General features: G+C 43.6%; 2 protein-coding genes across 2 annotated transcripts in view; one reads left to right on the top strand and one right to left on the bottom strand.

Annotated features, from left to right (window-relative positions):
* camkvb (CaM kinase-like vesicle-associated b) overlaps positions 1-13,676 on the top strand; it is a gene marked incomplete at both ends in the record, with an annotated part of 16,582 nt that extends 2,906 nt beyond the window's left edge. Inside the window, 9 exons of the mRNA XM_080728344.1 lie at positions 1,307-1,445; positions 1,931-2,051; positions 3,590-3,665; positions 5,631-5,767; positions 8,241-8,319; positions 9,004-9,091; positions 9,526-9,856; positions 12,955-13,067; positions 13,560-13,676. Coding sequence (XP_080584470.1) covers positions 1,307-1,445; positions 1,931-2,051; positions 3,590-3,665; positions 5,631-5,767; positions 8,241-8,319; positions 9,004-9,091; positions 9,526-9,856; positions 12,955-13,067; positions 13,560-13,676 — 1,201 coding nt within the window. The remainder of the gene's footprint in view (positions 1-1,306; positions 1,446-1,930; positions 2,052-3,589; positions 3,666-5,630; positions 5,768-8,240; positions 8,320-9,003; positions 9,092-9,525; positions 9,857-12,954; positions 13,068-13,559) is intronic.
* Positions 13,677-23,672: 9,996 nt separating this feature from the next.
* sema3fb (sema domain, immunoglobulin domain (Ig), short basic domain, secreted, (semaphorin) 3Fb) lies at positions 23,673-128,275 on the bottom strand. The gene is made up of 18 exons (XM_080728902.1): positions 127,973-128,275; positions 124,316-124,485; positions 64,308-64,468; positions 63,085-63,147; positions 61,791-61,910; positions 54,641-54,734; positions 49,910-50,029; positions 49,305-49,444; positions 46,871-46,985; positions 37,059-37,128; positions 36,169-36,313; positions 34,883-35,105; positions 32,868-32,956; positions 32,010-32,051; positions 30,926-31,082; positions 30,138-30,221; positions 28,750-28,883; positions 23,673-27,484 (listed from the first exon to the last, which is right to left on the bottom strand). Exons 2-18 carry the CDS (start codon positions 124,434-124,436, stop codon positions 27,014-27,016), a joined length of 2,349 nt encoding a protein of 782 aa, XP_080585028.1. The 5' UTR covers positions 124,437-124,485; positions 127,973-128,275; the 3' UTR covers positions 23,673-27,013.
* Between the last annotated feature and the right edge of the window lie 15,904 nt (positions 128,276-144,179).

Below are 144,179 nucleotides of genomic sequence, written 5' to 3'. Positions count from 1 at the left end.
TTGGATTAATGTCAATTTGTGTTTTCAGATATTTAACCACTTGAACCGTCAATACTTAATAAACTTGACCTTTCACTCTGTACATAGTCTGCTCTTTTCGCCCTCTACACCAAACCTCTTTGCCGAAAATAGCTGATCTACAAGCTCACAACGCCTCAAAGTTCGGTAGGCCAAACAAACTACCAGAGGGCACGCCTGCCTTTGATGAACCTACCTAGATCACGCTGGACCTTCCGAACTTCTGTTTCTGTGATGCACACGGAAACTTGCCCTCCTCCGCCATACAGACACCCCAGAGCCAGAGGAGGTTTCTACCTTTTTATGTCTATGGTACAGCGACCATCTGACTATAGGAGGCAATGGCAGTCCGAGTGTCATTGAGGCAGCCAAGGCCTACGACTGTATGTGTTGATTATGCACTCATGGGGAATGAGCTGTTGTAGCCCGAGGCCCTGCAGATATGAGAAAAGCTCTGAACTTCACTCATTTGGTATTCAGATTGCTTGCTGGCTGCCCCACATTCTCATCAGCATGTGTTCTTGGGGAATTTGATGTACAGCATTTCCATGGATATATTAAATGTACAGTACTTATTTTTCTCCAAGGAGGGCATTTTTGATTTGTGTGTTTTTGGGATCCTACTCATGAGGGACATGATCATAATATATACTGTACCAGAGGAGATGTTGATGTGGATAGGATTAAAATCCTCTCCCTTCAACATGTGTGGTGGAAATTGTCATCTTGTCAGGGTTTTGAATCTTCCACTGTTGCCTAACATCGGATCACAGGCTTGCTTTCTCAGAAGAGAGTGTACAAATGGAAATGTTATGGGGGTCCTTAAAAATGAAACTTTGGAGAACGACTGTCATAGTGGACTCCTAATGTGCCATATATTGTCATAGTAAATCAGTGTCATACATACTGGTATGCTGAAGAAAACCCGGAGACTGACATTCAGCAATTTGGTCTTATGATCAAAATAAGGTTATTATTATTATATATGATTGTGTAAAAATACAATCTAGAATTTGCCACGTACATATTTTGTCCGTGTACAGACATATGATGACCCCTGGAGATAAGATAAGCCTTTATTACCAGGTGGAAATGCAGGTGTCATCATACAGCAGGGTTCCCCAATAGGCGGCCTGTCGCTGGAGTAGTGGGAACGCCACCGTCGCCCCCTGCAATGTTGTGAGTGTGACCCCTCGGCTTGGTACCCTAGACATAATTCGGCCCTTGGGGAAAACTAATTGGGGAACCCTGCTGTAATGCCTGATGGGTCACCCTTTGACTTCTCTAGTGCCACAGGCAGAGAGGTGTTTGACTGGATCCTTGACCAGGGATACTACTCAGAGAGGGACACCAGCAACGTGGTCCGTCAGGTGTTGGAGGCTGTAGCCTACCTGCACTCCCTGCAGATTGTCCACAGGAACCTCAAGGTGGGTGTATATTAATTTGATGACGTATGGTATTATGATTTCTCAGTAACACTAATTCTAATAATAATTTGACCTATTTCATCCCAAGGGGGATATTCGGTTTTCAGGAATGCCTTTTACCTTGCTTATGAGGACTTATAGTGACTTACTGTATAATCACTCTATAATGCATTATAACAGTGATTACAATGCATTATAAAATTGTTATAATCTATTACAACAATGAGAATTATAATACACTATAAACCCGGCCAAGTATAATGAAACTGAATGTTCATAACTGTAATTATACAGTGTTACTGTATAAGCATAAATTACATTCGGAATATATCTTTTTTTTTTTTGATAATACATTATAAATTGGCTTCGTAGAAGGTGTTACTGAATACACTGAAGATAATTTAATATGTTATGATAAAATAGAAATGTATGTATGTATGTAAACATGCAATTAGTACACACTTAAAATGTATCCTTTTCCCCAGTTGGAGAACCTGGTGTACTACAACCGCCTGAAGCACTCTAAGATAGTCATCAGTGATTTCCACCTGGCCAAGCTGGAGAACGGACTGATCAAAGACCCCTGTGGGACCCCAGAGTACCTGGGTGAGAAACACACTGAGACTTTGTACAGACATGCTCATATTACCCACTTAACACTGAATTCACTCCAGCAGAAACAGACATTTCTACCGCTGCAATTTTCAACTAACCTTTGTAAATAAAGTAGTTGTGGTACAGCGAGAGCCTGGCAGGAGAGCTAACAGTCAGGGAGGAGAACACTCAATACCCATCTCTGGCAGCTTGTTTGTAAACAAACTATATTGTTTAACTTTAGGTAAGAATTCCATTCCGTTGCTTAATCTTGATTAATATAACATCTACTGTATAATTGCTACTTTCAGACGTCATCAATATTCGCTACTTTACATTTACAATATATTTGTCGTCTTCTCAGCATACGCCCAGTTCTGGTTGGCTGTCGCTTTGTCTTGCCATACTTGCCATAAAGCAAAATTGAGCTTTTCTCAAGTTTGCTGCTCTGCTTTTTGTTGACTCTGCCTCCTGCCGCAGTAGGTCAAGCGGCGGTCGCTCCTTGACAAAGACTTTACACCTCACCACTTTCTCAGAATGCTGGTGTGAATTCAGCATAAGCGCTATACTTAACCGCACGTCAGATAGCAGCTCTTCAAATGCACAATACATCGCACAATGTGAGCTTGTCGATGTGCTATTTTCACTGGTTTTGAACACTTTCACTTGGAATAACATGCCCAAAAATAGGAAAAGTGGTTAAGTAGGGTTCAGAGTTATGGGGGTCCTTGAAATGGAAAAGGGGAAAAAAAGAAAGAGAGAGAAGAAAGAACCACTGATTTAAAGTATTTCTCTTTTCTCCTGTATGAACATTCAGCTTTGTAAGTAAATATCTCAAAGTTTTAGCCTTATCTTAGAAAAAGAGAGGTAACACTTTCTTCAAACCATTGTATCTTGCTGTACAAAATATTCTGTCAATTTAATTAGCAGAAGAGCTCTCAACTCACACAGCTGTCTTGTGCTTTGCAGTGTTGATATGGGCTTGAAACATTTACTTGTGATGGACTCAGAAGTGCCAGCTTTGTTTGCAGACAAAGCTCTGCTTCTCATTTGTCACCAAGACGAAAACACTGGCACTTTTTGTGCATTTCATCAGTGAAACGGCATTAATTGCGTTTGCAGTGTGTTCGTTCGGCTCTGCGCAGCACAAGCTCTGCTCTGATCTGAACGAGACAAGCTGAGGGAGCGATCGCAGCGCAGGCAGACTAGTATGAATAATACGCGTTCCGGGGTTTGGGGTGGAAATCCGCTTCTCACAGTGTGTTTCCAAGCGTACCATTGAACGTGCATTGTAAATGCCCATGCTTTAACTGTGATACACGCAAAACCCCGGACATTTGAAGGAATTTATATTAAATAAATAAAAAAAAACAGACAGGCCGGACAGCCCCCCAAAAGAGGACATGTCCGGGTAAAAGAGGACGTATGGTCACCCTAGGTTAAGAACCTTAACCCTTTGACGCACACTCAAGCGTTGATGTTTTCGTACAGGAGAGAAATCGGATGCAGCAACATTCTGTGACTTTAAGCATCTTTTTGTTCTCCCACAGCTCCTGAGGTTGTTGGCAGACAGAGATATGGCAGGCCTGTGGACTGCTGGGCCATGGGGGTGATCATGTACATACTGTAAGTTTTTTTTAGATAGTTTAGTACTATCTACACTGTATTTAGTCCATGGGCCATACGAGATGTCGGTATCGGAAAGGTGGCAAAGGTTATCATGCATTTTTGAAAAGCTCTATATCTGTAGATTATAATTTGGTATGATAACCCTTTCTGAGACACAGCTAAATTGGTGTTATTAGCCGCTAGAGTTGGTGTCCCATTAACTTTACATTGCAGGGGAAAAAAAATAAAAAAAATAATCTGCTTTAAGTAGCATATGAGGGGTCAAACTAGGGGTTTTTCATGTGTCTGAATCCATTGCAAGCATCTGTTTTGCACAAAAAAACATTCCTTGGGCTAAAAAACGGCCCCACAAGACTATGGTTTAGTGATGAAAAGTGATGAGTCATCACTTTTCACACTTTTGTGGGGGCCGTTTTAGCCCAATGAATGTTTTTTATGCAAAACAGATGTTTGCAATGGATTTAGAATCATGAAAAACCCCTAGTTTGACCTCTCATATGTTACTTAAAGCAGATTCTTTTTTTGCTTTTTTTCCCTGTAATGTAAAGTTAATGGGACACCAACTCTAGCGGCTGATAACACCAATTTAGCTGTGTCTCAGAAAGGGTTATCATACCAAAATATAATCTACAGATATAGAGCTTTTCAAAAATGCATGATAACCTTTGCCACCTTTCCAATACCGACATCTCGTATGGCCCATGGAGTAATTGGCTTCCTCTTATATGGCTGATTCATGTAAAAAAAAAAAAGCTTGACACAACACAAATTTAAAAACTGCGTAAATTAATAAAACTTCATCTGCATGGAACATCAATCTTTTCCATCATAACAGTAGTCCTGCTGGGATTTCCCAACCGTGTGGGGAGGGAGTTGCCCATGAATATGGTAGTTGCTGCTTGTGGGGCTGTGCCCTTATTCATATGCAGCTTTTGTGCCTTTGCCCCAGGATAAACTTGCCCCAGTGTCTCCTCAACTGTGAATGAACCATTTTCACATCTGCCATTTTGACAGGTAAATGCTTCTGATGATAATAAAATTAATTGTGGGTGTGTTTAATTCTACCCCTAGAATGTGCTCCAGCACTAACTTAACTATACAGAAGATGTCTGTGCTGGCACACTGTAATTCTCACAAGCAGCAAAAAAAGCTTCAAAACAACTGAGCGTGGCTGGCCATACTGCTGCCTAGTTGCCAACGAAGAGTTGTTCAAGCCACACTGCGTAAAGTAAAAGAGTAGTGTTAATATAGGGAACTGGTTAACAGCATTTATGGAATGGAACAGCCAATTCATGACTGTTGGGAGAGAGGAGGTGGAAATGGTGAAACAATAACCCATTGACCATGCCATTGAAGCGCTGAAAAATGTTGATTTGTCACACCTGCCAAGTGTTGTGTGACACATCACTGTAGATTCATGTCATTGGCTTCCATTGAAAATGACTTGTTGTAGCCTGTCGCTTTGTTGCTGCTAGTGTGAATAACACCTAAATCAAACACACCCGCAATTGATATTAATGTCAGCATTGTTTATCCGTCAAAATGGCCACTGTAGGGAAATTAGCAATGATTAATTGGAGTAAAAAGAAAAAAACAGAAAAAAACAAGAAAAAATAAATCGAGTCATAGCAGTGACTGAGAACTCTGTGTTGTTTGAACTGTGGCACACTTACAATTATCCACAGAACCTACCCTTATGATATTTATATTGTTGTCACAGAAAACATTTGTAGGGGCATATTTAGTCAAAGCTAGTTTGATATTGGGTCACTGAGGTCTGATTAAATCACCCACACCACAGTGACATTCATAAATTAGACTATTTAGTACGGATTGTTGAGATAGAGAAATTAGACGACAGAATGGCCTCAGAAATGAAGCCAATTAGTTATGTTTATGAAAGATTCTTTTGTAGTATACATGCACTGAACCTCTGATAATGATCTGACTTTGTTACCTCAGACTGTCAGGCAACCCTCCCTTCTATGATGAAATTGATGATGATGATTACGAAAACCATGACAAGAACCTCTTCAGAAAGATCCTAGCAGGCGATTATGAGTTCGACTCTCCATACTGGGATGACATCTCTGATTCAGGTATTATTTTAATTCAAAAAAAAAATCAAGTATTTGTTTTTGGCTTTTCTGCCATCATTAATACCGAGGAGAGAGACATGAAACAAGGAAAGAGTAGGGGAATGACATGCCGCAATTGGTCCGCCTGACCTGGCAGTCAAATCAGGCATCCAAGCCTACTCTATAGTACACGCCCTAACCACTCGGTGGCCCTGATTCAGATACTTTTAAGGTTAAATGAATAAAAAACTAGAAGCAGTGCTCTTCCGACCACAGGTCTCCACCAGGTCAGGTAGGTCCTGGTGGCGCTAAATGTGAAAAGGGTGCCATGTCTTGGCAACATGGCAACATGACTGGTGTCTTGCATGTGCACGAAGACACCAGTCATGTTGCCATACCTTAGCTTTTGCTGAACTGACGCCACTGCGTACTCGTCAGCACTCAGCACCATGGACAGCGAAGGAGGGTTGAGAGAGAGAGAAAAGCAACCCTTGCTCTTCTCTCTTTGCGGTCTCATAAATAATTTCTAATGGAAAACAAATGAGTTTCAGAAATATATTTTAAATATATATTTTTGTGAGGCAGAGTTACAGTCTCTCTGTAGCATTCAAATATTGTGTAATAGTTGTCTGGCATGAGGGACTCTAGGCCTTATGTTCTGGGTTATGTCACCCTAACCCAGAAGTCCCAGTGCTAACAGGTGTGTCCTCCCCCATAGCTTTCATCCCAGTGCAAGCTGCATCCCACACGTTTGGTAATCACTGCTGCATCTGCTCTTTTTGAGAGATAATGAATTGATGACATTTTCTATAGTTCCCTCCACCAGCCGAAAGGCATGGGAAGAGACTATGTTTTCGCCCCTGTCCGTCTGTGTGTGTGTGTGTGTGTGTGTGTGTGTGTGTGTGTGTGTGTGTGTGTGTGTGTGTGTGTGTGTGTGTGTGTGTGTGTGTGTGTGTGTGCGTGCGTGCGTCCGTCCATTACCAGCTAATCTCCGGGGGCGTTGGCCTGGTCGCTGCCAGACTGTGCACACACACTCCCTGGATGCCAATTCAGAACCTCTGCTCCGGGAGGCCAATGTTTGCGAAAACTAACTTTTGGCCAGTACTCCTACAGATTTTGTCCAAAAATCACGCACAATGGTAGACAAGACAGTATCTCTACAGTCATGTGATCGACATGGATCTGTCCGATTTTCCATATTCCATCCTGATTGGCTAAAACTGGCTTCCAAAATTGGTCCGTTTTGTATAAAATGCCTGAATCATGAATGCAGTGTGCAACTTTGGTGAAATTGTTCATGCACATTTCCAATAGGCAGAGGAATAAATGCCACTTAAAAAAAAAATCTAATCAGCCTCATGGTGTCGCTATAACAGCCCGATTCGTGTTTTTACCTATAACTCTACTTATCAGTGTACAACTTTGTGCACTCCCTAGAGGCCAAGGAAAAAACTTTGCCCTGCATTTTTCATATCTGCCTTTTATAGGAGGCCAACTTACCGGTATGTAAAACACATTTTTTCCTATTATTCCTTTAGATTTTATACAAAAATCATGCAAATCAGTACACAGTATCTCTATGACAGGATCTGTCCGATATTTCATATTCCATCCTACTTGGCTAACATTGACTTCCAAAGTTTGCAGGATTGGTCCATTTTGAACAAAATTACTTAAATCATGAACGCAGCTTATGATTACAGAGAAATTCTGTACGCACATTCCCACTAGGTCAAGGAACAAATTACACTCTTTTCATATCGGCCTGTTATAGCGCCACCAGCAGGTTGACTTTTGCCAATTTTGGATCAAAATGCCTCAAATCATGCATGCAGTCAGTGTCACCGTTAAAGGCCAAAGAAGACATGTCACCCTTTTCACATTTAGCACCACCAGGAGGCCACAATAACTAATACCTGACCTGGTGGAGACCATGTGCTCGGAAGAGCACTGCTTCTAGTTTTGCTTGATTTCGTTTTTTTCTTTTGAAATTTTTGTGCACCACTGAGGTACTTCCGCTTGCTAATTTTTTATCTGCTGCTGCCAATGTCTCCCCCCCAAAAAAACACACACACACACACACACACACACACACACACACACACACACACACACACACACACACACACACACACACACACACACACACACACACACACACACACACACACACACACACACACACACACACACACACACACACACACACACACACACACACACACACACAGCATGGGATAGTCAGAAAACAATTCAGTCATCAGTCTGATGAAGATCATGCCACTCTACTCAAAACATCACAGGCACACCAACAGCGTGTGACCTGTTTCTTGTATCTGTTGTTTGTTGCATCAGCACCTGCCTATTTGCATTTGGATGTGCGCGTGTTCTTCCTCTTCCGATGTTCAGAAAACAACTCATATTTACTGTGCATTTCATCCAACAGGATAAATATTACATTTTCTTTGTTCCTCTGTGTTTTTCCTTCTGTCAGCCAAGAGTCTGGTTGCTCGCCTGATGGAGGTTGAACAGGATCAGAGACTGACAGCTCAGGAGGCTATTAATCATGAATGGTAAGAATGAACTGTAAGAACGTGCTGTCTGTGGCAACGTGATTAAAATGGTTACATCAATGTAATTCTTTTTAATGGTAGGATTAAACCAGGGGTCTTCAACGTTTTCAGGCCAAGGCCCCCTTAGTTGAGAGAGAGATGAAGCGGGGTCCCCCACAACCTTTTCATAGATTCCATATCGTTTCATTGTTTGCCAGCACAATCAGTGTATTTTGGATTCGTGTCAATTGGTGTTTTCATATATTTAACCACTTGAACCGTCAATACTTAATAAACTTGACCTTTCACTCTGTACTTAGTCTGTACTCTTTTTTCCCTCTACACCCAAACAAATTTGCCGAAAATAGCCGATCTACAATCTCACACGTTGTGAGCTTATTTTTGGCTAAAGTTCTCCTAATTTGGAAACTAGCTGTTCAAGTGGTTAATATAAAAAAGAAGCAAAAAAAAGTTTCTATCACACAAAGATTTGGAGGACCCCCTGCTGTAACTTTGAGGACCCCCTAGGGGTCCCGGACCCCCTGTTGAAGACCCTTGGATTAAACTCTTCCTGAACAAGCTTGGCAAGTTTCCAAAACGAGCCATGCATTTGGTGATTTGTGCTTTCACTAAAGATTCTTATTTTACTAGTCGTAAGAAAATGTCTGTGCAATAATGCAAATGACCCCCCTCTGTGTACTTCAGGATCTCTGGGGGAGCAGCTTCAGATAAGAACATTAAGGAGAACGTCTGTGCACAAATCGAAAAGAACTTTGCCAAAGCTAAATGGAAGGTAAGTGTCCCCCCTGGCCTGCTTACAGAGGGCTTCCTCTCGCAAAGGTCATCCTTAGTTCTTAACACTTGCTCTGACGCGTTTCATGCCAACTCCTGCACAGGCATGTGCACACATAGACATCAAAGGGGGCTTGAGCCCCTGCCCTTTTACCCGTCTGTAAAAAGTGCCCTCTCCGGACCATGAATGCAGTTTTCACTATGGTGAAAGAAATGCAAATGCCCTCTTTCCATGGCATACCTGAAGGCAGCATTCAAGAGAATTGCTTTGTCCAAACTCTCCTGAACTTGAATGCAGCATCGTATGTTGAAATCAAGAAATGTGTAGAAATCCAGCTTGGAGGTCTGCTATTTTCAATATTTTTTACCAAAAGGCCGTTTTAGAAATTTCAGCCCTGCCTCTCTAAAATTCTCTGCACGTCCCTGCTCCTGCAGAAAGCGGTTCGGGTCACCACCATCATGAAAAGGCTGAGAGCACCCGAGCAGACTGACCCCAGCGCAGCCAGTGCAGCCAGCGCAGCCAGCGCAGCCAGCCCTGCAGCCGGAGCCACAGCGGAGTCGGACCCCGCAGCACCCGCCCAGACTGACCTCTCTGTAGCACCGGCCGCCGCGGTCACAGAGCCTCCTGCTGCAACGGAGGTGAGCAGCACAGCAGCCTCAGCCGCCGATCCAGAGCAGGCCAGCCCAGCCCCACAGGAGGCTGAGGCCACGTCGCGTTGCAACGGAGAGACGTCGGCACCTCACCAGCTCACGGCTGAGGCTGGGGGTGAGCAGGGTTAGAGCCACCAGGCATACACCGCCCTCATTGACCACTGCAGGCTGCGTCGTCAACTCCTGCACACTCGATGTACAGTACATTAGCTGCTAGCATGGGGATAGCGCTTTCTTTCTCACTTGCAGCATTAGTACCATATCATGGAGGCTGTACGCTATCTTTCCTGAGTGTCGTATTGCATTTTGCTTTCTTTATACAGTACATGTATCCCGACTTTTTACAATGGCCCTTTTAAGTGGTTAATAAATTAATAATATCCAACTACCATGTCTACCACAGATATTTCCAAACATATGTGATTGGGCAAAACAGACCTTTTCTCTCTGAGCTCGAGGTTTACACCTATACCGTAGGTTTCTTTCTGTGTCTTACCTTTTAGTGATAAGAGAATACAGAAAAACATAACCGTGCTTTGATTGCTTTTTAACGAGCCAAATTCTGTGTCTTTCTCTGCAGTAGTCTTGCTATTACAGTCATTTTTTCCTGTTATCGTGGCTGTTGACAGGCTACCAGGCAGTGTTATTTTGGTCCTGAAATGTAGTTAAGCACAGTGATACCCAATATAGTGGGACTGCTGTTGTTTCCCATGTGGAGAAGATCGAGTATTCCTCTCATTTGGGAACTATTGTTCTTTCTTATCCGTTGCTACACACCAACCCGTTATGTGTCTTACAAAATACTAAGATTGGTCACTATAATTTGAGACAGGCAGCTTCACACTCTGTTACTTTGCCCACTTTGTGCTCAGGAAAGAACCTCATAGCTGTAACTGTAAAGATTCTGTACATAAAGACCTTTGTAGAAGTAGCCAAAACAGCATGCGTTCATACATTACGCTGATTATTTCACATTCTTAAGCACTCGGTGGATAGAGAGATACTCCTTCACGTGCAACACTAACGGTCATCCTTTCTGCCAACCTTGTCTTATCTTTCTGTCAGGCATAATGATGCTATTGGCTCCAGATAGATGCGTTGTTGAGCACTAATGCGCTTTTCAAAGGTCCATGTTACATTATACGATTTATTTCCTCCACATTTAGTGCTGCTGCTGTAAATGTGGTTTGAAACTTTGTGTCTTTGTTACATAGTAGTTTCTATGCATCAACATGTATTTGTAGCTCATCATTTTACAGTAGATAGATTATGCAGGCCTCATGACTCATGACTCTTTATCCAGTCCAATGTGTGACTAGAGGATCTGTTTGTTTGAAGAGCTCAATTCTTCCCGTTTCTGTTTTGATTTCATTTAACGTGTTGTGGCTATTCACTCTGATAGCACATGCAGTATGTTTTAATATTTGGTTCGTTTTGTGAGGAATTGTAAATGGTCCATAACGCTGTTAAAAAGGGAAAGCATTATATTCTTACAGTACAGTAGGCCTACATTTCTACTGTGGTTACATGTCATTTTCACCCAACACTGAGCTTTGCTTACTTGTATTGTTGTAAAACAGAATTGTAAAAAAGATAACAATGTATTCATCACATTATTTTTTATTTTTTATCCATACTTGTTAATGAACAATAACTACAGGCTGTCCATTTCAGTTGTCCTTGGTCCCCTCGGCCTCTACTATCAATAATTAACTACAGAAAGAGTTATGTTTTATCACCTTGGAGTAAATTAAGCAATAGTCAACTGGCTGCAGAAACTGTGAAACCTGGTGTGCATGTGTACCCGTAAGTACCGTAAACATCTGTAGTCTGTCAGTCTCCTGCCCATGTCCATGGCCACTTAACCAACACCCAGCAACCACCTCTCAAATAAGAGGGAGAGTGGGCGAAGCTCAGATCATATTAGTTATGATTGTAATCTGTGAAGACCTCTGTACACTGTGCACTGTGCTGCCTGGATGTTAAAAAGGCTTGCCACTACCTTGTCACAGCAGGACAGCAGTTCTTATTGTGTATGTATAGAGCACATCAAAATAAAGGTACAAAGTGCTTTATAGAAAACTGAAGAAATAAGCCAATCAAATAAAACTACAGAATAAAAATGGAGTGTGTCAAATAATCTGTGATAATGCGAAATAAAAGCATAACATTAAAACAATAAAATGTCAACATGGTTTTGGAAGAGATTAATAAAGAAAACAAACAACAACCCCTTCCACTGTCAATCGGACAAGGAAAAACTCCCCTTGAAGGGAAAAGAAACTAAAGAAAAAAAACAAAAAACTTTGGGAATCACAAGATCATGAAAGAGGGACCCCAGACAAGCGTAGTAGTATGGGCATTAATCCTTCTCAAAAATAAAAGTGCAGTGAGAAATAAAACATTAAAAAATCAAACTATATTATGTCTACATTTCAAATTATGGAAAGACCTTTCATTAAATATGTTTTAAGAAGTGGTTTGATTTATCAAGCCTGCAGCACCTCGGTGGGTCATTCCAGAGCCGAGATTCCCTGGTGCCCCCCCCCCCCCCACTGGTTTTATTTAAAAGCCTAGTAGCAGCGTTGTGTATAGCCTAATAATAATAATAAAAGCATGTATGATTATTTTACTGTCTTATCACTCAAAACTGAACCGACGCATCCTGGATATATTCCTCAGATGATGGAAACATGTCTGAACAATTCTTTAATATGTTTGTCAAGGTTTAGGCATGCGATCAAATAAAGACACCAAGGTTTTTGGCAACAGACCTAGCATTGTTGGATAAAGAACCAAGTGATGATTACATTTGAGAATGTAAGTCATCTGGATTGGAACAGTTATGAACATTTCAGCTTTTTCTTTATAATACAAGGTTTTAATTTGTTGCTGCTCATTCTATTTATAATGTACCTGCACCTGACACATTTAAAACTGTGTGAATGTGAAGGGATGTAGGGAAGCATTGTTCAGATTTTGCTGTTACGTGTTTATAATGTCTATTTTGTCCACATAAATGTCAGTTTTAATGATAGGTTTAATCAGAGGAATATCTGAGATTATTTATGTGAATAGATTATTTATCGTTGTCCATTCTCTTAGTTAAGATGCTCAAATAAAATACTGTTTCACAGTTTTAAAGCAATGCTTTTCTTCCAGTGCGGGTTCCCCACTGTGTTCTGTTCTGTTCATTTTGCAATGCACTTTCAGGTGTATATTATGTAGACGTGATGTTCACCAGGGCCAGTGGTCACCTGTCGGTCCTGTCTCTCACCTGTAAGCAGTCTGTACCGTACTCTTTGACTGAGTTGAAGACTTTGATGGTAATAACATTTAAAATAAAAATAATTGGTTTATTCTTTTGTGGTCACCGCTCTTTTCTCTTTGCTCTCTCTGCTTTATTTTGCCAAAAGATTGTAGGTGACAGGGTATCTGGTACAAGTCCTTTTCAACACTGTTTGTTGGTTGGAATAGTGACATACAGTAGGCTACAGCATCGCCTCATTTCAATTTTGAGCTTCACACTTCATCTGTAGTCGTCGGACACACATAAAAAGCATGTTACCTATGCTTTACCTGGGGGAGGTGGGGGTAAAGCAGCGTCGAATTAATTCCCGATGGAAGTCACATGGTTTTGAAGAAGCAACATGCTTCAAGGCTGCCCTGTATTCCCTCATGAAGCAGCCTTAAAGCAAGTTGCTTCTTCAAAACCAAGTGACTTCTATAGGGAATGAATTGGATGCTGCTTTATCCCCCGCGCCCCCCCCCCCCCCCAGGTAAAGCAAAGGTAGTGTGCTTTTTATGTGTGAGTCCAGCCTTATTCAACTGTATCCAAGTGGCTCAACTATGCACAACTCCTCCAGAGTCAGACTCTATTGAACGTGAAGGTGGCAGGACAGCTTTTCAGGATCAGACCGGAGCAGGGAGGATAAACGATGCTGCTGGCCCAGGACCCAGTGGAGACCACCTGCTAAAGCTCTCTCAATTAATGCAAGCTTAACTTTGATCCCAGACTAGTGCAGTGTGAACCGGGGGGGGCTCCCATGGGATGGCAAAATTGCCGCTACCTTATTACTCTGATTTTAGGTTGGTGCTGACCAGGGGCATCACAAGGGGGAGGAAAGCTGGAGGGGCCTGGAATTATGTTGTACTTTAGCTATTGAAAAATAGCAGAGCTCACAGCTCACAGCTCACAGCGCGGCACCGGTGCCGCGCTGTGAGCTTGTAGATCTGCTATTTTTTGAAATGTCATAAATGTGCAAATCTTTGAATATATATTATATTGTTTCTTTAGGCGAAGATTTGTAACTAAGATTTGAAATATTTTTGAAAAATGCACACATTTTCATGATTTAAAAAAAATAGCTGATCTACAAGCTCGCAGCCGTGCTGTGAGCTTGTATATCTGCTATTTTTCAATAGTTAAAGTACCCAGAATTCTGGTGCGAACTGGCTGCATCACCCATCCATCTCCATTTAGCCCTTGAACACCATAAGTTGTTCACAGAAGATTGCAGATCGACGCTTGTCAGAACACGGATGCTGGGGTTTAAGAGGTTAACGTGAAACGTTATACTGTAGGGCATTGCAGTGGGCGTGGTTTACTCGTGCCACTAAAAATCATCTATTCATTTTTCCCATAGACTTTTTCAAAAACATTTATATCAAGTATTTTAAGCATAGAATCAAGCCATCCAGGATTCTGGTGAATCTCATGATTCATAAAAACTTTGATTCTGTGAAAAAAAAAGATGAATATTTAATGATTTACTGCATTTAATAAATAGGCTACCCTTTGTTTAGTGGTTGTACACTTTTTCTTTTCACAGAATCGAAGGTTATATGGTCATGATTCACCAGCATAGCTTGATTATAGGCTTAAAATAATTGCTATAAATATTTTTGTAAAGGTCTATATGGGAAAAAAATTAATCGCAATGTGAGGTTGAGCTTTAGAGCAGTAATTCTAGCTATTTATGGAATAGGGTTTAACTGGTTACTTCTGGTGTGAGCTGATGTGAGAGGAAACCCAGTGTAGGTGAGACTTGCTCCCTGGGAACGATAATGCATAATGCACTCTTTCTATGCTCCCATGGGACACAATAGTCTTCTCTCCTGGGAGACTCTCTTTTATGCCAGCTCTACATTGGTATGCTGCCATGCCGTACAACCATTAGGGCTCAGGGGGGTTCTTCATCTGTATCTGTGTAACAGCAGGCACGTGCACACAGACATGAAAGGGGGCTTGAGCCCTTGCCCCCTTAACAGTCTGTAAAAAGTGCCCTCTCCAGACCATGAATGATGTTTTCACCAAGGTGAAAGAAATGCAAATACCCTCTTTCCATGCCGTACCTGAGGGCAGTATTCAAGAGAATTGCCTCCTGAACTTGAATGCAGCATTTTATCTTAAAAGAATTGCCCTCACTGTGTAGAAATCCTTGCCGTTACACCACATCTCCAGTATTGCCTTTTTAATGCTTAGTTTAGTGTGGTATCAAGTACTGAACATAGCCGACCTCCAAGCTCACAACTTGTCGCAACGCGATGCGTTGTGAGCTTGGAGGTCTGCTATTTTCAATATTTCACCAAAAGGCCCTTTTAGAAATTTCAGCCCCTGCCTCTCTTAACATTCTCTGCACGTCCCTGTGTAACAGGAGGACTCCATTAACACATAAAGGAATGTCACTCACAAGTAATGTCAGTTTGCCCTGGCCTTGCTAATCAGCAGATAAAAAGGGCGCCAAATAATTGCCTGTCCCTTGCACAGAGGACGAGCAAATTAATGTGAATTGTACATAATGTAAAAATGTAGGCATTTAGCAGACCATTACATGCATAGGCTACAGCTTCAGGCATTACCAGTTTTCAATGCCATGTTCTCAATAAAACCTACAATAAGTTGTTTTTCGTCACATTCATGAGAGAGTATTGAGGAGAAGAAAGAGTGGAAATGTGCCTCCCCAGAAGGAATCAAACCCCGCTGCTGCCTCCCCCGACGCCTCACATGGCGACTGTCAAGCAGCCTATGGCAGCAGGAATGGCAAAGTGTGTACCACTGGGCCTATGATTGATTGATTGATTGATTGATTGACAGACAGACAGACAGTACAGTTCACCGGTAAGGTCAAGGAGACCAAGAAAGCCTTTCGGCTTATTTACATATACTGTAGGAAACCTTTATGTATCTCATATAACATTGAATGACAGAAGGATACAGTAAGCCTACTATGCAGAGGATATCATAAATAGCAAAAGAAAGGGAAAAAAAACTGTTGTAAATAAGAAAATAAATAAAAGATATTTACAGTGGCGAAGGGGAGGTTAAGTAGGCTATAGGCTTTGTCTATTACACGTTTCGAGTAGCCGCCTGTAAGTGACTTTTCAGACCGATTTTAAAGGAAGTAAGTAAGGGATTTACACTCCTTTAAAGGAGTAGTTTCTATTGATTAGTCACGCCATGGATACTAGAGTTCAATAATATTTTTTGGTTTTTGTCGCATTCCTAAGACAAAGATTTGATTCGAGTAAATTTACCCCCATTGATTCCGAATGGGGACCCGTTCCGGAACGAATGCGGGTAAATTTATTGTTATCACATTTTTGTTTAGGAATGCGACAAAAAACTAAAAATATTATTGAACTTAGGTCTCCATGGCATGACTAATCAATAGAAAAAAAGTCATTTTGGGGTTGAACTACTCCTTTAAAGCTTCCTTTCAGTAGGGCGTTCCACGTTAGTGGTATTGCAGGAGAATGAATTTGAACCTTTTTTGGAGACAAATCTGGGTTGAGCGTGATCTGTGGAGCTGCCTTTGGTGTTGTAAATGTGGACATCCTTGACGTTATGGAAGTACCTTATGTTGTCAGGCACATGCTGGGTATCTCAGTGGTGTACTTGTACACCAGGCCCATTGCAAGATGCTGTACTCTGTCAGCTACTGTGAGCCGCCCCATGCTTAAATAGTGATAAGCGGTATAGGTGAGCCCGAGAAGGAAGGCCAAGCAGGACCCTAATCAGTTTGTTTTGATGTTTGGAGCCTTGTTTTTAAGGCATTTGGGGCATCGCAATACCATATGTGGACTCCATAGTCTAGGAGAGGCAAAATCACACACACACACACACACACACACACACACACACACACACACACACACACACACACACACACACACACACACACACACACACACACACACACACACACACACACACACACACACACACACACACACACACACACACACACACACACACACACACACACACACACACACACTTTACATTGTGTAGCTTATCTAAAGCAAACAATAAAATGAAATAAGTTATAGAACTTGGTGCACCCTGCCATCTGCTGGGTGATGATATGTATTGCAACTTGCCAGGCACCTTTTTTGTCTGAAGAGAAAGAAAAATAATGACATTCTTTTAATTCTTTTCATATAATGGGAAGTTATAGAATTACAAAAAGTCAGCTTCTTTATTTGTAGCATTAAATGTAAAATTTTAATATGCAAAAACTCTTGACCTGTGCTGTGCTGCTCTATGTGGTAGGCCTACTGCATTTATCCAGTGCTGGCTACTCTATGTGGTACTGCATTTATCCAGCAGAGAGCAGTATTGGTCTCTCATTTCTCTGCACTATGTTGCCAGTTTGCTTGTGAATGGCTTGTGATGATGTATAGAGGAGAAGTGCACATTTGTGGAGATGATTGAGCTCATTAGCTCAATATCAAATTAACTACAAATTAAAAAACAACAAATGGACATGTTAAATTAATCCAAACTCATTTAGTCGATTCATTTTCAAATCAAAATGGGCTTTAGATATTCTGTCGTATTACACTTTATAGTGGGTATTTAGGTTGTTAGTTTTGTTGGCTTAAATCACGTACACTATTTCAGTCTTTTTTTTAAAAGGCTGTTATCTGTGCACTAGCCTGTCCCGTAAATAAACAAATTAAGTAAAATTAACTATGTTTTTTCAATCTGCACAGAGCTGTATTATATTGCTCTAGAGGAATGTCTGAGAAAATGAGAACTGGGAATTTATGAACCACAAAAAGAACTTGGTTATGACTGAAAGAAGCCTTTAACAAAGGCAACACAGCTACACGGTCAAATAAATTGAGTTTGTTTCCCAGTAAAAATCCAGGTTGAAGCACTGAGGTCAACCCTCTGAGGTCAGAAACGGTTCAAAGGACCTTGGTTGCAACAAAGTCTGTAGGTCTTCTGAAGAATGTCTATGACGAACAAAGGATCAGTTTCACAGCATGAAAAAGGTCTGCCTCCCCCCTGTTCTGATTTCTGAGGCTCTTTGCTGCAACAATGCTGTCTGTGCTGCGAGAGTGACTGCATGGAGGGTTGATGCCCACAGAATGCCATGTCTGCCAGCCTCTGCCACAGACGACCTGATCAGACACACTGATAAGTGACACAGCAGAAATGTGAGGTGAATTCCTCGTCTGTAAGACACTCTAAAGACGTTGGCCTCGAAGCACAAGATGTGACATCATAGCCTCCACATAGTCGAGATAACGGCTAACAATGACACTCTTTTGGGTAGTGATACAGTAAAGGGCAGGCATGTGCACACATAGACATCGTAGGGGGCTGGGGCCCCTGCCCTTTTATCTGTCTGTAAAAAAGTGCCCTCTCCAGAACATGAATGCAGTTTTTACCATGGTGAAAGAAATGCAAATGCCCTCTTTCCATGCCATACCCGAAGGCAGCATTCAAGAGTATTGCCTTTTCCAAAATCTCTCCTGAACTTGAATGCAGAATCTTATGTTGAAAGAATTGCTCTCTCTGTCTAGAAATCCATGCCATTATGCCACATCTCCATTATTGACTTGATTGTTCTTAGTTCAGTGTGGTATCAAGCACTGAAAATAGCCGACCTCAAAGCTCACAACGCGTCGCGCTGCGACACGTTGTGAGCTTGGAGGTCTGCCATTTTCAATATTTTCATCAAAAGGCCTTTTTAGAAATTTCAGCCCCTGCCTCTCTAACATTCTCTGCACATCCCTGGTAAAGGGTGCCGGTCCACTCCACAGTAACTCCTTTGATTCTGTGGGGCAAAAGATCCTTTAGATCGCATTCAAAATGTAATTCTTTATTGATGATCTACTGTCCATTAATGATGTTGGGAGCTTGGTTTCAAGCCAGTCTCTGATTCATCTGTGAGTTGCAGTGGTGGCTGAACTGGAAGTGATACATGTGGTTCTATCCAGTTTATGGTTGATGACTCATCGTACTTTAAATGTCTATACTTTGGGGACGGGGAGAGCTGGCCCTAGTAATTTGGCATGATGTATTCACAATTGGTGTCAAACTCCCACCCCTGTCATCTGCTTCTCGTGCTTATCCGATCTCAGATCAGATAAGCTCAGAACAGAGCACCGGATGGGGGAGTGGGGGGACAATAGATTCCTGTAATACCCAGACACCAAGTAATGCCCCTGGGTGCCTGCCATGGCTTTCAGAGCCATGTGAACTCTTCCCTGAGCTGTCCTCAAATGGACCCATGCTCAGTTGAGACTGGGGGAGTACTATAATGTTCCCCATGGCAAATCAATAACTTACACTATTCATAATGATTTTAAACCATCAAGAATGCAGTGTACTATAGGCTTCAGAGGCGTCACAAGGGGGGGACTGAGTTACTAGTGCCCAAGGTGTAGGGGCCTTAATTATTTAAATACCGTAGCTATTGAAAAATAGCAGATATATACAAGCTCACAGCTGCGAGCTTGTAGATCTGCTTTTTTTGAAAAGTAGTGAAAATGTGTGAAAATCTTTGAATATATGTATTTTTTGTAACTCAAATTTTGCTTCTGGGGGGTCCCTGGAACTAAATATTTTGAGTTGGGGGTCTGTGGGCAAATACATATCATTTTGGGAGTCCTTCACATGAAAAAGTTTGAGGACCACTGACATAGGTTTTTCAAAAAACCTTAGAAGGATTTGAAATATTCAAAGACTTGCACAAATGTTCACGATTTAAAAAAAATAGCAGATCTACAAGCTCGCAGCGCGGCACTCTGGTTAAAGCACAATAGAATACCCAGGGCCCAGAATTTGGTGTGACACCACTGATAGGCTTAGACTGCTGGGAGACCTCTCCTCACTCACCAAACTCCTCTATCTTCCTCTCCCTCCCTTTAGTGACCACTTTCTCAGTGTTTTTGTACTTTATCGTCGTCTTGCAGACTTCCATGGATGTCGATCGCGGACCTCTGTCTGTGGATCAAGATGTGCATGCTGACCCTGTGTGTAGCGGGAGCTTCATTCAGGTCTGAACCTGGTAAAACCTAGCCTAGCACAGCTAAACAATCCCCCCATGTTAAAACAAGGTGGGGTCTGGCCAAGCCAAGCTATAGGTAAAACCCATGAAGAGTTGGTCACAGTACGTGTGTGAGTGCGCGTGTTTGACCCTTGCTTGAATGCCGTAATCCCCCCTACTTTACTCCAAGTAGTTGCAGTTAGTTGAATATAGACTAAATTTGACTGTAGCACATGACATCTCTCTCATGGTAACACGTTCTTACACCCATGAAGGGGCAAACATTTTAACCCCCTCAATAACATCTTGAAATGCTCTTACCACTGAATTATCTAAGCATCAATATTTGATTCTAGACTTCTTACCGAATACAAGCTGAACCACTCCTCCAGGACAGGTCCACAACAAACACTCAGACTCAGGCTTCTGCATAGCCAAACAGGCCCAGACACAGGCCACCTCCCCTTATGCTCTGCCATTAAAGGGGCAGTGCTACTCCTGTAAAACACTTGACATGATTCCTGAATGAGCAAAGCATTAATGTTAATATACGAATACATACTCAGTGGTTGCAACCATGCCTGGCTCTAAACCAATGATATGGTTCTCAAACTTGGGGTCGGGATTCCCAAATGATTTTGTGGGGTCCCCAGATGATTATAGCTTAATGTAAAAAAATATATCTCACTCAACGGTAAACAAACCTACATAAGTGTATACAGGGTACCTGCACATTTATAAAGTGACATTTTAAGGACTTTCAAGACCGTTTTATTACCAAACTGTCAAATATGAAGTAAGCAAGAGGCGAACATTGTGAAAATAGCAGATCTACATGCTCACAACGCCTCGCTGCGAGGCGTTGTGAGCATGTAGATCTGCTATTTTCACAATATTTATCCGTGGAACCGAGTCACATTAAATGTAAAACCTACAATTCCAAGTGCTTGTCAGGGTAGGGGTCCCCAGTTCATATATGTTTATTTTGGGGGACACAGCCTAAAAAGGTTTGAGAACCCCTGCTCTAAACTAATCATTTTACTGTACCCTCGCCCACAAAACCGCCTCTCTTTCTCTCACCCCACCTCTTTATCAGTCACATTGTACCCTGACCTACTGTAGATCATTATGAGTCACTAGTCTCATGCTGACGGGTTAAGGGTCTGCTCTCTGCCGCAGTCTAGTTCTTTTATGAGGTGTACAACCCCGGCCCGGAGGGCCTGACTAACACATGCACGACTGATCTGCCCTCTGAGGCCACCTCCCATCACCTACGTTCTAGGGATGCGGTATCGGTACTCGTGGTATCGGTACTCGCCCCGATACCGGCCTATTTTGTGGTATCGGTACACGTCCGATACTGCTCACAAAGCGCCCGAGTACCCTGTGTGTTCCGCCACTTCGCCTTTCTCTCTCTCTCTTAAAGTATTAAAAGTAAAAATACAAAATGTTTGAGCATAGCAGATCTAGAAGATCATGCACAGTACAGGAATTTCCATGGGCTAAACCTGAAAAAAAAAGTGAAATGTGTGGCAGTTGTGCCATGTTCTGGGAAAGCAATGCAATTGAATGTGTTATATACAGCCAGAAAGTGAGGAACATCTGATAATTAAAAAAAAAAAAAAAACGTAATTTAAAGACTTTTTGTATTATTAATTGTACTCGTATCGGTACTCGGTATCGGCGAGTACTCAAAATGAAGTACTCGTACTTGTACTCGCTCAGCAAAAAAGTGGTATCGGGACATCCCTACGAGTACGTTCCTTGATTCATAAACGGATGGAATTCATATCATGGAAAATATGAAAACCTTGTTGGCGACACTTGCTATTTCTATAATGCATTATACACATACTTATAATGCATTATAATGTGCGAATTCTTGGCCATCTGGCCAGTGAAGTACATATATCGTACCAGTTACCCATATACGGAGATCCATGTACTGTATATAGTGCATTCCTTTTATGCCCATACATGGAGATCCCTGTCTGAACCAGCCACACAGATATGGGCTGTCTTCCTCCATATATGGGCATTCCCATATGAAGTCCTGTTAGATATGGGCTTAACACTTATGTTGCAATGATTTTTTCTCTTCAATGTCTCGCGTTGCCATGGTTACCATAGACTTCCATGTAATTGTGCAATTGTGTAAAAAGTGCACGCCCATGCCTAGATGATGCACCACGTGTGTAGATGCTGTTCACAGCTTTCAAACAAAAAAAATCTGCTTGGAAATCCGTTCAGGCATTCATGATTTATCAGCCATTATGTTTTCTTCAGATGTAAACAAACATGGCTGCCATGTTTGAAAGAATGAGTTGGTATGGGGGTTAAACATGCAATTTCGCGATCGCGATCATGCCTAAGACATTTATGGAGGTCCCAAAAAAAAATTTGAAAAAAAAAAATTTGAAAAAAAAAAAACTTTATTTTTTTCAAAAACGGCCCAAACTCGGGAAACTCGGGGTTGGCACAGCGGTAGTACCAATACAAACTCGGGAAACTCAGGGTTGGCACCATATGTGTTAATATTGATGACATCAGGGATCTCCATATATGGGCATAAAAGGGATTCTGTTAGAGTGGTTCCCATGACGTCACAACATACATAACAATATCTTTTATGCCCATACATGGAGATCCCTATCTGAACCAGCCACACAGATATGGGCCATATCTTGGCCATCTGGCCAGTGATATATATCGAAGACATCAGGGATCTTCATATATGGGCAAAAAAGGGATTCTGGGGAATACCCATATATGGACTTTTACATAGGTGATGTCACCTGTGATATCACCTGTGATGTCACAGTGATGTGTCAAGGGAACCACAGTGTCAGGCGTGACCTTCAGAGATACACGGATACGTGGACAAGATGTGCAGGACATCACAGTGACATCAGAGATTGATGACAGAGCGGCAAACCCATAGACCAGGGTTCCCCGATTAGTTTTCCCCAAGGGCCAAATTATGTCTAGGGTACCAAGCCGAGGGCCACAACATTGCAGGGGGCGACAGTGGTGTTCCCGCTACTCCAGTGACAGTTCAGATATCGTCGTTGTCGGGTGAAAATCTTGTATGTCCAAAACCGTTCGTTTTGCATTTATTATTTTAAAAACGATTTAAACTAGTGAAAACAGCCGATCTACAAGCACACAACGCCTCGCGGTGTGAGGCGTTGTGTGCTTGTAGATCTGCCGTTTTCACTACTTTTGTGCGACGGCCTCGTATGATGAAGCAGGGCTTTACTTTGTGAAAGAACGTACAGATACGAGGTTTCCACCCAACAATGACGATATACTAGTGTTGTTGCTGCTCTTATACCACCATTATTACTGGGGTTGGTGGGAGCCAGACAGTAGCCCCTCACAGGCCGCCTATTGGGGAACCCTGCCATAGACTGTAAAAATGTGTACACGTCTACACGGACAAGCTGTGACGTTTCTCTATGGTCGCAATAAGCATGGTTCTGCTCTCACAGAAATGTGCGTACATGTCTTTAACAGGTACATCTTTATTCCAAGGATCCAGAGGGTTCTGGACAAGAACACGGAGACATCCACTATCAAGCCAATCACAATGACGGGAGGGGGAGGGGGATGGACATTCCATTCTTATAAAATATAGAGCTTTAATTTATTAGTCGGCAACAACAATGAAAAGGGAGAAAGAAAACGTAATTTACACAATATAACAATAACATCACCTCTGTGCATTTTGTTTCTCTTTTTTTTTCTTCAGAAAGTCTTAAGTGATAATGCAAAAAACAAAAATAGAAAACCAATAAAAAACACTTAAAAACTAAAGACGCGTCATAAAAATAACAACAAATTGTACAACCGTTTATCACCTGTTGATTTTTTCTTCTTCTTTTTTTTCTTTTTTTCCTTTCTTTTTTTTACTGTAACACCTCTGGTTTTGGTTGGAAGAGAGAGACATCAGACTGGTTCTGGGAATGAACAAAAAATCCCATGGAGGAAATGAAAAAGATCCCTGTATAAAAACATAGATGTTGTCTTATACTCTCATACTGTACAGGCCTTTCTACAACATGTCAAAGAGATACCAAACCATAACATAACATACTGCATCCAATGTCTTAGACCAGGGGTTTTCAAAGTGGGTGACGGACGGGGCACCCTGGGGTGCCGTGATGCCAGTCCAGGGGTGCCTCAGAATAATTTGATGATATTTGGAATTCAGCAATATCACTACATCAATATCACTTAACTATGTGGAGACCTGATTTGCACTGTAGATGAGTTATTTTTCCATCTATGGCCGACATTTCACCAAAAATAGCAGATCTACAAGCTCACAACGCAGCAAAACGTGACACGTTGTGAGCTTGTAGATTGGCTATTTTTGGTGAACCTTCCCCCCAGAATAGAGATGCAGGGTCTCAAGTGGTTAAACGTCAAGTATAAAGTTATTTTCAGTCAGTTCTGATGGAAACGGATATTTCTCAGTGACATAGCCTACCGTATCTCAGTTGGAAAGATGTATATATCTGCGTCGCTTATGTAAGATTCTAAAAATTAAAAGTGTAATTCAGGGGTGCCGTGGATGAAAAAGTTATTTACAGGGGTGCCCCTAGTCAAACAAGTTTGAAAACCCCTGTCTTAGACCACCACACCTACATTTACCATTATATTGTCCCAACTAAAGTCCATTGATGTTATCTGTTTTACGCGCACAAACGCACATGCGCGCGCGCGCACACACACACACACACACACACACACACACACACACACACACACACACACACACACACACACACACACACACACACACACACACACACACACACACACACACACACACACACACACACACACACACGGTTAGAAGATCTTTAGGTATAGGAGTTGCAACCCCATTTAAGCCTTATTTGTACTTAGTTGTGCACCGACAACCGCAGATCCACAAGCTGCTGCCTCCGAGAATGCTCCTCGGCATACTGTACACGTCAATTATTAACAGTTAAAGAGGTGAAGAACAGAAAGACAACCACATAGCATCTTATCATAATTACAGTACAGATACAGGTTCATGCACACAATGAAAAGCCAGCTTCCCAATATTTTGGTTAGTGTCACAACATTGTTACGATGCTCTGTTGTGTATACAAGTGTTACTTTTTTATGTTTTAACCCACACATGAATGTCAACGGATCTGAATATCTCATGCTCGGAACTAAAGGCTAATTTATACATTGTCACACTCCCCTTTCAACGAGGGACACCCGACAAACATGCCATATTTTCACCTGGAAAATAAACATGTTGAGTGACTTTTCCGTTGAAATGATGTCATTGATCGAAAAGGATGTGCGATGAAATACAGTATACATTAGCCTCTCAACATGCCTGCGGCCTTGTCAAAATGATCTTGGCACGTACACCATTCACCTTAGGTTGAATTGTGCTCTCTGTTTGACCATAGTAACATGTACTTTCCCAAAGTGTGCTTGCGGTGTCTGGCCATGGCCAATGTTTTGAGTATCCACCTTCAAAAGACCACTTCTTGAATCTTTTGGAGGTTAAACAATAATGCCCTTTGTGCAAAACCTTGACCCTTTATTGCACCGCACACACAGTCAAATCCTCAGTGTTCATTTAACTATGAGAGTGTACAAATGTAACCAAAAGATTCATTTATACACTCTGACACAGATCCTTTTGGTTACCTTTGTACACTCGGAGTTACAAATGGATAAATTAACGCTGAGGTTTTAACGTGCACTTAGTCTAATGGGATAATTCATAAAAAAAAAAGAACCCAAGCTTGACTTTTCATTAAATTGTTTTCTGAGATTTTCATTGGAAATATTAGCGGGAATATAGAAAAAGAAGTCGACATTTTCTCAATGTACAATTGAGACTTAAATCCTTTTTTCCCCCCGATCCTTTTGCTCAACAAATATACATTTTCATAATCCTGAACAGGATCTGAGCTAACAAGTAGCAAACACGTTGCAACGTTTTAGCATCATGCCTCAACCAGCAAATGGAAGGTAGCCAATCAGGGCAAGATACCAGTGGCCTACTACTTTGCGGTAGTAGGGATATTTTTAACTGTCACATGGGATGTCTGGGTTCCCATTGGAGAAATTACATTTTCTTTTTTTGACACCAAGTACATTTTGTGGATCCCTTGCAATAGAAAAAGTCTCTGTCCACATGCAGCCGTGATGGGGTCGAGTCTCACAGGTACGTATGTCGGGAGAGTCCAGGATCTCGGAGTCCTGGCACTGAGTCAATACAAACAAGACACAACATGGATCCCATTCCCCACAGTGATCCACAGTACACGTCCCCATCCCAAAGAACTCCTCGTCCTGTAGCTCACTCCCAACAGCTCACACGCCTGTGCGTACATTCCAGACAGTTGTCAACGTCATAAACGATGTGATGATGATGCTGATCGGTGACAAAATGAGATCTTTTTAAGTGACAGTAACAGCAACAATAAAATTAATGTCAATAATAATAATAATATTCGCCCCAAAGTTACCTATACACAAAGAGCATGTTTTTTTCCCTCTATAAGTACAAAGAAATCCACAGAATGATACTATATACAACCTACAATAAATACTGTGTATCATATATCTTACTGTGTGCAGGGTTTTGTCTGTTAAGCCGGGTTTATACTTTGTTGCATGCCGGTGCCACACACTGAAAATAGCAGATCTACAAGCTCACAATGCTTTAAACGGCAACGCGACATGAGCTTGTAGATCGGCAATTTCCCGCGAGTGACACCCGCACGCGACTAAGCACAACTCAGACCTAAGCTTCTCTTCTCTCAGTTTATCTCTTTTTGTCGGTTTTGTTGTTTTGATCGTTTCACACATCTTTACTCTCATTGATTCTATCCCAGTTTTCACAGGGTGGTTGGGGACAGGGGGAGGGTGCTGGGGGCGATCGAGGCCATTTCGGACAAAAAAAAAGAGGAGCACGCGTCTCCTCATGTCTTCATCTGCTCGTCTTCCTCCTCCTCCTCCTCCTCTCCCTCCCCCCTCGCTCCTCCGTGATGCCGGCGGTTGCGGGGCTTCTTCTGCTCCTTGAGCTCCTTGAGGTCTTTGGCCTTGACGCTCCCCAGCAGCGGGTCGCCCAGCTGCCAGTAGTCCTGGCAGTACTGGTTGATGAGGCCCATCTCCGGCTGGCTCAGGATGGTCAGCAGGTCTTTGTACTGGCCCGCACTGGGGGCCCACTGGGTGCCCAGCGAGGATGGCACCATCGCCCCGCCGCCTCCTCCGCCCTCCACCAGCACGTTGTTGACGGCCCGGCCCGACAGCACCACCAGCTGCAGCTTGACCAGCGTGTGCTTGAAGTTCTTCTCCGTGGCCGTGCACTGGTACATGCCCGAGTCGGAGGGCTGCAGCGAGCGCAGCAGCAGGCCTTGCTCCGTCTTCAGCACCCGCCCGTCACAGCGCATCTGCGAGAAGGATGGGGAGACCAGAGAGACCGTTCAGAAGCTGACACACCCGTGTTGTGACTATTTGCGCATTCCTTCCCTGTCATAATCGCTTTATTTATGACTAGCCCCAGGCCCGAATGGTAAAAACAGAGACATGATCAACTGTGCGTTCCCCTTTTCTTTTTATATCCCTTTGCATATCCCTATCCAGGGCTCTGCATATCCCTATCCAGGACTCTGATTAGGTGACGACAGCTTTTGTGCTCGGAATCAGATGTGCGAGGCAACGGCAGAGCCAAGTCAGCCGTGCCTGTGTGAATACAGAGCATCCAGCAGAGCAGTCAATAAAAGAAAGGCAGCAATAGAACACAGTACCACAATAAAACTTTAACTAGCGCCTGAGGTTATATATTGTAAGACGGGGGTTTCACCATTTCTCCTTTATGTGTCCTTCCCCTGGGGATAAGGATAGTTGGAGGTCTATGGGGAAACGCACGCACGCACGCACGCACACACAGGCGCCATGCGATTGGTGCCTGCGTCACTTTATCATGCTAACGCTACCCTGGAAAGAGTTATGCTCTACTCATTTTTCAAACGTGACATATTGTCAAAATGTAACCTCCTCTACTCTTTGTAACAAAATGAACAGTATAGCAATGTTTTTTCAGGTGGAGGTCAGAAAATATCCCCCCCCCCCCCCCCCCCCCCCCCCCCCCCACACACACACACACACACACACACAAATAAAATCTTGATTTCTTCCATGGATTAAAAATGTAAATCATCCCTCATTAACAGGAGAGCTACTTTGTATCATTGCTGGGGCAGTAGATTGTCCAAAGGCGGCACATCAGTTAAGGTTACAAAGTTACAGAGAAGTATGAAAAGAAAAAAAAGTTGTGTTGTGTACAGCGAAAAAACTAAGCCAACAGCAGTGGCTCAGGTGGTAATTAGAAGGATCCTGGTTCTATCACAGCTCCTACTGGCTGCGTATCCTTGAGCAAGCCATTGAACTCCTAACTGCTCCAGATGAGAGGTTGGTGCCTTGCAAGGCTGCCTTCACGATACCCGATGAAGGTCAGATGGATCGAAACGGTGAAGCCCAATAAAACACTTTTTTGTAAGTCTCCACCATGTAACACTATGTAAAGAGCACCATGTAACACTATGTAAAGAGCTTTGAATAAAGGCGATATATAATTGCATCATTTACTGTACCATTTATGATGGAAGAGTTCTGTGACTTTGGCACTCGACAAATACACAATCTGGCTGCTCACCTCTTTCCTGCGGTCACTGTTATCTCTCTGCAGATGCCACTTGAGGATGGCATGCGGAGAGCGGGCCTGACATTCCAGGAAGGTACTGCTGCCCTCTACCCCATATTGCACCATCTCCAATGTGTTCTTATTGACTGCAGGGTTAAAGACACACATTACCATATTACCATGGTAGCCAGGTGCATTATCATAAGCCATACAAAGTATACATTCTATACCAGGGGTCTTAAGTGTTTTCAGGCCAAGGATCCCTTAGCAGAGAGAGAGAGATGAAGCAGGGACCCCCCACAACCTTCTCATAGATTCCATATAGTTTCATTGTTTGACAGTACAATCATCAATGTATTTTGGATTCATATCAACTTGTGTTTTCAGATATTTAACCACTTGAACTGTCAATAGTTAATAAACTTGACCTTTCACTCCATACTTAGTCTGCTCTTTTCCCCCTCTACACCAAACCCCTTTGCCGAAAATAGCAGATCCACAAGCTCACAAAGCCTCGTAGCGCGAGACGTTGTGAGCTTGTAGATCTGCTATTTTTGGCTCAAGTTCTCAGAATATGGATGCTAGGGTTCAAGTGGTTAATATAAAAAATATATATATATACAGAAAAAAGGTTTCTATCACACAAAGATTTGGAGGACCCCTTGCAGTAACTCTGAGGACCCCCTAGGGGTCCCGGACTCCCTGTTGAAGACCCCTGTTCTATACAAATGTGATTATAGTCCAATACTATGAATGCTTTGAACACCACTAGATCTGTACTATATGAGACATGCTATTATTTGCATTATTTTTTAACAGTTTTTATTGTTGTTGTATTTTCTCCCCAGTTTAGTCATTGGCTATTCCTCAGCTGTGTATATTTTATAGTATTGGAAAACCAGAAAGAAAGAATTGTTGAAAAAAGCAGGCCTTTGGTAAATGTTTACAACAAGGGTTCCTATTTTAGATTGTAATTAGAGAAAAGAAAAGATGAGTGTTAAAATGTTTTCATTTACCTCTTTCTATTGTTTTAGTGATTTGAATGACTTTGATTTCAGTGCATGGGGGCACGCGTGCAAGTACCTAAATGTGTCTTTTTAGACACAATAAGCCGGCAATTTCTTTATCACTATTTACAGTAACACTACTAGCCCCCATAAGTCACATCTGCCCATGAGAAATTGTGGCGCATGCCCCCAACCACTGAAAATCAATGTTAAAATCGCTAATACGGTAGAAAGAAGTAAACGAAAATGTTTTAACACTCATCTTGTCTTTTCTCTAATTACAATCTAAAATATGAACCCTTGTTGTAAAAAAAACAAAGTTGTCCTTTAATAACAGATAACCATCAATGTGCAGTTGCTAGATGCACGGTAAGTACAGAGGAGAAGTCCTACCATTAGAGTTGAAGCCTCTACACTGACGGATGGGGTTCCCGTACTTAACGTCTTGCCTCCGGCTTCGTCTAAAGGGGTCAGACCAGTATTGCCGAATAAGGAGAGAAAATATTATAAAGCAACTGCAAGCCATTCAAAGCCATTCCACAAAACATGAAAGCCATTCGACCGTCAAACTCGATAATGCAACTTTCTCCATCATGGTCGCAAGTCATGTCACTGCAAATGTGACATTATCCAAAATATGACTGATGACACTGGTTACAACAGGTATCAAATATTGTTAGGAAGATATATGCACACACATGTACATGTATTAGTGCAACTGTAAAGACACATTACCCCAAGTATAAAGGGCAACAAACTATGGTTAAAATATTCAAGATTGCCATTTCAGGACCAATAATGCCAGTCAGCCATTCAGGCAGCAGATTTACCATCAAGGTCAGACAAGGATACATAACGTCACTGTCGGGCAGAAACCTTGTATCTCCAAGTTTCAAATTTGTACATTTCTTCGCAAAGTAAAGTCCTGCTTCACCATACAGGGCTGTTGCACAAAAGTAGTGAAAACAGCAGATCTACAAGCACACAACGCCTCGCACCGCGAGGCGTTGTGTGCTTGTAGATCGTCTGTTTTCACTAGTTTAAATCATTTTTAAAATGATAAATACAAAACAAACGGTTTTGGACATACAGTACAAGGTTTCCACCCGACAACGACGATAATGTTTGTGTGTGGGTCACCAAAGTTAGTTGGTTAATTTGGCTCATGCTAGTTGCTTACCTCTTCTGCGAGGCAGAGTAGCGCGAGCAGGACTTGCCATCCCAGGCACAGTAAGGATCTCTGGCCAGGCAGCAGTCGGCACAGGCCTCGCCATAGACGTCACACCGATGGAGAGCCAGATGTGTCACCCCCATCTCAGACGACACGTATAACTGTTGCTATTTAACAGAACATGGGACAGTGTGTTAAAGGCCAGTGCAAGACAATCTGCATTCCACAATCTGAACTGTTAAAACCATTTAGGACTAAGGCTGATTAAAAAAAAAGGCCTCTAAATCCTGACTTAGGTTTTCTGAATAACTTCAAATATTTATTCAAAAATGTAAAAAAAAAAATATATATATATATATATATATCGTCAGTGGAAACCTTGTTTGTCCAAATACCGTTTTTGTATTTATCATTTTAAAAATGATTTAAACTAGTGAAAATAGCCGATCTACAGTACAAGCACACAATTGTGTGCTTGTGCTTGTAGCAATTTTCACTAGTTTTGTGCGGCAGTCTTGGATGAAGCAGGGCTTTACAAAATGTGCACATTTTAAACTTGGAGATAGGAGATTTCTGCCCGACAGTGACGATATGTTGCTATATACTGTACATAGCAACAAGAACCCCAAAAGGGGTTCCCGTCAACTAATCCAGACTCGTTTAATGCTGAGGTCATCTTTAAAATGCTCAGGTTGCCATTATTTCATGACAATGCACCTTCACTTTTTATGATCAGCTGTTTTGAATTCATCATTCTGGCAGACAGTATAGCAGGAACTCTCTCTCTCTCTCATTCTTTCTGAAGAATGACGTCACATCATGTATTGCAGGGAAAGCCAAGTATTTTAATCACGGTGAAAGACGAGACTAAACGCTTAATGTTTTCTCCATATTTCTCTGGTCATTGTCTTGCAGCCATACAGGCCTTCTATGAATTATGGAGGGAGGCATTAGTTCCACAGCTGTATACATGTAGCTTGTGACATTTCCAAATTATTTCCCGTTTCATTGATTTCATTCCCTCTGTCTGGCTCTTTATCCCAGTAAAGAGATATAGGCCCACAAGGCAATCTGTTGCACAGACATATGCTTACCCTTTTGGATGAGATCTTCATTGTTGTAATTGGAGTAGGGACCTTGAACAGGAAGATGATTTATTGTGAGCAAAATGTGGTATCTTTACAGTGATTCAATATATATGGAAATATAGTTTGGAAAAAAAGGGTGTGTGGTTCAGAGCATGTGAGCGGAGCAGAGTTGGAGCGGAGCGGGGCGATTTCTAACCTAGCAGGGAGTGTGTTTATAAAAAGGTAGGAGTGAACTCGGAGTGAGGACCGCCTGCCACTCCAAGCCGCTCAGGCCGAGGCCGCGCACCACATGTTTGAGCATGCCCGGTTTGCCGGACAGACACAAAGAAAGTGCAAAGCGCACATCCCTGATCAAGATTTCATTCAAATTAATCCGTAAAGTATGTTTATAAATACCCTATGTGAGCTATGTTATATTACCAGCCAGTCAAAGGATACAATTTGAAACGCATGTGACAGGTTTTGGCTGAACGAACCTGGCTGAAAAACTATGCCTACATAAAAAGGAAACTTAGACGCCGTCAAAGTAGTAGGCCTAGCTGTTCATCGAGGCTCCATCGAGGCTCTTTACACTGATGGGGATGCATTTGTGGCAAAAGAGAAAGTGTTTTGGACACGTAGCAACATACTTTTTTTTCCTGCAGCAAAATACTTTTTTTGCTGCTGCCGGCAGCAGACGGGTCTGAGTGGAGCGACCGGTGCGCAAATCAAGGTGAGCGACGGGGGGGAATCAACACCAGCGAATACTAACAGCAAGCTTGACAACAGCGAACAGGAGCGTCATTTCCCCCCAGCTCACATGCTCTGGTGTGGTTGCTGATGATCCACGGGGACACAGAAGGATCTGCACATGGTGGAGCTCACCTTGAACACCTCCACCTCCTCCAGGACCAGCTCCTCTGTCTGCAGGTCGTCTCTGGGCAGAACGATCACCTTCTGAACCGTCCCCTTGTCTGAGGAGCACAACACACCCCTGTCAACCACATGCCACCACCTACGCACACCCGCTGCAATCTGAGACACTGTACGCACACAGACACACAATCCACCTCTAGGGTCTTCATTCTAGTCTCCCAACCTGCTATAGCAGGGGTCTTCAACAGGGGGTCCGGGACCCATTTGTGTGATAGAAACTTTGTTTCTCATTTTTTATATGAACCACTTTAACCCTAACGTCCATATTCTGAGAACTTTAGCCAAAAATAGCAGCTCTACAAGCTCACAACGCCTCGCAGCACGAGGCGTTGTGAGCTTGTAGATCTTGTAGATCTTGTAGATTAGCTATTTTCGGCAAAGAGGGGGAAAAAGAGCACACTAAGTACAGAGTGAAAGGTCAAGTTAATTATTGATGGTTCAAGTGGTTACATATCTGATAACACAAATTGACATGAATCCGAAATCACTGATGATTGTGCTGTCAAACGATGAAACTATATGGAATCTGGGGGTCCCTGCTTCATATCTCTCTCAGCTAAGGTGTCCTTGGCCTGAAAACGTTGAAGACCCCTGTGCTATAGAGTGACAGCTAATCCTCATACCCCCAGTTCTTACTGTACTCTTCAGATTCGTTTTTGCCCAACGATGCAAAACTCGGTTCTACTTGCTTTAGCGTAAAGACTGTCACTACCGTAACAACATCCCTCTCGACAAGCCCCGATTTCCTCGTCTTGACCCATGTCTGTTAGTGCACTGGAGGAATTCTCCGAGACGCGCTGCAGCCAATGGCATGTTTGATTCCTGTGCCGAGTGAGGCATTCCTGAGAGCAGGATACCTGAGATTTATTATGACTTCTCCGATGTGCCCCAACGCTGAGCTGAATGCCGGTCTCTTACAGCGGCTGAATGGACAGACATTCCAGCGGCTCCAAGGCACAGTGGGGCAGGCCGCCATCCACACAAAGACATTAGTCCACCCTCTCCCACCCACCCAGTCTTCCACCTAAAGCACAAAGAACCTAGCTAAAAGGAATCGTGTGCCCCATGTTAGGTGTGCGTGCTTAGGGGAGCTGCATGATGTCATTCTCTGGGTGCACAAAAGGTTCAAAAGCACGCAGACAAACACATAATCTGTTTTACACTGCTGGTTAAGATTAAGGTGATGGATACCTGTAGTGTAACCCCCCCTCCCACCTCTGCTCATTTATCTCTGTTCTTCTGTTATGCATCATACCCGCCTGCCCTACAAGTACAAAGCTCCCAGTGTTTACTTGAGTAAGAGAATTGAGTAACGTACAATAAGAACCCTTTGACACTGATTGGCTAAAGGACAACTTGTTTTCATTTACTGCTTTCTATTGTTTAAGCGATTTTAGTATTTTGATTTCAGTGGTTGGGGGCATGCTTACAAGTGGCCAAATATGTCTTTTTAGACAAAATAAGCCGGCAATTTCTTTGTTACTGATTTACACCAGCCCCCATAAGTCACATCTGCCCATGAACGATTGCGGTGCATCTTGGGAATGGGCTTATTGTGTCTAAAAATACATATTTAGCCACTTGCATGCATGCCCCCAACCTGGGGGCATGCATGCAAATCATAATCCTTAAAATCACCAAAACGATATAAAGAAGTAAATGAAAACATTTTAACACTATTTTCTCTAATAACTATCTAAAATATGAACACTTGTTGTCCTTTAAACGCTGCCTTATTCACAAAGGCCTAGGATGGCTTTACTCTTATTTTTATTATTGAAGGATTCTTCTCTCTATTGTGTAATGTTCCGCAGATTTTGCCATTCCCCATTCTGACCTCAAACCAAAGGTTCATGAGCCTATTGGAGACACAATGACTACGGCCTAAATCTAAATGATAATTACATTTTGCCACAACTATGGCCTGATTATGACTTTGCCCTGGTTTCTGGAAAGACACTCACCGGTCCCCAAGAAGAGCACCTCATAGTTGCCATCTGCTGCTGTCACCTGGTCCACTGTGATGGTGGTGAACTCATACTCCACATTGGTCCGAACCACCAGGGGGCGCTTGTGTACTGGGTACACAGCGTTGTACATGGTGGGGTGGTTCCTCATGAAGTTAATGACTTCATCTGGGTAGTCCTTGGTGGACTGCATGTTGGGGGTGAATGTACCACCAGGGCACTGGAGGTGAGAAAGGAGAATTAATTTCAGTGTTGATTTTGACAGCACATTTTGACTTAGTTTAGTCATAGTCTTATGACTAAAATGTCATTTAGTTTTAGTAATATTTTAGTCATCTGAAAGGTTTTGGTTTTAGTCTAGTTTTAGTTGACTAAAACACACACATGTATTTTGACAGATTTTACACTTGGTTGAATGCTGAAAATAGCCGATCTACAAGCTCACAAGGTGTTGCAGCATGACGCGTTGTGAGCTTGTAGATCTGCTATTTTCAGAGCACAACAACCGAACGCAACCAAACATAAAATTACTACTGGATCTCTTCTCCATTAGTCCCTCCCTAACATTTTTGTATAGTTTTTATTTGTTGACAAAATTGAGAATATATAGTCTTAGTTTTAGTCATCAAAGCTTATTTTTTATTTAGCCTAGTTTTCGTCAGTGAAAAAGATAGTCGACGATATTTTTTGGCCATAGTTTTAGTCAATTAAATAAATCAATTGTGTTCCAGCTCGGTTCAATGTTACAAACAGAGTATACTTTGAGTTGCTATTTATCGGTATCACAATGAAAACACATTTTTCAAGCGTTGAAAGAAAAATGCCAAGTAATTTTTTGAACATGATATTAATTTATACCAGTAAGACGCCCTAAGGGCGAGAAGCGACCTCGTCCTAAAGGGCGAAGTCGCGCAGGACGCAATTCGCACAGGACGGAATTAATTTGCAAGTGTGATTCGAGTTGCGGTTGGTTGTTTAAGTTGGACAAAATATTTTCCCAAATATGGATATGACTGACATCTGACATCATAGATGTCTTATGTTATAGACCACATGAGACCATATCTCCATATATGGGCGTTCCCAGATATGGGCTTAATATTGATGGGCATAAAAGGGATTCTAACATGTCAGAACAGGTCAGCTATAGACATTTGAGGCACTTGCAAATTAATTCTGTCTTGGCCATATATGGAGCGTACATATATGGGCATTCCCAGATATGCGCTTAATATTATTGTGTCAGTTTGATATGAGAATGGTGTGAGCAGAGTGACACTCACCGTCCCAGGCCGAGGGTAGGGGATCTTCCCAGTGTAGGCCACCCACTGGTAATTGGGACCTTCCTTGTGGGCGAAAGGACCGTTGAAGACCATTCGTATGTCTGCCATGGAGTACACACAAACCGCTGAGCCTTTGAAGACAGACCTGCACAGTGGAACAGGAGAAATAGTACAAGAAGAGAGTCAGGATAGTAGGGTTTTAATTCCCATGAAAGCTATGCATTTGTACCATTATGCACTTCTTTATTTTGTTCAATCCGGTCTACAAGACAATTAACAGATCTTCACTGTCGGTGTATGGACAAAACTGTTTCTCTAAAGCAGGGGACTTCAACAGGGGGTCCGGGACCCCTAGGGGTCCTCAGAGTTACTACAGGGGGGCCGCCAAATCTTTGTGTGATAGGATCATGTTTTTTACATTAACCACTTGAACCCTAGCATCCCTATTCGGAGTGGAACATTACCCAAAAATAGCAGATCTACAGGCTTACAACGCCTCGCGTTGCGAGGCATTTTAAGCTTGTAGACCGTCTATTCTTGGCAAAGAAGAGCAGACTAAAGTATTTGACGGTCCAAGTGGTTAAATGTCTGAAAATACACGTTACTCCAACATGATGACAGTGCTGTCAAACAAGTCTAAGCTGTCTCAGAAATCTATGAAAATCTTTCTTCTGCAACACAATTTTATACAATATGTAGTGGCGGTCCCTGCTTTATCTGTCTCTCAGCTAAGGGGTCCCTGGCCTGAAAACGTTGAAGACCCCTGCTTTAAAGGAAATGCAAAGAAAAAAGGGCTCCAAAATTAATGAAATGTAGTTATTATTTCATAGGTTTCTGCCTGACAGCGAACAGTTGCTGGTATTGTGCAGGGAAGTGGTTCAGGTACTGACCCAGAGACAGAGAATACTCCATAGATAACAGGATTCTTTGTGTCCTGTGTTGGCTGTATGTAAACATCGCCTATAGAGAGGAGAGAGAAAAAAAAGAGAATCAACATTACAGCACAGACAAACAAAACATGTTATACAGCACAAACACTGTTCATTGGCTAGCATTTACACAGCGCCCATTCAATACCAACCCTCTCAGAAGCACCTATCTATCACTCACTAAACATGGGCATTCATTCACGAGAAAATAACATCGACACTGTGGCCTTTTTGTTGTTCTGTACTATGTAGGTCCCTGGCATCTGCATATTTACACCAAGACAATAAAGGTCAAGGGGTTGATGTGTCAAGCTTTGTATTGCTTACAGCGTGTATGTGTGTGTGTGTGTGTGTGTGTGTGTGTGTGTGTGTGTGTGTGTGTGTGTGTGTGTGTGTGTGTGTGTGCGTGTGTGTGCGTGTGCGTGTGCGTGTGTGTGTGTGTATGTGTGTGTATGCGTGCGACGTGCGTGCATGCGTGTGTGTGTATAGTGATGCTATAGCTCGCGGAGTGACTAGAAGGAATTGCAAAGCAGTCGAGCAGTAAGAAGAAAAACTACTAGATAAAAAGAGAATAGCAATGAGGTGATCCTCTTCCTTCTAGATTACTCCCCTCCCCTGTCACTCCCATATCCTGCTGACAGAAAACAGGAGGTGGCAAACCACAGCAATCTACTTTCTAAAATAGGGAACTGAACCATCGTCTCAGGAAGAACCAACAAGGTGAAGGCTTCACTGACAACTGTCAGCACTGAGAGAGGCTCCTGGAAGAAGCTAAGCTCCAACATCTGGCCGTGTCCGGTCCCCAAAAAATCTCCGGCCCCCCAAGAATTTAGGTCCCCCAGAATTTTCGGGCCCCCAAAAAATGTGAATAAGCGTGGCCTACATCTGGCCTACATCTTGGCACAAACGGGACAAAGTTTGTTGTACACCCAGGGTCCCATTGGCCAAGCTTTGCAGGACGTGCTGTGATTGGCCATCGGGACGCTTGATGAAACTAGAAAGATCAATTGGAAATTGCGAGTGTGGTTGCTGACGGTTGCTGACTATATTCTACAGTAAGCTAACTGTCATGTGAAGCTCGACCAATTGATTCCCTATTGATTCCCACTCCCATTGATTCCCTACTGATTCCCACTCCCATTGATTCCCTATTGATTCCCTATCCCTGCCATTTCCAATGGCAGCGGAAAGGTTACCCTAGTAATAGATAAAGTTTCCCTAGGACTATAATGTGTTGCCCTGTTGGGCAACCACACTAATTAACTCCTAAATAGCACCACTCATTTCACACTAGGTGTGATTTTGTGCACTGCATTTACACACAATATTTTATACGATCTTACACACAGTTCATGATTGCTCATGATGAACATATGGATTGCAGCTGTGGAGCTATGCGGTTGTGTTGCTCTGAATACGCACTTATGGTATATAGTCAGGGAAAATTTGCAAAATACCTGTCAAATCTGGGAATAAATTCCTTACCAAACAATTTCTTCACCAATGTGTTTGTAAAGGTGTCTAGTAACGTATCTAACAAAGATTGAAATTCAACATCCCTAGCAAAATGTTCTGTGTAATTCTGTGTCTCATTCACTTACTATACACTGTACTATAAGGGGAAAAAATCACTCCCAAAAATATGCTTTAAGTGGGATGTGAGGGGTCTAACTAGGTGTTTTTAATTATTCTGAATCCATTGCAAGCATTTGTTTTGCACGAAAAACATTCCTTGTGCCAAAAATGGACCCCATACACCTTGTGAAAAGTGATGACTCATCACTAAACCATCTTTTTTTGCGTCTGATTTTGGCCCAATGAATGTTTTTCGTGCAAAACAAATGCTTGCAATGGATTCAGAATAATTAAAAACACCTAGTTAGACCCCTAACATGCTACTTAAAGCATATTTTGGTAGTGATTTTTTCCCTTAGAGTACAGTGTATAGTAAGTGAATGAGACCCAGAATTACCCTAGCTGTCAAATATTTTGCTAGGGATGTTGAATTTCAGTCTTTGTTAGATGTTACTAGACACCTTTACGAACACATTGGTGAAGAAATTGTTTGGTAAGGAATTTATTCCCAGGGTTTTATTAAAATTCCCTGACTAACATCGTGCTGCAGTGCAAAGCCCAAACTGGAGACAAGATGACATGATTCAGGACCTGACAGGATTCTGTGTCACCTGAGGATTCTCTTTAAGGGAGATGGAAGACGTGTAAGGATTGTCCACTTCCTGTGTCCATTGCTTATGTCTCGTGCTTGGGAGGGAAGAATAAATCTCCACATTCCTTGTGGAGGGCCGGATTATACATCGTCAAGCCTTGTCTGAAGGTCCTATCCATTCTCACATGGGTCCTCTGCCCAGGGGTGTCACAAGGATACTTTAGCTTTAGCTATTGAAAAATAGCAGATATACAAGCTCACAGCGCGGCACCGAGGGCCGCGCTGCAAGCTTGTAGATCTGCAATTTTTGAAAAGTCGTGAAAATGTGTGCAAATCTTTGAATATACAGTATGTCTTTTTTAAGCAAACATTTTTAACTCAGATTTTGCTTCTGGGGGGTCCCTGGAACTAAATATTTTGTGATGGGGATCCGTGGCCAAATCCATGTCATTTTGGGGGTCCTTCACATGAAAACGTTTGAGCACCACTGACATAGAAACATAGGTTTTTCAAAAAATCTTCAAAGACTTTTTTCAAGATTTTTCAAAAATAGCAGATCTACAATATTTTTCAATAGTTAAAGCCCAAAATAAAGCAGTGAATCCTTGTACCCAGGGCCCAGAATTTGGTGCGCCACCCCTGCCTCTGCCTATAACCTCCGTGGCCCTGGACACTGCCTGATTTAGATGCTATCATTCTCTTGGTAATTGTGAGGAAAGTCCTCCACTGACAAAGAGAAACTAAACCTGTGATAAATGATAAGTCCCTCTCCTGTTCTGTAACTGACCTAAAAACTATAATCCCAAGAGGCTTATTCACTACCCACAGTTGGACACAGGCCTTCCAGCAGTGGTAAGCAGAGAAACGAACAGCGAAACGTGTGCTGTGAATGTTGGACCACTGGCTGAAGACACTACTGAAAAGATAGGAGATAATTTCAACTTGATTAGAGGCGTCAGTAACCAAATGGTTAAAGGGGTAGTTCACCAACAAAATGACCTTTTTTCTATTGATTACTCACGCCATGGAGAGTTCAATATTTTTTGGGTTTTTGTCGCATTCCTAAGACAAAAGTTTGATTACAGTAAATTTACCCTGATGGTTTCCCCATCCAGGGCCATGCATTTGGATCCACATCCGGAATCAATGGGGGTAAATTTACTATAATCACATTTTTGTCTTAGGAATGCGACAAATACAAAAAGATATGATTGAACTCAAGTCTCTATGGCACGTACCACATACAGTAGGCTTTGACACCTGACAGCGTGTGCTGGGTTCGATCTTATTTCACTTTACTAACATTAAAGGCCGAAAAGCCTTTCTAAAGAAAATATATTTCAACTTGAAGCTGATCAAATGTTTGAAAATAAAGTGCAAAAAGTACCAAATCTATAGCTGCTTCACAAAGACCAACATGAGAAATCATCTGCCAGATGTTGATGTACAGTATATGGAACAGGGGTTTGTGTATTTACTGTAGAACAGGGGTCTTCAACAGGGGGTCCGGGACCCCTAGGGGGGCCGCAGAGTTACTACAGGGGGTCTTCCAAATCTTTGAGTGATAGAAACTTTTTTTCCCTCCTTTTTTATATTAACCACAACCCTAACGTCCATATTCTGAGAACTTTAGCAAAAATAGCAGATCAGCAAAGGGGTAAAGTAAAGTACAGTGTGAAAGGTCAAGTATATTAAGTAATGACGGTTCAAGTGGTTAAATATTAACACAAATTGACAAGAATCCAAAATACAAATTCATGATTGTGCTGTCAAACAATGAAACTGTATGGAATCTATATGAAACGTTTGTGGGGGTCCCTGCTTCATCTCTCTCTCAACTACGGGGTCCTTGGCCTGAAAACGTTGAAGACCCCTGCTGTAGAAGCTCTCTCCAAAGCACTTTACAATGTGCATTACCGTCACCCATTCACATACAGACGGCAGAGGAACCCATGCATGGCACCGACCTGCTCCGTGGCTCATTTGGGATTAGTGAAGACACTTCTGCACACAGCAAGGAGGAGCGAGGGATTAAACTGGGAACCTCACGATTCCACGGTGCCTGCTCTCTTGAGCCACTGCCACTCGCATTGTCTTTGCTTTCAAACCGAGTCTTAGTGAGTTTAGGGTTTCGTAGAAACCACTCATACACCTCACACACTGCTCTCTGTCAGTCAGTCACACACTTTCTTGGGGGACTGGCAGTCTGTGGCCGTGAGCTTAATTCCTGTAACAACAGATAGAGCTGAACACGGTCCTTGTGCTCTCCATTGTTGCTCCCTTTCCCCCAAAGGTCAAATGCATGGCACATTTGCAGTTCACACACATATTGTGTACATCAGGGGTCTTCAACAGGGGGTCCGGGACCCCTAGGGAGTCCTCAGAGTTGCTACAGGGGGTTCTCCAAATCTTTGTGTGATAGGGTTCTAGTATTTACCACTAGAACCCTACAGCGTCTATATTCTGAGAACTTAAGCCAAAAAAAGAGCAGACTAAGTACAAAGTGAAAGGTTAAGTTTTATAAGTATTGACGGTTCAAGTAAATATCTGATCAAAACCAGTGCCGTGGCTAGGTATAGGCGGTGTAGGTGACCGCCTAGAGCGAAATCTCAAGGGGGCGCCGCCGACAGTTAATGAACCACCCAAACCGACCCAAAACCGACTAAAAACACCCCAAAACCCGCAAGAATCGCGTGCACGCGAGTGGAGAGAGGCGCATTCGAGAGAGCTGGCAGAGAGCACTGATTAGGCTGACCACGGGTCTGCTGAAAACACAAACTGACATGAATCCAAAATACACTGATGATTGTGCAGTCAACAATGAAACTATATGGATGGGGGTCCCTGCTTCATCTCTCTTTCAACTAAGGGGTCCCTGGCCTGAAAAGTTTGAAGACCCCTTGTCTACGTAATATAAAACAACACACTGCCACCTTCCTGTGGCCCACTACGGCTGCTACGTTCAGAGGAGCAGAACGGTGATGGAGCAAAAAAACTAAAAAACAAAGAACAAAACACAAGCCGGGTTGTTATGGGTGTCGCACAACAGATGAGTCCCTTCAACATGACACACAGCTGTTGCGCTGCAGAAGTGACTGAATCACGCAAGGGCACACGTGTACGCACGCACGCACGCACACGCACACGAATGCAAATATATATCTCTATTGTGGAATGTGAATTCAGCAGCCTGTTGCTAAAAACAGATCAAGGCGTTTGTGAAAGAAGAAACAATAAAAAAACATTATCTGCAATCAAAAATAAAATTAAACTATCCTGACAGGGGTCTTTGCATTTGCAGGTTAATAAGAGCTAGGAAACGCTTCAGACTCCAGAAATTCTCTTTCCTACAGAACGTCTGCATTGGCAATAAAACAGTAAAAAAAGTTCCATTCCATTCTCTACCAACTTGCCACGATTCTCTCGCTCTTGTGTTGCTTCTGTGCTGCTTTTTTCTCTTCTTGTCATTTTCATTGTTCTACAATCTGGCGGAAAATACTGATGGCCGGAATATTGACCAGGCGTGTCCGATCACGTCTTAAAAGTAAGACCAACCGCTACTTCCACTTGGACATGCTTATCTTGGCCCCTTCTTTTTACAAAACAAAATAGGTGGACACATGAGCCTGGAAGGGGGGCCCCTCACATTAGGCGTTTAGATTCATTGTAGGTCAGTGTGCAGGGGCGTCACAAGGGGGGGGGGGGGGGGGGGGGGGGGAGGGGGGAGTGGGACTGAGTTACTAGGGCCCAAGGTGGAGGGGCCGTAATTATTTTATAATTTAGCTATTGAAAAATAGCAGATCTATAAGCTCACAGCGCGGCACCGAGTGCCACGCTGCGAGCTTGTAGATCTGCTATTTTTGAAAAGTCGTGAAAAATGTAACTCAAATTTTGCTTCTGGGGGATCCCTGGAACTAAATATTTGAAATATTCAAAGACTTACACAAATCTTCACCATTTTTCAAAAATAGCAGATATACAAGCTCACAGCGCGGCACCGTAGTTAAAGCACAAAATAGGAGTGAATCCTTGTACCCAGGGCCCAGAATTTAGTGCGACACCCCTGTCAGTGTGTGAGTAGAAGTTGTCAGGTGGAGCCAAAACTTTTACACCTTCCAACTGTAAAAACTCCCTAAGTCCCATGCATGCCCGGCCATAATAACTTCCCACAGAATACTGCTGCCACTCCAGGATTACAGCTGGTCTGGATGTTTCATCAAACTTCCCAGTAATGATGCTGATGTCTTTTTACTTATAGTCTCATGCAAAAAGAAGGCAGGAGGGGGGGACTTTTTCTCTCTTCACTCGAGCATGGCTGGCAGCACTCTCCCAATGAGTCTTGGCGCGACGTGAACTCCTACAGTGTGCTGTAAAGCACTGGTTCCAAACGTATTAGCTCGTGAGTGACCCAAAAGCGAAATTAGACGTTTGCACGGGACCCAAACGAGTGAAAATAGCAGATCTACAAGCTCGCAACGTGTCGCTTCACCCCGCGTTGTGAGCTTGTAGATCGCCTATTTTCACTACTTCTTAGTTTTATAATTTTGGGGATTTCTTTGCATTTTATTTGTATTCATGAAAATCTTTTGAAAATGTTAAGAAATAATAAAAATGTAAAACTAAATGTAGGAAACAAGAAATAAGAATTAAGGGATCCATAAAAATGTGTCTGCAACCCACACATGGGTCCCGACCCAATGCTTGGGAAACAGCGCTGTAAACTTTACAGCACACTGTCTACAGTGATTCTTCACCACATGCCACAGTATGTGTGCAGGCCTAAAGGACATGCATTCAACGTCGTTAATGACCCAGTTGCCCTCGCAATGTCCTCGAAATCCCTATTTTCCTGTTAAATCCAAGCCTCAAGTGAGGGAGTGCTTTTTTCTAAAGCTCTCAAACTGAAGCCATTAGCGAGGAATCCAGTCATATTCCATTTATTGCCATTCAGTGGCGTCAGTTCAGAAAAAGCTAAGGTATGGCAACATGACTGGTGTCTTGCACGCACGCGTGCAAGACACCAGTCATGTTGCCATACCTTAGCAACAGGCATGATACATTCATTTTAAGAAGTACATTTTATTTTTCCCCCCGTTTCTACGGTTTCTTGGGCTGGATATGGCAGCCTGGAAGGGTTGTTCAAGTGCAGCTAAACTTGGCATGTTAGTAAACGTGCCACAATTAACAATAATGCATTGCACCTGTGCAGCTGACCTGCGGAACCTGGGAATATACCATTTTATCAAGATGGGGAGAATACAAGTGTGGAGAATATAATTATAATACCTTGTTAAAGTGACCATTCTGTTAAATTTTGCATTTGTAGTTATTTTACTGTAAGTTAACAACATAATAACCAGCACAGATAGACAGAGAGACATTCATGGATTTATATTTAAAAGTAACTTTTATTTTCCCCCTGGACCCAGGGTATGGCAGCTGCATACCCCTGCCATACCCAATTGACGCCCCTGTTGCCATTCTAGCGGGGACTTGGCAGGGATGTCCACGGTGCCAACCGACATACCTGTCTCTGAGTTCTGTCTGTATTCCACTATGGGTGTGTCCGTCCTGCATGTCCTTGTTTATTAGGCCTCAAGCGGCCTGATGCAAGACACATTTACGGCGTTATTAAAGCAATATCCTGAATGGTGTGCCGTGCACTGACCACTGCCAACTCTCTAGAGTGCACGGCGGTGTGCCTGCCTGTGTCAACAATGACCTGACCAATAAAGACAGAACACTCATTTGGAAGGGGTGAAGTGAAGCACATTCTCACTCTGGAAACCCCTTCACGTCATTTAAGCGAGTTGGCTGCTCTTTGCAGTGCCGGGGTAGTAGTGAGACAACCCCAAGGTTTTCAAGAGCGCGTGATTAATTCACACCGAAGAGAAATTAATCATTCGTTACTTTGACTGTCGCTCAGTCATGGTGTGCGTGTTTACTGAAAAAACAAAATGTAAACGGGCACAAGACGCAAGATGAAAGCACATAATGTGTCATCGACAGAAAATTACCACCAAAAGAAAAAAAACTCTTCAACTGGATTGAACACACTGGAGTGAAGAGCGATTACAGCATTCATTCACACATCAGCCTCTAATCGCTATAGTTCATCTTATAAAGCAGGGGTCTTCAACGTTTTCAGGCCAAGGACCCCTTAGTTGAGAGAGATGAAGCAGGGACCCCCACAACCTTTTCGTAGATTCCATATAGTTTCATCGTTTGACAGCACAATCATCAGTGTATTTTGAATTCATGTCAATTTGTGTTTTAAAATATTGAACCACTTGAAACGTCAATACTTAATGAACTTGACCTTTCACTTTGTACTTAGTCTGCTCTTTTTCCCCTCTACACCAAACCTCTTTGCCGAAAATCTCTTATAAAGAGAAGGAGCTTTCCCTGGCAATGATGAACGGCTAACTCTGGAGTGTTAATTTAACTCTGAAAGTGTTACTTTTAAATAGTTAAACTAACACTCTGGATTTTGCTGTGTAATAGACTTGACATTCCTGCTCGGTGATCTGATCTACTTGCCATGAGGCTTTCCATTTACACCCTACGCGAAGTGTGTGTATGTGTGCGTGTGTGTGTGTGTGTGTGTGTGTGTGTGTGTGTGTGCGTGCGTGCATGCATGCATGCGTGAATGGGGGGAACAAGACACCTCACTCTTCACAGCCCAGAGAATGGAACCTTTTGTTTGAAACATCTTGAAAGAAAATAACAACTACAGCAATTGGATAACGTGTGTGTGCCGTAAGTACTGTACATGTACAGTATGTGCACATTTGTGTGTGTGTGTGTGTGTGTGTGTGTGTGTGTGTGTGTGTGTGTGTGTGTGTGTGTGTGTGTGCGTGTATGTGGGTGTGTGCGTGTGTGTGTGTGAGACTGTACTGTACTCTTGGCAGGTGGTAGCTACAGAAACAGGCCCTACAGTAAATTATTTAGCACTTAAATTGTACGAAACAGGGGGAAAAAAAGAAAATCGCCCTGGCCTGGAATCAGTCAGGTCATGTCATCTTCCGTCAGTTTCCGTTTTTGACACCGGACCAATTCAAACAGAGGAAACGTGCCACAAGCACTCCACCTCCTCATTTATGAGTAAGAATTGACAGTATGATAAAGCAGTGGTTCTCAACCTGTGGGTCGGGACCCCCAGGAGGGGTCCCCAAATTATTTAGGGAGGTCGCCAGATGATTAACTTAATGTGCAACATTGTTTTCTCACTCAACAGTAAACAAACCATCATAGACTTTAAGTGTATAGAGGGTATCTGCACATTTCTAAAGTGACAATTTAAGGACTTTCTAATACCTCTAAAACGTCAAATAAAAAATTGGCCAAGTTGTCAAATATTAGAGGCAGAAATTGTGAAAATAGCCGATCTACATGCTCACAACGCCTCGCAACGCAAGGCGTTGTGAGCATGTAGATCTGCTATTTTCACAATAGAACCGTCCTCAACTCTTAGTGCTCGTCAAGTTGAGGGGGATGGGTCCCCAGTTCAAATAGGATTATTTTGGGGGTCGCGCCCTGAAATGTTGAGAACCACTGTGATAAAGCATGGGGGTGGTGTGGTGTACGAGGGGGGGGGGGGACTCACGGAGCTCATCGAAGTGGGTCTCCATGCCGTCGGCCCCCGGCACCGAACAGATGAGCCTGGCTTTCAGGAACGTGCTCCACTTGTTGACCAGACAGCAGTGGCCTCCGTCGTCATTCTGTGGGTGGTGGGGGGATGTAGAACAGTCTCCGTCACACACACGCAACTCACTTCAATCCTCCTCCCACCAAAAACAAACACAGGTGGAGCCACCCACGCACACTGTACATACAGTACTGCAACCCAGTTTGCAGAGAGAGCGTGAAGAGGGGAGGGCGGGGGTGGGGGATAGGAGGTGGGGTGGAGGGTGGCGGATTGCGGGGGGATGAGACGGTAAACACTGTCTCCTCCTTATTTAGACTCTCCCATCTGTGGTGGAGCGGGGCCAGATCCCAGCCCCAGTAAGGATGAGCTGAGACTGGTATACAATTTAGAATGATTTAGTCGCCACCGTTATCCCTCTAGAATGATGCCTCCCTTTGATGGCAGGAAAACACATTATAGTGACATATATCTGGGTAATAGTTTTGAATAAATATGTAATTCTAATGCCCTGAAGCAAGGGACATTGGAGGTAAGCGTGTATGCGGTACTTCAAATTTTCCATTTCGCTTTCCTGACATGTCCCCGTTTGGGATTTGGGAAATGTTTTCCCAATTTCGAGTGTAATAATTACAGCTTACGGCGTGGTATAAATTTTGGTGTGTGTGTGTGTGTGTGTGTGTGTGTGTGTGTGTGTGTGTGTGTGTGTGTGTGTGTGTGTGCGTGCGTGGCTGCGTGCGTGCGTGCGTGCGTGCGTGCGTGCGTGCGTGTGTTTGCGTGTGTGTGTGTGTGTGCGTGGCGTGTAAGGCCAGCGAGGTGAGCGGCGGTGAGAGCGTCCAGATGTGCGGCGAAGTGAGAAGGACAGGACCGGGGGTCTCAGGAGGCCGTGGCGGAGCCCACTGAGAGGGGGATGAGTGTTTGTGCGCGGGGTCACCGCCTAACCCGCTCAAATAAACACGCCGCCGAACAGCTGAGGGACACGTACGCCACATTCTCTCACTCACAGACGCAGCGGCGCTCACACGTGCACGCACACAGATGCATACATGCATATACATGTGCATGCATGCTTGCACACGCATGCATGCATACATACATATACATACATACATACAGGCACACACGTGCGCACAGGGGAACGCACACATGCCAAGTGGTGTAAAGTAACTAAGTACATTCACTCAAGTACTGTACTTAAGTACAATTTTGAGGTACTTTCACTTTATTGGAGTATTTCCAGTTTTCAGTACTTTTACTTCTACGCCGCTACATCTCAGAGGCGAATATTGTACTACTATTACTCCACTACAATTATTTGAACATTTTAGTCACTATATTAATAGTTGCTTTGCAGGTATAAATTATATTATTATAAAACATACATTAACCACTTTACCCTATTTTATACTTTATACTTTTTGATGCCAGTACTTTCATACTTTTATTCAAGTACATTTAGAATTCCGGACTTTTACTTGGAACAGATTACATCTACACGTACATTGCAGTATTGATACTTTCCCTTAAAGCAATTAAAGAATGTGAGTACTTTTTCCACCACTGGCACATCAAGGACAGACACACAAAAGGGACTACAGTATATAAACACTGTGTTCTCAGTATGAGGAGACTCAGCTGAGAAGGATACACCATAAGCTCTGAGTTTACTCTCCGCAGACAAACACATTCCCAGCTATTTGTTGTTGTTATTCAGCTCAGTCTGTGTTTATATTGAAAAAAAGGGCAAGAAGACGTTTGTCCAGGAACATTCTCATTTAACTGAGAAGGACTCTGCTGCATATCGTCGTTGTCGGGTGGAAAACTTGTCCAAAACCGTTCGTTTTGCATTTATCATTTTAAAAATGATTTAAACTAGTGAAAACAACCGATCTACAAGCACACAACGCCTCGCACCGCGAGGCGTTGTGTGCTTGTAGATCTGCTGTTTTCACTACTTGTGTGCGACGGCCTTGTATGAAGAAGCAGGGCTTTACTTTGCGAAAGAACGTACACATTTGAAACTTGAAGACACGAGGTTTCCGCCCGACAACGACGATATTTCAGTTTAAAGGCGCTGCCTTTAAGCCAGTATATTACCGCCTCTGAGTTTTAGGACTATCATGGGGAAGGAGACAGAGGATCACGGGGTCGCAGGTCAAAGGGCCATCTCACAGACAGAGAGACACATTGTGCACGAGGAGGTTAAAGACACATGTGGATTCCAGCACGTCGGTGTTAAGAGTTACTAGTTCAGCACACAGAACCCACTCAAACAAAGCGTTTAATATACCTTTAGGGGACTATGGCCTATTTTTCACATCATGTAGGGGGACATACAGTACAGCACAGCAGTGCCTTGGAAACACACACACAAACCTTCCGATTGGATACCCACCAGGCAGATGCGTCCTATACGAGACTGCGTCACAGGACTCTGGCCCATCTCGGACGACTTCTCTCGGAAGAAGAAGTACAGCTTGTCGTCGTTTCTCTCCGCGCTGTCAGGGATGAGGTGTGCGTGTATAAAAGAGGGATCTGGGGAGGGGAGGGAAAGGGGAACAAAGATTAGGTGGTGAAAAGGATACGGGGCTGTAATATTTGACTGAGGTAATTTCTAAACTGTCTTCATTTCCTGCTCATTGGAGCCATTACTTAAGGATTTCTAAACATACAAAACTCTACAATAAACATACTGTGTACATTAACAGGCCCCTCTGCCCCTCTGAAATGCCCTTAAGCAAACACTGAATGGCTAACAAGCTCCAAGAGTCGCCATTCTGTGACTGACCCTGGCTGGACCTTCACATACAAGAATATTTCCCCTTGGGGTTAAACATGGTATTTAAACACAAAATACAAGAACTTAAGGTAACTGTTATGTTTCAACCATACTACGTGTACAACTGAGTTTAGTTCCTAATCATATTTTGGATATGTCTTAAAAGAAAGCTGTCTAAATTGGACTATAGCTGTATTGGTCATTTGGATTGTGAAATGTACCATTCAACCATCTGGAGTTGTACTGGTCTGTTCGCATGGCAGTCTGTTTCCCCAGAGTACGGAAAATGGCAGAGTCTGTTCCCATGAAGTCAATGTAGACCCCGGCGTAGAGTTCACCATCTGAGTGAGAGAGAGAGAGAGATAGAGTAGATCAGGAGGATTCCTGGACCCAGACTTTATTCCAACCACACCCTTGGCACCAGGGGCGACACAAGGGGGGGAAAGTGGGACTGATTTTACCAGGGCCCAAGGTGGAGGGGCCTTCGTTATTTTATACTTTAGCTATTGAAAAATAGCAGATATACAAGCTCACATTTACAAGCTCACATTTTATCTGCTTATTGTAAGTCGCTTTGGATTAAAAGCGTCTGCTAAATGCCTAAACTCACATCTTGTAGATCTGTAGATCTGCTATTTTTTGAAAAGTCATGAAAATGTGTGCAAATCTTTGAATATATGTATTTTTTAAGCGAACAATACATTTTGTAACTAAGATTTTGTTTCTGGGGGGTCCCTGGAGCTAAATATTTTGAGATGGGGGTCCGTGGCCAAATACATATCATTTTGGGGGTCCTTCACATTAAAAGGTTTGAGCACCACTGAAATAGAAACCTAAGTTTTTTTTTAAAAACCTTAGAAGGTTTTAGAGGACATTTATAAAATTGTGTCAAAAAGACCTGCACAAATCTTCACAATTTTTCAAAAATAGCAGATCTACAAGCTTGCAGCGCGGCACTCAGTGCCATGCTGTGAGCTTGTAGATCTGCTATTTTTCAATGGTTAAAGCACAAAATAATGCATAATAATGCATTCCCATTCATGGGGGGCCCGCAGTGAATCCTTGTACCCAGGGCCCAGAATTTGGTGTGACACCCCTGCTTGGCACAAAAAGCCCAGGGGTCTTCTTTCAAAGGAGAACCCCCTCTCTGGCAGCGTTCTTCTAGAAGCTAATATTGCAGACCTTTCAATTCCAGCACTCATCATTCATCAACATGTGTTTTAGACATGTTTTAGAAGTGGACCATAGGATACTGTGGAATACATTAGTGACTATAGCCATAGCCTACTGTTGTAGGAAATAAATAAAACGAAATATCAACTTCTTGAAATATTAAAGTTGTACTATGTAACTTTTTTTATAAAACAAATCTTAAAATTCTCCTAACTATTAAATCACAAAAGTTTTAGAAGATCCGCGCCGTGAATTTCAGCCTGTAAAGCCTTCTCTGTATGTAAACTGAGATCCTTGCCGTGGACCGGATCTCGCGCCAAAATTGCGTCATCACACTACCGGCCAATCACAGCGAGGGTTATACAACTGCCGGCCAATCACAGCGCATCTTGAAGTGGGGTCGCTATGGCAGCCATATTTGTTGTCGCCCGTTTGTACCATCCCTTCTCTAGGTAATTTCGCCTACCAGGCAGGGTGAAGGAGTCCGTATCTCTGGAATTACTGAACGCACAGGAACAAGGGACCCCTTAAAAGATAGATCTCAGCGAGGTGGAGGCAGACGCGGGGGTCTGAAGGTACGAAAAACGTCCGAAAGACGCGGACGCGACCGCGGTTTGCTATAGGGCTAATGACCACTAGTTGGGCATCTTACACAGTATGGCTTTAACTCTCTTGGTGCCAAACACAAGTTTCCCCGAGTTTGGGCTGTGTTAGTGATTGAGTTGGGCGTTTTTGGAAAAAAAACAACGTCCTACTCTCGGTTTCGGCATGATCGCGATCGCGAAATGCATGTTTGTTTACATTTGAAGAAAACACTATCCACAACTTTCCAGCATCCCATCGTGCATTGTGCAGAAGGCGTGCGGCAGCTTCCGGCGCCGCAGCCGAGTGTGATCTACAAGCTCACAACGGTTGCATCTGCAACGTGACGTGAGCTTGTATGTCTGCTGTTAACCGGAAGTGTCCCGCAGATAATGCTACAGTAAATTCTCATGGAAACAGGTGGATAGCTAACACTATTTTGAATGCCAGAACGGATTTCCAAGCGGATTTTTTTTGTTTGAAAGCTGTGAATGGCGTGCACACGTGTGGTACATCATCCGTGCATTATCCGTGACCATCGTGCACATTAAAAGGTAAAATTCTAGCAATGGGGCTGTTAAGTCTGACATCATTTTGTAGGCAGAGGAGAACTTTTGCCCCCCAAAAAAGCGAATCTTTTTACTATTTTTACTATTTACTAATTTTTCTCTTTGTTGTTGAAAGGAAAGTGGTAGAATTATACTTTAGTTGTTATTTTTGTCTCGGATCTGTTGAAATAGCGAGGGACAGATATTGACAATAAATCTGCTTGGAAGTCTGACTACAAAATGATGTCACGGCTTAAAAGCCCCATTGAAGACATTATTCGCTTTTTAACCCTGGCAGCAAGCAGGTAATTTTTTTCTCTTTATTTTTTATGTTTTACAATGTAGCACACTTGAATAAAATCCCGTGTAGCACACATTCACACCCACCCACACATGAAACTTCATGTCCACATAAGATCTATATGCACAGCCTTGTAAAGCAGCAGGTAGCCTGGCTGTCTGCCCGCCAGTTGCTGTAAGGGCCTCATCTGTGAGCAGGTGTCACAGCATGTGGACTGTCAGCCAGGAGGGAGACAACTCCATGGGCGGCTCAGAAGACAGTGGGAGTTTGGGCAGGACGAATACGACCGCAATTAGACGGATACGATCCTGTTTGGCCAAGGCTTAATCCATGTACAGTACAGTATGATGTTATTCGATGTGACAATAATATATAATGTGATAAAAGACGTGTAGTATCTGTGTGGTCTTTCAGAGGTGAAACAAGAGGACTGCAGCCTCCCTTGCATGTTTACAATTTGCAAAGTTTTGACCACAATACAGTAGGTCTTTCTCAAGTAAACAATCACAGAGTGAAAAACAGTGACTTTTAACTTGGCATCCATTTTTTTTAGAGATGAAATCGTCCAAAATGATAAAAAAGAAAACTAAATGTAATCACTTTCAAAATGTTCAAAAATAACAAATAGCTGATATACAAGCTCAAAATGTCACACACGTGTTGTGAGCTTCTACAGTAGATTCATCATGTGACAGAGTATATAGGTAGTCCCCCGAGGAATCAGAGATTCCGCGATCACAGAATTTATCTTCTTTGCAACAGAAATTAAATATTAAAAACAATAACAATTAAAACAATTATATAGATTTAATATTAGATTTTTATTCTCAAAAACGATTATTCGAATATTTAATTATTCTAACCACTACAATGAATTGTAGCTATTTCATGAAGGGTTTAACTTGATCATTAGAACTTTTTGCTTGATAACTGGTCATTTTAGTTGAATCAAGAATTGTTCTCCACAGAATTCCGCAGAATCAGGATTGTTCTCCGCGGAATCAAGATCTTTTCTCCGCGGATTCCTGGGGGGACTATATAGGGCTTAATTGGGGAAGTTAGCACAGCAGTCCATGTTATCTCTGTCACTGAGGCAGAGGACTCTTGATCCCTATCAGTGCAATCAAGTGTCCAATGGATGATGCCCACGAGTGGCAGAGAGAGACAGATCCACCCTGGCTGTGAGGACCACCTCCACGCTAGTCAGTTGGCACCGTGCTAATGTGGGAAAATGGTGTCGGTGATTTACACCCACCATCTGACCCCACAGGAAGAGGATCCCCTTTCACTGGCGGCAACTGTGTCTGTCTGACTAACTAACCTTGAGAATGAGACACCCTGTTTGTGAGAGTTGATGGGAATCGACTATATCAACACCCAGCTTATTGCTTATTTATTGCATGCAGTACTGTAGACTGATCCTGTGCAGATGGGAATACATTCAACACATTAAAGAAAACGTCTTATGACGATAACAAAAGGTGGTGAGTTGTTTGGTACGTTCTGGAAGTAACAGGAGCTAAACTTATGAAACGTGATCCCACTAGTCTATGACCACCTTCATTTTAACCCTATAACAAGGAAAAGATTCCTCATGATTTTTATGACCAGGCTGCAAAGAACATTCCACTGCAATCTATCCCGTGGGAAATACGCACAGAATTGGACAGACAGTTGGCTTGGGTCTCTCTGGCAATAACGTTTTTTTTTGTTTTTTTTTTGTTTCAAGTGTGCCAAAAATATGGCAATTAAATTGTGGTTAGGGGAGGTGGCCATATTAAGGAGCAGCAGATAGAAGACAATGAATCCACAAGGGATAATGCTGCAGGGTCCATTAGTGCTTAAAGCTGCTATGAGGAACCAGGCTGGACCTCAACCACACGCTCCACAAGAGGGATCTTCAACATTTTCAGGCCAAGGACCCCTTAGTTGAGACAGAGATGAAGCAACCTGTTCATAGATTCCATATCGTTTCATTGTTTGACAGCACAATCATTAGTGTATTTTGGATTCATGTAAATTTGTGTTTCCAGATTTTTAACCACTTGAACTGTCAATACTTCTCCCCTCTATACCAAACCTCTTTGCCGAAAATAGCCGATCTACTATTAGATCTGCTAGATCTGTAGATCTGCTATTTTTGGCTAAAGTTCTCAGAATCTGGTTAAGAATCTGGCTAAAAAGGAGATTTTCATTTTTTTCTTTATCTATCACACAAAGATTTGGAGGAACCCCTGTATTAACTCTGAGGACCCCCTAGGGGTCCCGGACCCCCTGTTGAAGACCCTTGCTCTACACTGATCCCCGGCCCCACTTAAGTCATGTGACCAGACCCAAGTGATACTCACTGATCAACGCTGACACGCTGTTGAGCTTCGGGTCATAAGAGCACTTTCCCTTCCCAGAATCCACTTTGCCCGGCTCCAAGTGGAAGATGTATTCCTGAAAACGGAAAGAATCATAAGAAAGGGCAATAAATCCAGAGCTCCCTCGTCTTGTCATCGTGATTCCCCCATGTGCAGGGAAAACGAGGCGGCGTGCACGCTTGCCCTGCCTCCTGTGGGACCCATAAGGCCTGATGGAGGATGAAGTATTAGAATAATGAGCGTGCCTTCACACAGAAAAATACATGCGGGGCGAACCAGAGTTTCTCTAATCCCTGTACATGCCACTCCGACGCGGAAAACAATGTGTCAAGGGTAAGGGGGGTGGGGGCGGGGGCGGTTGCTCGTCTTTGCATAACAAGCTGCATGCCAGATATCTCTCAGCCTCGTGGTGCCTATGGCTGTACAGACGCACTGCTGACACCTGTGATCCAGGGCAGTGAAAACAAGCCTCGGGTGGAGGCTGGCAGCGGATGGCTGATGCTCCCTGCTCGTGGTAAAATCGGCGTGACGATATCACGATAAATTAAATCTCCACATTACGATTATCTTAAGTGTTTTTTATCACGATAAACAATAGTATCGCTCATCATCCCATCCCTACCAGTAGCATCATTGCACAGATCAGTGCATGTCCAGTAGCTGTATTGTCATTGGGTTTTGGGGCTAAAACAAGGGATAGAGACATCCCTGTCCTCATCTGTCAACACCCACAGGAGAGAGAGGGAGGCCTTCTGCCAAACAATTCCCCGTCAGATTGGAGTGTCATCATGCACCCGTGTATAAGTCTCCTCTCACCTTTGATTAAAATCACTGTTCTATAATACGAAGGTGTTGGCAGCTGGCTCCTAGCCATGCCAAACGTTGACATGTTGATGTCTTCCAAAGGTCATAAACAATAAGATACCTCAAGGAGGGGGCAAGATTTTCTAGTGAACTTGTTTTAAACTCCCCTCACTCCCTTTAAGATTTAATCTTTCACTAGTGCTGCATGATTCACCACAGTATATTCCTTATCAGATTGATAGAATTGTCCATTAAAGTCTCTGCATATTGTCGTTGTCGGGGTGGAAACCTTGTATCTCCAAGTTTCAAATTTGTACGTTCTTTCGCGAAGTAAAGCCCTGCTTCGTCATACAAGGCCGTCGCACAAAAGTAGTGAAAACAGCCGATCTACAATGTAGATCGGCTGTTTTCACTAGCTTAAATCATTTTTAAAATGATAAATGCAAAACCAACGGTTTTGGACATACAAGGTTTTCACCCGACAACGACGATTATGTTTTGTGAAGCGGTCGCAGAACTCAAAACGCTGAATGCGTGGCACTGTGTCGGTGGCTCTGCTCTTTTCTTTTCGCTGCCCTTCTACTTGGCTGCAAATGGGTGATGTTTGCTTTCAGCCAACGGGGCCTAGCTGTGGGAGTTGAGAGAGATGAAGTCTAGCCCTGCCACCCGTGTGTGGGAGAGGCTGGGCCACATTCCTACGCAGGGTGGAGCGGGCGGAGGGGTACGGGACGGGAGTGCAGGGTGCAACACATACTGTACCGCTGTCTTCATTCTGTATACTGTATATGACATTCAGGATATGGTTGCAAGAAGTGTTGGGAAAACTTTGTCGATCTTGAATCTAAATCCCATCGTTTAGATTAGTGGTTCTAAACCTGGGGGTCCCCAAATTATTTTGGGGGGTCCCCAGATGATTAACTCAATGTGAAACATTGTTTCCTCACCCAACAGTAAACAAACCAACATAAAGTTTAAGTGTATGCACATTTCTAAAGGGACAATTTAAGGACTTTTCAATACCTCTAAAATGACAAATTAAATATTGGCCAATTTGTCAAATATTAGAGGCAGAAATTGTGAAAATAGCCGATCTACATGCTCACAACGCCTACACTTAAGATTTCTAACTTATATTTTATATAATCTTAAGTGAAATCTTAAAGGCGTTTGTGCTACCAATCACATTTCATGGGATTTACTGAATAGGATGAGGAGGAGGATGACGACGATGATGATGATACAGTGAACACACACACACACACACACACACACACACACACACACACACACACACACACACACACACACACACACACACACACACACACACACACACACACACACACACACAGAGCACCATTGAGTGTCGTAGATTACTTGACACTTGTCAATGGCAGAGTTGATGACTAACTTTCCATGCAACAATGAGTGAGTGAAAACAATTGTAAAGTACAAAACCAAGCAGGCGTACACAAAAAAAACCAAAAAAAAACATAGGAGACAATGAGAGATGAGAGTTAAGAGGAAAGAAAAGGACCTGTACTGGTGATGCAAACACTGACATTAATTATCACACGGACTGTCCAGGACAGACACATGCTTGGTTATAACCACAGGAACCCCTAAAGTGTCCCTATTCTGGAGCAAAAATAGCAGATCTACAAGCTCAACACAACGTGTTGTGAGCTTGTCGATTGCTATTTTTGGGGAACAGATTTGATGTAGAGGGAAAGAAAAAAGGAGCGGAAAAACACGATGATGAATGTCAACGACAACGGCGATGGTTGAACTGCTACAACAACCGATGATGTCAGACACAGACAGACGGTAGCATGCCGGAGGGCCACTAGCCTAATAGGCAGGGGCTCCAGGGGCAGACAGGGCCCCACGTCCCACCTTTAGTCCAAGTGTCTCGTGCACGGCGGTGGCTTCGGCTGCGCGGCTAGCCCTCCCGCCGGCCAGGGGCATCTGCAGGTGCATGGCAGTCTGGAACAGGAGACAGCAACACAGTCTGGACGTTACGCAACTGAGGGAGCAAAGCGCGTGGGAGCAGGTCCGTCCACGTTGGCTACAGTATATATGTGCCTCTGGCAATGTTATCATTCCCATTTCCACGTTTGTGTGAGGAAAAAAGGAGATGTAGGGATTGCATTTCGTTCCATTCAACCAGAAGTTGAAAGAGCAACATTAGCTCTCTGTCCTGTGATTGAGTCAATATAGTCTGTCACTGTATTATTAACTGAAATATTTTCTTACTTCATCCACTTCAGATATTATGGGTATTGTGTTCAACAAAAGCAAGTACACCCAAGGGATGCCTTGGCTACAGTGGCGACGTATCCAAATGACATCAATGCTGATGTCTACAATTATTATGCACAAAATAAGCTACTGAAATATCGTCACTGTCGGGCAGAAACCTTGAAGAAACTTGGACTTCCTCCAAGTTTCACATTTATACAATGTTTTGTTAAGTAAAGCCCTGCTTCATCATACAAGTGTTCTTGTAGATCGGCTTAGTAGATCAGTTTAGATTGTTTTTATAAAATGCTAAATACAAAACTAACGTTTTTTGACATAGAAGGTTTCCGCCCGACAACGACGATATGTCTGTTTATGATGTGTTTGTAGGTATGGAAACACCCTTTGACGTATGTTCTTCTCTCACACTTATCTCACTTTAAGCGAAGGCTCGTGGGACAAGTCAGACCTGTCTGTTCAATGCATGTGACAGAGAAAATAACAGCCCTTTCTTTCATTAATAGACCAGAACTGGAACATTCCACCTGCACCCCATAATGGGAGCTCTCTCTCTCTCTCTCTCTCTTCCAATTATTACCCAACCTCATGGTACCGGAGATGCTGGCTGGCAGGTGGCCTAGGTGAACTAGATGGATGGATGGATGGATGGATGGATGGATGGAGCCCTTCATTAGCAAATGGTTTATATAAAAAACACATGCAACAACAAAGCGGCACAAGGCACGCCCGCGCAATCGCGGGGTTGTCCACGCCGCACCGCATTCTCGGGGGAACGCTCTGCGGGAAATTTACTTTTTATTTATCCCCCGTTTTTTTTAAATGGTCCCATGACCATCATTAGTGAATAAGTGTGGTATTTAAAGAAGAGGGGCTTGCTGTGCGGGGGGACGGAAGGGAGTGCTAAAAAGTGTGTGTGTGGGGGGGGGCACGGGGAGGAGGTGGTGATGCCTGGCTCGGTGAAGGAAATTCAAGAGGTCCCGTTAAAGAGTGAGACTAAACAGAGTAGTGTAACAGTGCACTGGGGACGACAGCTGTGTGCCGGGCTAAGCTCTGCTGGCTGCCTGGGGCGAGGAGGCTGGAGACGCAGGACCGTGAACATACTTAATGATAGAGGGAAATCATTGTGAAGTTAACCTGCCGTAAGGTGGCTTGGTTTGATGGGGTGTCAGGAGAAAGGGAGAACGTCGGTGAAGGGTGGTTTGTAATTAGCTGTGCGTTGGTGTTGTGCCACTGGAAATAGCAGAACTAAAGGCTATCAACGCATCAACCTCTTCTAGTGCAGACCTGCTCGATGTGCCTAAAATGACATATACAAACTAGAAGCAGTGCTCTTCCGAGCACAGGTCTCCACCAGGCCGTGTGTCCTGGTGGTGCTACTGTATAATAGGCCAATGTAAAAAGGGTGGCATATGTTCTTCACCATAGATCTTTCATGGAAATCGGACGCTGCATGCAGGATTTGAAACATTGTGTTCCAAAAATGTGTTTTGCTAAAGTAACGCTATAACAGGCCAATCTGAAAAAAGGTAGCATTTGTTCCTTGACCTAGTGGGAATATGTGTGGCAAATTTCACGGTAATCGCAAGCTGCGTTGATGATTTGAAGCATTTTGTTCAAAAACGGAGCAATCCTGCAAACTTTAGAAGCTAATATTAGCCAATCAGGATGGAATATGAAATATCAGACAGATCGGACTTGACCACATGACTATAGAGATACTGTGTACCGATTTGCGTGATTTTTGGATAAAATCTCAAGGAGTAATATCCAAAAATGTGTTTTACATAAGTCGGCCCAAAGATGGCGCTATAAAAGGCTGATGTGAAAAATGCAGGGCAAAGGTTTATCCTTAGCCTCTAAGGCATGCATGGGCAACTGGCGGCCCGGGGGCCACATGCGGCCCCCACCTTCACTTAATGCGGCCCGCAGGTTAATATCCGAATACTGATATATTATTGATTTCAGCTGTTACAATTCTAAACATGACCCACTTTAATTACTTTTTTATGTCCAATGTGTTTTTATTTAAGTTTATGAACTTAACATAACAATTTATAATGCATTTGAAATTAAATGGAAATTTTATTTTTCAGGATTCCAATTAAAAAATAGAAGAAAATAAGTCAGGATTCCAATTTAAAAAATAACAAAAATAGCAGTTCTACAAGCTCAAAACGTGTCGCACAGCTTGTAGATCGGCTATTTTTGACCGTATATGCAATGTGGCCCTCTGGAGTGAGTGTGGAAATATAGTGGCCCTCTCCATCATCAAAGTTGCCCACCCCTGCTCTAAGGAGTGCGCTTACAAAGTTTGAAACTGATCGGTGGAGTTATAGGTAAAACCACAAATCGGCCTGTTATAGCGCCACCATGAGGCTGATTTAAAAAAAAATTCTTCCTCGGCCTAGTGGGAACGTGTGTGCGCGATTTCGTGATAATTGCACTTTGCGTTTGGGATTTGAGGCATTTTGTTCAAAACGGCTCAATCCTACAAACTTTGGAAGCCAATCTTAGCCAATCAGGATGGAATATGCAAAATCGGACAGATCTGTGTCGATCACATGACTGTCGAGATACTGCCTACCGATTTGTAGGATTTTTGGACAAAATCTGTAAGAGTAGTGCACAGAAATATGTTTTGCGAACATCGGCCACTAGGTGGCGCTATAAAAGGCCCATTTGAAAAATGTAGGGCAGAGGTTCTAGATTGGCATCCAGGGAATGTGTGTGCTCACTTTGGCAGCGACCGGGCCAACGGCGACTGAGATTAGCTGCACACAAACTGCGAGGACACACGGACACACGGACACACGGACACACGGACGGACGCACGGACGAAGGGGAAAACATACTCTCCCCCAAGCCTTCGGCTGGTGGAGACAAATATGGTGAAGCAGCTTTCTGCTTCTACGGACCGACAGCTTGGAATAAACTCCCACTACACCTAAGACAGGCAGCCTCTGTGGATAGCTTTAAAGCACAGCTCAAGACCTATTTCTTTACTCTTGCTCTTAGCTGAATTTTTAAATTCCTGTGCTGTTGAAGTCTGCACTGTTCTTAAAATGTTTGAAATGTTCTTCAATGTTTTATGTTTTTATTTTGTCTCTGCTTTATTGTAATCATGTGTATTTCTTCTGTTAAGCACCTTTTCTGCTCTGTAAAGCGCTTTGAGCTGCATTTCATGTCATGAAAGGTGCTATACAAATAAAGTTGTATTATTATTATTATTATTATTATCATGCTGCAATGCGTTGTGAGCTTTTAGATCTGCTGTTTTCGGCACACGGCCAAGTATAAAACAGGCCTTTAGCAAGAGTGAAGAGAAAAGGAGAGTAGTCAAGAGAGCGACAGCCAAATGAAATGATAATGTGCATGAAGTTAGGTTCATGGTGTGATTCCTGGGTAAATGAATATAAGATATGAACCAATCCAACATCGTACAGTGTTACACAGTACAGGTATGTCTGTGTGACTTGAAGGTCACACGCTTGACCTGGCGGCCAGGGGTGTCGCACCAAATTCTGGGCCCTGGGTACAAGGATTCACTGCGGGGCCCCTGTGCTTTAACTATTGAAAAATAGCAGATATACAAGCTCACAGCGCGGCACCGAGTGCCGCGCTGCGAGCTTGTAGATCTGCTATTTTTGAAAAATCATGAAAATCTTTGAATATTTCAAATCCTTCTGAGGTTTTTTGAAAAACCTATGTTTCTATGTCAGTGGAGCTCAAAACTTTTCACGTGAAGGACCCCCAAAATGGTATGTATTTGGCCACGGAACCCCATCTCAAAATATTGAGTTCCAGGGACCCCCCAGAAGCAAAATTTGAGTTACAAATGTTCGCTTAAAAAATACATATATTCAAAGATTTGCACACATTTTCACGACTTTTCAAAAATAGCAGATCTACAAGCTTGCAGCGCGGCACCGAGCTTGTATATCTGCTATTTTTCAATAGCTAAAGTATAAAATAATTAAGGCCCCTCCACCACCTTGGGCCCTAGTAACTCAGTCCCACTTTCCTACCCCTTGTGACGCCCCTGCTGGCGGCGGTATCGGATGCTGACCTGAGATTTGCGTCCGCGGTTCACGTAGGTGCAGACAGGGTTGTACGCTCCCGTCCCACAGACGTACAGATGGGTCCTGTTCCAGGGCTCGATCAGACGGATGAAGTTGCCACACTCCCCCTTGGAGACGCAAAGACACAGACTGAACAATAAGCAAACATAATATCGTCGAAACCTCGTATCTCCAAGTTTCAGATTTGTATGTTTTTTTTCTTTAAGTAAAGCCCTGCTTCATCATACAAGACCGTCGCACAAAACTAGTAAAAATAGCAGATCTACAAGCACACAACGCCTCGCGGTGCGAGGCGTTGTGTGCTTGTAGACCGGCTATTTTCACTGAACACTGAACAGTGTTGGACATACAAGGTCTCCACCCGACAACGACGATATACAAACGTAAATACATTCATGCAATGTCAGCAATAACCATTTACAGTTTTGGCATTGGGAAAGAGGCTCTTATCCAGAGGGACTTACAACGTTTAAAGTCGGAGTAAGCGGCCAACAACAAGGTGAGTGGTCCAAAAATTTTGACTGCTAAGCAAACAAGTATAGATATCAAATCAAGGGCCGTATTTAAATTAGTTTCAGTGTGAAATAACATTGTTTAGTGTGAATTATGGAACGCTTGAGCACTATGAATTCACAAGCGGACCAACAATAGCCTACTGTGCATCAATATATTGGGACTAAACTGTCTAGCAGTGGTCCTACAGTCCCTGAGCTGGCAGAGAGGAGCTGGGTGAAATGATTGGGCCTCTCCACTCTCATTCCAGTCCTCCTGGCTAGACAGCAGGGAACCAGCGTTTTACTGGGCCAACACACAGTCTCACAGGTGAGCACTATTTCAGTGGGCGTCTTAAAGGGGCCACACCATGCTTTAAAAAATATATATATTTTATATAAATATTGGTCCATAATACGGTTTTATACAGGTTTTAGCCTAACCAACCACTCAGATATTTAAATGTCATGTCTGTCTCTAATTCCAAGCCATTTCAGATGCAATACCAAAATGTCCTTTGTTGGCAACGAGGCGCTGTCTTTGGGCTAAAATTGGAACGATACCGAGAAGATACCATAAATGAATTGAAAAGAAAGGGGAAAAAAAAGGAAAAATTTGAAATTCATGGTGTAGTCCCTTTAAAGTGAAAACTATCCAATGATCTTTTTTCTTCTGTATGGCGACCTACATTTTTGGGAAATGTATTATGAGTGAAAAAAGGTAGGGTGTCAAGTATAGAGCCGTGGGGTAACACCGGTAAACAAAGAGATTCATCATACATCTACTTACATTGGTATCCTTTCCACTTAGAATGCACTCCATCCTTCTCTGGTGGGACACCGGCCAGTGAAGCTGTAAGCAGGAAAAACAGAGATCATTGATGGTCCTCATCCAACTGTCACACTACTATATGTTCTGCAACGCTGCATTTATTGAGATTCTTGGAGGGATTCAAACTACCATAGGGATATTCAACCAAGGCTATTTGTACCATTATTAATTAGTCTTGTGTGGTCATTGACATCACCATCACCCCGATCGAGATGCTCTCCAACACAAACCCTAGGTGAGAAAGCTATGATGGCTGCAGCTGGGGGCCACAGAATGACCACAGAATGAGAAAGCTATGATGGCTGCAGCTGGGGGCCACAGAATGACCGATGCCAGATTTTTGGGTCCGACGCCGAATCTTAGCCCTCTGATTACCGATGATTTGCCCATCATTTTTCATAAAGCACAAAATCTATTCTATTCAATCTATTCAATTTGGAAAAACTAGATTAAACTTTCTCAAAAATAGAGAGCTCACAGTACGCCACGTTGTGACACGTGAGCTGGTAGACTATGTTTTGAGTTTCTGAAAAAGTTTGAAAATGTTCGCATATAATGACATGGCAACATAGGGTTAAAATCAGCTGCCTAATTGCTCATATTGATGTCTGGGGGGGAAAGGCAATAAGAAATATAGGTCTGGTATCAGTGGTTCTCAACCTGTGGTTCGGGACCCCCAGGGGGATCGCCAAATTATTTTGGGGGGTCCCCAGAATGATGATTAACTTAATGTGCAACATTGTTTTCTCACTCAACAGTAAACAAACCAACATAAAGTTTAAGTGCATAGAGGGTGTCTCCCCATCCTAAAATGACAATTTGAGGATTTTTTTAATACCTCTTAAATGACAAATTTAACCTTGGCCAAACTGTCAAATATTAGAGACATAAATTGTGAAAATAGCAGATCTACACGCTCACAACGCCTCGCGTTTGCGAGGCGTTGTGAGCATGTAGATCTGCTATTTTCACAATAGAACGGTGTTATACAAAATGTAATGCCTCAACTCTTAGTGCTTGTCAGGGTGGGGGGGTCCCCAGTTAAAATATGATTATTTTGGGGGTCCCGGCCTGAAAAGGCTGAGAACCACTGTAATAAATAACCTGAAAGTGTTCAACTCCCCCAAAATAACAGAGCCTGCAGAGCTGAGGTACAGTATGGATGGACATGCATGTCTTACAATGAGCGGGTCCTTGTTGATGTCATGGAGATCCAGGGAGAGGATGTAGTCCTTGCTGCCCACGTACATGCGATCGTGATCCTCATCCATGCGAAGAATCCGGTAGTCGGTGGTGTTGAGAAGGTAAGCAAAGTGGTGGGCTGTACCAGTAGACCTCAGTTCTGTACAAACACATAAGACAGACACACACAGAAATGTATCCATTAATGACAGCTGCAACAGACACACACACACACACACACACACACACACACACACACACACACACACACACACACACACACACACACACACACACACACACACACACACACACACACATCCGTGCTCCACTGACACATTCCACATGCCACTCTTGCATACCCGACTTATCTGATGGTTTTCCACCTACACTGTTGTAACATAATCCCAAAGATGGGAGACAAGTGCTACTGAATGTCTGTCTGGCTGTGTTGATGGCTCAATACTGCCTGCTGGGAGAGGAAGACAAGGTCTTCTGGGGGGAAAAGCTTCCATCATTAGCCATTATTGCGACCGTAGGTCGCAGATTAGTATGGAAATGGTCACAGCTTGTCCGTATGTATGTATGTATGTATCTCTGTCTCTCGCCTGACACTGTGCTGTGGTTCTATGGGTTTGCTGCTCTGACATCACGCTCTGTCACACTAACAGAATCACTTTTATGCCCATGGCATATATTGAGTTCCCTCATGTCATCAATATTAAGCCCATATCTAACAGGACTTCATATGGGAATGCCCATATATGGAGGCCACATCGGCCACATACCACACTAACAGAATCCATATATGGCCAAGACAGCTGGTTCTACAGACAGGGATCTCCATGTATGGGCATAAAAGGGTATGATCATGTCAGGTGTCATAGACTTTCACATAACGAATAACTGAGTAAGCATGTTTGGGCTCTCACAGCATATCTCCATATACAGTACATGGATCTCCATATATGGTATGGGTACCAGGGGTCTCCATATATGGGTAACTGGTCCGATATACATCACTGGCCAGATGGCAAAGAATTGGCGCATGTCACCCTGAGGTGTCTTACTAGTATATACTGTACTGTATATATGTATATATTACTGTATACACACAGACACAGACACAGACGCATGCACGCACGCACGCACGCACGCACGCACGCACGCACGCACGCACGCACGCACGCACGCACGCACGCACGCACGCACCTACGCACGCACGCACGCACACACACACACACACACACACACACACACACACACACACACACACACACACACACACACACACACACACACACACACACACACACACACACACACACACACACACACACACACACACACACACACACACACACACACACACACACACACACCACAATGGAGTGGACAGGTAGATGGATGCCCTATCAGCCATGATCTGAGGGTCAAGGGGTTTGCTTCTGTAGCGACACAATGCAGTCGACAGGTCCCACCATGTCAGGAGTAACCCTATCTTCCTATAGTTCTGTGTTGGAGTGCTTGTTTGATGTGTTCTCCCTTGGTTCAGTGAAAGCATACAGCCAGGGCCGTGCAGTTTTAAGAGGCTCCACACCACACCATAGACAAACATGCTCCTCCACAGCCTATAGGTGAAAGGATTTACCGGGTGGCACTCATATATGCCTTTGAGACAAACATTGAGGTTTTCACCCAGCCGGCTGGAAAGCCCCGCTTGACTATTTACCTTCATTCTGCAAACCAGCAGACCGCAAATATTTTTTCAAAGCGAAAAAAATCACACATCCAGGATACGACCACGGCTACTTATGTGTTGTTTTAGTGGCCAATATGTGGGCGAGGGAAACCCAAAGATAAACTGTGAAAACACGAAGTGGAGTTGGAGTATTTACACATTTTTATATGAGCACATGGGTGCAGTAGAGTATGATTAGAGGAAGCAAGAAGAAACTAGTAACACCGCCCTTGTGGCACGTCGGCGTTATCAAAGCATAACCCAATGCCCGAGTGTCTAAAAATAAAAACCATTTCAGGGCCATAAAATGCTGCAGGTACAGTACTGTAGATGATTAATAAGCACTTTGTGCAGGACCTGTTTCTAAATGTGTGGCGCGGCCCCAGCAATGTGGCATGCCTTGGGAAAACCCTAAGCTGATACGCAGTTATGTTCTATTACAGAAGGTTTAAAGGTACTGGAGGATACATTCCGGCGCAGCTGCCTGGGTGTTTGCGGGGGAAGTGGTCGGGATGCCAACGCTAGTGCCATCCACATGTCCACCGCCGACGGCTCTTAAAATAAACGCCATCCGCAGACCATTCTAAACGTACTCCCCGCGGAATCCGATAGCGCCGCTCTTTCATGCCAGGTCTAAATTTAACGCGGGGTTACGTCAATAACCAATGATTAATAGCATTAGATTTGCTATATTTATACAGTTTGATCTAATAATGGGGCCTGCCGGGGGAATGTTTATAGGTCAGAGGAGTGATTGACAGCTGTCAGGGCCCGGTACAGGTGCTGAAACATGTGGTCCGTCGCTGTGATTATTTGTGTTGCAGACTTAAGTTGAATGATGAGTCCCTAACCACTCTGACCCTCTGCTGTGTTTATGTCCGTGTTTGTGTGCATGTGTGCATGTGTTCCTGTGTGTGTGCATGTGTGTGTGTGTGTGCGTGTGTCTGTGTGTGTGTGTGTGTGTGTGTGTGTGTGTGTGTGTGTGTGTGTGTGTGTGTGTGTGTGTGTGTGTGTGTGTGTGTGCATTTCACACACTGCACAGTAAAATCCTTCGGATCCTTTTTTATATCCTCAGAGTTAAATTAAAGCTATACTGTGTAAGTTGCTCAGCTTGTGCTTTTTTCATCCGTTTTTCCCCGCGGACCGGGCCTCAGACCACCGCGTCCGCCTTGCCTCGCCGAGACGCATCTGTACCCCTGACCAGGCGTTCGGGAGTTCTGACTCCTTCACCAGAGTAAATGCTGTTGTTATGTTGAGGCAAGCTACTTCCTGAGAAGACAGCAAGACGCGCTGTGATTGGCCGGCAGTGTATGATCCGCGCTGTGATTGGCCGGTAGTGTATGATGACGTAATTTTGCCGCGGAATCCGGACCTCAGCCCGGATTTCAAAAAACATATTTAAAAAAGCATTTCACGGCTGAAATTAATTGAGTGGGTGTTCTAAAACTTTAGCGATTTAATAGTTAGATCAAATTTAAGATTTGTTTAATTATACTATTGAATAGTATAACTTTAATACTGACAATGTTACTGTGGAGAACCCATGTGTGTTTGCCAAGTATTACACACTAGATGGAAACGGCGCACTTGCACATATTTCACACACATGTCTTAAACACATACTTGCGCGCACACACACACGCACACGCACACACACGCACACGCACACACACGCACACACGCACACACGCAAACACATTCCGAGGGCCAATTGAAGCCCTTTCCGAGGCAGGTTGTCAGCGACTGCTCTGTGTGTGTTTGTTGACGGAGAGTAGCTGGATGGGACCATCTGTCAGCTGAGGGAGCAATGTGAACACTGCATAGCAACAACATACCATATAGAGTGCTCTACATCCAGCCACACAAACATATGGAATCCAACCCATGTAATGATCTGATAAAGTATGGATAATGGGCTCCTAAATACACGCTATGGCAGTGTTTCTCAAACTTTAACATTTCAAGGTTTCCCCTTAACTCTGACAGTGTACAAATGGAACCAAATGGACCCGTTACTAGGGTCCATTTGGTTCCGTTTGTAAACTGTCAGAGTTATAGACTTACCGGTATATAGGTCAATTTTTTTATCAGTCTCTGTATCAGCCAGGGCTGGGCAATTAACCCAAAAACCATTGAAACAGTAGAACCTCTAGCCGACTTGTTCATGTAGCTAAATCGAATAATAATATACCAACAAATTGATGTGAACATTTTTATTAATAGATTTATTTTGTAACAATCGACTAAATCGATTAACCACTTATGCCTTGTATTGTACGTCGTTGTACAATGGTGCCGTGCACAAATAGTGAGCCTGTAATATTTACAGTACAGATTATGCCAGAACTATGATCATGCTCTGTCGTATTAGTCCTTTGAAACATTAACTCTCATGTGTGATAAACTGGACCCAAGTGAATGCAATTCAAACGTGCATCCTCTGTTTGTTGTCTAAATTAATCAAAGCTAGCAGACTGGGCTGGCGTCTCCTTTAACATATCTTTTCTCTGTGAGACCAGTTGTTTTCTCTTAATCATTAGGGGGGCAACCTCTTCAGCAGCTAAAACACTGCGCTCATTGTCAAACCTAAAAACCACGGCAATGAAACTTCCTATAATGTCTCAACAGGGGTAAACACACACACAACTAAAAAAGAAAATCACACAGAGGGAAAACTGGACGCGGAATCATGCGAGCACGCCAAGCTACTCCACATTATGCTCTATTTTTTCTCCCTCCTTGTGTTTCCTCCCATAATGTGTCTCCAGGCAGACACAGGGGAGCGTGCCTCTATGAAACGTCTATCCAGGACTTCTAATGACAGCGGGCTGAGCGCTAGCTGCTGAAAGTGCTCTGGAGGTCAGGCCACCTGTGGAAACAAGCCCAGCAGGTCCCTGGCCTGAGACCGGGCCTCGGCAAACACCCAGTCACAACCCGCTAGGAGACACATGCAGGGGAGGAGGGGGTTGTGCTGCCTCGTGCATGATCAAGATTAATGGCACGCTGTGGCTTTGACAGCCAGGGGTGTCGCACCAAATTCTGGGCCCCGGGTGTACAAGGATTCACGTCAGTTATTTTGTGCTTTAACTGTTGAAAAATAGCAGATGTACAAGATGCAAGCTTGTAGATCTGCTATTTTTGAAAAATCGTGACAAAGTCTTTTTGAAAAACCTATGTTTCTATGTCAGTGGTGCTCAAACATTTTCAGGCGAAGGACCCCCAAAATGATATGTATTTGGCCACGGACCCCCATCTCAAAATATTTAGTTTCAGGGACCCCCCATAAGCAAAATTTGAGTTACAAATGTTCGCTTAAAAAATACATATATTCATCCAATTGGAACCCTCACCCCAAATAGCTATTTTTGGAGTGCCATCAAACTTTCAAAAAAAGTCCAACATGGTGGCCTTCGCAACATTGGTGGCAAGGCGTAGGATACTGTTAGGATGGAAATCTCCAGACCCTCCTTCTGTGGCTTTATGGCTGAAGGATATCATGGAGTTTCTAAAATTGGAAAAAATAAAATTCCCATTTGAGATTTTTCTCAACCTGGCAACCATTTATCACATACTTTGAGGGACTGAGGACACTTCCAGTGGACTGATTGATAGTGCAGTTCAGTACGCCCAATGACTACCTGACATATGAATCTGTAAAGGTATACATAATCGAGGAGGATGGCGTCTGATAACACTCTATCGACTTGAATTTTGTAAAAATTACAGCTATGGTGCCTAGAAGACTTAATCCCAATTTTTTTCCTTTTCTTTTATTGTTCTTTTATTTCCATGTATTTCTTTACTTTTAATGTACTGTATTTAATTTGGTAATGATGTTTGTCTTAACTTATGTTATATACGCTGACCTATTTCAATTTTATATTTGTGTTTTAAGGAGTGACTAAAGATAGCAATACGGGGGGAGGGTTGGGGAAAGGGAGAAAAAGAAAAAAGAATGTCTTTACAATATTTAATTGATGTTTAATGTAAATTGCTGATGTATGAGACATGAATAAAGATATTGACCAAAAATAAATAAATACATATATTCAAAGATTTGCACAAACTTTCACGACTTTTCAAAGCGAGCTTGTATATCTTTTCAATAGTTAAAGCTATACTGTGTAAGATGCTCAACTAGTGGTCAGTAGCCCTATAGCAAACCGCGGTCGCGTTCGCGTCTTTCGCCCGTTTTTCGTACCTTCACACCCCCGCGTCTGCCTCCACAACGCCGAGAGCTATCTTTAGAGGGGTCCCTGGTTCCTGTGCGTTCAGGCATTCCGGAGAAACGGACTACTTCACCCTGCCTGGTAGGCGAGATTACCTTTTGAGTAAAGAGACACACGGGCGACTACAAATATGGCGACCCCACTTCAAGATGCGCTGTGATTGGCCGGTAGTGTACCATGTGTGCATGATCGGCGATGTGATTGGGCAACGTATACACAACGTATACAGATGATGCAGATTACGTCATTTTGGCGCGAAATCCGGTCCACGGCCAGGATCATAGAAAACATATAAAGAGAAGGCTTCAGAAGCTGAAAATAACGGAGTGGGTGTTCTAAAACTTTAGCGATTTAACAGTTAGGACAATTTTAAGATTTGTTTTATAAAAAAAGTTACATGGTACAACTTTAAAGCATAAAATAGGCCCCTCCACCTTGGACCCTAGTAACTCAGTCCCACTTTTCCCCCCCTTGTGACGCCCCTGTTGACAGCGCCTGCTCTCGCGGTCGCTGCATTCAAAAGACAAGCCTCCGATCCTTTTCTGAGCATCGCGGGGGATTTATGGATGCAGTGTTCATTCCAGTTATTTGACAGTAAACAGTCAACAGTCACAATGCACCCATGTAGCGGAGGGCGACTACAAGTTCGAGCAGGAAAGGAACTCGGGCTGAACTCTTCTCATCTTCTCTGCAGTCACATTGCACGACAGCGTTCTCTGCATGCGCAGGCTTAGTCTGCAGATTTTCGAGGGCCGGGCGCAATGCACAAGCCCGTCTATTAGAGCCAGATCAACTCCTAAAGTAGCCCATTACTGTGTGTTGGGTTTAGGCTCATTCTGGGGGGTCCGTGCTCCGCGAGCACACAGAAGGGGGCTTTGTCTCAGGACTGCATCACTTCCCGCCATGAAATGGCAATGGCTCTATTAGAGGTGAAAGTAAGCTGGTCAGGGAATCTGATCCTTCACTCTCTACAACTCTCTCTTCACTCTTTCACGTACCTTCTTACACGTGCACGTCCACGTGTCACACACACACACACACACACACACACACACACACACACACACACACACGCACACACACACACACACACACACACACACACACACACACAAACACATGAGAAGAGGTTGGTCTCCCTTTCGCTTACTTACTTTCTTGCTTGCACGCTCATGCAAAAGCACACACACACACACACACACACACACACACACACACACACACACACACACACACACACACACACACTTGAGTGTAACACATACTTGAGTAGCATACAGAAAGGAAGCCAATCAAGTTCTCCGGTGAGTGGCGATCCTGTCCACTGTCTCCAGTCTATTGAACATGGACAATCCCCTGCTCTTTCTCATGCAACTGAAGGTGCTGCTGGCTAACACAGCTCACCGCCAGTTCCCACAACTCAACACCGTGCCCTGCATAGCCACCAGGTAGGTTTAATGCTGGCAGGTGAGGACAACAGAGTTGATTGATTTATTCCTTTTTCTTATCGACAACGAGTATATGCACAAAACAAATGATTGCACAAGTTGGTCAAAAGGATAACACAAAAAATAGAATTCCATTGTGGTCCTATTTAGGGGCATGTAAGACAAGGCTCAAACAAACCTACTGCCTCTTAAGTCTTAATGCCATCATTTGGCACACAGGGTTGTGTATACTTTATATGTTGTGTACATTATGTGCACAATAAGAATACATTTATTATTCTTTATCAAAGCCTTTACTTGCCCTGGGAGAGGGGAGAGATAAAAGGACAGAGAGGGTGTTAAGTCATATCGTGTCATGGTGAGCAACTGCTGCTTGAGGAACTCATGGACTATGATGGGCTGTCAAACACTGTTGCTGTGGATGGTGTGGATGGATTTATGGTTCAGTAGACGCTGCAGCTAATCCAGGAGCAAAGGAACCAAACCACAGAGCAGCCTTCAACGGTTCACAGAATGGCTGTGTACCCGAGACATGTTGATGAAAGTGATTAAAATGTTGATCAAATGCTATTTTCACAGTAGTATTTAGTAGTAGTATTTGTTAATGAATAAAGCTATGGTTAAACTTATTATCATTGCCTTCGTTGCTCTCATTATCCAAGCTCAGGCAACAACATGTATACCATAGCAACTTAACCATAAAAGTATTCTAAATCATTTCAAAAATAGCCCATCTACAAGCTCAGCAAAAGTTGCCTCACGATGAGTTGTGAGCTTGTAGGTCTGCAATAAAATGATTCAATAAAATATTAGGATTTTTTATTTACTTTCGCGTAGAATGATATGAACAGAATAGGGACTCCAGGGTTAAAGTGGTTTAAAATGGGAACAAACTCCAACCATGAACTGCTCAAGTGGTGCTGCTCAGAGGCCACTGGTACAAGACTGTGATCGTACGAGACTTTCAGGTGTGTGTGTGCATGCGTGCCGTGTATTTGTATGTGCACTGTGCACACGTGTAACTATCACACCCTTTGCAACCCCTGAATGTGATGAATACGAATGTATTCTTAGCCAACATGCCTGGTTAAATAAGGGTTGAATGAAAAAAAAAAAGAGAAAAAAAAAAAAGGCAGAAATCACTAGGAGAGACATGCCTCGCTGTCAGAATGGGCTCTCCTCCTCCTCCTATGAGAATAGTTGGCTGCTGACTCTGATCTCCAGGGCTGCAGGTCTGCGTGTTATAGCATATCTCTCCATCTCCAATTAATAGCCCACAGGCCCAGTTTACTTTGGAGATACGTTTGGACAGGAACATGCTGAGTTAACTGGTGTACAGCACAGCCCAAAAGATCTCATCTCCAGCGATGATGAGACTTATATAGGCTAATGTGAACGTGAACGTGAAATAAATTCCCGCTGTGCTGTCAAATGAGGGGAAATGGGGAGAGTGAATTTTGCGTATCATATTCGAGCCTAATGCACCCTCCTCCACGGTGCGCTTGGGAAACACGAGAGCTTCCTCTCATTAAGGAAAGATTACTGCATCTAGTATGACTTAAGAGTGTACCGTTCACCCCATGCTAAACTTTCCTGGCAAGTCTACAAGTCACATAAGGCAAATGATTGGATCATGGAAAACTCGAGTCTGTAGAGTATGTTTAAGCATAACACGCAGCAAGAGAAACAGGGAGAAGAAATAACACATGTAAAAACACACACACGCGCACACACACACATGCACGCTCACATTAGCTACATGCGACTGATCAGGGAGCTCTGCCGCGTTACATATTTCTCTGGTTTCAGACGGGGTAAATTAAAAGTGCAGGTCCCTGCCAACGATGAAGCGGAGCATGTTGGAGCTTGAAGCGTGCCCTGGCCCCTGTTGAAAGTAGGCCTACTGGGGGTAAGAAAGAAAGAAAGAAAGAAAGGGGAATGGGGGTAGGAAGAAATAATAAAAGACAGAGAGTGAGAGATGAATTGAATGGATTTTTTGGGGTCTCTGGCTTTGACACTAAAATAGAGAAAGAGCTATTCATGTGGACTCCCGGCCACCTGGACAATCCTAGGGTTCTGTGGTTTTCCTCCATGCAAACTGGCAACTGTAACCATTGCGTCAGTGCATCCTTCTATTCAGGGATGACAGCCTCATCGGAGCGGAACAACAGGGATTTGAGGGGCTGGAATGCTCACGTACGGCCCGCAGACGTTTTTGATCCGAACGACGCTGACACATTCATCAATGGACAAACAAGGTGGTGATTAGGGATTTATTAACTCGTTTATGGACGTGTAATTAAAGGTGCAGAGGAATATCCTGTTGGCATGTGGTTGAATGACGCCGTACCGTCGACAGTGTCCCCGAGGCCGTTTCTTTCAGCCTATGTGTGAGGGACGTGTGTGAGTTCACACACCAGAGTGGCAGAAGTGATAATTAGGGTGTTTGGGGGTGGGGTGGGTGGTGGGGGGCATCAAAGGCTGTGCTTGTCAGGGATCCAGGCCAAATAGTTTGAATGCTGTCACCGTAGCACATACACCAACGCTTCGGAAAATAAAATTGTATTGCTTTACAATATGCCCTGTTTCTTTTCAACTGTGATTATGGAATCCCAATGCAGTTGACATATTGATATTCAGGTGAGTGTTAGGCTCCCTGCTTGTAGCCTGGCAAGCCAGCCCTGATACGTGCTCACTGCTCAGTCACTCATTCCTTCCCCAGTATCAGGTCTGGACTTCTGCCGATAGACACAGAGTATGAGAAATGAGAAAATGATCGGGGCCAATCAGTGACTGTGTTTCAACAAGTGAAAAGCTTCCCGACGTAGATGCAGGCTGCGGCATTTTCAAAACAACAATGGCTGCCCTCGATGCAACAAGTTAACAACAGTTAACGCTGAAACGATAAAACAAGCAATAAGTGAAGTTGGAAGAGAGTTGGAATCAGTTTGCCGTTCTTCCGACTGGCTGCACTGTGATGACAGTTGTTTTGCTACGCTGATTGGTTAGAGGAGTCTGTCCCGCCCACTTTTCAAGCTGCCTATAGCCCAAAGTCCAGACTCATATTGTGGGAAGGAACGAGTGAGTGAATGCACAGTATGAGACTGGCTTGCCAGGCTACCCTGCTTGGACTCAGCTGGCTCACCTTTTCACAAGGTACAGTGATGGGCTGAATCAACATTGCCACAGGTTAACGAGATTTGTCTGACATTGGGGAAGACACAGACGCTCTCGTTAATTTTTTGTCTACTTTTGTTAGCACTCGTAATATTTAGGAAGTGCCTGCTGCGTGACTGCACACTGACCCATTTATGGGCCTGGCCATCACTCAGGTTGGTTGGGTACATGGAGTGGTGATGAACTTGGGAACTGGGTTAAGTCTGGTCACTCAGACAGCTGCTATCTATGTGATCAGACACACAAAGTCCCAGTCATTCAGTCCAAGCAGTTACATGGCTATCAAATGCTGCTCCAGGAGATTTACTTTCACTCTCCTATTGTAAACACGGCCACAGTTTGCGGAGAAAAGTGAGAGAATGGTTTTGCTTTTTGCACTCATGGGTTTGGAATTGGACCGATGTTATCATACAGTGATACATGTTTCCAACTACTCATGAAATCTCATGAAATCATTTCGAGGTTTTCTAACGTTTGAAGCTTGTGTTTATATTGGCATGATGTGTGGTATTTAACTGTTGGGTGTAAATGAATTTGCACCTCACTGCCAAGTGTCCCAACAATGCCATAAAAAATACACGCACAAACCCTATTAAACACACGCCACAAAGAGTGAGAATATAAGTTTTAAAGTTTTAAGAATAAAATATTCGTATACAGACAAAAAACAAGTCAAAGCTGATGTATCTACAAGATCTCAAGAGAGTTGGCACATCTCCAGATGCCTGCATCTGATTGTTTGTTGTTCTGTAAAATCTACTCATCTAGCATAACTTTCTCACGGGCACTTCCTGTGTGTACGAGATAGCGACTCCGTTGATGCAGGAATGATCACACAGCACCAAGACAGGTGAAGTTTGGAGAATATGGCATCTTTTTAAACTACGTCCATTGGGAGTCTACACACAGCTGACGTCCCTATTTCCCTGTTTCCCTGTATGTGTTTAAATACACCAAGCTGATGGTTGGCTGAAAACAGAACTGGGGATAGTCTGCTTAAGTTGGCGTGAGCATATTTCCGTCTTTAGTTGGACGTCACGGAAGAGGTCGGGAGACAGATTCAAAACATGAATTGGCGCTTGGCCATCGCCTGTAGTCAGTCCGTTTAAGCGAAGCAATCAGTAAAGTTAGTTAAGTAGTAGATCGGCTGTTTTCACTAGTTTAATTCATTTTTAAAATGAAAAATGCAAAAAGAACGTTTTTGGACATACAAGGTTTTCACCCGACAACGACGATATGCAGAGAAGTTGTTGTTGTCCAAAGGAGTTAGGCCGCAACCTCTGAGAATTTGATTTTATTTCTAGAAGGGATCACTGGTGACCCTTGCCGCTGTAACCCTCGCCCTCTATGATTGTCGGCCAACGGTTGACCAGGTTTATTTTGACTTGCGGAAGAGTTACTTCTAATCAGCAACTCTCAGGGCACACACTACACAGAGTCACGTTTGATAGACCTCCAACGGCTTCCTTCAACACGTTCTCTCTTCATGTCAAACATTAGCAGGAGTTGTTTGGGTTTGTGTTGGGCTTCACGCTTCAAAGACCAGTGGGAAGGTGTGACACAGTCGTTGAAGAATGCCACTGTGATTGCTGCAGCTCAGGTATAGCCTTGTGTAGCCAGGCTTACTCATCTGAGAAGAGAAAAGCCTGGTTACGACCATAGGCTGATACGGCATAGAACGGTGATACTTCCGCCAGGAGAATTTCACCGGAAGTTGTCTTTTAGACCAATCACAGTGCGGTGTTGCTGAAAATCTATTCCCCGCAGATAAATGTTCTGTTCTCTCTCACGCCTTCGTCCTTTCTGCTCGGAGTGCTCGCACAGTAAGCAGCAAATATGGATTCTACAAACTTTACACGTTTCTACTAAACGTTTACGTTTCTACTAAAGAGCGAGTTAACTTACGAGCAGATAAACAGAGTGCAGCACATGACGTAACTTCCGTTAACCGCAGCACTTCCGCCACTTCCGGTGTCTACAGGTTCATGCCATTCACATCGCATATTGTGGCCAGGGTGGGTGTATATTATACTCAGTTAGCTACGCAGATAAATGACAAGGCGCGGTAACAGCACAGAGGACAGCAGCTGCTCAGCCTGGCTTATAAGTCCTCTCTTTTTAGGAGCAGAGGATAATGGAGAGGGGTCAGAGGCTCTGCCACTGAGTCACACATCAGATAGGACATGTCATTCACCGCACGGCAAAGACTGGCAGGACAAGGAAACGCGATCTGTACCTTGTGTTAATGCCAGCGAGAGAGAGAGAGAGAGAGAGAGAGAGAGAGAGAGAGAGAGAGAGAGAGAGAGAGAGAGCCTGGCGTGCATACATAGCATCAGTAATCTGTTATGATACTTTGCCTGTGACCTGCTGGTCAAGCTTCATTGCATCCTCTCTATGAATGGATGCATGTCTAGGCAGGGAGATGGCTTCTGTGCACAGCGTGTGTGTGTGTGTGTGTATGTGTGTGTGTGTGTGTGTGTGTGTGTGTGTGTGTGTGTGTGTGTGTGTGTGTGTGTGTGTGTGTGTGTGTGTGTGTGTGTGTGTGTGTGTGTGTGTGTGTGTGCGTGCGCGTGCGCGCGGGTGCGTACGCTAGTGACTTGATCACCAGCATGCCTCTGTGTTATTTTATGCTCAGTCAGAGGGCATCTACACATCCATCTATTCTACACATCCATCTACACATCCACATCTTTCTTCCCCTACACCAGTGGTTCTCAACCTGTAGGTTGGGACCCCCAGAATCCCTACATAATTTTGGGGGGTCCCCAGATGATCACCTTGTTTTCTCACTCAACAGTAAACGTGACAATTTAAGGACTTTTAATATCTCTAAAATGACAAATTAAATATTGGTGAAATTGTCAAATATTAGAGGCAGACATTTTGAAAATAGCGAATCTCACAACTCCTCACGTTGCGAGGCGTTGTGAGCATGTAGATTAGATCTGCTATGTAGATAGCAGATCTAATGTAGATTAGATCTGCTATTTTCACAATAGAACCATGTTATACAAAATGTTATGCCTCAACTCTTAGTGCTCGTCAGGGTGGAGGGGTCCCCAGTTAAAATATGATTATTTTGGGGGTCGCGGCCTGAAAAAGTTGAGAACCACTGCCCTAGACTACACTCCATACTTTTGTGGGAGGGGCCACCGCAACAATAGACACAGATTTTTATGTTGGGAACTTGGGAAGCAACAAGGCCATGATCATCACAATCATAACGATGAGCTGACCTCTCTCTCTCTCTGTTTACCAACACTACCACCTCATTACTACCAAACACCATCGACACCATCAACACCATCGACCCCTCATCCAGGCAGGGGGGGAGGGGGGGTTTCACCCACCCTATAATTAGGACCCTCTCTAGTGCCCCGGTCCCTTCAGCCTGCTTCTCCACCCCTTGCTAATGGCACCAATTTGTATTCACTGTCAGCTCCGGTGGGCTCTCATGCGGAGAGATGGCCTTATCGCCAAGCCTCTGGCTCCTATCAACTAAAACCCTCTCCTGTTGCCTGCTAAAAGCCAGCCACGCTGATATAGACGGGGGAAGGGTTCAGGGGCGTCGCACCAAATTCTGACTGTGTGTGGGGGGAGGCCTACATTTCGTCTCCATCTGTATCGAAATTCTTGTCACAGCAGACAGATGTTACGCCACGCCAACAGTGCTATCGGCTAATGAACAACATGGGGACATATCTCTGTGTTTGCGCGCCGGCCGGGGCTGCCTCGATTCCAGGTTATTATTTGGATATCAACCAGCGAGGCGCCGGATGAGAACGAGTCGATAAAATGCAGTCGCTGCAGTGGGAAAGACGGAAGGTCGGAAACCGATTGCAGCTGCGTTCACGTGAACATCTCTATGACACTATAGGCTGAATATATGATGTGAAAGCAGGGGAGAGGACTAGTAGGAAACAGGATCCTCCCAGGAGGGCCTTGATCTAATCACGCACATCTGCACAAACACCACTCTGTTTCAGTGGAGGTGTGTTTTATTAACAATATGCAGCGAGGATCATTATTCTCCCATCCATCCCCTGTGTCTGTCTACTGTGCAACCCCGCTGTAGACACCATGTGTGTTCGCATATTTGTGTGCGCGTGCATACAGTACATGTCTGTATGTGTGTGCATCTTCGTTTTTGTAAATCAGTTGCATTCTACGCTCGGGCCACCTCACATTTGAAGCAAAATGTAACTCGACTGGATGTCACGTGCGCTATGGAACTATGACTATGGAAGCCATTTCTGTTTGTTATTGCAAGGATTTAAAAAAAAACCTGCCCTGTGTGTTGATGGGAGCTACTGTTGGGATCGCTGGTCAGGAGCGCTGAGAATACTGACCGACTTTGAGCTGGGAGCCCAGAGCAGGTCAGAGGTCACCGGGCCGGAGCGGCAGGGCTTTATGCGCTGGTTTAATCTGGGATTAGCTCAGGGTCAGGGTTATCTCTCCACTGCCTGAGTGGAATCAGCAAACAGGGATTGCCTTGCAGTAAAGTGGCATTACTGGTCCGGCCTGGATGACATAGTGATGATGTGTTTTTTATGCAACAGAGGCGTGCGTGTGCGTGTGCGTGTGCGTGTGTGCGTGCGCGTGTTTACGTGTGTGTGCGTGTGTGCGTGCGTGCGTGCATGCGTGTGTGCGTGTGTGTGTGTGTGTGTGTGTGTGTGGGTGTGTGTGTGTGTGTGCGTGTGTGCGTGCGTGTGTGTGTGTGTGTGTGTGTGTGTGTGTGTGTGTGTGCGACTGTGCGCGCGCGTGCGTGGGGGATTGGGGTCTTAACCTCTCTGCCATTTCTCCAAGAGCCCTGTGCTCCGAAGTCCAACTCAGCGGAGAACCATGTGCAGAAAAGACGTATGAATTACTACACTCTGTGAACCAATGAATCACATGTATATATCTGTCTCGCCACAGTTATGTGCATACCGTCTGGTTTCCTGAATACATTCAGCATGGACAATTAATTTGACAGAGGTACAGAAGCCAGAATAAGTTGCAAGTAAGTACTGACTGACTGTACCTGTATAAGAAATGGAATTGCTGAATTCTTAATGCATGTTTAATCGTAGCTCCTCTAGAAGACCTAGGAGTACTTATCGTCGTTGTCGGGTGGAAACCTTGTATCTCCAAGTTTCAAATGTGTACGTTCTTTCGCAAAGTAAAGCCCTGCTTCATCATACAAGGCCATCGCACACAAGTAGTGAAAACAGCAGATCTACAAGCACTTGTAGATCGGCTGTTTTCACTAGTTTAAATCATTTTTTAAAATGATAAATGCAAAACCAACGGTTTTGGACATACAAGGTTTCCACCCGACAACAGCGTTATAAAGAACATGAATTTTAAGAAGCGCACGTAGCCCAAAGAAGAAAATACTTTTGATTGGAAGAACCCAATTACCTTTAGCATTCCTTTATCTCATACCGGTTTGCCCCACAGCTTCCTGTCAGACTATAATCCCCAAGAATTGGATGAAGATACTCTTTCCTCTTCTCCCCTCTGGCTCAGCTGTCTGAGTCTTGGGGGTGAATGGGATAGAGAGAGCGAAAGAGAGACATGACACCAGAACACTTGTTGTAAATGAAAATGGATCTGGACTTCTCTCAAGGTCTGCTTTACAAACCAACGATTGTGTTGAAGCAGTGAAAGTGAAAATGGAGAGGGCTCAATCTTGAACATCGTGTGTGAGCACAGATATACTTTTTCACCCAAACTGCCGTGGGTAATTGAAAATAGAACTTGAGCTCGAGACAATAGTGATGTATTGAGCCTGGATCAGAATCGGGACGGATCAAAGGGTATCTTGATGGATGTTGGATCAACACCGGATCCATTTATTTATGTAATTATGGCAATGAGGCGTATACGGTTTGAAAGCGGCTAATCATGTCTCCAGGCAGAAACTCATTTAGTAAACATTGGTTTTCCCGCAGCTTTACAGCTCTGTTTATGAACACGTCACGGTCGATCGGTCTAATGTCCTCGTGTTTTAATTTCCAATGGGAGATTATATCCCATAGCCTGGAATGATGGTCGCGAATGCTGCAAATGGCAATGGTTGTGTGAGGCACAACTGATTCAATGTTAGTGTAGTGTTAGACAATATCTATTTTTATGCCCAGAACTTGGCAAGGAAATTGGGGGAGAAATGAATTAAAAGAATATCAAATTGAGACTGCAACAGGAGGTCCATAGATCCGGATTTATAGCTATCATGGTCTGATTTCTAACTAACCATTTACAGACCACATAAAGGCAATACCTTGGATTCAATTCTTGGCTTAGAACTTGCCTAGAACTATGACTCCATGGCATCCCTCAGATTCCTGACAACTTTTACCATCTTATCCAAATGGACCTAAAAAACAATAACGTTCAGGAGTTGGTCACAAAACAATGGTCAGGCCTTGACGGACCCTCAAACATTCAGGATTGTCAAGACATCTCTCCTCTTTGCAGGTGCATCCTGAGTCAAGTCAATAGAAGATTTACAACTCAATAGACAGGGCACAGCAGCCTAATATACGAGACCCCAGTGGCCTAACGTAATGCCCGCAGACAGAAACGCTGTATTTGTTAAAGCAACGTGGGGTCACAGTGTGGGAGGCCAACAGTCCAGCCTCTTCCTGAGAATGACAGGAAGAGGGGACAGGTTGTGGCAGCAGCCATTGTCACTGTGCTTCCCACTGCTCCGTCACTTGGAGCTGGAGCGCATAGTGCCACCTCAGCGCTTATCTTCCTGCTCCGTGGGAGGCTAGGTGGAGGAGAGGGGCTGTTCTTGCTCCTTTGTATGACTGTCTCTGTATTTAGGAACAGGCCACCAGGGCAAGAATATCCTTTGTGGCTTTATTTTCTTTAACAGAGCCTTGTGGGTTCATCACGCCGTGCGTTAGTCAAGCACGGGGAGGCCTTCCCCTGACATCAGGGAAACGCTGACAACCAGTTGGAGGGTGATAGAGGACATCTCGGTCAGCCACCCCCGGGCCACCAACAAACAGAGGGATACGGTCGGCCGAGTCCAGGGGCACCCCTGATTCCCAGGCGATGGGGACAGGAAGTGAGATTAGAAGACAAATCCCGTTTTCCCCACACATTATGTCAGCAGGTCGACTGTGTGTTCTCATCGTTTTCTTTCACTATCGAGAGGGCACTCGTCTGAAATAGAGGTGATTAGCCTTTCACAAACATCACATGGATTTCTTTTTGTCCTCTGGCCCATGAGCTGGGTCAACGACAGAATTGGCCCACATCCCCAAGGGAATGGTGGGGTGAGGCACAGGTTAACCCCTGCACACCAAGCACAGTTTCAGCCTTTGCGAGTGCCCCACCTCGGGGCAGAACAGACTAAAGCGCAAAAGCCACTGGGCGGACGCCATCCTTCTCTCTCTGATAATGTAAGCCTGCTGTTCTTAAACTGAGGTTGTTTTAAGGGTATTCCGGGCTCGGCTATCTTATCCTCTTTCAGAACATGAATGAGATAATAGGCCCCCTGTAAATTGTTTGGAATTCCATCTGTTGTGATTCATGTTTCTGGTGATGAAGCTTCTGTTCTGTTTTGTCTATTAATAAAAGTATGATGTGTGTGTGTGTGTGTGTGTGTGTGTGTGTGTGTGTGTGTGTGTGTGTGTGTGTGTGTGTGTGTGTGTGTGTGTGTGTGTGTGTGTGAGAAAGGAAACTTGACTTCGGACCATTATATCTCCCCTTTACCAATTTGTATTATGTTTTATATCATTGTTATCGTTTATTAGTCACCTTTACAACGAGGTACAACTTGTAAGGATCTGGCATTCGTGGAATGAGCAACACAGCCAAACGTGTGGGTAGCGCCCCTCCAAAAATGGTCAAAATGGCCTGGCAGGCCTGCAATACAATTCTTTTGGTGTTCACCTTTGTTGCTTGGTGCATTGAATGATTGCACTCTCCCACAATAATAAGGAAAATAAAAAACAACACATATTGGCCATTTTTACACTTTGTTCATTTTAAGCTCAGTGTCAGGGAAACCCAAAACGAGAGTAAATGCCAGTATTGCAAGCCATTTTGGCAAAAGTTTGGTCGGCGGCTACCCACACGTTTGGCCGTGTAGCTCATGCCTCGGTTGCCCGATGCTTACAAAAAATGGAACTGCAACTGCGCTTACAGGTCCCATAGAACTTGCCATTGTAACAAAAAAAAAGCAATGCCAGGCTACCATAGAACCACAGTGTTGCTGTCCATCCAGGCTATAACTGGGCCTATAAATCCAGTGTGAAGGAAAATACGAATAAACTAATATATGAGCAAAGTTAAAAATCTACTTCCTTACTCCCTCCCAATAGCCAATGCTCATATAATATAAAGTTCTGATTGATCGACCCACTGAGGAGAAAAATGGATGTGGACGGACGGACGGACGGACGGACGGACGGACGGACGGACGGACGGAATAATTCAAAAGCGAGTTCATTTAGAAAGTGAGCCAAAGTGGCGGCTACCGGCTACCATTCAGTTTTTATGTATTATTCATTAAAACCATTCCTCAGTTTCGTTATCTGTGTTGAGACCTACATTTTCTCTCCTGTTGGAGGCTGGCAGTGCTCCATGATAAGGAGATAGTGACTAAGGGGAGGGTGGGGGGGGATTGCGGGTTCAGTGAGTTTACAAACAGATTTAGTCCTCCCAGTTTGTCACTGGTAATCTCCCTGCAGCTAACAGCGTGATAACGTCAGGCTGATAAACAGCTAGGGGATGGACGGAGAGGATCCAGACGAAAAGGACAGAGAGACAGGGAGAGGTGGAGGGGGGGCTTTACATGCTTTCTACATATCGTCGTTGTCAGGTGGAAACCTTCTATGTCCAAAACCGTTTGTTTTGTATTTATCATTTTAAAAATGATTTAAACTAGTGAAAACAGCCGATCTACAAGCACACAACGCCTCGCGGGTGCGAGGCGTTGTGTGCTTGTAGATCGGCTGTTTTCACTACTTTTGTGCAACAGCCTTGTATGATGAAGCAGGGCTTTACTTTGCGAAAAAAATGTACACATTTGAAACTTGGAGATACGAGGTTTCTGCCCGACAGTGACGATATACATACATGCTGCGCTAACGCATTAGCTCACTCACACACAACACCAGCATCAAGAGAGGACATTTATTCAGTCGACTCAGCTGGAGAAATGTACTGCGTTGTACATGCTTTGATGCATGAACCAGAATGTTGCTGTGATAATCCTAAACATGAAAATGTTTGTTTCCCTTTATGTTGGAACCTCAAGCTGGAGGTGCAGAGTGAGATAAAGAAAGGGAGAGGATTGCAAAGCATCCTTACTCTCCTCCAGTTAACCCATTGACCCAGTGTCATTTTAGATTTTTGCGTTGGCTATTAAAAAAAAAAGAAATCTAAAAATACAGAAGCTCATAGCGCCTCACTTCGTACCAATCACAAATATATATATATATTTTTTAAACTTAGTTTTTATTTTGTCACAAGCACGAATATTCACAGGGTCAACATTTACATCATTTTCATTGTCATATTAAAGTCTTTTTTAATCCTCCGTGGTGTCATTCTTCCGGGTCGTGTATTCAGTCCATTTCTCCCATTTTTCAAGAAACAACTCTTCCTGTATCTATCCTCTTCCTTCCTGAGTCTACAGTATGTATATATCTCTCCATTACATACATTTCCTCCACAATGCACAGCCACTGCTCACAGTTTGGAGAGTCACTTCTATACCATAGTCTCGTTATTGCTTTTTTTGATGGCTGCTAGTAGCACCTTGACTAGATACATGTCGTCTCCATGTGTGTTTTCCTGTGTCAAGTTCAAAGATAATCTAAATCTTTTTAATCTTGAAAGTGTGGTAACAACTGATTTAGAAGGCATTTGTAGAATCAGCCGGTCTTAATAGGTTAAGCTGTTTCGCAGGTGAAAGCTTAGCTTTTATAGTCTATACAGGAACACACCTACACTTGTGTGATGCCAACACATCCTCCAGCCAGCACTCCAAGCCCAAGCATAACAGTAGAGTAGAGCTCGATGCCAGGTTTTATGGTCCCAGTTTAATTTAATATTAAACTTCAAAATATGAAAAGAACATTTAACTTTAACTATACAATGAACAATCAAATGAGTAAATATTAAAATACACAAACTGAACTTTAATTTGTTTAACCACTTGTTAGCCCTATTTAGAACTGTTAACAAAATGATAATTGATACATACTGTACATCAGGTTGAAAGTGGTTAAACATCAGGACACATGGGCTGCATTTATTGCTCATAGTGATGTCATTAAAAAGTAATATAATGGCTGATATCAGCCTGACCGATAGAGACATAATGCTTAAATATTGAGGTGATAAGTGAACAGCTCGATTACTCTTAGCGTTCAGTGGCCCTGACAGCTCAACTGGACCTCATTTTCAGGGCCAACATTTATTCCCCCCTTTAAAAGGAAATGTGCTTGTCAAGCTATGTTTACTGGCTCGGGTGCAGCGAGGTTAAACAGTGATATGTCATAACGTTACGTTTGAGGGGGAAATGCCACTCGCCATACGTTTTCTTGCCAAAGCTTTAACTGCGAGTCCATACATTTCCTTGTGGAAGGCGTGTATAGGTCAAATGAATCACATGGCTAAAAACAACACATAACTCTGATTTACTGCACTGAATGGCGAAATATGCTGCATGCGGTTGTATCACATACAGCAGTTGATCTGTGGTACCTGTTCTACTGTAAAAACCTGCTCACAGCCACATTATATAGAACAGGGGTCTTCAAGAGGGGGTCCGGGACCCCTATAGCTAGGCAGATAAAGTGCATATTACAGGTGAATCGTTCACTTGCGGATACAAGCACCAAAATTGGCACACATACTCCTTAGGCATTGCTCTTTTCAGAAAACCATCTGGCCAAAAAAAAAATGTGTGTGTGTGTGTGTGTGTGTGTCAACAAAGCGGATTTCAATGCACAGCGGCTGACGCGGCTAAAATGCATGGTAGATATAATAGCGCCGTGGGATCACTCTTTGTCTAGTCTCTATTCTTCGACCTTTTTGACTTGGGTAACCCTGCCAGGAGTACAAGACTCCTGCCGACATAGCTCTGGGGGTCATGGAGACACGCAAACTGCCTCACCACGATAAGGTGATGATCCCGTCGAGGCAGGAGTTTTTTTTTTTTTTGTCTTTTCTTTTTTTTCTATCTAGGGCCTAGGCAGTATAGTACAATAGTATAGTAGGCCTAGACTACAACGATTCTAAACCTCGCACCTGCAGCTGCACAGTGCCGTGCAGGTCAGACCAAAGCGGTAGCATTTGCATCGACTGCAGCATTCCAACTTGCATCCACACTTGGTCAGCTGCTGGCAACTCTCTGCAATGGGTGGGAGCTCAGTCCAATCAATCTGCCACAGATCTCCTTTCTTGGTCCAGCCCCAGTTGTCAGGAGTCTGCATTTCTGGTTGACATACTGTTGACTGACTCCAGATGCAGGCCGCTTGATAGGAAGCGCGTTTCACATGTTGCTTCAGTGCTGCTTGCGTTGGAGGAATGGCTTCGTATGGCCTCTGCTTCCGAGCAAACAAGTCCAACCTCGCATCATTGACACCTTCAGCTGTGCTGGATCGATCGTACATCATGACCACAAACTTCTCCAAGGTTTTCAGGTCTTCATCATCCACTACAGGTGGGTAATGGCTGAGTTTGCTGAAGACACCGGAAGCCTCATCACAAACATTCCAGGTTTGCCACGCAGACTTCTTCCCCTTTCCGCGGAATGCTGAAACAACATCGCAGCCAGTGAAGGCATGGAAGAAGAGCATCCCTTTGCTCTTTTCTGCAAGAGTGCAACACAGGTCATGAACAGGAATCCACTTTAAGTTCTGTCTTTGGCCAAAGGCAACCCACAACTGCTGCAGACCGAGCTCCTGAAGTGCCTGCAGAACACTGACTGCGATGACAACAACATCTGTGTCGTTGGCTTTGACCATGAAGACCTTGCTGCCTGCTTCTGTGGCATGCCTGGCATGCACAAAGATCCGTGTGTCCGCTTCTTCGTGACTGCATGGTGCCACCCCAGCCAGATTGATAGTGCTGTTGCTGAGAGCATCTTCTTCCTTGGTCACAATGACCACATTTGGTGAGGCCACACATGCTATCTTATCAGCCAGAAAGTTGAATAGCTCAGCTTTGTTGTCATTTTCTCTCATAAAGTTTTGCCATTTTGAAGGAATTTTGCCCAAGCCTGTTACCCTGCGTCTCACCCCACGTCCACGCTTCGATCTAGTTTCAGCTTTCAGACTAGATGGCCGGTAAACATCAAACACAATGTCTGTTCTCTTGTACTTGGTAGAGTATGCTTTTATTGTAGGAAGGACATCAAGCATTGCGTACTCATCAAACGTCTTTGAACTCCTTGGAGGCAGACTGTTCACCAACGCTGCCCCATCAATGATGATGGTGTCAGCATATGGCTCTGCCTCAGGGATTGTAACTTGGCTCTCAATAATGGTAGTGAGGTGGGATTTCTGACATGTGTGGAGTTTTCCACCATCACTGAGGGCAGCAGGATGTGACTGGTTCTCAAGACGTTTGAAGAGTACGCAATGCTTGATGTCCTTCCTACAATAAAAGCATACTCTACCAAGTACAAGAGAACAGACATTGTGTTTGATGTTTACCGGCCATCTAGTCTGAAAGCTGAAACTAGATCGAAGCGTGGACGTGGGGTGAGACGCAGGTTAACAGGCTTGGGCAAAATTCCTTCAAAATGGCAAAACTTTATGAGAGAAAATGACAACAAAGCTGAGCTATTCAACTTTCTGGCTGATAAGATAGCATGTGTGGCCTCACCAAATGTGGTCATTGTGACCAAGGAAGAAGATGCTCTCAGCAACAGCACTATCAATCTGGCTGGGGTGGCACCATGCAGTCACGAAGAAGCGGACACACGGATATTTGTGCATGCCAGGCATGCAACAGAAGCAGGCAGCAAGGTCATCATGGTCAAAGCCAACGACACAGATGTTGTTGTCATCGCAGTCAGTGTTCTGCAGGCACTTCAGGAGCTCGGTCTGCAGCAGTTGTGGGTTGCCTTTGGCCAAAGACAGTACTTAAAGTGGATTCCTGTTCATGACCTGTGTTGCACTCTTGCAGAAAAGAGCAAAGGGATGCTCTTCTTCCATACCGTCACTGGCTGCGATGTTGTTTCAGCATTCTGCGGAAAGGGGAAGAAGTCTGCGTGGCAAACCTGGAATGTTTGTGATGAGGCTTCCGGTGTCTTCAGCAAACTCAGCCATTACCCACCTGTAGTGGATGATGAAGACCTGAAAACCTTGGAGAAGTTTGTGGTCATGATGTACGACCGATCCAGCACAGCTGAAGGTGTCAATGATGCGAGATTTGACTTGTTTGCTCGGAAGCAGAGGCCATACGAAGCCATTCCTCCAACGCAAGCAGCACTGAAGCAACATGTGAAGCACGCTTCCTATCAAGCGGCCTGCATCTGGATTCAGTCAACAGTATGTCAACCAGAAATGCAGACTCCTGACAACTGGGGCTGGACCAAGAAAGGAGATCTGTGGCAGATTGATTGGACTGAGCTCCCACCCATTGCAGAGAGTTGCCAGCAGCTGACCAAGTGTGGATGCAAGTTGGAATGCTGCAGTCTTGTACTCCTGGCAGGGTTACCCAAGTCGAAAAGGTCGAAGAATAGAGACTAGACAAAGAGTGATCCCACGGCGCTATTATATCTACCATGCATTTTAGCCGCGTCAGCCGCTGTGCATTGAAATCCGCTCTGTTGAGTTACTACATTACTACATTACCACCCCCCCCCCCCCCCCCCCCCCCCACACACACACACACACACACACACACACACACACACATACACATACACGCTATAAACCTCTAACAATACTAAGATATACAATACCACCCATTTTACCCGAGTCAGACATAACACAAACCTCTAATTTAGCAGAATATTAGGATTCCGGGACTGATATATGGTACAAGGAAGCCATTGAGTAAGTCCATGGGTCCAAATTTGGATTCTACATAGTGAAAAATGTATGATTTGACACCAAGATCATTCAAATAGGACAGGTCTATGGTATTTTATTGCGGAATGCAAGATTACTGTATATTCAATGGCGGCCATCTTGAAAAATGGCCGCCATCTTGAAATTTTATTTGGCCAGATGGTTTTATGAAAAGAGCAATCCCTAAGGAGTATGTGTGCCAATTTTGGTGCTTGTATCCGCAAGTGAACGATTATTTCTGTTATCTGCCTGGCTACTAGGGGGTCCTCAGAGTTACTACAGGGGGGCCACCAAATCTTTATGTGATAGAAACGCTTTTCTCTTTTTTTATATGAACCACTTGAACTCTAGTGTCCATATTCCGAGAACTATAGCCAAAAATAGCCGATCTACAAGCTCACAACGCCTCGCAGATTTTCGGCAAAGAGGTTGGGTGTAGAGGGGAAAAAGAGCAGACTAAGAACAGAGTGAAAGGTCAAGATAATTAAGTATTGACGGTTCAAGTGGTTAAGATCTGACATTTACATGAATCCAAATACACTGATGATTGTGCTGTCAAACAATGAAACTATGTAATCTTTGAAAAGGTTGTGGGGGTCCCTGCTTCATCTCTCTCTCAACTAAGGGGTCCTTGTCCTGAAAACGTTGAAGACCCCTGTTAATATAGAATCCAGTTGAGTGGAGACATGGCAACTGTATGGGTAGCAGTGCGGTCTTCTTTGGGTCCTGTTTCTCCTTTAGAACTGAAATGCTGGTCTGAATGACAGCTGGTTCAATGAGGAGACAAAACAAACCCACACACACACACCACACGTCTATCACTTGATTGGCAAGCAAAGTGACCTTGATGAAGGAAAACAAACTGCCAATCATTGATCGGCGAGCCAGTACTTCTGACACACATTCACTCGAGGGTCTCCCCTTTCAAGTTTGATCAATATCAGCCAAAACACAGTCAGGGAGGGAATAACACCAATGACAAGCTATTAAGGGAACACTGAGCCGTAGGGAAAACAGAGCATTTGAAGTTGACAGTCAGTGTAGGAAAGAGAGGGAGTATACGATGGGGGATGGGGGGGTCATTAAGCTTGCAGCACACAGCACACCAAACTGGACCGATGCTTTAAACAATCCTACATAAACTTGACCTCACATTTTCCCCGGGTCTATAAAAGGGGTCACTGTGGCGCAGTCTGCTGCCAACACATGGGGGCCACAACAGGCCGGCATGTAAACCAGGTCGATGATGTCGTTGGACACGCATGATGACCACAGACAAGTGGTCATTGTCCGTTCACACGGTGACATCACCACTTAAGCCCCATTTTATACTCAGTCATACAACAGTGTAAAAAACTAGAAAAGTGTGTTCCTCGGAGCGCAGATCACTGCCAGGCCGGGTTTCCTACCCAGGACTGTGTCAGTTGTTGGGTGCAGTCGCCAGGACACAAAAAAAGCTGTGTGGAATTGTTTGCATACTGCAACTGTTCACGTTTGTGGTAGCCCCCAGCCCATGGGCAGAGGTTTTGGAGGTGCGCTCTATAGAGGCCCCTCAACATGCGAGCGATTAAAAAGATGAGGGGTGGAGGTTCTTCCAAGCATACTGGGAGAATACGTCTTTCACCTATAATGACATGCCCGAAATAGAGATGTCATGTTGAACATGGTTTAAGACTGGAATCTACCTGGGCCTCTGGCGTAGCGGCCCAGGCATCTTCTAGGCTGTGTCCTGACAGTGTGTCGCGCGTTCGAGCCCCGTTGCTGACGGCCTTTACTGCATGTCACTCCCAATCTCTCACTCTCTCTCTCTCCCCATTTCCTGTCAGCCTACTGTTCTATCAATAAAGGCATAAAAGCAACAAAAAAACAGACTGCACTCTGTCAAGGTGCCAACTTGCTACTTGTGCACTGACTGCACTCTTGGTCTACTTGTGCGCCAGCAGAGCGCACCTTGTTATTTATATTAGGTGGCACTTGTTGATGGTGACGTCACCAAGACGGTCCCCGATTGGCTACGGGCGCAAACACTGACAGATAGTGACAGATACGCCACCGAACGCAGTACTTGCACACTCTGCTGGCGCAAGTAACAAATAGACCGGAATCTCCATTTCCCTCTATCAACACAACAAGCTTTTCATATTCATTATAGGATGAATGGGACAGAGGATAGGTTAGTAATATGTAACAGAAGAACGCTATGTTCCAAAATATGCAGTCTGTGTGAGATCTTTCTGTGTGAGATCTCCGTGCCCTTCTAATGAAAAGTTCAGCCTTCGTATAGAATGTAGACTCTCTTATTAATTATATTAAAGTAAGCAGTAACTAAGTGAAAAACTATGCAACCAAGTCAAAAACAACCTCCTCTCTCCCGTTTAAAATGTTTTCACTGAAATTATTCACATAAACATGTAGAATATCAGCCTGTGCATCAGCTGTGTGAAAACAAATTCTAAATAATACCTATCCTCCACTCTCAGGTCAGGTATCCATTTCATTTTGACTTGATTATATAATAATATTTTCGACTGAAGGACTACTTCAGAGAACGGCTGAATGAGAAGGTCAAGTCTCAGATGTAATCGCTGCATTCCACAATAAACCTGGATCCATCAGTGGTAATAAACCAAAACACATCGAGTTATAAAATACGTTCACATTCCATAGCATGGCGGGAACTGTCAGGTGAAAACACAGATGCCCCGTCTCATTATTCCTGGATAGTATATTTGAGATAGACTCAAAAGGAAATCCCAGAGAAAATCCTAGTGTGTTTTTCTGCGAGGAGCCTCCTAGGCGCAGGCTAGGGGGCGAAGACGCCGGTGGATCGCGCAGATCGAGGTGCAGTTAAGCCACGAAAAGAAACGACAGTAAGCATCCCTCTCTGCTCCAATCTGGCACTGGCTGCAACCAAAGCCCTCAACTCCCCATTATGACTCATTGATCTGAGCCTCCGTATCCCTGCCTGCCTTATCTCAGCTAATGGGGCAACCTCAGGATCTGTCATGAGCTGCACTATCCCAGCCAGGCCGAGTGCACTTAGAGTTCAGTACTGTTGCTTTTCAGTACTGTGGCACTAAGACCAGGTGCAAAAGAAAAGCTCTTATCCATCTTTCCTGCACGTTCCTCCTCCTGATTGGAGAGAATCAGCCCCAACCCCCACTAATCCATTCTTTTTTCTTGTCCTTTTTCAGAGTGGTATAATACATCTTCCTGAATTCCTTTTATCATCTCAAGAACCCATTCGCATTTCACACGTATCTTGAACACCCATAACTCTTCCTAGTGTATGATAGCCTCGCTTTGACCCCAGGACGCTTGGAAAGTCACAAAGGAGTTTCCCACTCTATAAACCCATGAAAGGCCAACAAATCCACTGTCATTTATAACTTTTGGGACTGGCATGACAGCGGGACACAGCAGGGTACAAGGGTGCTGGAGTAAAGCATGTAGACGAAAACATGTCAGTGTATCACAACACGGAAAGCACATAATACACTCTCGGTAGGAGAGGAAGGGTGCAAGGGAAGGGAACTTGCTACTGCAAATATCCAGAGAAACGTGGAATTATATCACATGGGGGAAGGATGTTTTCTTGGCATTTATTTTGCAGCTGCAAAAAAAAAAAGGTTTGTCCAAAGCAAATTTCTGAGGAGAACCTTTAGACCTTCTAAATCCTCTTTAATTGAATCAAACTTCTCTGAAGCCATTCAGTGGCTGTCGCATGAATCCCTGGCGACCCCTGGCAGGGTCATCACCTGGACACGGGCCTGAGCAGGTCTTAAAAAAAACAGAGAAAAAGCAGACTGCCGCCTACACCCCCACCTCCAGGGGTGTCACACTCACATTTTGTGCTTTAACTATTGAAAAATAGTCTGAATATTTCAAATCCGTCTAAGGTTTTTTGAAAAACCTATGTTTCTATGTCAGTGGTGCTCAAATATTTTCATGTGAAGGACCCCCAAAATGATATTATTTGGCCACGGACCCCCATCTCTAAATAGTTCCAGGGACCCCCCAGAAGCCAAATTTGAGTTACAAATGTTTTAAAGTACATTATATTCAAAGATTTGCACACATTTCCCAGACTTTAAAAAAAATAGCAGATCTACAAGCTCAACGCTTTTCCCCCCCTTGTGACACCCCTGCCCACCCCCACCCCCATCTCTCCCCTCACCTCCGCCATCAGCTGCATGCCACAGATATGGCTCCACCTCGTTAACCTCAGAGGATGCCTGTCTCTCTCGGCTCAACTCGTGCCTGCGGTAACATCCGCACACAGCGGCAGACCAACAGACAGACTGACAGCTGAGGAAAAATACATGGTGGTTCAGTGACATGAAGACTCTGCCTCCCCTCAAGATTTTTAATGACCAGCCAGGCGCTCTCTCTCCGCTTGGGCTGAGATCTGCAACGGCAAGAAGTCACATCTGACAACTGTGACGTTTGACAGACAGGCAGGAAATCCTCCTCGCCTATGACCTTGCAGCCCACCTCCTGAGCGGGTTCCTGGCTGTTGGTAATGAGCTATAAGGTCGGAAGTATTAGATTCGGAAGTGGCTAAAATGCAGCTTTTGTTCGGGTTGAGCTCTTCGATGGTAAGGAAGGTATGAAACCTTTGGACAGGAAGCGATCAAGGGCTGACCAAGAGCTCTCAATGAGGTGGCGCTCACTCTATCCCTGCAGTAGCAATACAGACTAGGGATGTGACGATAAGAAAATGTCATATCACGATTATTGTGACAAAAGAAATCGCGATTTACGATATTAAAATCTATTATCCTGAGGTGGAACATTTGCCCAAAAAATAGCAGATCTACAAGTTCACAACGCGTCGCAGCGTTGTGACGCGTTGTGAGCTTGTAGATCGGCTATTTTTTGGCAAAGACATTTGATAGAGAGTGAAAAAAAGAGAGTATCAAGTATGTATATTATAAGTACCTTTTACCAATTATAGAGGGTTTAAGTGGTACCGGATATGCAGCTTGGCAAATAAAAGGTGAATTGATCCCAGTGCATGACGGAGGACGATATCAGATATATCCATGATACGATTATCGCAAGTGTTTTTTTTATCACGATATACGATAATATCGCTTATTGTCCCATCCCTAAGGAGTATGAGGCAAGGGGGTATTTCTGAAAACTCCTGAAACCCTGCTTCTCCTGCTTTGATGCATCTAAAGGCCTGCTCTTTGGAGTGAAAATCGCAGTCTCCACTGAAAATTTAATAAAAGAGTCAGCATGTTCCGGTAGGGTTTCCCCTCATTTTCACACTCCAGCACCTGGCAATTAACCATCAAGTGGGCATGAAACCCATCACGGAGAGTCCCCCTGGTTTGAAGACAGAGATTAATGGATTCCTCATACTGTGCTAAACAGAGCAAAACCCAACTTCAGTGTGTAAGCAGTTAATGTTGGTATGTTATTGTTGGCCCTGTTCATGCAAGTCTGATACACGAAAGCCATGTTGATTGTTCTCAGTAAGCGTGGTGCCTAAAGATGATTATCACCCACTTTGTGAATTGTGCATTAATTATTTATAAACTATTTTCATTTTCTAAACATTATAGATTGACTGTCATTGTACAGTCTATTCTCAAAGGTCCATTCTCAAATGTTATGTTTTATTTCAGTGGGAAATAATTCCCAGAGGTCCTTGCCGTCTTTATACTGTAATTAACCACTTAATTGAGCGGCGCCTGCCTCTTTTTTTCTTCATTTTTCCCCCTCTACAACATAGCCGACAATAGCAAGCATTGTAGCTTGTAGATCAACATTGTTTGCAGAAGGTTTTCCCATTTTTTCAGAAGCCCAGAATCGGGACGCTATAGCGTTCATGTTGTTAATTCATGGAGATCTACACAGGATTAGAAGCACATACAGGTGTAATTTATTTTCTTTCACACTTTCTGCACTTAGATCATGATAAAGATGTCTCTTAGCACTACCTCAGTGCAATGTTAATCTGATTAGATTTTTTTATCTGATTTAGACAGGAACAACGGATGTGCCCGTATTTGCTTTCCGCTCTCTCTGTCTCACAGTACAATGCTCTCCCTCTCTCTTTCTATTAGCTCTCTCACTACTCAATCTATACCTCCAGCGGTGTCGCACCAAATTCTGGGCCCTGGGTACAAGGATTCACACCCCCCATGAATGTTCTTCATAGGGGGAGGAGGGAGTTTAACCCATTTAGACACATTATTACGCATTATTTTGAAACTATTGAAAAATCATGAAAATGTTGAATATTTTAAGACAAAATTGTGAATATTTCAAATCCTTCTATGTTCATGTTCTATGTTCCTTCAAATGTTTCTATATGAGTGGTCCTCACACTTTTTCATGTGAAGGACACCCAAAATTTGCACATATTTTCACAACTTTTCAAAAATAGCAGATCTACCAGCTTGCAGCGTGGCACTCAGTGCCGTGCTGTGAGCTTGTATATCTGCTATTTATCAATAGCTAAAGTATAAAATAATTAAGGCCCCTCCCCCTTGGGCCCTAGTAACTCAGTCCCACTCCCCCCCCCCCCCCCCCTTGTGACGCCCCTGTATACCTCTCTCTCTCTCTCTCTGCATCTATACCTCTCCGGCTCTCACTGTCACTCTCTCTCTCCCTCCTTTCTTATACCGCTTCCCTCTCCAAAAACAATCATGTTAGTTGATTAAACGATTAAGCCAGATAAGTCCAAACAGAACACTTCTGGAAGCAACTTTGTGTATGGGGGGGAGGAGGGACTAATCCGCCTCTCCAGGCAAGTCAATCTTGAGAAGGCAGAGTATTCATTGGACATGTACAGTATGGCTTGAAACCCAGCCAGAGGCTGTACACAGAGAAAGAAAATATTTAGGAACAATGTGATTAATGCAGGGCATCAGCAGTGAAAACAAACGTGAGATTAACTGCAGTACATCACCAGGAAAGAAGTGCAGTATATCATCCATTTTATGGGTCGTATTATGCACCAGCCTCTACCGGCAATGATTTAATGCAGGTAAGCAATTATGTAAGGTCATATTTTTTTTTTATCACAACTATTACCTTGAGGCATGTTTCCATATAGGATTTATGTAATACGTTGCACAAGCTCTCTTGAGCTCTGATAATATCCAGCTTTGATAGTGGCAGGTGTTTTTCCAATTGGTTTACCTGAAAGGCGAGAGAGAGATAGAGAGAGAGAGAGAAGTCTGGGATATCCATTCAGCGCACAGAACAGCATGGCTGACAGTGATGCATTACCAGCAAGGACCCATTTCTACTCATGATGTATGCCACAATCAACCTCAAGGCCTTTTTTATTTCCTAACAAGCGTGTGAGGGATGAAGAGGGAGCTGAGGCTTCAGTGTTAAGTTACGCTGAAGCTGAACAGCAACAGTAGCTTGATTTGATTTGATGTGCGTGGGTGTTGTGCACCGAAAATAGTAGCTCTACAGCTTGTAGATCTGCTATTTTCTTGTAGATCTGCTATTTTCAAGTAGGTTGGGAGCGGCTTATTGTCGGTATCAGCCGGTAACACGCGGGAGTCTGTCCCCGTTACAATGCGCTAGCCCCCTGGGAGATGGATTGCTGAGGTGGAGTGCCACACCTGCTGTACCATCAGCTCCCAGTACTTGACCCACGACTTGCCACACCCAAGCCGTGCTACTCATACGCTGAGTTGGCGGCGCCCAGAATCGAACCCATGACCTTGTGGTCCAAAGGCGAGAGCTCTACCGACTGAGTTAACCGGACACAAACAGCTACAGCTTGTAGATCTGCTATTTTCGGTGTGCGTCACCCACACGCAACACCTGTGTGCAACAAAGTATAAAGGGGAACATACACCGGACGCGGAGGCGGCGCAGAGGCGGCGAGGAAGTGGCGCGTCAAAACATACGCCCCCATAACTAACCCATACCGGTGGCGTCAGACGCGGGTCTGCCGCCTCGCCTGCCGCGCCGATAAGCCGCTGTTCTATTTTTACAGCGTTGCCGCACGGTGAACATGTTCTCCCATGGTTCTCTCCACCGGGGGAAATGGATGTGCTGTGTGGCAGCGCGCCGCATCCAGTTGGGGTTACCGAGCGGCACTTCATGTGCGTCGTTACCGCGACGCGACGCTTCGCAGCCGCCCGCGTCACATCTTCCCTCTGAAGGAGAATATGAAAAAAATTAAAACATTTAATCAAATGCTATTCATGTGCAACAATCGTTACTGGAGCCTCCTGAGATAAAGGGTGAGTATACCCATGGGAGAATCAACATGCATCTAATAAGGGCAGAATCAAATCTATTGCATTGTTGCGCACAGTGCTTCTGGCCCAGGCCCATGCTCACCAACAATTATTGGCTTATGTTTTACAGGAGAGTAAAAAGAGATGAAACTCTATGACAGGCAAACTATCGGGTGTTGCGAGTGATTGTCTGGGGTCACGACAGCTCTTTTCAAAGCTGAGTTCAAACTTGCCCTCAAACTAAATGGTGAAAGTTAATTTTCCCTGACATCTGAGGAGGCAACCATTGGCAGGTAATTCAAGTATGTAGCTGAGAGGGAGAACGGCGGTTTTATTGTGATACATGAGTTGAGAACGACTGCAACTGTGAAAACACTAATGACTGAAACCTAAAACAACTTCCCATGTTACCTTTGCCTTGAAACAATTTCCCCCAAAATGCGCACTGAGGAACAGGGATGTGCATAAAATGTTAGAGAGACAGGGGCTGAAATTTCCAAAAGGGCCTTTTGGTGGAAATATCGAAAATAGCAGACCTCCAAGCTCACAACGCGTCGCGTTGTGAGCTTGGAGGTCTGCTATTTTCGGTGCGTGATACCACACTGAACTAAGCATAATCAACAGAGAGGACAATTCTTTCAACATAAGATGCAGCATTCAAGTTCAGGGGAGTTTGGACAAGGCAATTCTCTTGAATGCTTCCTTCAGGTATGTCATTGGAAAGAGGGCATTTGCATTTCTTTCACCACAGTAAAAACTGCATTCATGGTCTGGAGAGGGCACTTTTTACAGACAGATAAAAGGGCAGGGGCTCAAGCCCCCTTTGATATCTATGTGTGCACGTGCCTGCTGAGGAAAGCTTGTATCAAAACATTGTGTCATACTTATTTCTTCCATGTGAATAACAGGCAAATTATTTGCAGTTTTTCTTTGAACTAATTATTTGGATTAAAACACCAACAAAATACAGTGTCTCAAGTCTATGCTGATTATACTGATGAGTTGATCACATTCCCACTTCTACAGCTGAAATCCTTCGGGCCGTGAATAAAGCAAACCATTGTGCAACTCTAACATCATATGATTTTGAAAATGCAATTTTGCTGAGATTGGTTGATATATTCACACAGAGGTTGTGTTTGAAAATGATCCAAACAGAAGACAACACACGCCTGTATTCCAACCAGGCACTTCATAAGAAGTAACCATAATAAAGTTACCTCTCTGAGACGTGAAAACACACTTTGGCCAATGCTTTGATTAATCAGAGACAATTATTTTTTCCAGTTCATAGGGCAGACTGTGACATGTCCTTGGCATCTCTGGCATTGCCATCTGCCAGGGGGAATGAAGAGGCCGGGTTGGTTCAACTTGGCTGGCAAGTGGCGCTTCCAACGACTCTGATCCAATCTCAGAACCTCCCCTTAACCGCTTATTATGACCCCAGTCAGTGACCAAAGAGAGTAGAAGTGTGGACAGATCCACACGTAACAGGTGTATGACCTGACAGAGACAAGCTCAGTCGCAAGCTGGCGGTGCAGTTCCGTGAACCCTTGGCAGGTCATACCATGGCACTTCAAAAGCACTTTTTCTTTCCAGTGGAACATTTTGGGAGGGGGGGCATATTTGGAAACAAGTAACGACATAAATTATTTCGGCTAGAAATTCTGTTTATTCAATAACAATTTTCCACGCGTACTAGCTTGGGCGGCAAGTCCCAAAGTGCCTTGGAGATTATCCGACAAACACAAACACATGACGTTAGTTTTACGTTGCGCCTGCTGACTCAACTGTTGAAGAGTTAATTCCACAGTGCATTCCATCCCCCTTGTGTGTCATTAGAACGCCGCATCTCGCCTCAGCATCGTTTATCTCCGCAAAGCTAATTAGTTCCGATCAATTACCTTTACTCAACGCAGCTTCCACATTTAAGAAAGCAGGAAGAGCAGCTTATTCGCCATTGCTCTTTTTTTCCAGACTTTTAAAATATTCCCTCTGGTTGGTTCCACTCGCTGGGCCTTCTTTCTGCTCAGAGGGATCCCATTAAAAAGTAATTGCTCACATCAGGGTTGTGTAACTGACAAGATGTGGGCCCTGAGACCCCCTGGAATCCTCCCCTGCATGGCCACAGTCCCCGCATGCACCGTGGCAGAAAAAGGGGAGGCTTTGCTGACTGAAATACGTGAATTAAAATAGCAAATGCTCGTCACTATGTTGGTAATTTCGACTGACATTGGTATGTGTTGTTGTTTTGTCGCAAACAGCACAGAGAAAGGGAAACATTACAAAGAAGGATGATGATATCAGTCAGCTAAGCTCCACCGGCTGTCAGTCAGTCAAGTCAGTCAGTCTGTCCGTTACGTCACACTTTTGCCCTATCTCCGCCACTGTTGGCCCTATCAATGCCAAACTTTGCACACACACTCCTTCGATGGCAAATCACAACCCCCACCCATCATTTCTCACATGCCCCTCTTCTAGTGCCACCATCAGGCCGACACTGCGGTACACAGTATCTCTAAAGTCATGTCATCCAACATGGATCTTCCCATTTCCCATATTCCCTCCTGATTGCCTTCTAAAGTTTGTGTATGCGACCTGATGGTCGCTTATCACCCGATTAGGGAGTCTTACTGGTGATATCAGTCAGCTTTTGGTGTAAAAGCACAAGGGGAAGTGGAGTAGTTTCGTTCATAAGCTGGAGAAAAACTACCTCACTGGTGACAAATGGATGGAGGAAGGCCAAATTACACACCAGTGAGCACAGGAAAGTGACAGAATATGGTCGGATCCAGTGGTCTGAAGTTCCTGACGAGGCCTGGTGAATGCACGCGGCCCCCGGGCCAGCACCGTGCCCTGGTAAATACATTCCACACAAACCCACCACAACTTTATGCCACACAATCCCTCATGCTGCACCCTCGACAGTCTGTCTTTTATTTACATCCTGGAAGATAAAACATAAACGTGTCAAAGATTGGGCAAGTGGAAATCCGATCTGCAATGTAGCCCATGAGAGAGAGAGACTGTGGACCTGGACTTGGAGACTGAGAGAGCAAAAAAAGCAGGCATGAAATCTTAGCCGAACTTCTCCCTGTCTCTCTACCCTCTCTCTCTCTCTCTCTCTCTCTCTCTCTCTCTCTCTCTCTCTCTCTCTCTCTCTCTCTCTCTCCCCCCCTCTCTCTGACTCTCAGAGCAGTTCTTGGACTCTATGCCCGTTTGTCTTCTCTCGAAAGGAAATGCAAAGCAGGCTACTATGAAACTCTGGGAAACGCCATGGGACGTCCCTGGAGGAGAAATCAAATATGCTCACTAAGATCCTTACAGTAAAAGTGGTAATAAAGAATTCATTAACCCCCATTGTGGGGCTAAGCGGGAAAACAAGCAGCTAAAGTTAAGAAGTCAAACAGACTTAACGCACATAGTGACTCTTCAACCCCCCCCCCCCCCCTTCGAGTATCAGGATTTGCAAAACAATGAGAGGCCTTTTGATCAGCTCGAGTACGTACGAGATGGACATCTCGTTACTAGAAGGCGCACAAGAGCAGGAGAATGTACCTCCTGCTAGGGGCTAAGAACTCAGTGATCCAACAACATAGGAGCATTGTCGAAACTGTTTTAAAACCTTCTCTCCCGACACTCATAATCCACCGAGCTTTCACATTGCAACACGCAGCCCTCTGTTGACCTGGCGCCGTGCCAGCCAGGATGGGAGGATGTAAACAGTCTCCTCGTGGCATTCATTTTCCCTCCGTCCAAAGACCTCATTTTTCACCTCCATTCTAAACCGACGTCTCCCCTTTTTGCGTCTCCACAGCGGAGTTGCTTGGGTCCTGGACTGAGAAAGACCAGTGGGATGCCGTGCAGTGCATTCATCGACCAAAAGAAGAAAAAAGAAAAGGCCCGATGCCAGTTTGACGGCCACCCCCAGGTCTCCCAGAATGTGAATGAACTTCTGTGAATAAGAGGCAAACCTACACAAACGCCCCTGCAGCTAGGGGACCTTCACAGGGATGAGAGTGTGTGGGCGACGCTAAACAACAACAGCAACGGGGTTTGCATGCCAGTGTCCCCCTCTTTTTTCTCTCGCCAATAAAAAGGAGGCACCACCGCCACCGCAGGAGGGCGCCTGAAAGGATGGGTCATTAACAGGGACGTGCAGAGAATGTTAGAGAGGCAGGGGCTGACATTTCTAAAAGGGCCTTTGGGTGATAATATCGAAAATAGCCAACCTCCAAGATCACAACACGTCGCAGGCTATTTTCGATGCTTGATTTCTACACAGAGAATCTTTTCAACATAAGATGCTGCATTCAAGTTCAGGAGAGTATGGACTGAATGCTGCCTTCTGGTACGGCATGGAACGAGGGCATTTGCATTTCTTTCACCACAGTAAAAACTGCATTCATGGTCTGGAGAGGGCACTTTTTTACAGACGGATAAAAGGGCAGGGGCTCAAGCCCCCTTTGATGTCTATGTGTGCACGTGCCTGGTCATTAACAAAAAAACGCAGCCTGTAGGGTTGTCACAGGCCGGGCCTCAATGGGATGCAGGATGAGAGTCCATCTCCACACACAGCATTTAACACCTACTCTTCCAGCAAACAGAAAGCAGCGAAAAGGGGAGCTCCGAATCAGCATAAAAAGAAAAAACCCTGCATTACAAAAGCATCAAAGTGAAAGCATTGTGCTGCACGAGTGCTCTTGTGGGTCACACTTATCACAGTGCGCCTTAACAAACAGCTTAGTTTCACCTTACTGCAGTGGAATAGCATCATGTCAAGACCGCAAGCACCGGCGACAGCGGAAAGGAGAGATTAAACATGCAGAAAAGACATAGAGCATGGGTCTTCAACAGGGGGTCCGGGACCCCTAGGGGGTCCTCAGAGTTACTACAAGGGGTCCTCCAAATCTTTGAGTGATAGAAACTATTTTTCTTCTGAGAACTTTAGCCAAAAATAGCAGATCTACAAGCTCACAACGCCTCGCGCTATTTTTGGCAAAGAGCTTTGGTGTAGAGGGGGAAAAGAGCAGACTAAGTACAGAGTGAAAGTTATGTTTATCAAGTATTGACGGTTCAAGTGGTTAAATATCTGGAAACACAAATTGATATCTATCTATAAATGCGAAAAGTCTCTGCGTGTGTGCGTGCGTGCGTGCGTGTGTGCGTGTCTGTCTGTGTGTATAGAGCATAGTTATTCAGTCACAATAGAACAATAGGATTCAGTTTTAAAACCTGCAAAGTTGCTTAAACCATTCACTGTAAAGCTGTGTTCATTTAACTGAGGATTTTGCAGTGCAATCTTGTAGCTGTGTCGGCACCCTTAAATCTGAATCATAGGCTACACTCCCCTGTGTCTCTATAAGCAGGATTCAGGTTCAGTATTGTAGCAGAATATTCAGCCACATATTGATATAGAAAATGTAATGTTAGCCACTGAACTTTCACTCGCGTTACGGCTTTAATGCCCATATGTGGAGATCCATGATGTCATCAATATTAAGCCCATATCTGGGAATGCCCATATATGGACATATTGTGTCATCTCATGATAACCAGTGTGGTTGTCGCGACGCAAGTCACACTTGCAAATGAATTCCGTCCTTGTCCCTTTTATGTCCAAATACGGACATATTGTGTCAGTCTCTGTTGTTTCAGCTTCTCGCCCTTAGGGAATCTTACTGGTATTATAGTATAACAGGCATTCATAATGTGTGAAACATTTCTAGCAAATTAATCATTTTATTAGAAAATATTTTATTCACATTATGGGGTGAAAGACCGGTGTCTTGAGCACACTATATTTGAATGTCAGCATCTACACTATATATCTCAGCACAGAGACATACATACAGTCATACACGCAACTGGATCTCCCACTGACAGAGGCTGAGAAATTATGTTGAGCTGCTGGATCGGCGGAAAAGAGTGCCATTGACTGGTCAGGGTCACGTTTTCTTGCTTGACCTTTTAGAGAAACTCCACCACAGGTGACCCCTTTGGGGACCTGTACGCATGTAGCCAAGCTTGTGTTTCTACACATTCCATCTATGGAGTCAGAGGTTAATCCTCCTTACACTCTACAGAATACAGTGTGTTCATGACCAAGCTGGTAAACGTATAAATGGGGAGAAACAAATCTCCTAACTTTTTCCTAATGCTTTTCTTTTTAGGGACTCTGTAGACCTATCTCTCACCCATTCCAATGCACCCTGGTGTTGATATAGGATTCAGTCCAACAGAACTCTCAAGTACTTTATTTCTGGGAAAACACAAACGCACGCACACATTTTCGCAATCTAAAAGGTGACATATTAAGGTGAATCCATGGATCTAATCCCTCTGGCCCATTATTCTACCTGACACCTTTAATCTGTTGCATTGGCAACATGAGGGCAAAGAGTCCACAGCGCTCCAAGCTAGCGGCAGTGTAGAGACAAAGCCAGTCTGAGTCCCCAACCTGTTTATCCAGTCCCCACTAATGCCCTGTTTTTACAGGTGAGAAAAGGCACCAAATCCCACAGGAGGCACTAATTGTGCCACCTAGAAAAAAACAAAGAGAAAGAAAAAAAAGGGAGCCCGACCTTGAAGGGTGAAGCTTGACAGGTGTGCTAGATACCCAGCCAACAGTTCAGCTTAACCTGGGCCCTCATATTTGGCTGAAAGGTCAAACCTTTGAACACGAGATGCTCCATCATTGTCTGTAGTGGTTAGCCGAATAAAGGGACAGCACAAAATCACAAAAGAGGTACCTCACTTTGCTTCAGGTTCACCTCCATTAGATTACTTACAGGTGACAGGACTCCTGGGATTGACACAGTTTCCACCTTGCATGACATTGCGCCAAGTATTTTGTGGCAGTTGTAGTGATTGCGGTAGACTATTAATTATGACATTACAATCGAGTTATGCAATCAAACATTATGACACATTATGCAATCATTCCCCCTACAAAAGCTCTGTCCTTATTCTACATTAGACCTTGAGGAACTCTATCATTTGCATTGCCTCTGTTTATTTTCTTCAGGTTTTTGGGTGCTGTGATTCAGGTTGTCACTTTTCCTATACAGAACCGGGGGGAAAAACCACACATGAGTGTCGTTCCTGAAATAAAACCACGCGGGAACAGAACCAGCTCCAGCAGCAGACAGGGAGAAAATGATTCACAGTATCTGGACGATCTGGCTGGTAATTTCCAAGTGTGGGGAAGGGAAGGGGAAGGGAGCTGTGAGCAACAGATGCAACAACATGACCGAGAAAGAGGAGCTGGACAGACCACCACACTGGGAGCCACTGTTTTGGGAGAAGATCTCTGTTTCACTTGGAGGCGTCTGACAGAGCCAGTAACTCGACGCAGGAGGATGTTCGGCAGGTGAAACCCAGCAGGGACGTGCAGAGAATTTTAGAGAGGCAGGGGCCTTTTAGTGAGAATATTGAAAATAGCAGACCTCCAAGCTCCAACGCGTTGGAGCGCGACGCGTTGTGAGCCTGGAGGTCAGCTATTTTCAGTACTTGATACCACACTAAACTAAGCATAAAAAAGGCAATACTGGAGATGTGGCATACAGTACACTTATTTCTACACAGAGAGGGCATTTCTTTCAACATAAGACGCTGCATTCAATTTCAGGAGAGTTTGAACTTGAATGCTGCCGTCAGTTACCGGTAAGGCAAGGAAAGAGGGCATTTTCATTTCTTTCACCTTAGTGAAAACTGCATTCATAGTCTGGTGAGGGCACTTTTTACAGGAGCATAAAAGGGCAGGGGCTCAAGCCCCCTTTGATGTCTATTTGGTCTGGGTGCCTGAAACCCAGACCAAAGAGGCGACAGCGTCCACACACCAAACACTCGCCTCTTCCTTGTGGATGCTAAAAGAGAGTAGCCGTGCCATGCCAGGAATCCCAGACACGCCACTCGCTTTGCGTTTATTGGCCTTCCCTTTTTCACGGTGGGAGTAGGAAGCAAGTAGTAGTAGGAGAGGGCAAAGATACGAGGCACCGCACCAGGAAATCGAGCATTCAAAAAGACGGGTTAGGCTATATTTAGAGGACACTCTGTCACCATCAGTTTCCCCAGAGAGAAGAATCCCCGCACGGGGGAAGTTTAAGGACCCTGCAGAGCGCAGCGGGGATTTGGCCTGAATCTGCAGTGCCCCTAGGGAACTGTTTACTCCATAACACACCTTCACACACGATCCGAGTTTCTGCATGAAAGATAATGAGCACGGTAGCAATGGATATGGATATTTTACATTCAGCAATCTTTGTCCAGATGTAAGAGAAAGATAGTCCAGAGGCAAGTCATTCTGCTGCTTTTAAATGGACCAAGCACAAGGACCACCCAGGCAGGATGAGAGATACATATTGCAACTTTGTAGCCATAATATGCACAAGACATCCTCTATCCTCTATACCAGGGACATCCTGCGTTAACTGAGGAAAATGAATTGCCACAAAATAAAAAGTGTAATCAAAAGATTGTTTGATTGGAAGTACTGTATTGGAAAGGTATGCGCAAAGTTTATGGGATTTAGTTCTTTCACTCTTAATATATATATATATATATATATATATATATATATATATATATATATACACACACACACACACACACACACACACTGTATATATTCTGTAGGTATAGTAGTCGTATACTAACAAGGAAAGAGGTGGGCAGGTCCTCTTGCTGCTTGCCATTAAAATACTCTGCATGGTTTCTTGGCCTGCCTTTGAGGGCCAACAGATTAACAAATAGTTTGGGTTAATTACTAAGCCAGGGAGCTACTGTTTGTTTGTGCCACTCACACACTGCTGTCGTGCCCCCACCCATCCTCCCACCCACCCACGCATGCATGTGCTGTGCACACACGTGCACGCACGCACGCACACATACTAAACCTAGGTTAACAATGTTTCTAAATACTGCACCTTGCCCCTGGAGCTCTGAATCTAGGCAGATTACAAAGTAGAGGGACTCATACAATTCTTTACTCCCTTTTGTGTGCAACACACTAGGATTAGCACGGTATCTGGATCACTGGGTTTAGACTGGACCTCACAGGCTTCGATGGTTAATAATATGTAGCCTACTTCCTTCTATTCTCATATTTACTGTACCACCAAGACGTTATTATATCCCCACCCCACCTCCACCCCTCCTCCATCCTTTATTGATAAAATAATGCTGTTATAGGCAATATCACATCTCCAAAACCACACTGAAGTTGGGCAGAACCGGGCTGCATTTGCATTTCAACCTCCACCACCTCCCTGCTGCCTGTATTCAATGGTTAACCACATGCACAAATGAGTTCTGTGTGACTGTTGGAGAGAAGAGAGTTTCACACTAAATATAACTTTTTTTTTTTTTAAACTTTGTTTTTTTTATTTTTGTATATAGTAAACAGGTCAACTTGGGCAGCAGTGATACAGAAAATAAAAAATTACAATGCAACAATTTTTAAACACTCGTTATGTTACGGTTCATACAGTCCATGTGTGAGAGGTCTTATTCCATCACAACTTCAGTCCGTTATAAAGTCCTCATTCTGATCCTCCAGAAACTACAGATCTGGTGTGCCTGTTAACAGACTTTCCAACGTCACATTCCCCGTCCCAGCAACATGCTGGACAGGTCTCCAGGTACACCGGTGGAATAGTAAAATAAAACAAAAAAAGTTGGGTAGATATGAGATGTACAAGGGAATAAACTAAAAACATGACAGGGGTAGAAATATAACACACTCAGGTACACAGATTGTCTCACAGAATATCCAGAATATCCATTTTCATGTAAAGTATCCATTTAAGCCAGTATTTATAAAACTTCTCCAAGCACAGCCTTACAGAAAAAGTAAGTTTTTCCATTTCATAAATGCTTCGTACAATGGCTGTCCACTCTTCCCTTTTTGGTGGTTCTTTGTCTAACCATTTTCGGGTTATTGCCTTCTTACCGGCTACCAATAATATTTTGAGGAGGTATTTGTCTGCTGTGCTGAGATCGGTTGGCATATTACACAAGTAAATGTTGGTGAAGTTACATTCCGTCTCAAATCCCATTATTGTGTTGATATCGGATATGATCTCTTGCCAGTATGTTAGGATTATTGGGCAATCCCAGAATACGTGGAAGTGGTCAGCCATTGTATTATTACATTTCCTCCAACAGACCCCAGATTCCGGAGTACCATTCTGTACATATTTTCTTCTTGGAGTAATAAAGAATCTAATCATATTTTTCCATGAAAACTCTCTCCAAATGCCAGAGCTAGAGGTGGTGGACATTACATTACATATATTCAACCAATCGTCCTCCTCCAAAGTTATACCTGCCTCTTTTTCCCACTTAGTTTTGACATAAAGGGTGGAGTGATTCCCTGCCGTCTGTATACTCGAGTAGATTCTTGATATTAACTTTTTGGTGGTGTTGCCCTTGTAGGCATCAATGAGAATATTGATGAGATCTGATTCAACCTTCTCAGTTTTTATATTTTTGTCGTAATGATGTCTCATTTGAAAATATCTGTAACGATCTTGTTTTCCTAAGTTGTGTTTATCAATTAGATATTGAAAATCTTTCATACCTTTAGTAGATGAGATCGAGCTGTATGTTGTAATACCGTACCGGATCCACTGTTTGAATTTATAATCTAGCCGTGCTGGTGCGAAGTCTCTATCGTATGCCACCCACTTCAAAAGCCTTAACTCTCTTTCTATGTTTTGCCTTTTACATTCCTTAAACCAGATGTTTAGGGGGACCTTTGTCCAATCGCCTAGTTCTTTTGCATGCATTTTCATGAGGGTTTTATCAGCCAAAACGGCTTGAAGTGGGACATCCAGTTGATCTAATTCTATATCCTTCCACCTGGCCTCGTATTCGTCATTACACCAGCAGACTAGATATCTCAATTGAGCCGCCTTATAGTAGCCTTCCAAGCAGGGTAGAGATAAGCCCCCCTCATCTTTCGGTAGTTGTAGTGTTTTGAAACGTACCCTAGGTTTACAACCCCTCCAAATAAACCTGGAGATCATACGGTTCCAATTATCAAATTGTTTCTTTGGTATGTCTATAGGTAAAGATTGAAACAAGAATAGCAACCTTGGCAAGACATTCATTTTTATGGTTTCTACTCTGTCACACAAACCCAATACCAATGGAACCCATCTATCCAAGTCAGCTTGTATATCTTTTGTGATTGAGTCATAATTTTCTTGGTAAATATTAGACAGATTTTTAGGTATATTAATCCCCAAATATTTGATAACTTCCATATTCCATTTAAAGTCGTATTTCTTACGCACGCTCTTGTGTGGTGAGTAGTTAAAAGAGAGGACTTGTGTTTTGTCTATATTTAGTTTGTACCCAGAGTATGTACCATATGTTTCAAGACGTGACATGAGTCTTGGCAAACTAGTCTCTGGGTCAGAGAGTGTCACCAATACGTCATCCGCGAACAGGCATATCTTATGTTCTCTGCCATAAAGTGAAATTCCTGATATGGATGTATCTTCCCTTATTGATTGCGCAAGGGCTTCTATGAATAGCGCAAATAGGGCGGGGCTTAAATTACAACCTTGGCGGCAACCTCTCTCCAGCTTGACTACACCGGATAAGCTGCCGTTTACTTTAATTCGGGCAGTTGGCTGATAGTATAGTGTCTTAAAACATGTTATAATCTTTTCGTCAAAGCCAAGGCGTTGCAATACCAGGTATAAGAATTCCCAACGACAGGCATCGAAGGCTTTTTCCGCGTCAAGGCTAATTGCTAATGACTTTTCATTGCTTTTGCTCATCTTGTCTAATAAGAACAGAGCACGTCTGATATTGTCCTGTGTCTGTCTATTTTTTATGAAACCACATTGGCACGGATCAATTAAAGTTGGAAGGATGTCTTCTAGTCGTCTTGCCATTACTGAGGCGAATAGTCTATAGTCTATATTCAAGACAGAGATAGGTCTATAGGAGCTACATTCCTTTCTGTCCTTGCCTGGTTTCGGGATCACCGATATTATAGCTTGTCTCCAAGAAACAGGTGTCTCTCCGCCCTGGAGAACGTGGTTAAAACATTCTTTTAGTAAAGGTGTCAGTGGTTCACTGAACTTTTTATACCATTCGGCCGGAAAGCCATCTTCCCCAGACATTTTATTTGTTTTCAAGTTCGATATAGCTTCCTCAATCTCTGTTGTTGTAATGTCTTTTGTTAAAAGTTTGTTTTGTGATTCTCCTATTGATGGCAAGTCCAGGGAATCCAAAAAGTTTTGTACAAGTGCTGGTTCTGCTGCTTCAGGTTGGGTGTATAGCTTTGTATAGTATTTTTCAAAGGATTGATGTATTTCTTCAGTGGTGTAACTAAAGTTATTAGTATCAGGGTCCCTAATTTTAAAGATTGATCTTTCATTCTGTTGTTTCCGTAGTTTCCATGCCAACATTTTTTTGGCTCTAGGCCCATTTTCATAATATCTTTGTTTAATATATTTCAGTTTGACTTCCACCTTTTTGTCAAGTATTTCGTTTAGTTTTCGTTTTGTTGTGTTTATTTGTTCTGTTAATTGGTGGTTATTTGAGTTCACATGTTGTTGTTCTAAACTTTCCAATTTATTTGTTAATTCGGTAATTCTCTGTCGTTGTAATTTTTTCTGTTTAGTTGACCACATTATTAACTTTCCCCTCCACACAGCTTTTCCTGCATCCCATAAAACACTTGGAGTTATTTCCTCTGTATTATTAAATTCTAGATAGTCACTTATTTCCTTCGTAACATATTCTTGACATTGTGGGTCGTTTAGGAGACTTGTATTAAGCCTCCAAACTGTGTTTTTAGGACGAACATCCAAATGAAGTCTCAGGTATACTCCTGCGTGGTCAGACACATCTTTAACCCCTATTTTACAGTCTATAATCCTATGCCTCTCCGTATTAAGCATAAAATAATAATCAAGCCTACTGTGGACACGGTGGGGGTGTGAAAAAAAACTGAATTGTTTTCCTGTTGGGTTAAGGTCCCTCCACACGTCAAACATTCCTGTCTCATTAAGTAGCTTTTTGACATACAGTGATTCTGAGTTTAATTTCTTTTGTGGATTTGAGGAATCTCGAACCGTTAACTGAATATTCCAATCTCCTGCTACAATAAGTATGCCTGAGACCTCAGTAGTAATCAACCCAAATATCTTCTTGATTAGTAGCTTATCTGGGCCTGGCGGCCTATAAACATTAAGTAGTGTCACTTCCTTGGAATCAAGGGTCCCCTTTACCAGGACGTATCGTCCCTCTTTATCAACAATTTGAGTAGTGGGCTGAAATACCACCTTATTTGAAATAAGTATTGCAACACCCCTTGCATTTCCCTTATCGTAAGATGAGTAGAACGTATTTTTGAATCCCATTTTTTTCAGTTTTTCATGTTCACCTCGTGCCATATGCGTTTCCTGCCAAAAGATTATTTGTTGGTTTTCCCTTTTCATCTTGGCTATTAATTTACCTCTCTTAATTGGGTTCTGTAGCCCGTTAACATTGAGTGTAATTATCCTATATTCCTGCTGTAGCATGTGTTCGCTATTGTAGTAAAAAATAAACTGAAAACATTTTCACTGTAATCCCCAGTAGACCTTAAGTTATATACATTAAACATAGTTAAAATGAAAAATAAACAATCAAAGATAGAGAATTCCAAAGTTGAGGATACTTCTTTAAATAGTACCTCGTGGAGAAAGGAAAACCTCATTTCTGTAGAGGGCCTCTCTTGTGCAAAGTTTCTGGGGGGTTCCCGTTCCCGTACTTCAATGCACATGACACTAGGTGGAGCTCTTGTTTCCCAGACAGAGGGCCTGTAATATTTTAAACTGTCTGGGTCAATATCAACTCAAAAAGACACTGATATTTGATCATCAGGTATAAACCTAAACTCTTCTAGTAGAACACGAATAATCCCAAATCCAACTGTCCCTTAAGGACACCTCAAAATGGCGCTGATATTTAATCATCAGGCTTAAATCTAAACCAAATAAAGCAAAAGTAACCCAAGTTCCTACTGTCCGTTAATGTCAAACCCAAAGGTTAATTTATGATGATAGTTATTCATCAGGTAGGCCCATTAGTCTACTCTAGGTGATTTTTTTTTTTCACTCTGTGTTAATCTATTCTAGACCGTCACCTCGAAAAGATATTGACCTTTAAGTAGGTACTATTCTAGACAGTCTTTGTAAATTGAGAAAAATTAGCTTGGAGTAATATTCAAAAAATAGTATTTAGCCTTTTAGCCTGATAGAGTAAAACAAAAACATCAAAAAATCCCCTAAAAATAAAAATGATCTGCCTTTAGGCCTGACGGAGACAGTAGTTGTAAAAAATAAAACATAAACAAACAAATAATATACATATATATATAAGAACATACAAAAACACCCATACCTACATATATGAGGATCCAAGTTATAATAGTAACTATTCATCAGCTAGGCCTAAGTCTAATGGATCCACTCGAAGTTACACTGATATTTAGTTACCGGGTATTAACCAAAACTATTACCTCCGAAAGACATTGATACCTATTCAGGTAATATTCCTAACCGTCTTTGTAAAGTAAAAGTTGAAAATTAAAGTAATAATACAAAAAATGATAACATGCCTATTGGCCTGACGGAGAGAATAAAAAAATAAAATTAAAAATTAAAATAAAAGTGACCTGCCTTTTGGCCTTACGGCGACAACAACAAGAAAAATAAAATAAAAAATAAATATGCACATATATACATATAAAAATATACATATATACAGACATATATTAAAGTCCAGAGTCTTACTGTCCGTTTTTGTTGGTATTTATCAATGTTGTACTTTGTCCATTAGTGTGCAGTATGGATTGGTCTTACCAGATTGATGATCTTCATTGTCAGAAAGATATTCTTTAGTTAGCTTCTTGCGTGATGGTTTCTGTAGATGTCGGTGGGGGTTCTGGATTGCGGCGGAATTCCTGGAGCTTCTGTCGGGCTCTCTCCAGTCGTGCTCGACGGCCGCCGGAGTTTTTCTTCCCTACTTTCATCCAGGACATTTCCTTCATCCTCTCCAGGCGAGCCGCAACATCATCCGCTGCCGCGGGTGGCCGATCCTCGGCGGCGGCCGTGCCCCCGGCGGCGGCGGCGGTCTCCTCGTCGCTAGCGAGCCCTCTCCTCTTCAGGTCCAACCTCGCCTCCTCCACGCTGTTGTAGGTGACGCTGGGGCCGGTGGCTCGCCCAGCTCCTTCGTAAAACACACGTATTTTTGCTGGTGGGGGTGTATGGAAGGCAATTCCTTTCTTTTGAAGAGCCTGACGGATCGGAGCATAGGCCATTCTTTTCTTTTGTATTTCTTGCGGCCAGTCATTGTCAAAAAACACCCTTTTCCCGTTTAGAAGAACAGTTTTCTTCTTCCATGCCGTGGTACGCACCAATTCTTTTGTTCTCTCGTCCAGAAAGTTCATCACGATTGAACGTGGGTTAGCATCTGGTGGTGGTTTGGGGGCGAGGGATCGGTGACAACGCTGTATGCCGAGTTCCATGTCAAGAGCCAATTCTTTCTTAATGAAATTATTAATAAATTCCATCAGTTTGCTTGGTTCACAAACATCTTCTGGAACAGAATACAGTCTCAGATTGGCCCTTCTGGAATGTTGTTCGTAACTTATTAGCCTTGATTTTAGTTTCTCCTGCTCTTGTACAAGTATGCACAATACCTCCTTAGCTTCGGTGCTCCATTCCTCCATGTTCGAAACCCGTTGCTCGGCCTCCTCGACGTTCCTCGCCGTCTCCTTCAGGTCGGAGACTAATTTATTTAATTTAGAATTAACATCATCTCTGAGACCTGCCATGTCATTCTTCATCGAGGTTCTGAAGCTGTCCAGCTCTTGTTTCACGTCGGTCCTGATGGCTTTTATGTCGGCGTGTATTGCTAGCATGCTGGCTTGCAGGCTTTGCATGGGATCCCCCCCAGCCTCCATGTTGTCGTTGCGTTTTCTTCCTGTCGTCTGTTTGTCTACATTTTCCAGTCTTTGAGTTGATTTGCTCCTACTCGCACGTTCATCCCCTGACATTTTCACGTTTAAACTTCAAAAAAATGCGCAATTTAAGGGGATAAAATAGGCCTTGTCTGGGAGCTCTCCTTCTACACAACCGCTCCCTCTGGCGCCATATCCGGAACTCACTAAATATAACTTTTAACCGAACCGCAATGAGGGGAGAAGCTGAGGTCTGGGCTGTGGCCACAGCAACAGTGGTTTTCCCTGCTTTGTCAGTCATTATATTGCTGCCACAGGAATATGTCCACTGAGCCCTCACAAGCAGTAACTACAGATTGCAGCCAAACCTTGACGCAAGGCTACAGTACAGGGGCAGAGGTGTTTTGGTCTTCACATGTGGTCCAAGACTGTTGCAGTGTTAAGGCTGGTACAAGCCGACATCTTGCCATCAGTCCTATAAGAGGCTGTGGTCGAAAATCGGTTGTGGAATGTTTGGTGTGCACGAGTCACTGACCCGACCCTCAAGCTCGATCAGCGAAAGAGAGTCGCACAAATGTCATAATGTCAAGAGCGGCAGAAAGTGTGTGTGTGTGTGTGTGTGTGTGTGTGTGTGTGTGTGTGTGTGATGCATGGACATCAACATTACGGACAAACAATGCACCACAACAAACTAAAACCCTGCCCACTACAGGGGGTGTGTTCAACTCAAGAGCCAATTACCATATTCTCAATATCTCTCCCGAGAACATAGCAACAAGACGACAAACAGGTTTCAGATGAAAAGTGTGAAAATGCCAAGCCCCCAGAACCACGGTATAGCATTGAAGCAGCCATTAGCCTAGTGGTCAAACATGGGACTGCAGTTAAACCGAGTTAAACGCTACTGCGCGTGCGTATGCTAACTGTTAAGGCTACTGTTTACCCTAGTGAGCCTGCTCAGGCCTCGGCCAATCAAACGTTTGGCACATAGATCCGTACGTGATCCGCACCTAACAATCAGGGTGCCGTATTTATGTGCCAAAACGGCTCCTCCTGTAGTCTTCCGGGTGCTTCAAACGCCACTGAGAAACTTGCATTGAAATGATAGCTGGGGGCGGGGCTGGTCCGCTCTCTATTTATATATAACTCTATGGAAAATGCTCTGTCTGTTTGTTTTTGTCGTTTTTGTTGCCTTCCAGTTGGCTTTACACTGCAGATTCCTGCAGACTACTGCCACCTCCTGGCATGGAGGTATTTCCTCTCACCCAAGCACATAACAATGCCACCTGTGCGGTGTGTAAACAGCGTGCACACATGCAGCAACATTTAGCACCCAATGCCTGACCTGACCTTTAAAGTTGGTGTGAAAGAGTGCTTGAAGTTATCATGCAAATGAAGACTAATGAGCAGAAACAGGGAAACTGGTATTTGCCGCAGGCTGTCCAGAAACCTTCTTGCAGCGATCGCCCTGAGACAATATAATATCAATGTGTAGCCATCTTCAGGAGGTAGATGCGCAATGCAAATTTATATTCTATAGCTAAAACTTGAACCATATTAGTGAATAACAAATGTGCCCCAACCTCAGAATGATATCAAAGCTAGTCAGGTCAGAAGTGATAAGAGTTTGAGATAGCCTGATCACTAAATATACTCCTCTGAACTGAGCAGACTTAATGTGAATGTACCATGTGAACTGTACTAAAAGCAGTTTAAACATTCAATAGAAATGCTGCGGAGATTGTCAGTTAGTAGGATGAGCCCACGGATGAACAGATGGCAAACATTGTTATTTATATATCAAAATAAAAATAAACTCTTAAGCTGCTTTATTTTGCTCACGTTTTTCAGGTTTAATCCACTGATATTGTTGCTGGGCATTGACATCAGATAAAACACATGATAATGATAGTAACACCTCTGAAAAACAAAACTACAGCACATTGAGGACACGCAGAGCGTCGTCGCAGACCCATTCCAGAATGCTGGGCATTTAAACATGAAGGGGAGATCCCCCCCTCAACACACACACACACACACACACATATAGAACAAAGACTTGGCAGAGGAGTAAAAATAGGAGCTTGCTGCTATTCCTTTACAGGGGTTGGATGGATGGATGGATGGATGGATGGATGGATGGATGGATGGATGGATGGATGGATTGATTGATGGGTAAGAGGTTGTCCAGATGAAAAATGTGACTGAATGACAAGACAGATCCACTTTCTGTTAATGAAACCTGCAGCAGCACCACTAGGGTGGATCTTAAATTACCTTTTTTTGATTTTCTTGAGTCTCACCCCCCAATTATGTTCCAATGTACAAAAAACTGCTTTGGTTAAAATTTGGTTGAATTTCAAGCATATTTAGAGGTAGCTCAATCAAGTCAAAGATTGTACATTTTATTGGTCAAAATCGAATTGCACTGCAGGCACATTTAAGTTATACATTACACATTATTCTTATACTAAGCACAGAAATTATATTTTTTAAGCTTACAAATCTAAACACAAATCTGATTACATGTTTGTCATATGTCAAACCAGAATTAATGTATTGTAGGAAATAGCAAAGCAAAGAATGACAATTTGCAATTTTTCATTTAACGTGCACAATGACATGTCTTTATTGCACACTCTTCAATCATACAACACACAACAAGCACACAGCCCCACTTCCTTGTTTACCCCCAAAACCCCCGAAAGTCACTGCAGTATAGCAATTCAGTAGTTACTGATCAATTAAAGTATGTTTTCGGCTATCGGGATACTTGTGCCGATAGTCCTGCACAATTTGCAGCAAGTATTGGAGTTGGGACTCATCTTTAGTAATGAGACCACAATATTCTTGTATTAGGGCAACCCCACGCTCTGCATGATCATTGACAACATTCATCGCCTTCACTACAGCCAGAGCTTCTTGGTAGTCCTCCCTGGGCTCCCACTCAAAGCACCTTGGAAAAAATCTTCAATGTTCTTCCTTGCAATTGTTCCAAGGTCAACAGTAATTCTCTTCATATGCCCCTGTTCACCATAAGTGATTGGAAAACTTTTGAGAAACAGCTTTAGACACCTCAGCATTTATTGATGAACCGGATACCTTGCTGCTCGAGGTATCCGGTTCAGAGCTCCAGGAGCTACCCATCATGCCCGTTGGATGGCAAAGGTTATTTATTGTATGAAGATCTGGATGTTTCATGGCCAATTCAAACTGGCCTTCAGGGAAGAAAAAGCATGCATGGATTTGTGCATTTTTGCAGTTTGCAATTATGTGAAGGCATGGATGATGGCACCTGTTGCTGTCAGCGTTCCACTAAATGACTTGGCAGCTGTTAAAATCGTTGCTGGAATATTCATCAATAAATGCTGAGGTGTCTAAAGCTGCTTCTCAAAAGTTTTCCAATCACTTATGGTATTTGGCTCCAGAGATCGTCGGACTTGCATTGTTTGACAGTCAAGTGAGCGCGCAAACGAAGAGGCTGATGGTGAGAGCCATGAAAGATGGAAATGAAGATCATGAACAGGGGCATATGAAGATAATTACTGTTGACCTTGGAACAATTGGAAGAACATTGAAGTGCTTTTCAAAATGATGGATCTCCCAGATGACTTCCTTGACGTTGATCCCGATGAGTGTGAGCCCAGGGTAGACTACCAAGAAGCTCTGGCTGTAGTGAAGGCGATGAATGTTGTCAATGATCATGCAGAGCGTGGGGTTGCCCTAATACAAGAATATTGTGGTCTCATTATTAAAGATGAGTCCCAACTCCAATACTTGCTGCAAATTGTGCAGAACAATCGGCACACGTATCCTGATAGCCGTAAACAAACTTTAATTGATCAGTAACTACTGAATTGCTATACTGCAGTGACTTTCGGGGGGTTTGGGGGTAAACAAGGAAGTGGGGCTGTGTGCTTGTTGTGTGTTGTATGATTGAAGAGTGTGCAATAAAGACATATCATTGTGCACGTTAAATGAAAAATAGCAATTTGTCATTCTTTGCTTTGCTATTTCCTACAATACATTAATTCTGGTTTGACATATGACAAACATGTAATCAGATTTGTGTTTAGATTTGTAAGCTTAAAAATTATAATTTCTGTGCTTAGTATAAGAATAATGTGTAATGTATAACTTAAATGTGCCTGCAGTGCAATTCGATTTTGACCAATAAAATGTACAATCTTTGACTTGATTGAGCTACCTCTAAATATGCTTGAAATTCAACCAAATTTTAACCAAAGCAGTTTTTTGTACATTGGAACATAATTGGGGGGTGAGACTCAAGAAAATCAAAAAAAGGTAATTTAAGATCCACCCTACACCACTGCAGCATTCTTGACTGTTGTGGTCAATTTGACCCACATTCCAGCTACCCCTCCTGCTGTAGTCTGCTATCAAAACTGATAACCGATGTCAAATGACCGACTTCTAACCAAATAATCGAGAAGCAAGGTTTTTTTATACCGTTGGTGCCTGTTGAGATTGGCACATTTTCTAGGGCAACCTGCCAAGATCACACATGTCACACGTGTCTTCTTCTTCTTTCTTAGTCTTTTACTCTCAAAGAATGACTGCAATGTAGTAGCCTGGGGCCAGCCTAGATACTAATGCATCTAGCTAACTAACTGCAGTATCTACCTAGTATCCCTACCTTGTTTTAACATGGATGGGATGTCTAGCTCAGCTAGGCTAGCAATGTAGTGCATTTGAAACTACATTGCAGTGCACATCATGGGGTGATCACTGCTTGCCTCCTGTGAATTGTTATATTTTTAAATTGTTTATTTTATTTTTATTTCGTTGTTGAGTGAGGTCAGCAGACAAAGTGACATAAGTGAGATGAAAAAACATGGGTGAAATCTGCCAATCTCAATAAGCACTAACTAATCAATGAATTGACACAAAAGTCTGAATAACAACTTAATCACTATTCTATACTTCGTGGTACAAGGGTGTGTGCAAAAAAATACAAAAGTGGCCGCTCTACAAGCTCAACCCGTTAGTTGTATCGCAAGCATTGTGAGCTTGCAGATCTGCAATCTTTAGTGTTATTGTTAATCATCGTTCGTAAAAATTGTAATCGGAGCAAAACTTTGGAATACGGTAATCATGCATGGCCCTAGTCTGTAGTGTTTACGCCAGAGGAGAGGTTGGTGGGCGGGTGGCGGTTGAGGGAGGGGTAGCTGTAAGCCCTGCGATGTCATATGGCATTTGAAAGGCTTTCCTCAAATTTCACTAATAACCCCGCTGAGAGGTGTGCTGCATTTCGTCGTTGTCAGGTGGAAACCTTGTATGTCCAAAACGGTTTGTTTTGTATTTATCATTTGTAAAATGATTTAAACTAGTGAAAACAGACGATCTACAAGCACACAACGCCTCGTGGTGCGAGGCGTTGTGTGCTTGTAGATCGGCTGTTTTCACTATTTTTGTGTAACAGCCTTGTATGGTGAAGCAGTGCTTTACTTTGCGAAAAAAATTACAAATTTGAAACTTGGAGATACGAGGTTTCCACCCAACAATGACGATGTACAGTTACATGGTGAAATCCTGAGGGTTGATTAGACTCTCCCAGTTAAACACTCATGGTTTTACTGTGCAGGAGAGATAATTCACCTGGGGCCTCTGGGGTGCAAGACGTGGCCTCCATCAGCAGGACTCTTCAAAGTGAAAATGTACTATCAATGGAGACTCTTGACCCTGTGCCGCTGTTTATTCTGAACTAATGTTTGCCTGCTCTGTTTATCCAGGCAGACTGGGAAGAAAGTCCCCTGTTTACTGATCCCTGGAATGGCACTGATGGCTTTTACTCAACACGCATACTTTCCCTGTAGTATGCAAATACATACAGTAAGATACAGGCCTTTATGACAGTGGTTCTCAAGCTTGTCCGTGTCAAGGACCCCCAAAATAATGTGTATTTGACCAAGGACCCCCATTTGAACATATTTTGTACCAGGGACCAACATAAAACATATATTGTTTCAATATATTCCACATCTGGCTTTGTATGTATGTATGTCCGTCCGTCCGTAGGTCAGTCCGTATGTCCTGCAAAGCTTGGTGGGACGCTCTTAAAATTAACTCATAAACTCACACTACTGTAGGTGTGTTTAAAAAAAAGAGCAGATCTACAAGCTCACAATGCATCGCATTGTGAAGCAATGTCAGCTTGTAAATCGCCTATTTTCAAATAGCCAATCATAGGCTTAAAGTGGTTAAACTGATTTTGATGATATATCAACTAATTTTGCTGTGGACCCCATGGAAACCCCTCAAGGACCAATGGGGGTACACTTTGAGAACCACTGTTTTATTAAATATAGCAAAATGTTTCTCTCAGTTTTATTTGAAGAAATTAATGTTTGTTTAGACGTGGCTGGTAGTCCAGATGAAGCCAGGTTTTAAGTGTGTCCTGGAAAGACTGTAAGCATGGATTTAGATTGGAATCGGCTTCATTTAATGTACTGTATAAATTCACATATTATGTCAGAGTTAAATGTGGGCCAAAAGCAGGTTATCGCCGTTGTCGGGTGGAAACCTTGTATCTCCAAAACCGTTTTGTATTTATCATTTTTAAAAATGATTTAAACTAGTGAAAACAGCTGATCTACAAGCACACAACGCCTCGTGGTGCGAGGCATTGTGTGCTTGTAGATCTGCTGTTTTCTTTCTTTTCAAATCTTTTTATTATATTTTCACATAGAAATAGCCCAGAGGCGGGTAGACAATCTCAATAAAAAACATCATCACATGTAGATATTTGAGTACATCATTATGAGAGAGAACAAAACCCGACCCCTATCCCCCCTCCCCCCACCCTCAATCCCCAGGACGGTTGCACACCAGGTTCAATAAAACAAGAATTAAAATAAAAATTAGTACAGAGAAAAGAGAGAAAGTAAGAAGAGAGCGGAATAGATATTCAGAACTCGTTGCGTGTTGGGTTGGTCAGAGCAGGTAAGCGCCACACTACGCCATTTGGGTATTACGGTAGAACATCATAAAAGGGCTCCAAGTCTTATAGAATTTCTTTTCAGAGACAGAAATTGAGAACCTCAGCATCTCCAGCTCCAGACAGGACATCACAGCGCAAAGCCACTGATTAAGCCCAGGCGGGACAGCATCTTTCCATTTAAGCAGAATGGCACGTCTAGCAATCAATAACGTGAAGTCAATCTGCTGTTTTCACTTGTCTTGTGTGACCGTCTTGTATATTGAAGCAGAGCTTTACTTTATGAAAAAAACATACAAATATGAAACTTTAGATACAAGGTTTCTGCCCGACAGTAATGTTATGCTTCTCTTCTTGATTCATGACAAATACCAAACATACCCAGGACTGTGCCTTTTAGCACATTTGTTTGTTCAAATGATTTGTCATTCTCTAGGGATATTGTCACACTGTGATGTAAAAAGCGTGATCTGAAAAACGACACATAAATCTGTAATGTTTCTGTGTGGCCTGCGTAGTGGCTGTAGGCTATTTTCTCACACTTTTGTTATGCTTGTCAATTCAGTGTTTTGCTTTGTTGTTGAGATTTGAGAATGTTCCAAAAACACTCTCTAAGAATGAATTTGGAAGATGCATTTAATTTACTGGTTTTCCTAAATAATCCCACATCCTGTTGACCCAAAGTACCAATACAACTGACCTGAATTGGAAACATTGAACTAATAATGGCTTTGATCATTCTGGACCCAGCGCAAACCAACGTAATTCTACTAAGCCAGGGGTCCTCAACATTTTCAGGCCAAGGATCCCTTAGTTGAGAGAGAGAGATGAAGCAGGGACCCCCACAACCTTTTCGTATATTCCATATAGTTTCATCGTTTGACAGCACAATTATCAGTGTATGTTGGATTCATGTCAATTTGTGTTTTCAGATATTTAACCACTTAAACTTTCAATAGTTGATCAACTTGACCTTTCACTCTGTAATGAATCTACTCTTTCCCCCTCTACACCAAAGCTCTTTCCCAAAAATAGCCGATCTACAAGCTCACAACGCCTCGCAGTGCGAGGCGTTGTGACCTTGTAGATCTGCTATTTTTGGCTAAAGTTCTCTGAATATGGACGCTAGGGTTCAAGTGGTTAATATAACCAAGGAGAAAAAAAGGTTTCTATCACACAAAGATTTGGAGGACCCCCAGTAGTAACTCTGATGACCCCCTAGGGGTCCCGGACCCCCTGTTGAAGACCCCGATGCTAAGCTATTTGATTATTTGACATGATGGCAGCAGAGACAGAAACATAACTCTCTTGGGGATTGATGGCAGTAGTGGTCTTGTCTCAGCTACCCACTAAAAAGTCAAATTGATTATCTATGGCAGCTAGCTTCCCCCCTACTCTATCTATACAACACTCAGGTTGCTCGTTTAAAAGGGGGGTCAACCAGAATTGATTACACTCAGAAACTAAGACAGACTGGTTGGATTTTTATCATCTCTGTCCTATGTCCAAGAGGAATTCAGCACAGTAGGGTATGATAAGAGTAAACAAAGTCTAACGTTCAAGGTCCTTCCTCATCTCACACTGAGTGAAGTGTGTTGTGTTTAAACAAAGCAGATGCAGAAGGAAACTGGCTGCTTCTGTGGCATTAATTAATTGGGAACTCTGTAATTCTGAGAGACTTTGTATCAAAACTTGGTGTTCCTCGTTGTACAATTCAAGGGGACACGATACATACATGGCTGGGGAAACAAATTAGAAGTCTGGTGATTTACTCCACCTGTTTTAATAGGTAAGCGGGGGCCTCTTAAAGTGAGGTCATGTTCCTAAACCCCTTACTAGAGCTAATCAGTTTAAGAAATGTATTAGTCCCAGTCAACACAACGAAATAGATACCGCAATTTGTTATGTTTTAGTTTAGTTTTAGTGACTTAAGCGTAATACTGTACACGCTCCATTCGAAGTTGTGGAAACGGAGCAGATATTCAGAACTTCTGATGGCCGGTCTCAGAACCTTTGCTTAGAACTCCTTAGCACCCAGGTTCTGACTGTCTGAACTAGTTCAGAAAGCCCTTCAGAAACGGCAATTCCCCGATGACGGTAGGAGCATGTGTTGACCTTTACTGCCATAGTCGTAATTTGTGTTATTATAACGGAAGCAAATAACCAGTAACCACCCCACCAAAATAATAATAATAATAATAAAAAGTATGTGTTGAAAATAAATAAACACTAGTTCTTCTGCATATGTTTGCCCAAACCACATGTCCAGGTCCGTCCACAAAATTTATATTTGTGGTCAAAGGTGACCTGGCATCTCAAGTAAAGAATAAAAATGTCATGATGAAGTAAGAGATTTGGTGCAGGCTGGTCAAGGTGAGAGACAGGCCTCTCAAAAAAGCAATTAAGGAGAGAGTCATAATATTGAGTTTGTGAGTGTGTGTGTGTGTGTGTGTGTGTGTGTGTGTGTGTGTGTGTGTGTGTGTGTGTGTGTGTGTGTGTGTGTGTGTGTGTGTGTGTGTGTGTGTGTGTGTGTGTGTGTGCGCGTGGGGGGGTTACATTCCTTTGAGAGACGCAGTACCAGCAGACTGTGAAATTCATATTGACTAGAGGGGAGAACGGACTGGTAAGCAACAGCGTCTTTGCTTTTTCCGCCCCGTTCGTCAGCTAGAGAATATTGCTGTCGAACACCTTTTTTTCTCACAGATGCTTCAGAGCAATTCAGCCAGTCAATGAAGCACCTCATACAATCACACGCAATAAGTCTGCTCCCAGGAATGCCATTCAGATGAAATGAAAAGCACTGTCCCTTCTTCAAAAAGAGCGACATATCGTCACTGTTGGGCAAAAACCTTGTATCTCCACAGTTTCAAATGTGTAAAGTAAAACCCTGCTTCATCATACAAGGCCGTCACTCAAAAGTAGTGAAAACAGCAAATCTACAAGCACACAACGCCTCGCACCGCACAAACGGTTTTGGACATACAAGGTTTCCAACCCGACGATATACTGTAGTGAAGACACTTGGTAGATTGACATTTTGAAGAAAAAGGGTAGGGGGGATATGAAATTACTGCTGCGCTCTGGATATGTGTGCAGTGATGTATTAAATCCAACTTGATTAAAGACACTGAAAATGCCTTCAACAATGAGCTGTACAAGTCCACTTAATTAAGTCAACGTGTGTCGCGGAGCCCTGGGAAATGGAAAGCAAAGCAAATAGTGTGGCTGTTCAGTCCCTTAGCCTTTCTCTGGCTGCTAATCAACAAGCTTGATCTTCAAGTGGAACAGGCCTTGGGGACCGCGCTCTCTGCTTGGCTGATCCTGGCAATTTGCGCTTGATAATACGCTCAGCACCCCAAATACCCTCTCAACCTAATCATAGGCCGCTCAAAAAGCACAAACAAAGCCCCTATATACATCTGCGTTAACGGAGATTACCCACATAATGACTAGATTGTTATTACAGTACGTGCTCCCTGTTGTGTTGTCTCTCTTTGATTGCCCCCACTTCTGAGATTACGATATAAAGACGTTTCATTTGATTTGATAAAAATAACCATATGGCTTTAAAGGGCATAGCAAAGAGCCTAGTGAAACACTGTTGTTGTTTGTCTTTGTTAACCTCAGAATTTGCTTTTGTGCAATCTTTGTTTATGTTTTTAATTACTCATACAATACAGCCAAGTGAAAGCATCTGGAGGGCATTACAACACTGCCGGGAGGTTTCAGCGAGGTGTGCGTCTGTGTCTGCCTGTCAGCGTGTGTGTGTGTGTGTGTGTGTGTGTGTGTGTGTGTGTGTGTGTGTGTGTGTGTGTGTGGTGTGTGTGTGGGGGGAACATGAGAGTCTGGTAACGCTTCAAGTTCCTCCTCTCCTAAACCTTCGTCACGTTAACAAAAGCCACAGTCGCTAGCTACAATAGCCTAATTGCCATGTCATCAGTCAAACACATGGCAAGAGTGTAAGAAACAATAGACCGGGTGACTTCATCAAACAAAGACATTATCGGAGAGAACTGTAGCGCCGCAGTTCAGAACCACATGAGGAGAGAGATGAAAGAATAAGGATGCATGTAGAGCGTGATCTTTCCCACACGCACACACACACACACCACGCTGCGCAGAGAATAGAGGGGTGACAGCAGCGTCACATCAAAACCAAGGGAGATTTCAGCCACTGACAAAATCAAACGAAACCACAACAGTCAAGTACTCAGAAATGGAAAGCTTACCTTTGAATGGGATGAAGACTCTGGGTGCAGCCATAGGGTCACTGGTAATCACGGTGGTCCCCAGGGCCATGTTGGACAGTGCCAGGAGGGCGTGGGCCATCCACACACCGGCCAGCTGCATGGTCAGTGGTCAACCAACCTCCAGCAGCACAGAAACAGTAGAACAACCACTGGAACAACAAGGGGACAGCCAGACAGACAGACACAGACAGGCAGTGCAGTGAGAAGAATCCAAGAAATAAAACAACAGTGTGAGACACGCACACAGGGGTGTCGCACCGAATTCTGGGCCCTGGGTACAAGGATTCACTCACATTTTGTGCTTTAACTATTGAAAAATAGCAGATCTACAAGCTCACAGCCGGGCACCGAGTGTCGCGCTACGAGCTTGTAGATCTGCTATTTTTGAAAAATCATGAAGATTTGTGCAAGTATTTGAATATTTCAAATCCTTCAAAGGTTTTTTTTTTTTTAATCTATGTTTCTATGTCAGTGGTGCTCAAACCTTTTCATGTCAAGGACCCCCAAAATGATATGTATTTGGCCACGGACCTCCATCTCATAACATTTAGTTCCAGGGACCCCCCAGAAGCAAAATTTGACTTACAAATGTTCGCTTAGAAAATACATATATTCAAAGATTTGCACACATTTTCACGACTTTTCAAAAATAGCGGATCTACAAGCTCGTAGCTGTGAGCTTGTAGATCTGCTATTTTTCAATAGCTAAAGTATAAAATTATTAAGGCCCCCTCCACCTTGGGCCCTAGTAACTCAGTCCCACTTACCCCCCCTTGTGACGCCCCTGCACGCACACCCAGATCCTAGACTCCAGGCTTCATGCTGACAATAATAACAAATGATTTTAGAGAGCTGGGTTTTCATTTGTTCATAGGAATATTGGCAATGGTGAATATGACATTCGTGGTATGTATCAAGAGGATTTGTGAGAATTAAAGAGAGAGATGTCAAAATAACGGTCCTCAAGGGGGTCCTCCATTCTCTGAACTCTGGTAACACAACACTGCTGTGGGAGGATCACACCCCAGACCACAGAGCGTCGCTGGAATCAATCCAACATTCATTTTCTGCTTAGTAAACAATTCCATTTGGCAGATATTATATTTGACTATTTGCGTGTGTGTGTGTGCGTGCGTGCGTGCGTGCGTGCGTGCGTGCGTGTGTCTTAGAGTTAGAAAGACAGGGAGAGAGAGAGAAAGAGAGAGACATACAGACATTCAGAGACAGTTGGAGATGAACATGTTGATGGGAGGATCTCTCTGCTGTTGTTGCTTGTGTTTGTGGTAATGATAGTACCCTTTCGTCTCTTCTTCTGCCGACTCACAACACACATTCCTACTTCATGACAGTGTCCGTGTCCTACTCTGTAATTATAAAGTTCACCTAATACCAGGTTGTTTGCACTTACCAGGGACTAGGGTCGTTACTGAGGTAATTTCTTCCCTGAGAAAATAATGACCGGAGGATTCAAAAGGAAACCAAAAACAAGTCCTACCAGTTATAAAAGTGTAACCAGTGTTCATCAAACTGTCATTTGCACTGTATGAAAGCCTCAAGTGCTGACTGTGAACAAATTACACAAGTCTAACCCTGGCCTGAATCAGTGGTCTCCACATGTTGCATTAACCCAATGACAGGCACACTAATCTGCAAATAGTTTTGTAGAGCCATCACGAGTAACAGTGACTTGGCTAACATCTCTCTTCATCTCTTCCTCAGAATGTATTCTGGGGTGTTGCCCCATACAGTACCATTATCGCATTGCCCTCCAAACTCATGAATGACCAAGACAAACAGTGGTGGTGACTGTGAGGAGTATGTCTTAATGATAGGAGGGGGGAGGGGGGAATTCATCCTTTACCGTTTCCAAAACGGTATCCCAAAATGCATGCTGAGTGCTGACAGTGTAATTGCTCTACAAGTCATCGTGTCACATGCTAGCAAGCAAGAACCAAGTCCCTTCACTTCATTCACACCACAAACACTGACTTGAGGGCGGCGAGCTGTGAGCCAAAGTCAAACCCGAGGCCATCAGACTGATTTAGTTTGAGAGGGTTTAAGAGCATGATAACCAGCTGTTTAAACTTCAACTATTTACTGACATCTGTCTATTCTCAGAGGCCAATTTCACACAAGCAAATGACAAGTGGGAAATGTAGGGAGGTGGCATAAGATGTTTTTTTTCTACATAATTTCTGAATGGGAATGATTTTCAAGGCACGTCTATCAAGCACTTTCTTACTTCCTGTCATAACTATTTTCTTTCGAAGAAAATAGTTAAACCAACTCAAATACATATTGTCATGAATCACCCATCATGAGTTTTCATGCCAGCAATAGGCCTAGGCTACTTCTTGTTTTGGACGTATGGAATAATCCAAATGTGTAGCCATAGGCCTAGTCAAGAAGACAATAGTCACAAGTTGACGTGTTTAGACAATAAAATCCACCATTAGACTACCTCAAGCTCAAGTGACTATTCTAGCCTTCTCTTCCTGAGCCTATAGATCTGCTCGGTGGACTATATAATAAGGAGCGTATATTCCATCGGGACCCATTTGTGCGCAGCATAGCCTATAGTCTACACGCGGCCGTTCTTGCCTGACAAGCTTTCAGAGGATGTTATATTTAATTGGTTCTCAAAGTGGGGTCCGGGACCCCCTGGGGTCCTTGAGGGAGTTCCAGGGGGTCCCCAGCTAAATGATAGTTAGGAACCAAATTGAACCTTATGGGTCTGTAACAGAGTATGTGTTGCCCTTGTACACTATGATTTAAATTAACATTGATTTTACAATATAAATTGGGGTATCAGAGATAGAAATGCCATTAATTGGGGGTCCTTGAAATTAAAATGTTTGGGAGCCATAAAAAATTATCTCGTATGGGGGTCCCTGGCATATCTTTTCAAATGGGGGTCTGAGGGCAGGGCTAATAAGTCTCAATTTGGGGGTCCTTGATATGAAAAAGTTTGAGAACCACTGATAGGACTATATTTCAAATCACTAGTAGACCTAAATAGGAAGACATGCACAACGCATAATGACTTCGTTAGTTCCAATCAACTGGCTCGAAATGTGTTATATAGACGGTCTATAAAACAACATAATGAAACTTTTCTCCCCCAAGGACGCGCGTATGTGAGTCGCCAACAAAGCCAATGAAATACAATAAAATAAAACTATATTGAAGCGGGCGTGTATCAACAGAGAGAGACACATGGACCGTGGTCATGCGTGGAAATTCCACGGTGGAATATGTGGAATAAAACTAGGCTATAAACACACTCAAGAAACTACACGCGTATGTAGCCTATGATAGGCGTAATTGTAGAATATTATAATATCAAGAAGGAAAAATTAAAACGAAAATATAGAATAAAGTAGGCTATTAGACTATTGATAGGCTTGTTAATAATAATTGCTTTGATTGTTACTTTGTTTATTAATATGGGCGCGATTATTATGCTATATATCGAGTCGAATTGGCTGGCTTTGATTTCGTTACAAAAGAAAAAAAAGAAAAGAAAGAAAATGCATAGGCCTGGGGACATTAATATCTATATGCTTCCAAAAAAAAGGTCAAGTAGTCAACCTAATAAGCAAAGGCCACCAACAAGCAACAAATACATTGGCCTACCTGCTTGTTTCAGATATCCGAAAAACAACTTCAGACTCCTCCGTGTAAAAATCAATGAGTCAAAAAAGAAATTCCAATCAGATCGGCGCCCTTGATGATCGTCTCAGGGCTGAAAAAATGAATAAATTCCTGGTGCGTTTGTTTGTGGACGGGTCTGCTCTACACCTGAGGAGCGCAGCAGCGTGTCTCAGTGAGTGACCCACAGACAGTTGTCAGTCATGTAGCTGAGTGATCAGCTCTAGGTACAGTTGAAAGAAAATGTCCTGGCCACGTCTTTCGCTAGATCGAGTGCCAGACAGTACATGTGTGGCATATCCAGCAGCATCTACAGCTCCTAAAATGTCATGTATTCCAATCCTTTATGGTGGTACGGGGTCCACTCCAACCTCGCAGCGAATGTGAATGTCACTCTCACTCTTGAAAGTTAGGCGCTCTTGAGTAGGGGAGAAGCAGCAGCGCGCTAGCAGGTGGATGCACAGGGTCTGTTTGCCTTAAACACACCCACGGGGCGGGCAGTGCGCTGCTGCCGCCGCCCATTCACCACGCCTCTAAACACACAGCCATAATATTATATGACATACAAAGAGAAGTACAATGCAGATATTGTAGCCCAGACTCAAACTTTCAAATTTCAAGTGTACAAATAGAACCAAATGGACCTGTTTGGTTCCATGTGTACACTGTCAGAGTTACAGACTTGTATGGGTCCATTTAGACCCCCCTAAAGGAACCCACGGAATCCCTGGAATCCACTTTGAGAAACACTGTTGTAGCCTACTTAAAATAGGCTATAAAGCTACATTAGCAGACTGACTATCATTGAAAGTGTAAAATAAGTTTATTTAGGTTGGCTCATAACGGCTTAGGATTTTAAAAGACCATTTAAGATCGATCACATAACATGTGATCTTAATGGTCTTTAAAAATTCTAACATATTCTGATATTATTATTATTATATAATACGTAGGCCTATTATACCTAATTACAGGCTAATAATAATCATTATTATTATACTGTTTTCTTTTTTTCTCTTTTTTTCATTCTTATTTTTCACACAGTCAAACAAATCTGTGCACCCTACGAGATGTGGAGGTAAAATATTCAGCTTTATTTGGCTTTCATTTTAGTTTTTAAAATTTTCATTTGAGCTTCTTTTGAGTGCATAGGAATGTGTTTTTAGAATGTCAGGCAACTTCTTCTGAAGTAACTTTGTATTTAACTTCTAGCTCTCTTCATTCCCATTAATATTTGACCTGCAGGTCAATTTCAGTGACTTTGGACACACAGACAATGTAATAAATGTTGGGTCCATCTCATAAAAAATGCAAAGTCTTATCTTGGTCTTGTACTCAATAAGACTGTGAGGTGCGTAATTCATTCGACAACGCTTGGAAAATGTGCCTTAAAATGTCTCGAATTAAACATTTCTTCCCATTGAAACACTGATTGGACACTCTAAAGTCATTGAGTAAAGTCATCATTGCCTTTAAGGACATTTTAAACATGAATGAGAAAATGAAACATTTTCTCATTTTTAATCATATTCCATTCACTGCACTTTCTCACCTGATTTATCTGTCCCTCACTCAATCTCACAATTTAAATTACTTGCATTTGCTTCACCATATTAAGCCTTTCTTAGGTCATGTTCTGCAGAATCAATGTGGTCAAAAGAAGCTGTCCCTCTCAAGTTTTCATCCATATGAAGGACTAAAGTTCACTCTCTACTCATCACTCTCGATTCTGACCCACAATAAAGATTCTTTATTCAAAGTGACTTGGCAGAGGTCAAATAGAAAAAAGGATCACTCTGATGAGTCGAAGTGGACTGCTTCCTCTTCAGGACAACTTATCTATTCAGTAAAGGCAGCACACATTTTCTGGCGGTGGATGAAGTAGTGGGCCCCTCAGCACTTCCAAAGCCACATTGCTACACATTCCTCTTTCGGGTCCATTCCTCTGAAAAGAAATTAATTGGCTGGTGCTGGGCTGTCAGTGTCAGCGCAATAAACTGTAGTCCACGTGCTAGCATGTATGCCCCATGCTTGATGAAAATCCAAGGTGAACTCTCCACATTTGCCGCCAAAAGGGCGTTTTGTTTTTTAAGTGGGCCTGAACCTTAATATTTGGGGTAAAATCTTGCCAGAACATGACTTAATGCAGCTGCTGACATCTATCTAGTGGTGTATGACGTTGTTTTAATGGTCTGGAGCTCACCCTGAATTCCATCCGAGGCGTGAGCAGTACCTGCTGTGGGCCTTTGCCCCTGGGATATGAACCAATACCAGGCAGTGAACACCACGCCATGTGAGATTATTTCAGAGAAAGAAATCTCTCATCTCAGTTCAGTTGTGTGTAAAGGTATAGAACCCACAGTTATGGCTATTTCTTAAGTAATAAATTAGACTTTAGGGGTTGTCTTGAATTTCTGCTGCATGGGTTGAACCCATTAAGGTTTCAGTATCCGCTTTAAGGTGTTGCTCATGGGGTGAATGTGGTGACAACACTAAATTTGGCTCAGATTAGATGGCAGAGTATGTGCTATTTCCTATCCCTGAATAGTTGAGGATGTGTTCCTCTTTTGACACTGTGTGTGATCGAGAATTTAGTTTGAGCTATTTTATCCTGGTGCTGATGTATGGTTTGTCCTTTAGGAGAGAGAGTCAACGGGTCAAAATTGCAACAGCAATTTACTGTAAGTTTACACATTCCGTAGCTTTCACTAAAGCTATATTCCTAAAGGTAGGACTATACGGTAGTTCAAGTTTTAGAACAATGTTGATACCTAAAAGCATGGCTCTGTCAAATACACACCTGATATGTGTTGTAAATGAGTCTTGCTATAAGCCCTTACTTAGGCCTTAGTACAATCAATGACAAAAAACAAGACACACACACACACACACACACACACACACACACGCACGTCGCACACACGCACGCACACACGCACGCACGCACACACGCACACACGCACGTGTGTGGACTCGCTATCCTCATATAACAAATTAAAGGATTGCCTTGTTGAGTTGCACATTTTTCATATCTTTGAAATAAAGTAAGAAAGTGTGAAGCCAGAAGAGCCCAGGCAGTAGGCTAAGTGTAGAAATATTTAACAAATTTGCTATTCACCGAATGTTGTCTGCTTAAAGCTTTTGAAACCTTTTCTCATAGCTTGAAAAAAGCATATTTAGAGGCTTGTAGATGAACTATTTTTGGCATGCGACACCATCGTACGACGGAGTATAAATATTAAGCATTCATGTGGCTGGTGCTTTTGAGCAACAGTTTCCTCTGTTGTTTTTGGCCGCGTGTTGAGCCACATACGTCCCAAATTCTGCAGGCCGTACATTACTTTACTGTCAGCCCCTGCCACCCCTCCAGGGAACCACAACCCACTATGGCCACGCAGAATCTGAGGCCATATGAAGGAAACGACTTTTATTTCCTTCCACCTTTCACACTTCAAATTGGGAAAGGAAAGAGGACCAGGCAGTTCTTGACCGAGCTGGATAAATAAATGCATGCCCCTGTGAGATTTCTGGAGTGGGTGTGTGCGTGCGTTCGTTTTTGTGCAAGTATGTGCATGTAGAAGTGCGTCACGTGCATGAATTTGTGCATGCATGTCTCTGTGCGCGTGCACATAATGAGTGTGCTGCAGAGGAACAAGTGAGTTCATCATTTCTGCCAACCACTGCCCTTACATCAACACTGAAATTATGCATTGGATAAACATTCAGTAATTGAATAAAATCACTAACTACACCTCACTAACAGGAGCAAAAAAAAAAAAAGTCTCTCCAACTCTCAATACACCTCTGTTTTCCGAGTCAGGTTCTCACCCCACTCTAGTGCCTTTTTGGGGGCTGCTGCTGTGAAGTTAAGTGGTTAAATTTGAAAAAATAACTCATCTACCAAAGGCTGAATGGTGATTTCATTCAGCAGATGACTGAATCCGATGAAAAGAAATAAGCACAACTTCGTCCCAAAGGTGGGTCATTTATGATTCATGCCTGGCATGCATCATCATGCTTCCTCCTGACACCCAGCATTGTGGGAGGTTGAGTCCATGCTGTCTTGGCAGGACCCATGGGAAACATTATTACACCACTGGAGGTTAGACACACACATAAAACAACTTGCGGTTAAAACCAGCGACATGTCCTACTTCCTAGTTTTACGTGTATGGCCAGTCATGTTGTCGTCATTTGTTGTTGGCTAATTATTACATTATTTTCATCTTTTTATTTATTTGACACTTTTATTTCCTTTGGGGGTGGGGGTGTTTAATGATAGGTACGGTGTAGAGAGGCAGGAAACACAGATAGAGAGGAATATGACAAGCAGTAAATTATCCAGCTGGAAGAATCGAACCAAGGAAGACACGTGCATAGACATCAAAGGGGGCTTGAGCCCCTGCCCTTAAATCTGTCTGTAAAAAAGTGCCCTCTCTAGACAATGAATGCAGTTTTTACTATATGGTGAAAGAAATGCAAATGTCCTCTTTCCATGCCATAACTGAAGGCAGCATTTAAGAGAATTACCACGTCCAAACTCTCATGAACTTGAATACAGCATCTTATTTTGAAAGAATTGCCCTCTCTGTGTTGAAATCCATGCCTTTACGCCACATGTCCAGTATTCACTTGATTATACTTAGTTTAATGTGGTTTCCAGTACCGAAAATAGACGACCTCCAAGCTCACAACGCGTCAGGTCTGCTATTTTCAATATTTTCACCAACAAGCCCTTTTAGAAATGCCAGCCCCTGCCTCTCTAACATTCTCTGCACGTCCCTGAACCAGGGACTCACTATCAGGCATTAGATCCAGAGAAAGAGTGGAGAGGTTCTGAGGAATGCAATTATGTTAACAGGCCAGATCCTGTATAAGGGTACATTTTTTACACTTTCAGAGTTAAATGAACACTCTATATCTTGTTGTAAGTATGAGGTATAATATTCGACTAAAGTATATTGTAATTATAAACAATAATGTGTGGTTTTCATAAAATCCCAAGTCTCATTGGGACTCGTCTCGTCTCACAGCACATCAGTGTACCTCTGCACACCATTTGGAGACCATTGCAGTATAACTATTGTGTTGCTAACGGGCATTACTTTGCTCCATGGTAACTTCCTGGGGATGCAAAAATGTACTCCTACTGGGCAAAAGAGCAATACTTCCTCTATTCTATTCCCCCATGTCCTGCATTCCGACAGGGCGCTGAGGTCATGACCTTGTTTGATGAGCTCACATGCAAGTTTCACTCAAGTAAATCTATTGCCAGGTTCATTTTAGACATTCATTGTGACAGCACAACCCTTAAGCCTAATTTCTTACATATCATAGCTGATTTTCAGGATCAACAACACCTCTTTTCTGCAAGCGACATGCAAAGTATACATTTAAGCTTTAGCATGTCCCACCTTGTCATTGTCAAAGGCAAATTAGTAAATGTATTATGATTAGACATGTCTAAGCTTGTCTCGGATGATAATGAACAATAACCTAGTGCTGGATTGGTTCTCTGTTTAAAGAAAACACTTCTGACCAACACTGTTTAGATTCCAAGCACCACAATTTCCTCTATGAAATATTCATAATCTAAGCGGTTTTCTCGCGGATTGTCGTTCTGCTGAGAGTCGAGGGAAAATGTCTGAAAGCGATTTTTTTTCACATGGGTACAACGGTTTCATTTTCCAGCTCACTCACTTCGACATGACTCCATGTTCTGTCAACATCTGACGTCAGCTGTCCCTGGAATGGGATTTATTTTAATGATGAAGCTACCACAAAATGACTTATTGTAAGAAACAGCGCAGACATTTTATTCATCTGCTAATTATTAATAGTGGAGTACCAGGATTAAACAAGTCTAGTGTTTTGCAGCATACTTTTTTCCAAGCCCAACATCCAAAACGGCTTCTTGAAGAGTTGCCAGAGGTGGAAGGTTATCTCTAGATTATTGCATGGGAACTAACCAATTGAGACGCTTTCCCTATCTTCTATTGTTTGTTGCTGCAGGGATGGGGTACTCCCTTCCTCTCTCAGAGGCACAATTCCTAACCAGCCTACCCACAGAATATGAACCTGACGAAGGTAGACTGACTCGTTGTTCTTTGATTAAGATTGTTGTGTTTCAACTTTCAATACGGCAAAACTCTTAGTAAAATAAAGTAATAGGCAATTATGATATCTGATTTAACTTATGTCATTTGGTATCTTCATCTAAAGTATGACACACTATCTGACTGTTGCTGATGGCTCTTTGGATGATCGAGTCTTTTTGGTGACCAAATAATACCCCAATGATTCAATGAAGGAAGCATTTGTACATTTCCCTATGATTACCCATGCCTCTTTCCTCTTTACAAGCTGACAGAAAAGCAAAGGCCATGGTTATGGTTTCAGTGTTCAAGGGTGTGGTGCGCGCACGCGCACACACACACACACACACACACACACACACACACACACACACACACACACACACACACACACACACACACACACTGTATGACATTATGTTCAATGCACACCACCCAACAGCGATGAAAACCGTTCTTATTACAAAGGGATGTGTTGTTATGAAACAGTATCCTGAAACCATTGGTTTCTTTCACTTGAGAGCGCTGACTCATGTTTTCTTTCTGCTGCCGAGATGTCATGACTGAAATAGGTGCAAGGGAACAGTTAACAATAACGAATGGCTTGGGATGAAAGAACATACATTTTAACATCACCCATGCCTCCCTTAGGAGAATGACCAATGACGAGCAACAAGAATCGGTCACTCAAACACATTCAAGATAACTTCACAAAATCTCCAACAGGCACGTGCACACATGTAACGGAGACGATCCGAACCTCCCCACCCGGTTTCGAACCCGGGTCTCACGTGTGAAAGTCCAATATCTTAACCATCACTCCAAAGGGATATCCCTATGGAACTAGAGCAGATACTAGACTTTTGAGGCTTCAGGCTGGGGCTGCGACTCTCTCCGCCACACTCACCCCCCTTTGACCTCCCCCTACGAGGAAGCCCGGATCCGGGTCACGGCACCAATGTAACGGAGGTGATCCGAACCTCCCCACCCGGCTTCGAACCCGGGTCTCCTGCGTGAAAGTCCAATATCTTAACCATATCTCCAAAGGGACATCCCTATGGAACGAGAGCAGATACTGGACTTTTGAGGCTTCAAGCTGGGGCTGCGACTCTCTCCGCCACACACATAGACATCAAAGGGGGCTTGAGCCCCTGCCCTTTAATCCGTCTGTAAAAAGTGCCCTCTCCAGACCATGAATGCAGTTTTTACGATGGTGAAAGAAATACAAATGCCATACCTGAAGGCAGCATTCAAGAGAATTGCCTTGTCCAAACTCTGCCTTGTCCAAAATTGCCCTCTCTGGGTAGAAATCCATTCCGTACGCCACATCTCCAGTATTGACTTTTATGCTTAGTTCGGTGTGGTACCACGCACCTAACATAGCCGACCTCCAAGCTGCGACGCGTTGTGAGCTTGGAGGTCTGCTATTTCCGATATTTCCACCAAAAGGCCCTTTAGAAATTTCAGTCCCTGCCTCTCTAACATTCTCTGCATGTCCCTGATCTCCAATATAACGTGCATGCTTGATTAGTGAATATATGCACTTTGATGTACTTGAGGAATTGTTGAGCAGTGAGAACAGCAGCATAATTGCCCCACATTACCTGCGGCAGTTTAGGCAAGAAGACAGGGGATGTGCACTCATACATACCTGCATGGGAGTTCTGAGGGTGACAGGAGACTTAGTAGACTTAGTAACATTGTGTTTTTAAATGCAGGAAAAGGCTTTCGCCTCTGCCTCTGTTGCAGGTACTTGTGTTGTCTGCCGTAGTGCTGGAGGGCTGTGGGCCCTGCATGTCTGGGCTGCTCTGCCTCTCAGTGTGTAGACTACACAGCGCCAGCACTAAAGCTCACGGCAACTCATGGTTTTGATTTGGATTTCTATGTGAATGAAGCAATGTGTCACCATCACCGAGTGACCAATCTAAATGTATCAACTTGATTTATGCTCAGCCACTCCATTATCAAAAACTGAAAAATTGAATATTACACGGTCTATGTTTTTCCATATAAACACGTTCTGGGTTGAATTTGGGTGTGCGCTGAAAAGCGCTTTGATTAAATGATGTCATGGGAGGGATTCCTAACGTAGAATTTAGTACTGGGTTGAACATTATGTGCCCCTGGATGTTTCCAATAACCCAAATGCCAAAGAATTAGGCAATATTAAGTACATTTAATATGTGGAGCTTAGGAGCTAGAGAGGCAACACACTCTCAGTGAGATTCATATTTATTATAGTTCTGATAATTAGAAACGCCTGTTTCAGTGGTCAACAAACACATATGAAGAGACGATTTCCAGAGAATAATTAATTATCATAAGTGTCCAGGGACGTGCAGAGAATGTTAGAGAGGCAGGGGCTGAAATATCTGAAAGGGCCTTTTAGGTGAAAATATTGAAGACCTCAAAGCTCACAACACGTCGCAGCGCCGACGTGTTGTGAGCTTGGAGGTCGGCTATTTTCTGTACTTATTCATGGTCTGGAGAGGGCACTTTTTACAGACGGGTAAAAGGGTAGGGGCTCAAGCCCCCTTTGATGTCTATTTGTGCACGTGCCTGTAAGTGTCTACATTTTGCTCAAGTCAAATCCACGTCAAGTCTATGTGAAAAACATGTCAGATCAAGTCAAAATAAATTACAAGTCGAGACCAGTTCTGGTTAAATATCATAATATTAAATGGCTAGACAACTTCTTAGGTGTGCATGTGTGGCCTTTTAACAATACATTTTCCACTCCAGAGGTTAGAAAGATTTTCAAGTAATCAAAGTAAACACTATTGTGACCTTACTACTGTGAGTCAAGACTCAAGTCCAAGTCATACGTGTTTTTAGCAAAGCCGATTACATTCTTTCTTGTAAAGAAATGATTAGCCGAGTGGTGCACCCACAAGGAAACAGTTGGAAAAGTAATAATTCTCAGATGTCTTTCAAGGCACGGTATGCCACTAGCTGCTACAAATGTTTTACCCGGGTGACAAAGTCATTAGGTCTCATGTAACTATAATGATTTTAAGTGCTGAGTGCCACAGAGGAAAACATTCAACTCACATGATTTATGACCAAGTTAAGAAAGGACCTTTGAATAAAAGAAGGGGAAAAAATATGTTACATAATGTTAAAAAATTATACTTATATCCTACAGATTGTCTTGTAGTTTTTTTCTTCTAAATTTAGAATAGGCAATTCTTTTCTTTCCCAATTTAGTCGTTATGCCAATTAATCCCACATACATTTCTGTGTTGTCTCACCTGCCAGTGAGGAGCCCCCTCCGGGAGGACATAGGGCGTTCGTCCTGACAGGTGCTGCCCCAGTCCGTAGGAATACATGCAATGAATGATACCACTCTCCCCGCCCAGCTTCCCTCCCTGAATACGGGCCAATTGTGTTCGCATAGACGCCCGACAAAGCCGGATGCACCACGGTGGATTCGAACCCACAGATATAAAGAGCTAGATGCCTCGTTCGCCTCTGCAGTTCATTGGAGCGACGTGCAACAGTTGTAGTCCGGACATCCTGGAAAAACTAAGGGAACGCTGTGATTCCCTTAGTCCCTCGATACACATGCATCAGAGTCGAAGGAGGCGTCTACCTTTCTATATCTATGTTCGAACCCACAACCTCCAAAGTCCATAGTGGTGGGCAGGGGTGTCGCACCAAATTCTGGGCCCTGGGTACAAGGATTCACTGCGGGCCCCCCATGAATGTTCTTCATAGGGGGAGGGGGTTTAACCCATTTACACTGGGAACGCATTATTACGCATTATGTTGTGCTTTAACTATTGAAAAAATAGCAGATATACAAGCTCACAGTGCCGCGCTGCGAGCTTGTAGATCTGCTATTTTTTGTAAATCTTGAAAAAGTATGCAAGTCTTTGAATATTTCAAATATTTCTATGTCAGTGGTGCTCAAACCTTTTCATGTGAAGGACACACAAAATGATATGTATTTGGCCACGGTGCCCCATCTCAAAATATTTTGTTCCAGGGACCCCCCAGAAGCAAATAATTTGAGTTACAAATGTTCGCTTGAAAAATACATAAATTCAGAGATTTGCACACATTTTAACGACTTTTCAATAAAAGCAGATCTACAAGCTCTCAGCGCGGCACTCAGTGCTGCGCTGTGAGCTTGTATATCTGCTATTTTTCAATAGCTAAAGTATAAAATAATGAAGGCCCCTCCACCTTGGGCCCAAGTAACTCACTCCCACTCCCCCCCCCCCCCCTTTAGCGCTGCGCCACCCGAGCGCCTCATAATAGGTTTTAACTTGATAACAACAACCAGTGGGTTCGAGGCAGGTCCTGAAGACAGCATCACACAGTATTCGTATTGAACCACATTTTAACTGTTAGCATTCAGACACAGATGGAATATCTGTCCTTGCATGAACCGCTTTGTGATCTGCTCATAATCCCCATTGGCAGTGTCATCTCAATGATTCTCTACAGCACAGCTCTGCTGTTAACATCAGACATTAGCTCAAGGCACGACATTTACAAAGAGTTTAAGTTAACATACAAAATAATCACCCCATGTACTCCCACAACTATAACATAGGCCTACTCCTTGTACCATCAAAGTGGTATCTTGTTTTACATGAGGAAAACAAATCATTTTCAGCAGTGCACTGTATATGTAATTATGGCATGGTGTGGGGGCATGTTGAGGACAATACATTTGTATTTGCATTATTATATGCACGTTACCCAGTCGGAAGGTTGCCAGGTCATTAAATAGGCCACAGATGGAATGCATTCATAAACACTATTGCCTTCCAAGGGTGTATCCATTCCTATTTGTTCTCCCCTGCAGGCAAATCTGATTTAAAACTGTTGTGTGACAGGAAAAGGACATTTCATTTCATCTTTTTTATTTTATTCCAGACATGAATGAAGAAAGTTACACAAATACTGTACATTATGAATAAAATAAGAAAAATTTTAAATCACAAGATAAAATTACAAACATACAACTCAAACAACAACGACAAGACAAGACAAGAAAAGAAAGGAAAAGAAGAAAAACAAACCCATCCACCCCCTTTTCCCGGACCAACATGGAATTTACAATAGTGCATGCTTGTGCTAGGCTGTCACCACTATGTATTGACTTCTTGAATCATATCCTTGAGTTTATCTGCAATATCTGACCACATAATAATGTTTTCCTCTTTCGCTCCGTGTAGTCTTGCTGTGGACTGCTCTAAATATACTATATCTAGAAAGGTTAGAGCCCACTGGCGAAATGATAAGGTATGAGGAGGTTTCCACCGCGTAGCAACCATCTTCTTAAGCCCCTATCAGAGTCGGTACCGCGGTGGATAGCTATCCACCGCAGTGTAGTCTTTTTGAGTCATAAAACTACAACGTTATGTCATTCCTCGCGGTGAAGAGCTTTCCACCGCGAGTCCCGACACATCTCTCTGTTTTTACTTTCAGACAGATAGGCTCTTCACCCCGTTCACTGATTGGTCGACCTGGACCAGTCAGTCACGGTGAATAGGACTTCACCGTGACTGACTATGATGGCCTCCACTTATTTTCTGACTTGCGGTGGATAGCTCTTCACCCTGGACTCTGATAGAGGCTTTAGCCGCTGTTAATCCAGCAAAGAAGATGCGCTTGTGTATACTGTTAAGTTTTTTTTTTTATAAGCCTATATATACACACACACAGAGCTATATTAAAACAATAATGTATTTGACTTTGGGGAATAAAATATGTTGAAAAAAGGTATTTGATTATCACATGGTGACCTAATCACATGGTCACCTTGCCACTTCCGGTCAGAAGGGAAGTCAAATTTAAATCCCGCTTTGATGGCACACCAAAGTCTATTTATTTGAGAACTAGAAACTGTCTATAGGCTCATTGTTGCAAACTAACACTGTTGTATATGGGGAATAAAAAACAGTAGAAAACTGTTACAAAAATAATACCCGATTTTGTAGTGTGTGCGTGAGTGACCGTGTGTGTGCATGCGTGCTGTGTGTTGCACTGTGTGCTAAAATAACTAATAACTATATAGCTCCTTGTTACACCGTTGTGCGGGGAATAAGCACCCGAAACCGTAATAAAAATAACCCAAAACCGGAAAAAAACGTGTACTCCTCCAAAATGAGCCGAAAATGAACTCCTCCAGGCTCAGCTCCCCTTGGGATTTGGGAGTTCCAGTGCCCCTGGAAGCAACCATATTCCAAAATGAGGACACATTGGGGCATTCCCATACCATATGAAGGAAGTTATAAACCCCTCTATTCTGTACTGTGGAGGGAGTTCCCATTGCAGGGTTTAAGTCACCATGGAGTTGATGTGCCTTGCAGGACAGTGCTAAAGAGGAGCCAATGGTTTGGCATTTAAGCCTGGTTCTCATTGAAGGGGATCACTGTTGTTTTCATTAGAGGTTTGATTCTCTGCCCAGACCCGAGAAATGCCCGGCCTGGCTGGCCCCATGGGTTGGGCCGGTCAGGTAGGAATTTCCCACCAGTATAAATATAATATAAGAATTGTATGATTCGCACAGACATTAGATGGTCTGCTTTGGAAAACACCTGTGGTAGCAACTTGACTGCACAATCTGCTTACAGTATGTGTTAAAAAGAGGTACATAATATAAAGCACTTCCAGAGTGAGTCGGAGGAGTCAGGGCTGTTGCGCAGCAGTGTGTGTGTGTGTGTGTGTGTGTGTGTGTGTGTGTGTGTGTGCGTGCGTGCGTGCGTGTGTGTGTGAGAGAGAGCGAGAGAGAGCGACAAAGAGAGAGAGAGAGAGAGGAGAGGCTGTGTGTATAATGATTATTCAGATCATAGAGGGGTATAGTCAAAGCTTTTATGGAAACCAGTTTTAATTTGTTACCAATAACTAAGAGACTATTACCTCTGCTCATGCTTTCTGGACAAAGGGAAGCAAGTATTAATCAATCAAAATGTTGCCCACAAATGCATTTCTTTTGCTGCTTTAATACCTCTTTTTTTATTTGTTATGCAAATTAATTCCTCCCCAAACACATTTCCATGTTGTCACTGCTGTTCCCTCTGACTCACCTGCCAGAGAGGACGTAGAGCCTTCGTTCTACTCCTCCCGCCCAACACTTCCCGCTGCCCCAGCCCGTAGAAATACATGCAGAGACCCTCCCCACCCAGCTTCCCTGTTCCTCGATTGTGTTCGTATAGACGCTCCACAAAGCCTGGTTCTATTTACATTTTAACATTATTATTTAAAACTATTCACTCTGTTTAGTGCCATGAACAAATAATAGGAATATGGTCATGGAACGTGTTGGGAGAAGAAGGATATGCTATAAAGTAAGCGGCATATCGTCGATCTGGGGCGGAAACTTTGTACTCTATGTCCAAAACCGTTACTTTCCAGGAAATTACAGTCTTCTTAATACGATTCATTGGTTCAGCATTTATGAATCCCACAGGCAGACTTAACCACGGTCGCTTTCAACTTAACAATTCTTCAAAAATATAGCTTGACACTCTTTTACGATGAAGTAGGGCATTAATACATAGGGTGGACTCAGGTAATGTGGGCCATCAGGTAATGTGAGCCAGCCATAGTTTCAGGCTCCTAGCAACTGTGCCTTTAAATCTTTGCAGCCAATGGCTGCACATGTTCTTGCCACAGCTGTGCTTGACACCAACAAGTGATTTGATTGGTCCATAGTCGTTTTGATGGGAGGAGCTAAGCCACACAACAAGACCTGCTGGAAGAATTTGCAAGGTGGGTGCAGAGACACAAAGTTTTAACTTGAGATTGCTAAGGATACTACATCAATGAAAACAAATGCACATTTATAAAAACTGGTGCAAAATGTGTGTTAAGATGTCCTTTACCAGGCATGATGTTGATATTTTGCTTAATGAAATCATTTTTCATAAATAATGACGTTTTTGTAAGTGGCTCACATTACCATAGTCAATTGTGGTGAAAGCTTAGCTGGGCCAGCTTAGGTGGGCCACCTTCATTAGCATTATGTTTTGTGTTAGCTTAGGTGGGCCACCTTCAGAAATGAGCCCTGGGGGTCCCTGGGGGTCCCTGGAGGTGGTCCCCGGGCGGCAGTGCTCGGAGGCCCGCCAGGGACCTCCGGTGGTGGTCCCTGGTGGTCCCTGGTGGTCCCTGGTGGTCCCTGGCCGTCCCCAGGCCCTGTTTTGGGGGCCTGGAGCCGGCCCTGGACCTCCGGTGGTGGTCCCTGGTGGTCCCTGGTGGTCCCTGGCCGTCCCCAGGCCCTGTTTTGGGGGCCTGGAGCCGGCCCTGGGGGTCCCTGGAGGTGGTCCCCGGGCGGCAGTGCTCGGAGGCCCGCCAGGGACCTCCGGTGGTGGTCCCTGGTGGTGCCTGGTGGTCCCTGGCCGTCCCCAGGCCCTGTTTTGGGGGCCTGGAGCCGGCCCTGGGGGTCCCTGGGGGTCCCTGGAGGTGGTCCCCGGGCGGCAGTGCTCGGAGGCCCGCCAGGGACCTCTGGTGGTGGTCCCTGGTGGTGCCTGGTGGTCCCTGGCCGTCCCCAGGCCCTGTTTTGGGGGCCTGGAGCTGGCCCTGGGGGTCCCTGGGGGTCCCTGGAGGTGGTCCCCGGGCGGCAGTGCTCGGAGGCCCGCCAGGGACCTCCGGTGGTGGTCCCTGGTGGTGCCTGGTGGTCCCTGGCCGTCCCCAGGCCCTGTTTTGGGGGCCTGGAGCCGGCCCTGGGGGTCCCTGGGGGTCCCTGGAGGTGGTCCCCGGGCGGCAGTGCTTGGAGGCCCGCCAGGGACCTCCGGTGATGGTCCCTGGTGGTGCCTGGTGGTCCCTGGCCGTCCCCAGGCCCTGTTTTGGGGGCCTGGAGCCGGCCCTGGGGGTCCCTGGGGGTCCCTGGAGGTGGTCCCCGGGCGGCAGTGCTCGGAGGCCCACCAGGGACCTCCGGTGGTGGTCCCTGGTGGTCCCTGGTGGTCCCTGGCCGTCCCCAGGCCCTGTTTTGGGGGCCTGGAGCCGGCCCTGGGGGTCCCTGGAGGTGGTCCCCGGGCGGCAGTGCTCGGAGGCCCGCCAGGGACCTCCGGTGGTGGTCCCTGGTGGTCCCTGGCCGTCCCCAGGCCCTGTTTTGGGGGCCTGGAGCCGGCCCTGGGGGTCCCCGGAGGTGGTCCCTGGGCGGCAGTGCTCGGAGGCCGGGCAGGGACCTCAGGGGACCCCCGCTGGTGGTCCCTGGTGGTCCCTGGCCGGCCAGAGTGGTGCAAAGGCCCGCTTTTGGGGGCCTGGCGCCGGCCCTGGGGGTCCCTGGGGGTCCCCGGAGCTCCCCAGGCCCGGTTTTTGGGGCCTGGCGCCGGCCCTGGGGGTCCGCGGGGGTCCGCGATGGCACCATCGTGTGCGGGGCGGCGAGCCGGTTCCAACGGTACCATTATTGAAATTAAATTCAATGAATGAAATTAAATTGACCTCCAAATCTTGTTTGACTGTTTTGCTTTGATTTGCTTTGGCTCATTATAGCAGATGAGTGGCTCACATTACCTTATTAGGGTTAGGGTAAGATGGGCCACTGACAAAAATATGATTTAATATAAAAATACACTAGATATGCAAAATATAAGCATTGTTTCTGGTTAAGGCCGTCTACATATATATTATATATTTTTTTTATCGATGTGCATTTGTTTTTTATTCACTTGTCAAACTTATAACTGACAAATTAGATATGTTTGGACAATGCAATTCTCCTCTGCAGGCTAGTTTTGAGACATTGCTCTTCCCACCAAAACAACCAAAGACCACTCAAATTTTGATTGTTTTGTGTCAAGTTCAGTTGTGGCAAGAAACATGTGCAGTCATTGGCTGTTAAATTTTAAAGAGCTAGGAATTAATGGGGTCAACCCTAAAGTGGCCCATTTTAGCTGATCAGGTGGCTCAAAAAACCTGAAAAGTGTTAATCTTGAAAATGTGTGACATTTTAAGCTTAAACATTTTAAAAAAAATAACCATCTAATTTTCCTACATACATTTAACACAAATATATTAAGGACAGTCTATATTAACTATAAAAAATACATTCAGCGTTCTGCACTGCTTTTTCTTAGTTTCCCAGGCGATTTACCAAAAAGCGGCCCACATTACCTGAGTCCACCCTACATAAATACAAT

Source organism: Nannobrachium achirus (genome assembly GCF_963921795.1).
Source record: "Nannobrachium achirus genome assembly, chromosome: 6".
In the NCBI taxonomy this organism is placed as follows: domain Eukaryota; kingdom Metazoa; phylum Chordata; class Actinopteri; order Myctophiformes; family Myctophidae; genus Nannobrachium; species Nannobrachium achirus.
Note: the sequence above shows the minus strand (reverse complement) of the source record. Positions and strands in the feature narration are given on the sequence as shown.

Coding starts and splice junctions, on each gene's coding strand:
- sema3fb (XM_080728902.1), bottom strand. CDS start 124,436: ATGCAGCTGGCCGGTGTGTGGATGGCCCACGCCCTCCTGGCACTGTCC. Junction 64,469..124,315: donor AGTCTTCATCCCATTCAAAG/GTAAGCTTTCCA, acceptor GTGTTTGTACAG/AACTGAGGTCTACTGGTACA. Junction 46,986..49,304: donor GTATAGGACGCATCTGCCTG/GTGGGTATCCAA, acceptor CACCACCCACAG/AATGACGACGGAGGCCACTG.